At 41.8% G+C, this 144,179-nt stretch overlaps 1 protein-coding gene across 1 annotated transcript; it reads left to right on the top strand.

Moving 5' to 3' along the window:
* Window positions 1–50,906: 50,906 nt before the first annotated feature.
* On the top strand, window positions 50,907–143,932 carry MBP (myelin basic protein; the record flags this gene model as incomplete). The annotated part of the gene is made up of 8 exons (XM_084280301.1): window positions 50,907–50,957; window positions 84,428–84,518; window positions 123,569–123,999; window positions 137,799–137,906; window positions 139,398–139,433; window positions 140,044–140,076; window positions 141,073–141,198; window positions 143,579–143,932. 8 exons carry the CDS (start codon window positions 50,907–50,909, stop codon window positions 143,633–143,635), a joined length of 933 nt encoding a protein of 310 aa, XP_084136427.1. The 3' UTR covers window positions 143,636–143,932.
* Window positions 143,933–144,179: the final 247 nt, after the last annotated feature.

The following is a 144,179-nucleotide window of genomic DNA, read 5'->3' as shown; positions in this document are numbered from 1 at the left end:
CCCATGTGCTGAATGAGGCAGGGGTCCTGCTGAAGAATATAATTTGATTATGCAGTTAAAGAGTGCATTTATTTGCATTTTCTAACTTTATAAACCTTGACTTAATAGCCTTTTTATCTTTGGTTCCGTGGTTTTGTAAATATTAAGTATCCAAGAAATACTGAATTTCTTGTAATCTGGTAAACAACATCTGAGATCACATTATCTTACACAGCAGTCATAAAATAATGACTTATTGAAGGTCATCAAATAAAGCTTTAAAAGGAAGAGATAAAAGGTAGAGGACGGTTCATAAATGTTACAGGAAAATTCAATAACTTTGCTGTGTTATATAATTTTCCCACTCTTTTTCTCATTTCCTGATTCCTGCTAATATTTCCTCAGACATGGTCTTCTCTGCTTCTTCATCCTGTGCTGTCACCTGCATTTCAGCATTGCTACTCCTGAAAATACAGATGAGAATAACTATTTCCAAATCTCTTATATTTAGATATTGTAATGAAAATATAATGAACTTGCAGTGACTGATTTGCAACAGCAGAACTCTTGTTTTCACTGTAGGAAATGTACTCAAAGTGTCAAAACTTCACAAATAAGATCAAAAAGGGAAATAATAGGAGGGAAAAAAGGTGGAAAAAATTATACTTTACTAACATTTAGAGGGTTATTTTTAATCCTTAATTCTTCAATATTTTTTTGTCAAATTCTGTACTGAAACACTGCATTAATTCTTGGCCAGTTAATTCCATATCTGAAATGAAATCGAAGAAAGTGTAAGTCAAATGCAGAATGAATTGCTAAGATAAAGATAGTAATAGAGATGAAAAAATGTATATAAAATAAACTGCTGTGTGTAGTAACAGGATCCTGGGGTTTTTTGTTCAGAAATGGCTGTAAACGTTGCTCTCAGGATTGAACTATTTCCTGAATTCTGAAACAAATCTATGTCAGACAAATTTGAAAAATTGCTCAGATCCTAAAAATTCAGTAATGCTTTCTATAGTCACTCTTGTTAAGTTTTCAAGCCATTTCCTATTGTGAAATTGAACACTAGGCTATAGCATTCAGATGTGACGGCAATAACTGTTGTAAGCTTCACATAGATTGAAACTAAAAAGCTGGTGATAACAACCTGATAACATCACAAAGGTTTGTCAGTTTACAGGAACGGTCCCTCTTATTTTTATATTGTAGCAAGGTGTGGGTTGGTCTCTTCTTCCAAATACAAGCAGCAGGATGAGAGGAAATGGCCTCAGGTTGTGCCAGGGGAGGTCTAGACTGGATATTAGGATAAATTTCTTCACCAAAAGGGTTGTCAATCATTGAAACAGGCTGCCCAGGGAAGTGGTGGAGTCACAATCCCTGGAGGTATTTAAACGATGTGTAGATGGTGCTTAGGGATCTGGCTTACTGGTGGTCTTGGTCGTACTGGGTTTACAGTTGGACTTGATGATCTCAAAGGTCTTTTCCAACCTAAATGATTCTAGGATTCTAGGACTGTTATAGTTGTTATAAATTAAGCAGACTCAATCAATACAAAGACAAAGGGAAAAGGTGCAGATTTGCATAAATATTCAATTGAAATTGTTTAAATCGAATAAATAATTACCTAGCTTTGGATAAATTTCTGCCCTGTCTGCTAATGTCTAAACATATAATTAAACTGCCCTGTAAGTCTAGTGTATTAGCAATGTGCAGCAGGTTTCCATGTTTTACATCGTTTATCTTTCTATTTGAATCCATGCCATTTCCATGACACTGACAAGTTGCCACAGTGATGTCAGGTTTCTCTGGCATGCCAAGGATAGTGCGTGAGTAGCAGTGCAAGACCAGAAAAGACTTTGATACCATCTGTGTATGCTGCTAGCTGTCTGTCTTATACTCGGGAAGGTCAGTACCATCAGCAGCATTAAGTTCAGTATGTTTCCTTTGTCATTATATGCCACCAAATATCATAAACTGTCTAAACTTTTGGAAAAAGGGTTCAGTGAGTGTTGGATGGAAGACCAGGCCCAGGGAAAGGTGTGCTGGCACAGAGATGGTTATTTAGGGCAGTGCAGATCGTGACAGGAGGAACTCTGAGTATACCAGAAACCTAGGACTCCAGCAGTGCTTAATAGCAAAAACTGCAATACTGATATTGCAGAAGAATATCGCCCATCACTTTTCATCTCGACACAGAAGATTCTTGAAACAAATGAACTTGCTTGATAAGAGTATCAAACAGGGACTTGTTTTCACTAGTGTTTCTCTTCCTTTCTGCCTTTAACCCTTTGGAGTTACATCTGTTAATGGAGCACAGATGCCTGGGAGAAAACCTACAGTCTCCCCAAGGTATAACTGACACAAAACAATTGCTAAAGCTTATTGTAGCATAATGGTATTGTCTTCATAATTCATGCCTAAATCAGCTTTTGGGGAAAAGACTGATATGCCTCTGGGCTCTTCTGCCTAGAGAGTCCTCCTTTTTGCAGTGGTTCTCTTAGTTTCCTGCATTGGGGAAATGACTGACATTAAGGGTAATGAATGTACTGACTCACACTTCTGTTAGCTATTAAGTCGTATTAAAGATTCTCCCTCTGTGTGGGTGGAGGAAGCTGGGCCTCATTAGAGGTTCAGAAGGAAAGATCGATGTATTAATTAATGTACTAGAAAATGACAGCCAGGATCTCTGGATCTGATTTCAGGATGTGTTCTAGCTGCAATATCTCATATGACAGCTCTTCTAGATGTATTCAGAATTTGTTCCATAGGAAGACTGTTCATACTGACCAATTTGAACCGGATTTTCCATCAGTAAGTATCAACATTAACAGCTTGTATTCATCCTGGCAAAAAGAACTTGTATCCATTCATTGCTGTTCATAGTTGACATAGCTCTATTTACCTCAGTGCACAATTTCAGGTGAAACCCAGGCAGAATTATCCCCCATATTCTTATAGTAGTGTAGCCAAATTGCTGAAAAATGCAAATATCCAGTTTGTAATGAAAGTCTATGTTCAGCAAAGGCTCATTGTAGTTTTCTGTGGCACTCTAAATCTTGGTACGTAAACAGGATGGGAAATTTTGTAGCTCTTGGCTTGGCTCTTTAATCACCAAAAACATTTAGGTTTTTTTATTTCTAATTTTCAAAACCTTAAAAACTTATATGTGCAAAGATACCATTTTTTGAACCATGAGACTTTCTCACAGATGATAAATCTTCTATGTATTGAAAACTAGGTTTGGATTTTGGATTCAGAAAAGGATTGTTTATACAGGCAGTAAGGACAGAAAGAATTATATTAAGAGCCTGATGCACCTAAACTATTGTGTCACATAGTTACCAGTGTTGAATCGGGACCTTCCTGAAGATGGGCTACCCCATCTGTTTGCAAAGATTCGCATCAAGTTGTAAAAATCTGTGCATCCTCCACTGAAATATTTCAATGTTCATAACAGAAAATACAGTATAAAAGAGGTGATGGGAGATGATCCAGGATATTCGTAAGTGCTAAGTATATTTTATGGTATTTATTGTACATTTTTTTATTCCTGAGGGGTCAAATTGTAGCCAGCAACCAGAAGAACAAGAAAGGGCATTAGAAGCTAGCTAGAGACTTTGTTGTATTCATCCATTCTTTCATTCAACTTTTGATGAGGGCCTCTGACTTTGCTCCTTCTGGCCCAAACTTTCTACTTCCATGTTTCTACTGTTGTAAAATACTGTTTTAATGCACAATGTTTAATCTTTTGGCTGGATAATGAATGTTTGGAGTTCGCAGAATATGGTAAATACAGTTGCCTTTTATTTGCTTGTTTGTATCATCCATTTCTTGCCTTTCTATTTTCTATTTAGATCATAAGTCCTTTCAGGCAAAGACATCATATTTTTCTATACATTCACTGAGTTCGTTTTCTCTAGGTTCACTTGAAGTGTATTTCATCTGATGATCCCAAGGAAGAATTCTTTATCAGTTTTGCCTGTAGTTTTAACTGGTTTTAAGATTTTTTTTCCCCATACATTTTTCTTCACCTTGGAGAGTAACTGCTCAAACTGCTGCTTAGGCTTTGAAACCACTGACAGTCTGTTATGCCTTTTCAGATGTTGCTAAAATTCAATCTCATGTTTAATGATTCTCATTAGAAAAGAAATAATTTCTCAGATCCATTAATTTAAATGTACTTTGGAAAGAGCTGCTTATGACACAGTTGTTAATATTCTGTTCTCAAATTACTCATCTCTGAGTGACTCGACTACCAGAAAGTATTTTGGGATGTATATAATTAATGAGAACAAGGAGTATGCTTGGTTAACGAAAAAACATTAGAGGAAGAATTAAATGTCCTCTGCTGAGTGATACTCTTTTATCCAAGGAAAGGACATCCAGGGTGGTCCTGGATGGTGTTCACCTTAGTATCATTTAATTCCTCACATTTGGAAGGGATTTTGCTTATCTTGTTTGAGGCAGGAAGGACAGAACATTTTGTGCTGTCATGTACCACTCAGGGTCCTTTCTTTACCTGATATCCATTACAGTCAGTGATATCCACCCCCCTATTTCAGAGTAACAGAAGCATGTGAAGTCCTTGGCATAGAAAATGGATGGGAATAAACTCGAAGTCTAAACTGTTGTGCATATATTTCAGATGGGAAGAATAGAGTTTGATACTGACCCATTTTCTGTAGCTAAATTGGACCAAGTGACATACCCGTCCCTCTGTCGGTAAGACCAGCTCAAGTTCTCATGATGTTTTCCGGGGCCAGGCAGGGACAGCCAGGCTGGTGGTGCCTCCTGGTATTGAGCCATGACATTGCTGTTCAACACAAATTTACTGTTTCAGCTTCATCCCCACCAAAAGGAAAACACTGTGTGGGGAAACAAGCCCAAGGAACTACTGGCACTGCTGGCAGTGTTCACCCGGTTGAAGAGATGGGTGCTCACTCTGCAAAGCAGCAGTTGCAGAGGGCTGACAGAGAAATGGGGCCTGTGACATGTGGTGGAACAATACTATTTCTTTTAATGCTGCAGAAGAACCTACTGAAGTGAAACATATATTAAATCATGGATGAGTTTCCAGAGGAAGATACTTGGCCAGTATGTGACATTTCTATTGACACAGGGAGTCTTCTTTAAGGTTGCCTGTCCTTGCTTGTGTACCAGTCATACTGCGTTACAGGCAACAGCACAGAAACATAAATGATTGAGACAGGGTGAGCATTCTTGAACTCTGCCTCTTCCATGCTCCATTATATTTGTGTGTGTTATATTGATTTTAGTTTGACTAATGAGGTGACTTTTGGATTTCCAATATTTTACATTTAGCCAGTCTCCTGAGAGTGGAGATGGCTGAACTTCTTGTCGCACATCTAAGAGGAATTCTTCATTTACCAGGGCAGTTTGCAACTCTCAGTGTAGTCATCACATGCTTCAAAACAATCTATTGCAAAAGCTTCCTTACATGAAAGTGTCAGTGTGTCAATCTGTTCCCAAATCTTGTCCAGAAGGTTTGGCTAGACTTTTGGTAACCTGCCACAGTTAGATGCCACTGGATGCAATAGTAGCAGCATGTGGACTACAGATAGAGAAGAAATAGATTAGAATGGAAGTTTAAGATAGAAATTCCATCACATTTCTTAATAGCTGCTCTCCACCAGGAGAGTTTGTCATTCCAACAGCATGCAGGAATGCAGTGCATTGTATTTTCCAGTTCATAAAGTGTTCATAAATGGAGCGAGCTATTCTATTATTGATGGCAGCTCCATGCCTTGTATACTCCTCCACCTCCATGGGCTTGCAAGCCACATGCTAAGACAAAGATTCTAGTTTTTGACTACTCTTTGGTGAAATGCATCTTCGCTCTATTCCCACTGCATAGCATTCAAAATTAAGATATGAAAAAAAATTTTTGACACCTTGTTCGATTTCATTTTCCACTTGTTCACACAAAGCACTCCACCATATGGACTGTATGCTAAATGCTGCATAGGGATTCCTACCTCATAATTGGATGCTTCAAATGACGTAGGTTCAGATGATATATGGGAAACCTGGCAATTGTCTTGGCTAATTTTTCTGTATTTATGAAGAATGATTCATGTTCCCTACCCACAAAAAATTTGCTCACATTTCTTATTACCCTTTAGCCAGAGCGTGCCGTGGTGTCTTCCTCCTGATTCGAGGCATCAACCAGCACTTAGGGATTATGTGACGCATGAGGCTTTCTCTTCACCACTGACCACGTCCCTCAGAGACAATTTAGTTATTTAGAGTCATCTGATTCACAGATGATTCTGTCTGCACACTCATTTCTGCACAGAATATTACAGTTTTTCAAGATCTGGGGACAGACATCACTAGGCTGAAAGGAACTCGTGATTAATGGAGAAGCAGTTTAACAAAACAAATAAAACAGATGAACATGGGTTGTTTCACGGTTTTATTTCTTCCCTGAATAGCTTTTGTGTAGGATTTTGATTTGTGACTTTTGGGTGAGGTTAACTGTGGATTTCAGATGTGTGACCAAACTTTTTCAAGGCTTGATAGACCGTTAAATCTGACAGTTTTGTTCCAGCAAGATTCGGGGTTTCTTCAGCCACTGTGACAGATAAGCTCTGTGGATCGAAACAAGCAATTTCATCTGTCTTTCCATCCATTTGTCTCTTAATTTGGCTTGTGCACCTAGGTGAGTTTTTCCTCAGCACAGCGGTCCTTACTGTGTTTTTAGACTCTGCTGTTGTAACTGGCAAACATAACCGTGGCAGGATCTTGCAATTAATGTTGTAATAAAAATAACTAAAATATAATAACCAACATACAGCTGGAGACAAAACATTAACTTAAATAATGATGGCTTTGCTTTCATAAATGATTGTGGAACACAGATGTGATAAAGAGCAAGCTTTTCTTTTTGTTTCTGAGTATCAGAGACCTATGCTAAAGCCCATGCTTTCAGAGAGGTAGAGAGGTAAAAGCTGAGTAAAAAGATGGAAGAGCAATTCCAGATTATGGATTCTCATAATCCAGATAAATATGAAGTCTAAATGTCAGCTAAACGCAGTGTTATTTCCATTTTGGTTTTGAATGAAACATCTTCCCTCCTCCTTTTCAAAAATCTCCTTCCTTTGGAGTTCATATCATTCCACTCCTCAAAAAGGAGGAAACCTTTCCCTGGGGAAAGCAAGAGCAATGCATTGTAAAGCTTCTGGAAAGAGCCTGCTGCATCAGAAGATGGTATTGTAGGCTTACTAGTTCATTAAATGTTTATGCCTTATCTCCTACTCCAAAGTCACTGAGCAGCTTGTGGAGCATGTGGCTTTGTTCTGCGTTTTAAAAGATGCCTTCAGCCTGCAATGCAGAGGAAACCAGTAACAGCACTGACATTTCCCCCTCAAGCTTCACATTTATCCATGACTCTCTCCTGCTGTCTGTGGTGCGAACTCTCCCTCTGACTGGTGTGACCGAAATGTAGCCTGTCCTGTTACCCTCCGAGTACAGACGTACGTATTAAGGATGTGTAAGAAAAGCCTTTCTCCCTTATTCATGTAATACTACGCCCATTTTGAGAAGTTATCATGTGGGGCTTGGGTCCTTGCCTCCCTTGAGTCTCAGACTGACTCTGCTCAGTAGCTTCCACCTGAAATCTTGCCTGTAACAACTTCTCTTAGTTTTTATCAGGGAAACACATTCACAGTGCACCTTCAGATACGCTTATATTCACAGGGCACCTTCAGATACGCTTACACCTCTGCTCCCCTTCCCACCCTTTGGTGGAGTGTTAGCTCTCATCAATTCTTCAAGGATATCCAGACAGACCTGTTCTTTTCCTCCAAAGCTCACATGCTTGTACAGGAGATCATCAGGCCATTCTTCTTAATTAAAACGAAAATTGCTTTCTTTCCTTCTATATGTACACATTGCTTTGGTAGCCATGTGGTTGCTGCCTATATGTAATTAGCTAGTAGACAATACTTGCCTTCAATGAGTAAAATTCCCTCCTCCTCTTTTCAATGGCTGCTTGCTGTGTTTCAGTGTGGGTTGAGGCTTTCACTGCGTTTTGTATTCTGTATCAGTCTATTTATTAAAATCATAATTAAGATACTTAGGTGCTTGCCTGCATCTCATTATTGGCTGAGTCCTGCCTGGACTGACAATGAATTTTGGTGGCTGATCTCCAACCTCTTACTCCAAAGCATACAGTTGTACATACTAATGGTCTTCAGTTTTTAAAAAAATACATTTATAGTTTTATTATCCTGATAGCAAAGCTGAGAAAGTATGGGGTAGATGAGTGGACAGTGAGGTGGGTTGAGAACTGGCTGTCAGGTCAAGCTCAGAGGGTGGTGATCAGTGGAGCAGAATCTGAATGGAGACCTGTGACTAGCGGTGTTCCCCAGGGCTCAGTGTTGGGTCCGGTCTTGTTTAACATCTTCAGCGACGACCTCAATGAGGGAATAGCATCCACCCTCAGCAAGTACACTGATGATACACAGCTGGGAGGAGTGGCTGACACGCAGGAACACTGCGCTGCCATCCAGAGAGACCTGGACAGGCTGGAAAGCTGGGCAGGGAGAAACCAGATGAGGTTCAACAAGAGCAAGTGTAGAGTCTTGCACCTGGGAAGGAATAACTGCTTGTATCAGTACAGGCTGGGGGATGACCTGCTGGAGAAGAGCTCAGTGGAGAAGGACCTGGGGGTCCTGTTAGATGACAGGTTGGCCATGAGCCAGCAGTGTGCCCTGGTGGCTAAGAGAGCCAATGGGATCCTGGGGTGCATCTGGAGGAGTATAGCCAGCAGGTCAAAGGAGGTGATCCTCCCCCTCTACTCTGCCCTGGTCAGGCCCCATCTGGAGGATTGTGTCCAGTTCTGGGCTCCCTGGTATAAAAAAGACAGGGATCTCCTGGACAGAGTCCAGAGAAGGGCTACGAAGGGCCTGGAGCAACTCCCCTATGAGGAAAGGCTGAGTGAGCTGGGACTGTTCAGCCTAGAGAAAAGAAGACTAAGGGGGGACCTGATTAATGTTTATAAATATCTGAAGTGTGTGAGACAGAGGAAAATGGTGTTTGTGAGACATAGCTGAAAGAATAATTGATACCAGCGATGCTGATGAATAGAAAGTGATTCTGTGATTCTGTTAAATTCATCAAGTACTGTCCACATATTTTTTTCGGGTTTTGCTTAAATTCACTAAGCAAAACTGACTAGATTGCAATGGGATTTTTCTATCTAGTCAGTAAGAACTCAAACCCCAAGCTTTTTGCTGAGCCGGAAGAACTAGTCACTGTGCCATGACTGAATGAGTATATATGCTGATTGTCCTCAATTCTTCAAAGCAGTACTGATATCCAGCATAGAACACATCACCAAATCCTGCTGGGGTTGCTGTAAATGTGTGTTTAAATGTCATTCAGGAGTAAAGATGGATGGAAATGTAGAGCTGCTTATCAGAACTTGCGCCTTCTTTCCATCCCCCAAAGGTTAAAATCCCTACAGCTCTTTCAGCCCTGAAAGCGTTAGGGAGATCCAGAAGACACTTTCTTCTAGGCAACCTTTGCCTTTCTTGAGAACACTGAGTCCTCTACCTAGAAGATTTAAGCTCTGACAGTGGAAGTGTGGCTGAATGCATATTTTAATTTTCTCTTGTCACTGCTAGGCAATCGACTGCATATGCATGAGGCTTCCAGTAATGAAGAGAGAGGTTTGATCAAGGGCTAGATTTGTTAATCACCTCTCTGCCAGGGCTCCAACATGGCATAAAGAGGACTCTTCACTATTTTACTCCCCTGAAAGGTCTCTCATCTAACATATGTATGCTAACTGTGTGAGCACTTTAGCCTCCTTGACTCCTTGACATACTTGTCCCAAACACTTAGGACAGGAAGCCTCAGCAAATTACATCTTCTTCTTCATGGGAACACAATATAAAAAGGGAGAGAAATACAGAAAAATTAATGTGTCTGGTCTTTTTTAAAAAAAAACTTTATTGAACACATTCAGAAAACATGGAAATATTTACACTGCATCTACTGCTAACTTTTCGTCTTATTCTGTACAGAGATCCAATTTAGCAAGTTCATGGATCTGGAGGACGGAAAATGGTTTCATAATAGAAAAAACTGATCTTCTGCATCAAAATAGCCAATGGGTACATCAGGTGCTAATCAGTTATGAATGAACGTTGTGTGAGAAGTCATGATTATCACATTATGCTTTCTCAAATCATCTTCATTTATGTCCTAATGACAATCTCTTTCTCTTCATTTGGTGGTAGGAAAAATGAAGGAAAATAGCTTGGAGGTTTTCCTCAATGAGACCAACTTTTTTCAAGAGCAAAAGATAAATTACATTTTTTTCTCGAATGAAAAGAAATAATGCCAGAATATACCAAATGAAAAGAAAATCTTCCATCTCTCACTGGAGAAAAGTGTAACACCCACCATTTTCCTCTTTTTTCAGAGTAATTCAGTCTGAAGCCTGTTACGATACCTGAGAAGTTAATGATCACTTTCTGAAGAAGCTGGACATTGAATTGGGCTCACGAAGACTGAGGACTTAGCTCACAGAGAGCCTCGAAAAGGAATGACTGTGGCAGTTTCTGTGGAAAAAGGCAGGTGGCAGTGCATCTATAGTAGATGATTGACTAATCACGGGGACAGAAAACGTCACTTTTAGGGTTTGACCCTGCCTGACTGGGTGCGAGATGCCCACCAAAGCTGCTCTATCACTCCCCTTTTCAGCTGGACAGGGGAGAAAATATATATTGAGAGGCTTAAGAGTCGAGATAAGGACAGGGAGAGATCATTCTGCAATCAGTGTCACGGGCAAAAGAGACTCAGCACAGAATACAGGAAGAAAACCTCTCTGATTTATTATGCTATCCACACACACAGTGACACCAGAGTCGGTTAATGAGAAGTGCGACCAGATCTTAAAGCACCTTCCCCCCATCCCTCCCTTCTTAGCAGACTTCACTTTAGTCATGATTTCACTCCTTTCTCACCCGTCATTGTGGCACAGTAAGGGGCAGGGAATGGGGGAATGGTGGTTTCAGTCAGTTCCTCAGAAGTTGTTTCCCTTCTTAGCTGAGTGGGGCATTCCTCACACCCTTCCCCTGCTGCATCGTGGGGTCCCACCCATGAGAGCCAGTCCTCCACAAACTTCTCCAACGTGACTCCTTTCTCATGGGGCTTCAGCTCTTAACCAGCTGCCAGTGTGGGTCACTTCTATGGCGTGTAGTCACAGTACGTCTCTCAGGCCCAGACTGCTCTAGCCTGGTCCTCCACGGGGTCACAAGCCTTTTCCACCAGCAAACCTGCTCCAGTAAGGATCTCTCTCTCTTTCACTCATCTCTGTGTCTGTCTCTCTCCACAGGCTGCAAGGGCTGGCAGAGGCTTGCTCCAAGGTGGGCCACAGCATCTCCTGTATGTCTCCACCTGCTCCATCCAGCGTGGGGCCTCTCCATGGGCTGCAAGTGGGGTCCCAGCCTTTTCCATGGGCTGCAGGGGAACACCTGCTCCACCATGGGTTTCTCCACAGGCTGCAGGGGCTTCTTTCTCTCCTGCACCTGGGGCACCTTCGCCCTCTTTCCCTGGCCTTGGTGTCTGCACAGTTTCTTACATCTTCTCACTCCCTTCTCTGGGGACAAAAATTGGTTGCGTTTTTTTTCTCCTAAATGTGATTCCCAGAGGAGCTGTGACTGTTGCTGATGGACTTGGCCTTTGTCAATGACTGTGACCTTGAATCGGCTGATGTTTACCTTGTCTGGCCAAGGGGAAGCTTCTAGCTGCTTCTTGCAGAAGCCACCCTTGCTGCCTCAACTTCTCCACCAGAACCTGGTCATGCAAAACTACCACACTACTAACTCAGCACCTCTCCTGAGCAGTGCAACCACCTGTGAAAGGTTCTTGATAAAACAGATTATTGTAGAAAAGGCAAACTCAACTGTTCTGACCACTCATAGAGTAAATTATTTTGTAATTAATGCCATTGTTTTTTAATTGGATTGCTTGCAGAAAGAAAAAAAAAAGTATTCCACACCACATTAAGGAGTTGCAAGATCTCCTCCTAAAGTGAGATTTTTCCAAGTACAGGCAGGTAATAATGATGCACTGTGTCACTAATTGCCAGTATTACTGGATAAAGCAGCATTATATATTTACTTTGTGATCTAATATTTAAGACATGGATACAGAGAGAGAGAGAGATTGACAACACAAAAAAAACTTTCCAAATTCAGTGCTTTGCAAGGGAAAAAAATGGAGAATGTGAAATTAGTATTATTGTATTATGGAAGAAACGGAAGACTTCATTATTAGATAGTGCTGAGACACATGTCAAGTATCCATAATATTAGTTGATGGTTTATATGTTTTATTTTAACCTAATATTTCACTTAAACAGCAGCCTTATGGCAGACACTATCATTAAAATACTCTTTTCTCTACTTAATAAAATGGCTTCCAGTTTTTTTGTAAGTACTCTTAGCATCCTGAATTAAATCTCTGAGAGCAGGCTGGGTGCCACACAGCACAGAAATTTCAATTTCTTTCCCGAAGAGCTTACAGTCTGATTAAGCTGACATGAAAATCAACGTAGACCTGCTCATTAACTTAAGAGAAAGGGACTGATTGCATCAGCACAGATATAAAGTTAAGGATCACAGTCGCATACTGCTTTGAATAGGCAGCTTCAGTGAATCAAGTGCACGGTGACATTCAGCAAGCTGTTCTCTGCAAGTGGAACACCCATTGAAAGCACTTTTTTTTTTCCTCCACTCAAAGATGCTTTCCACTGAAAAAGTGGGATGCTTCTCAGTGCCACTCACAGCACTCAGCACAAGCAAAGCAAAACACAAGATTGCCAGTGAGGCTGGAGAGATTCCACTCAGCTTGTTCAACCTTAGAGATTAGCAAAAGAGGCCTGATCCTGAAAGGAATCCTTCAATTTTTGCAATTTACTTTCAATAAAGCAGGTGTGCAAACTTATTCTAGAAAGAGATTCTTTCATTTGTTGCCAGTTTTTAAAGACATGTGTAAGATATATAAACTAGTTTAAGCAATTTCTAAGAGGAAAAAACAGGAGCTAACTAATAAGCCATGAACTAAGTATGTTTGCTCATTGTTAAAACAGGTATTTTTTTCCCATCTGGCTGCAAATTAGATTGTATTGGAGCCCTCATTTTGTGCCAAGCCAGCAGGAGGTATGCATTTTCATTAAAAATGTAGGTAGTACAGAATTCTTCAAAGATCTTTATGAACTACAATCCCACAGCATGAGAAACTGATGTAGTCAAAAGAAAAAACAAACACAAAAAACCAACCAGGGCCCCCTCCCTCATATAATAAAAGCATACTAGCTGTAATTATGTTTATCAATGTCACAGTGAACCTAAGGCCTTTTTCTGCTACATGCTGTTTCCAACATAAAACTAAAATACAGTGACTACTACAGTGACCACTACAAAGACTCTAAATAACAGACAAGGTGGCAGATGGACCCAGGCAGATGGGAAGGAGTATAAAGAGGCAAAGACTATTGGTCAGCTTGCCTGGCAGTTGTCTCAGTACACTAAGAGATTAACCACAATCACGCTGCGGGTGGGTGTTTTTATTTGGGATGGGTCGTTTTTGCATGATTTGGGTTGTGGTTGTTTTTTTTTAACATAGGCATTATTGCAACTGAAGGTATTGAAGCACCTGGAAGGAGGATAATGAGATAGCTCTGCAGATGTTTACACAGGGAGAATAGAGGGCTTATCCCAATGTCATCTCTTTCTTCCCCTCTAAGGATTTCTGTCAGTTTTAGTGGTTTTATATACTCAAATGAGCAAATAACTGGCTTCAGACCTTCCCACTTCATACAATACAAACAGCTTCATTTTGGTGAAGTTCAACTCACAGAATCTTAATTGAAAAAGATGCTGGAAATGGGGATGAGGTGTAAGTTATCTGTAAAACTGATAATGTAAAGAGGTCTTCAGTCCAAGGGTCTTCTGGTGTTAAATATGGACCTGACCTAACTTGGATTGATGTGTCACTACTGTCATCAAGATCACATTTTCCCTTAACAGTCTTTCTAGAGTACAACATTTCCATATTCTTCACTCTGCAATATCTGCTTTCTGAACACACCGTTTTCTCATGCTGACACTTGATGTCAAAATTATGCACCAGCTATACTACTAATAAAAAAATACAACTGTCATCTTCTGCTATTATGTACAGGCTGGTGGCTCCACTACATGCTAATTTACAATACTATTTTCCCAAAACTTATTTTTGAACAAAGTTCAACACAGACCGGTAAATAATGCTGATTTCCAAGGGTAGGGAATTTTTATTTTTTGCTCATCATCTTAAGATGGCTATTTAAAAACGATTTTAGCTGTTTCTTACTGCATTTTAAAAATTGGATATTCTTTAAGATGTTTCTAGAAAAAAATGCTTTTATTTTGCTGATTTCTAAGGACTCTTAAATTTTTTTCAGGTTTTCAATGAGCCTGGTGGAAAGTTGTGGAAGAGAAGCCTAGCCACGGCCTACAATCACTCTTGTACCAAAGCCCAAATTTTGAAAGATATGCAATGGTTGATGACATGTGAAGGAAACATTACACAAAGTAATCCAAAGACAACATGAGTAGTGTGAGCATAATAACGATGACTGAAACAAAGTTGTTTCAAAAGACTTCCTTGAGCTAAGGCTGAACCACAGGTAAGACCAGTCCACAAAAAACATCTCACACTTCTGCTATGATTAATTTTTTTGGTAACTTAAATCTATTACTATATAGTTAAAACCTATAAGAATAAATGTTGGCCTTCACAGGTTTATTAGTTTATAAAGACTTTTCTGAATGCGTACACAGAAATGAATGCTCTGGACTGAAACTTTAAGATTTGACTATTTTTAATGAAATTATTAAAATACATACAATTTATCAAGATACTTTAATTCTGAACTCATTGACTCACTGAATTTGGCTGTTCCCCAACAGAGGTGCTGAGAGTAAGTTTAAAAAGCATTCACAACAAACATCTTGATCTGCATCCTTTCCATTTGCTGTGTTTCTTCTTGGAAATTCAGCTTCCGGCAGACAAGTAACTAGCTTTTTTTTTTTTCTCTTTTCCATTGTAAGTATTTTTCCCCTTGAAATGTCAAGTTTCCAGTTTACATCATCCCTCTTGTTGAAGCAACAGCTTTGAGTCTTTCCACAGCTGTGTAAACTGTATAACAATGGAGTGTACTTAGTATTTTCTTAATTTTAGAAAAAGGGCGTTCTTCTAAAACATTGAACACCCATGTTTCATCCCACTGACTAAATACAGTATGTAGTTAGTCATTTATGCAATATTCAAGTAGCTGGTTTTGCCTCTCTAATGTTCCTGTCGCCCTTCTGCTTGGTGGCAACCATTTCCATGCGCAAACATCCTTGTTTTAGCTACAAGTAGTACTGAAGCAGAACTGTACACAATATTTTGCTTCCAATATTTAGCTTTCAAGGACTTTTGATTACTAATTCTAAGAAAACAAATCTTAAAAAGTTGGTTCTTGTCAGGAAAAAAAATGGCATAAAGAAATTGTCTGACAAATAATGCTCTCTGCCAGCGCCTAAACCCTTACCAGGGACTTGCAGAAGAAAACTAACAAAAAGATTTCTTTCAAATATTTCAACTTGTGAAAAAGGTAAAAACTTTGCCAACTATTTGGGCCACTTGATGTTGCTGCCATAAAGCTGCCTCAGCTGTAAGTAACAATAGCTGCAGTCTGGAACCATGGTTGCGCTCTTGAACTCAGTAAGTGCTGTCACGCCTCTTGATTAGTCTTCGTCAGGGTACTACCAGAAAGATCACACATGGCTGACTTTTATGGCAGGCATGCCATCAGCATTGCAGATGCCAGAGTGTTAGAGCTACAGGGGCACAAAGAGGGCAACCTCAAGGGAGATAACTGATCCTACCTGTGGATGGCTTCAGACAGAACATGTCCGAGGCATAGGAGCTCATTCTGGTACTTCATCCCACTCTTTCAGTTAGTGTTCCCCATCCCTTAACAACTTAGCTACAAATGAAACTACCTTCTTTCTGCCTTTATTTGTTCTGCTGGTCACAGTCTTCTACACACTGGAAGATTTACATGTTCCACCCAAAGCTTGTCTAATAAAGTTAATGATATACTTGTTAATCCCAGTCATTTCCTATGGTACTGCTTGTATCAGTACAGGCTGGGGGATGACCTGCTGGAGAAGAGCTCAGTGGAGAAGGACCTGGGGGTCCTGTTAGATGACAGGTTGGCCATGAGCCAGCAGTGTGCCCTGGTGGCTAAGAGAGCCAATGGGATCCTGGGGTGCATTAAAAGCAGTGTGGCCAGCAGGTCGAAGGAGGTGATCCTTCCCCTCTACTCTGCCCTGGTCAGGCCCCATCTGGAGTATTGTGTCCAGTGCTGGGCTCCCTGGTATAAAAAAAAACCACGGATCTCCTGGAGAGAGTCCAGAGGAGGGCTACAAAGATGATTAAGGGCCTGGAGCATCTCCCCTATGAGGAAAGGCTGAGTGAGCTGGGACTGTTCAGCCTAGAGAAGACTAAGGGGGGACCTTATTAATGTTTATAAATATCTTAAGTATGGGATGCAGGGGGAAATGGCCAGCCCCTTTTCAGTGGTCTGTGGAGACAGGACAAGGGGCAATGGCTGCAAGTTGGAGCACAGGAAGTTCCGCACCAACATGCGGAAGAACTTTTTCACAGTGAGGGTGACAGAGCCCTGGCACAGGCTGCTCAAGGTGTGTTGAGTCTCTATCTCTGGAGATATTCAAGACCTGTCTGGATGCCTATCTGTGCAATATGAGCTAGGGAGCTGCTTTGGCAGGGGGGTTGGACCCAATGATCTCTCAAGGTCCCTTCCAACCCCTATGATTCTGTGATTCTATTCCCCCATTTGTATTAATACCTTTGTTTTCCCTTTCCTAAAGGCATTACCTAGGAAAAGTTTAATTTCTTCAAGGTTTTAATTTGCATCTTGTCCTAGCAAATTACTTGCATCTTTTCTCTCTTGATATCTTCCACCCATTTTAATTGCATCCTTTTTACCTAGCTCATATTAGACAGGAAGGAATTCAAACAGACAACTGTAGAGTATGTCCCTGTTGAAATGCTTCCGAGTCCTAGTTCTCAAAGCATTCGGGTCCCTTAGTTGCTAAGCATTCGAAAATCCACACTGACATCACACTGGCTGTTGATGAAGTACACTACTCCTGCAAATCAGGTTTATTCTGGTGTTTTAACATGGACTAAAGAGTTCATTTTGGGCTCTTTCTCTCAAAAATCCCTATTTGCATACTTGTTCCAATGACCATTACATCAAGTAGTGGACATGTACAAATGGAGGTAGCTTGTAGATAGAAGAAGAACACCTCATATAACTGGATTATAAAAAAGTGAACTTTTGTAAGCATAGATCTCCCTCCTGCTCAATTTTCAGTATAGGAAAGTTTAGTTTTCCTTCCTTGAAACAAACTTGCACCAACAAATGTAGTCTCTCTTTGCAGATATGTGCTCATCTGACAGATAAATCCAATTAATTATTTCTCCCATAGACTCAGCGATGTCTCAGCTATGAATTTTTGTACAAAATTATGCTCAAGCAAAGCTTCATTACATGGAATAGACATTAAGTCCTCCATCTTCTGTTATCTACTCAAGCCTGAGTTCTCACTGTATTGAAAAAAAAACTGTTATATTTTCCCTCTCAGTTTTTTGTTATGTATTTTCTCTTTATTAAGTGTACCCCCTCTGCTTCCACATTCCTTCATACTGTCTAGTTAATCTATTTATTATTTTTCCTATTAATATTTTTTCCAGTGTTAATGATCTCTGTTCATGAAAATAAGTTTTGTGCTAGTAACTAGAGCTTATCTCAAATGGAAAAACATACGAGGGATGTGGTAGACTATTGCTAGCTCTGAGTTGCCTGTTCTTTTTCCTTCAAGGGGCAGCTTTAATATTAAAGCAAAAAAGCTGTATGGTTTTCATTATGACAGAGATCAGAGAATCTCTTAAAATCCATACAGTATTATACTTTGTGAAACAACTGGATATATTTACTCCTTCTTTTAGACTGCATATAATTTTTACAACACATTTGTATGAAATGCATTGTGAAATACCTCATAATTAGCTACAGAAAAGATCACAGATACACCTGGAAGTATTGCTAGGTGGTCAACACCAACCTTTGGAATACTGAGCTTTGGCCACTTACAGTTTTGCCAAATTTCAGTTATTTGGGAAAACAATTTATTTGGGTTATGCCTTTTCCTACTACCTCCAAAACATTGTTTGAGCTATTTCTTATACTAGGATTCTACGGAAAGTTGCTTTACCCATGCAAAAACAAACAAGCAAACTTAGGTTTTGCAATGTATGTCTAAAAATCCACATAGACAATTAATATTTAGAATTCAGGTCAAAATGAATATCCAGTAGCATTGTCCTATCCTAACTTATCTTCTTTTTTTCGCCATAGTCATCTGCAGAATTGAGCTGAGATTAAGTTTTCAGTATTGCTTCTAGAGGCAAGATAGCAATTAATATCCTCAAACCCCTCTGAAACTTCCAGGATAATTTTGTATCACCTGAACTTTTGGAGGCTGTGGCTTGTCAAACGAGTCTTGTTGCACTGTGACTGTAAAGAAGGTCTCCTGAAGACTGACATGTAGGGATAAAAACCATAGAAATAAGGGAATTGAAGACATTGTTATTCAATCTATCATTGTTCATTAAGACAAGATCAGAACTGTATTTACAGTGATTACTGAATATTGTATCTGTGTTAATAGATTCAGACTTCTCCATCATTCTTATATTCACAGTCTTTTTCATAGTCAGTCTAAATAGCAGTCTTTTATAATGGTTAAATTTATTAGGTGTATAAACCTGAAGCACTTTCTGACTGAGGTTTGAATCACCCTCCTATCCACTATCTCTGACTGGGGTATACTCTAGTATTAAGCAATGCAGTGCAGCGCACAGTGTAAAGGAATGAGCTGCTGCTGCTGAACAAACACCTCTCTCTCTCTCTCTCTCTGCTTGACTATTTCTTTACCCCATAGCATAAGCCAATACATACCTGTCAGTCAGGTGCAATCACCACAAACAGACTTTCTCTGGCACAAACTGGGACACTATCTTGCTTATCTTAAAAATGCTACTGACATTCATCCATTCTGGTCCCGTTTCGTTGTAGTGATGCAACACCCTGCAAGGGTGCTGCGTCCTCTTTCTAAAAACAAACATTACAGCTGTAAACAATTTGTCTTTGCTGTTTCACCTATTCTGCAAACGTAGAATTTGGGGGAGGGAACATTACACACTGAGAACACTAGCTAAAGTTAGGAACAGAGGAAAGTTGTGTGCATTTCATTAACAAGCACTGCAAGCATAGTTGATGGAATTCCTTCTTATTTACATTGCACTAGGTATTTAATCTGCTCTGACTAAAAGAAAAGATAAGAGAGTGGTTAGCACAATGCCATGTACGAAAGAGAAAAGTATTTCCCAGTGTGGAAACAGAGAAGGCAGTGCAAGCAAGTACATGCCCTGTAATTGTGTGCTTTGCCTAGATTTATACAGAAAACTGCTCGTTGTTTTCAAACGCCTCTAGACTACGCAACAGCAAGTGAGAAAAATGGCATCCCACAAAACTGAAACCCAGCAGCAAAATGGTTTTGTGGTAGGAAAGAAAAGAGTGAGAAGAGGAAAGCCCTGGTTCGATTATTAGAAATGTTTTCTGTTTTTTCTGTGCTGATACGGCTGCAGCTGTATTCAGGGATTCTGGAGCATGTTTTATGTGTGAGGCTGGTTGACTTCCTCTTGTTGGAAATGCACTGAATAGCAATAAAGCAGAGCTTTGTAGATGTCTGCCCACACAATGACTACAGTTTCTTCTCTCTTCAGCAAGAGCAGAAAATGTAATAATGGCTATCATGTTTCAGACTTAAAGCGTGTGTTTTACTTAGTGTAAAAGTGATCTGAGCACACATTCGATTCTCCTGTAAAGACACACCATATTTCACCTGCATTCTGTGACTTAGTTTCGAAATGTAGTGAATTCAAGAGTTAGGTGATCACAAACTGCATACAGTGCAAATCTTAGCCTTTGTGGAGTTTCATTTCAAGAACCACACCGTAGAAAACAAAATAACATTGTCGTTATCTTCTACCACACATTTTAATACACCCTTTATTTCCCTTATAAAAATGAACACTTAAGTTCAGATGTCAGAATCTTATTGTTCTGTAAAGAAGAAATCTTTCTTATAGGTAAGTTCATTAAAGCAATATTTTTCCAATCACTCTTTTTGGAAACTTTCACTTGGGGAGTTGTACATCTCCTTTTTTAAAACCAAGAAAAGCATTCTTCCTCTTTTTTTCATGAATAAAAGTCAAAAGGTTTCCAACTGGATCGGCCTGCATTTACATCTGCTTATAAGTTCAGTGTAATGGACAGTTAGAGCATTTACATCTCTGAAATAAAGCTGATTTCTCTCAATGGCTCTCAAAAACTGGCATTAGAAACACACCAGCACTTCAGTGCACTGCAGGTGTCCAGTTCTGGGCTCCCCAGTTCCACAAAGACAGGGAACTACTAGAGAGAGTCCAGCGGAGGGCTACAGAGATGCTCAAGGGACTGGAACATCTGTCTTATAAGAAAAGACTGAGAGAACTGGGCTGTCCAGCCTGGAGAAGGCTGAGAGGGGATCTCATCAATGCTTATAAATAAAGGGCTGGTGTCAAGTGGATGGGACAGATTCTTTTCAGGGGAGCCCAGCAACAGAACAAGGGGCAACAGGCACAAATTGGAACACAGGAAGATCCACTTCAACGTAAGGAAGAACTTCACCATGAGGGTGACATGAGCACTGGCACAGGCTGCCCAGAGAGGCTGTGGATTCCCCTTCTGTGCAGATATTCAAAACCTGCCTGGACATGATCCTGTGCAATCTGCTGTAGGTGATCATGCTTTAGCAGGGGGGTTGGACTAGATGATTTCTAGAGGTCCCTGCCAACCCCTGCCATCCTGTGATTCTATGAGAAAATGGATACTGAAAATGGAGACATGGGCAGCACTTCCCTGACAGTGAGCTGAGCAAGAACTGTTCTATTAAAAGCATGTTTACTGAAACAGAGGAAGTGGTGTGATGGTCATCCCAAAGAGAAGTCTCAGTTCTGAAGAACAGGAAACATGAGAGCCAAAGTCTAAGAATTGGAAAGGAGAAAATGGGAAGAACAAAGGTGGAAGAGTCATAGATATATCCATTTCTGCCCCTCTTCAAGTTAGCTCTCTGCCCACAGAAGCTTTCAACACACACTTTCGGGGCTTAATAAAAAGGGATATTCAAGTACTGTATATATGTATATGTGTGTGCAAGCATCTGTAAGTAATTAGTGAGAATACAGACACGTTAATTTGTATAAGTGAAGAAGCATTTATACACAGGAGTGTTTTCCACTCATTCGTTTGTAAATTAACTGCACACATCAGGCATGTTTACTGATTAAGTGCTAGTGAAAAACAGAAACACAGTAACGTGCTTAATAGCACTTACACACATCAAATATTTTTACTAACTTTTCCATTAGCTGGAATGTTCATGTTAGGAGAAGCAAGAGTAAAAGCTCCTTTTATCACAGGGCTTTTTTGACCAATATTGCAGCATGGGATCTGTTTGAAATACCCTGTGAGGTGATCAGTTCTACAGAAAACTGCCAGAGGCAATGATTAGACAGAGACAAGAAACTACAAAATGGAGAAAAAGGGTTTGAAAGTTTTCTATGTTCATTTTTTCACAGTCCTGTGCTACTGCAACCAGCTCTTACTGAGCTTTTTGATCTTTCCTGTCCAACAGGATACTCGTGGTGTCATAAAAATAATACTCATCTCTTGAAAAATGCTTTAGACTTTGAAGATAAAATATTTAGTTAAACAATTCTGAACAAAAATTCTTGTTTGATCATTGTTAGGTTATTTCTACTCTAAAATGCAACATCATCACTCGAAACTTTAAATGCCAATATTTCTGTAAACAATTACTTTTCTTTCTCATGCAGTAAAGGCTATAAAATATTATTTATAAGCACTGTCAATATCTATTACACTGTCATTCATCCACTGCTGTCTTTGGTCAGTAGAGAATCATAATTTACCAGGAGAAAGACTTTCTTTTCAGTGCATGTTTACAATGAGGTTATATGGCTTGGTCCCCATGGGGAGTAAGAAACTCTGAGTTCCATCCCCTTTTGGCTGCAGAACACCTCCTTGAGTCTCGAGGTTCATTCAGAAAATCAAAATGCAGTTATTAAGACTCAAAGACTTCAGAAATATGGCCTTTTCCCCTGCCCCTTTCACAGGTATCTGCTGAAGAAGGGCATATTTTGAACTATTTTTCTAAATATTTGGCAGGGATCCTCTAAAGCTTAGCAACCTTGACCATACAGAAGATTCTCAGCAACCAAATCTAACTTTGGTATTAATCAATTACCAACTCCCAGTAATAGCTCCCAGTTTGTGTTATCTCTCAGTATCTGCAGATAACACTGTTCTGTTTGCCTAGGTACACAGTTTGAGATAGACCAACCAAGCACTTGCTGAGATGATGCTCTTGTATCAAAGTCTTCTTGGGAAAAAAATAATCAAGGACTTGTTCTGATTCTGCTGATAAAAGTATTGTGTGCATTATGTTGGTGCCTGGAAGATACATAATAAAAGGTTTTATGAAATACACATCATAAAAGCTTCTATGAAATAAAGCAAGCATTGTAAGTCTTTACAATTAAGATTTGGTTTTAAGACTTAAATGAAAGTGTTATCTCGAGTTCACTAAAGGTCCATTCATGAAAAAAATTCAAATGAGTTCATAATTGGGTCTAGCTTCTGTTTTCTCTGCATGTAAGGCTTGATACCGTTAATCTTGCATCAGCAGTCACCACTGTGTCAATGGAAGTTCCTCATTACAGCATTTTGCCGTTTACAGTTCTTGGAAGCGAACAGTTGTTCTTTCATCTTAATTCAACAGCATCCTGAGAATTTTAATTAAATCGTTATTTGAGTTTATATGACATTGGTCTGGTTACCCATTATGAGGTTTTCACACTCCAATGATACTTTCCCTAGTAAGCCTAACCTACTGGCCAACCAGGACATTAGGAATAATAAAATGGTCGATTCTAGTACAAAGCTACATATGAAATACTGTGCAAATTCTGCCCTCCTTCCATTCTCTTTCTCTGATTTGCGTAAAAGAACACTTTGTATTTGACTCCAGCAATTTCTACTGGGAAGTTAAAAAAAATAAATAATCAAGATTAATTTCCCCGGGTCACTTTTCTCATAGAGTCGTTTATTCAGGTAGAGCTCTTTACAACAGGGGCCCAAGGAGCAGGGGTGCAGTAGTGTGTAGGGAATATATTTATATATAAAAAAGGCATTTTTAATTTGTGCAACAGGAAGCAAACAGAGGATGAAACGATACTGTCTTTGTAAATCTGGACACACAAGCGTTGCTGCTGAACAGACACACTTGCTTTCTTCATGAAGCATTTCCAGGAGCTGGCATCTACATGTAGCAGAATTAGAATGCCTACATTTCTAGCTACCAACGCTGTCCAGTGGTTCTAGCTTTCCTGCAGAATTTTTATGAGCATATGTAAATGAGCATACTGACATTTGCCTACATGCAAGAATCCTGGAGCAATAAGGGAAGCTACAAATTGAGTAGCAGGGAGATGTTCAACACTTTAAGAGAGAGCTGATGTGGCTATGCCATAGAACACAGCTGTGCAAGGGTGATAATTTTTCCAAATATTTTTATTGAACATTCTGTATGAAAATCCACATTCTGCAAGTGTGACTCCCCTCAAAACTTTGTATGCCTTTAGGCCTCAGCAGAGTAACTGTGCATAACCAGAGGCAGACACGCACAGAGGTACTTTTATTTTTTCTATATATAGATGTAGAACTTCCACATGCACATCTGTACACAAAGATATTGTGCATGTGCAAATACATGACCTAATGCCTGCATGGATGTATGCGAGATTAGGGTACTAGTCTTTACCATGATTCACTCATCTGCCTTCTGACAGCAGTCAGAAGAGACCTGGTATCTAATTTCACCCTCAGATTTCATGCAAAAAAGGCAGAGAAGCCCACCTGAAGACTGAAACTGGACATTGTCTTTTAAAACTTATAAATATTGGTTTCTTTTTGTCATGATTTTTAGCAAAGTAAAAATATGCCTAAAGCTTAACTATCAAGCTCATTTAATGTGCTCCTCAAATTTCCAAAATAAGAAAGCGACAGGGTTTTTTTGCCAGTGAAGGAGTGTTAGGAAATAAGGTGATTCAAAACAGTATTGTCTGTATTCTTAATACTAAATTCCCAGACTTGGAATTGTTTATACTGCTGATACCCCATCTATTCTTTTCTTCTGCAATCCTTCCAACCTTCTATAATCTTTTTTAACTTGCATTCTAGCATTTTATCATCAGGTAGCACACTGTATGGTAGTCTTCATACCTGTCATAGATTCACATTGCAAACTTCTCACCTCGCACTGTAAGGAGCCATTGGTAGAATGTTCCTTCCATCCAATGGAAATGGTTATCCAAACAACTGTTTATCCACAAGAATATATAGTTTATAATGTGGCCCAAAATATTTTTCTAAAACCTCCCCACCTTCAAAAATGACTAGCAAACCAAAAGAAGATGCAGGTATTGAGGAATTAGTGGGTAGCTGACTTAATAACTCTCCATCTGTTGAGGTTTAAACATGATGCAGGTGCAACAGATAAAAACAGTAATCACCAGTGAACCTTCCAAATAAAGTGACTGCTTTAAAAAAGCTGCTATCTATACATTTGCTTCCTGCTTTTGCATTTTCACACAGGATGGAAACAAATAATACTTGCCCAAAGCAGTCATAAACATGAACTTCCCCTGCCCCTCCCCAAAGTGCCAGATGAAATTCTGAAGGCAGTTTCTCTTCCCTCTAAACCCCGAGCAGCCTTATCCTAGGGGTTCAAGATGTCAAACTTCTTCCCACCAAGGTGGATGAAGTTAGCCTGCACCTGCACCTCAGGTGACACCGCGTCACGGCGCTGCAGGAAGCCCACCTGACAGCACACGCTTCCCATTAAAAAGCAAAGTTACACCCTGGGACTCGGGCCGGGCAAAGCACGGGGTGACCCAGGTACCTGCTTTGAACGTGTGACTCCGAGTCTAAAATTGCAGGTAGTTTTTCTTGTTTATATCCCCCAGGAGTCAGGCTCGTTCAAACCCCCCCTAGGCCAGCTCAGGGGGATGGGTTACCGGCCCACGCCTGCCAGGCCCGAGAGGGCAGCAAGCAGCCGGGCAGGCAGGCTGCCAACAGCTCGTCTCGCCGGGCTCCTGGGCAAATCCAGCTCCCGGTAGCCCAAAGCCCGCTCGCCACCCTTAGCCGTCCGGAGACCGGTGCCCGCACCGTGCAGGGTAACGGGCTCCCGTCCCTCCTTCGCCCCCGGGGGTCCCTGGCCAGCCCACCTCCGCTAGCGGAGCCGCGGACGGGGTGCGGGGCACGGCGGGTGCCCTCTCCCGCTGCTCCTTCCTGGTTGCAGGCGGAGCGGCTGCCGAGGGGCGGGCGCCTCCCGAGCAGGTACCGGGGGCTCAGCGCCGCCACTGCGCTTCCAAGGGAAGGGTGGGAGACAGCGAAAGGGGAGCCCCCCGACCCCCAAAGCGCGGACAGCGTGGTCGTCCGGCTTTCTGGGAGGGACCCACGCGCGGCGCTGGAGTTTCTCCCCTCCCCTCGCCTGGCTGTGAAGTCTGCCACCCGCTCCCCCTCCTCTGCTGGCTCCATCCTTACGTCTCCCCGCTCCTCGCCTCTCCCCGAGGAGTAGCGGGGGGGGAAAGGGTGTCACACGAAACACACGGTCGGGGCGAGCGAGGTGGGGGGCGCGGGTTGCCGCTCTTCTGCACCTCGGCCGCCCCCGCTGCACGGAGCGCCGCAGCCCAGGAGGACACGCCGGGTGCGTTGTGGTTTACTCCTTTCTTTATTATTTTGTAGGGGCTTTTCTTTTTTTTTCCCCCCTTCTTTCCGAGAGGCTTCGCGGTAGGGAGCCATGTGGGTAGGGGAGCGGGACAGGCCGGGGTGCTGGGCGGGGGGTTCCCCCGCTGCCGCCGGCGCTGGGGCCGTGCCCGCGCCGCACGGCCGGCTCCGCCGTGTTTGTTGTTATGCTCCGGGGAAAGAGGCGGTAGAGCGAGCGGTTCACACAGAGCGGGAGGGGGGAGGGCAGCGTTTTGACTTGCTTTTCTTCCTCTTCGCCTTGCGTGCCCCGCGTCCCTCCTTCTCGGCAGGGCGGCCGCAGGGGGCTCGGCAGAGGGCGAGCGGCGCTTCGGGACACCTGGAGCAGGTGGCTCCGGCACCGACGGGCAGCGGTAGGTAGCCCCCGGCTCCTTCCCCGTGATTTCGCCTCCGGGACAGGTACCTGTGGACTGGGCGAGCGGTGCTCGGGGCGGCCCGCCGCAACCAGCGGGACGGGCAGGGCAGAGCCGCCCGCCGCGGGCGGGTGAGGGGCGCGGGGTCCCCCTCCGACGGGCGCGGGCAGGCGGCAGCCCCGGCGGAGCTGGTGCGTTGCATAACCCGGCGCGGGGGGAGAGAGCGCAGCCCGTCGCGTCCCGGCCGGCAGCGGGAGGCCCGAAGTCGGTACCTTGGGCTTCCGGTTTCACGCCGTGGCCGTAGTTTTAAACAGAAACAGCCAACTTCTCTTTTTTTAAATTATTTTATTATTTATTTTTCTTTAACCTCCCTGGGCGAAAGCCTTGCGACAGGCGCTGCGGAGAGAGCTGAGGAGCGGGGCTGGTGCTGTCCCCGTCCCCCCCCGCCCTTTCCCCCGCCATCCCCACCTGCTGCCCATCCCTACCCGGGCACTCACCGGCTCTTGCCAGGGATTTCCTTGAAGTTTGTGTGAGGAAGAGCGTCAAGCGCGCCCGGTAGCGAGGACCCGGCGGCGGCCGGTCCGCGGGCGGCGGCTGGAAGGTGCCGCTGTGGCGCTTCCCGCCCCCGGTTTGCTGTCAGCGCCCCCGCCTCCCCCGGGGCCCTGCCGCCGGGGCCCGCCGCCTCCTCTTCCTCCTCCTCCTCCTCTTCCTTTCCTCTCACCGGCTGAGCTTGAAGCTGCCGTACTTTCGACGCCTGGCACCGGCTGTGCTGGGGATGTGCAGTTTCTGTGGTGGCTTTGGCGGTGTTTAAAATAATTTGGGGTGGGGTGTGTGTGTGTGTGTGTGTGAGCGGTGGGCTGGGGTCATAGCGAAGGCGGCCCGTTTAGGTTCTTCGGCTCCCGGGGACTTGGAAAATAGCTGCCCAGTCTTCCCTGGGAGCGATGTAAATGTGTGTTTTATTATTTATTTTTTTTTTTGTAATTTTAAGTAGGTCAGCCATGGTGCCGTTTCCTGTGAGCAGGGCATATGTCATTCAATAAATCAGACACTACCTTTGGAGTAATGTTGATTTTAAAAAAGAAAGTACGAAGGAACTGTGACAATAAAGGGTTTTTGTTTGGGGTTTTTTTTTTGTGGAGAAATGAAAACTTTCCCCCTTTTCAGTGGGACCAGCATTCAGTCTCAGGTGATGAGGAGTGCAGATACATTGCACTGTTTTATTTCTGTTATGTCCACTAATTATTTTTTTAAAAGCTGAGATGAATACATCTGATTTTGTGCCTGTGGAGCACTGCTAGTTCACAGATACAAACAGGTTACCTGGTAGATCGCAGGGCGATTGTGTGTAGTCTTGAAATACCTGGCTGGAAGGATGAAGTGCTCCCTGTCAGTCAAAGTAAATAATAACAGAGTAAGAGAACGGTCTAGGTTTATGTTAATGATTTGATTACTCTTGGCAGTTGAGGAGGAAACAGTTCTCTGAAGTCTTTAAATGGTCTAAGAGCAGTTAGTGACAACTGGTGTGAGTCCGTCAGAGCTCTCAAGCATCATGGGTTACACGCGTTTCATGTTTTACATTGGCTCTGCCTCTGTGCATTTGAATTATCCTAAAACACACCTGTGAGGCATTGAAAAATACTATTCTGGGATATACCAAAATTTCCACTGGCAGCAGCCAAGACTAGGTGCCTGGAGAGGACCACGGTTGGGAAATGCTTCCCCAGAGTACTCCAGGCAGCTCTGGCTCAAGGAATCCCTTGGGTAGAAGTATTGCCTTGGTGTTTAACAGACACAAGTGTGTTTGGGTTTTTTTTTGTTCCTTTGTTTTTTTTTTTTCTTTGATCTTACACAGTAGTTTTTGCAGCCATGTAAGACAATGGAAAAGCATCTGAGGAAATGGGTAACCAGGCGAAGCGTTTTACAGACATTATTGATCACTAGTAAGGCAAATAACAATAAATAATAGGTTAAAGGGCAATTCCTAGTTTGCAAAGGCATAGAAGTTATATAGATGGATATGACTTTTCTGAGCAGTGTTTGTGCATTAGGCTCTGAGATAATACATCTGAAATAAAGGTTGATATTTATAACGAATAGAAAAAAGCAGAATGTATCCTTCTAATGTCTCCTAATAAAATGGATTCAAATTAATTTTCACTGACTTGGGAGAAAGCCATGAATAAAATGCAAAGCTTTGTCAGCTTCGCAGGATTTATAACAAGTAGAGAATTAAGAACAGAAATTGAGAGTTTATGGCATGCTGTACAACTAAAGAACGTACACAAACTTTCAAAGCCCCTGTTTATAGCAATAATTACTATAAATATGGCAGTGAATGTTACAGTCATTATTGTAGTGATAAGTCTTGGTCCCCCACAGACCCTTTATTTATGATAGAAATTGCAGAATGTAGCTGAAAAAATAGTTGTTTATTTTTGTTCTTGCATTGGGCTGTGTTCCTCATAAAGTCAGCTCCCATACGATACTTAGACTTCTAGTCAGCTAAGGCCTTACAGCCTTTTTAAAACACAAGCTTACCAGGACTGTAGAAGTGATGGTCTCAAAACATCCTGCACGTGCAGAGAAGGATTACATCTGTTTTCAAGGCACGTCAACAACCAGGACTGTGAATTGATGACATGATTTGTGACATGCTTCCAGGTCATTCCAGTTCTGAGAGTTTGAGAAGATGAGTGTTAGCGGTGTGCTGGAATACGAAAGAAGGTACATGGAATGGTGGTGGCAGGGTCAGGCAAGAGAGCAACCCCCTCCTAAGAGAATGCCAGTGTTACCTTTTGGCGTTGCCCAGAGAAATGTGGAATTTGGAAAGTAGATGCCTGGGTTTCTGTACCGCAGAGTATGCTCAATTTTCCTGTTTATTCTTTTTCTGATGTTTTTATTCAGTACTCTGTATAAATTACCCATATGATTGAAGTAGCCACTTCAGTTCATTATTCCATCAAATAGAACGTATCATTATAGTTTAGGCTCTAATTACTCTACTACATGCTTTTTAGGACTAAAGTAACACTTTCATTATAAACTGTCAAGAGAAGGCAGGTTAAACTGAAATTCTTGTCTCATACTTGCAGAATAAGTGTCGAAAGTTGTTAAGCTTTTGCAGCAATACGCTACCCATTCTCTGCTAACTTCTAACCTGCCAGAAGGAAGTGCTGTGAAAGTAGGTGAAAGGTCATATATTAGAACCTGAGCAACTTGGTTCCAATTTTTACATAACTGATTTAATTTAGATGAGAAGGGAGCGGGTTTTTTGATAGTCAAGACAGTATATGGACTATGTGGATGAAATCTTGTATTCTTCGGCTAGAGCACTGAAAGCTCAAAATGATGTTTAATGGGAGAAAGTCTGGAAAGTTTGCAGCCTAAGACTCAGGTCTTGTATGCAGGTTTACAGTGTAAACTCTGTCATGGGTTAAAGGATAGCACGGTCTCCTGGGTTGTTGGCGAGCTGCCTGGTCCCATGGTGTTTAATCACCTGAATAATTTCTCTGTCAGGCAAGATGACACGTTGAAGCTGTGATCCGTGTTCTCTGTGGTGAGGCTTTTACTTAAGCAAAGGACGCCAGTGATGAACATCGGGAGGTCGGGAACTTTTAGATGCAGTTTTGAGTAGAGCCAGTTGATAGTCTTTTGTCTATCAGGCATTTGTCTGGTTTCTTAAAAATGGAAAGTGAAAAAAAACATTGCAGTTGTGTCCAGAAGTTCCAAGAGAAACATCAGCAGGACACTGTCATTTCTGAAGAAGCCTGAATTTATACATATAAAAAAAATATATTAGCAACCAACAGAAGAAGAATCAGAACAAGGGATGTATGCTTTAGAGTTCAGCTGCTCAAACAACTTGTGCAACTGGAATTTCAGAAAGATTATGCTAGGCCACAGTACTTTATTTGCATATTTACTTGTGTTAATATCCATTTTCTGGGGCACCCAGCCTTCTGGGCAAACTGCTTCATTTGGACCTCATGAGATAATTGGTACCAAATGAACAAGTTGGTCTGTGAGAGACCGATCCGTGGCTGCCTTCAGTGGAGGCTGCGCTAGAGCTGCGTTGCTGTAGCCTTCGGTCGCTGTTCCGTCCCGCGACTGATGGCTGTGCTGATCACTCTGCAGGCAGCCTGTTCTCCTCCCCATGAGACAACACGCGAAAGCTGCGTTTGAGCTAACGGAGCACAATATGGTGATAGTAACTAGGTGGTAAATCAAAACGAAAGCTAGTTCTCTAGGGGGTTTGCCCACCTGAGACTCCAGACAAGATGTTCTTAGTTACGCGGAACACTGTTAGAATTACCTGTGGTTGGAAAGAGTTGCATGAAGCCCTTGGTGGCTCTCCCTCCAGCAAGGCAATGAGAGTGGCTAATCTTACATATTCAGTGACGTTGAATAAAGGCTGTGTCATGGTCAGGTTTACATTTCATCTAATTTGACTCACTGTGGATTTTCTGCATCTGTTTCTCTGGTTATTTTCATGTATTAGTAGGACGTGAAGAAATTTCTCTTTCCTACCATCTAATCACCAAACAAATATCAAATGTAATCCTAGTTGAACCCTTGGGCCACACGGGCTTTTGGCTGTAGTAGTCAATAATGTTGATGTTGGTTATGTAGACCGTTAGTGATTTCATTAACTTTTCTGAAGAACAAATTGCACTCATGTTTTCGTGCCTTGCCAGCTGTTTTTCAGAGTTTGACTTGTGGTGTTTGGTTTGGTTAGTGTTTTTAAAAAAATATTCTTGATGTCCAGGAGGTATCAGTCATTCTCATCTCTTTTTTTTTTTTTTCTATACCTCATCCTCTTAATTGAGAAACTGACCTTTCCGTAAAAGGTTGATCATCCTGGATTTAACTTTTCAGTAGATACTGACATACAACTTCCTAGTATTTTCTTTAGAGGCTTCAGAATCTATTAGGAAGAATTTTTTATGCCTAAAGAATTTCTAAACAACAGTTCCTGACAACAGTATTCAGATCTTAATGTTCCAGGGTTCTCATATTCAGGAAAAGAAAGCTTTATGCTTCTTAAAATGTTCAGTTAAAAATAATTGGAGAAATCCTTGGTTAATATAAAGTGAGATCATTCCTACGAGGCTTCTTGCATCAATTGCAGTAACTGTGAAATCCCAGCTCTGTTACTTGGAATAGCTGTAAATGTTGGACATATCCCAGGAAAGCCCACGCAAAGGGCAAGTGAGAGAAAAACAAGAAATAACATGGAAATTTCCAGCCAGGTTTTTTGGGGGTTTGTTTTTTGGTTTTTTGTGTTGTGTTTTTTTAAAGTGATTTTGAAATAATTCAGTAGGGAAGTTATTTTTCTAAATCTTTACTTCTCTGTTGCACTTTGTAGGGGTTTTTTTTTTCTTCCCCCTCAAGCCTTTGTGAAGCCTTTCAAAAGAGAAAAGGAAGCGAAGTAATAAATATTAAGATATTGATCAAATATATTTATGGTTGGTTTGTTTTGTCACTGAAGGTACAATAGGGGTTTTTCTATTTTTTTTTTTTATTTCAGCAGGTTTTGATCAATGTATCAGCTGTTCTAGGCTTGTTTTTCACATTGAAATGAAAGATTTTTTTAGAAAAATCTTACTATTTTTGTATTTTGTTCCAACACTTGCAAAATCTCTTAGTGTGTAGTTGAAAGTCTCAATATTTAATTTCTTAAACTTTTGAGAAATCTTGAACATTTGGGAATGTTTAAATTGAAGTTTTTCAAGACTGGTGAAATTAAGAACTGTGGGAATCTGGCATCTAACTATGATTATTTGAAAGTGAGGAGCAAATGCACACCAACATATATTCCTAAAATTAATTCAGGTGTGTAGTGTATTTTTATATATTTACCTGGTGCATTATCTTTGGCTCCTCCCAACCAGTTGAAATCTCGGGTTCACAAATGAGAATATGTTTGTTTTTAGCCTACTACTTATTTAGAAGTCTCAAAATTCAGGTAAAACAATGCAGTTGGACAAGTTATAGCTGTCTGTGGAATTCAGACACTTGAAAAAAGAGGCTTGGCAGTATGTGAGATCAGTACTAACAGACACACATATGTGAGATCAGTACTAACAGACACACATAAAGCTATATTTTTACAACCTTTGTACCTGGTCTTAATGTTTGCTTTTAATTCTTTGCTCTCCCAAACAGATTTTTCAAGAACATTGTTATCAAAGATACTGATACGCTCATCACCCATTGCTGCAGTTTTGAGTCATTTCTCTTGATTGTGAACTTGTGAATACATGCCAGACCGTGACAGAAAATGGTTATATGCAATGAATTAGGTTTGATGGAGGACTTCTGTGGTGCCACAGCAGTCTGTCATCTCAATGGAAATATATTTGTCCTCCAAAGATTAAAAGGCTTGAAATACAGATGTTCTGTAATTGTCAGTGCCCTTCCAGTTTTTGGTTGGTTGTTGTTGTTTTGTGGGGGGGTGGTGTGGTTTTTTTGGTTTCTTTTTTCCTTTGTTTTGGTTATAAACTGGGCCATGACAGTTTCCAGATTAGAAGGCAATTGCATATTCTGGGTATCCAGTGGTCTTTCAGAGGACACTGTGTAGCAGCCTTCCTTGTCAGCTGTTCCTGGGCATGGCATTGCCAGAATGTGGTGTGATGATAAGAAGACAACCATGAAGTAGGTTCATCATTGAACATAAGCTGTTTCACTGGTAAAACTGTCCAGTAAAATCATAGCTTCTGGTGTAATGATAGCCACAGAGCCCTAACGACACCTGTCCTATACCTTCTACTTGGTATTCACATTCCTTGTTTTCCTTGATAGACGTCAGATAGATGGACTAAAGTAAGGTAGAGTAGCTTCAGGTTGGTAATGTTGTTTGGGTGCATTAAGTGGTAAAGATGGTTTTCGCTGTCTCCTCAGATCTTCTTCCTTGCCAACATAACAGTTTCACTTTTATCTTGTCTACTACATCTCACTTATTCCTCAGGCTTTGTATAGGCTGGGTTAGTGCCTGGATGAAGATAAAACCTAGACTTTTGGTTATTTTAATGCAGCAGTTCTGCAGATCCTAGGGACAGCTATTACTATCCTTTGGCCTTAAAATCTGTGCATAAACCTTAGTGTCATCAACAATATACCCAGCTCATAGACATTTTCTAGTGACTAATATATTTAATAATATATACATATACTTAGAACTTCTGCTGGCTTCCCGTAGTACCCACTCCCAGGAAGTGTTCCTGGAGTTTATGACAAATTCCTTGAGTAACCTAAACTCTCATCACAGAAGAGACTCGTCAGCTTCTGGGATCATGGTTAAGTCCACAGCATCTCATGGTTAATAGCAAAACATTGCTTTAAGATGTTGTGTAATGTATTGTAATGCTTTTCATTTATCTTTCTCCGTCATTGTTATTTCCCAGATGTCAGCATCCCTCTTATGATTCTAAAGAAAAATATAAAAACCAGTCCTTATTTAAACTCTCTTTTCAAACCTTGCTAATTCTCTGGATGAAAAGTAGTGTTGGAACATCATCTGAAAAGTTACCACAGGCATATTTTGCAGGGATTAAAATAAAGTCATTCATTTGACCCTTTGAGTGTTAAGAAGGTGCAGAAGGAATTTTGATGGAAGTGGGCAACCACTGCCTTTTTGCATGAAGCTCTACAACTACAGAAGCTCTACAGAAGTTTTACAACTTTGTGTCCAGACAGGACCTGTTACAGTTAAAACTGTGGTAACAACTGAAGCCAAAGCAACTCAAATAACAGGCCAGAATTTTCGGGAGATGTGCGGTATGGTGCAAAATACTGATGAAGCAATACGAAGCAGTAACTTTTAGGTGTTTTTATGAAGCTTTATCCATAAAGAAGGATATAATCAGTATAATAGGAAACTTTCTGACCCTTACTGTGTTGCATTTGTAGTGTTTTTACAGCTCACACCATTCTAGAGAGCTTAAATGAGAGCAAAACTCGGAATCCCTAAAATACTAAAATACACTGTCTGTTTACACAGTGATCCCATTTTAGTTTGTCTCTTTAATGAAATGGTCACTGAAAAGTACTCAGCAATTTGATGCCAGGCATTTTCATTTATACATTGCTTAGTTCAAAGGGAAAAAGCCACAATTGCCAAAACATTGACCACAATACAATTGTGTGCTGTTGTGGAAATGGTTCCCTGATGTGCTTCATGTATTAGCAAAATCAGTGATAGCAAAGATGGACGGGAGCTTTTCATGTTTCTGAAGTCAGCCTTGATGTTAACTCTCCTTTTACTTTTGTGAATATATAAAGAAGACAAAAAGTGATGTTTTGTTCATGGTTGCTTTTTACCTTAATATGTGCTCAGGTGAATGGGACTGACTTAGAGGAAAACAATTGCAGTTATTTTTTACTTTGGCTCTTTACTCACTTTACTCCTACACTGTCTCCCCAAATATTAGAAGTTACTTTATGGAGGGACTTCTTAGTTAAATAAAGAAGTGCATAGCTTCTGCAGCTAGAAACTCCCTGGCTTGCTTTTTCGTAATCTTTTATCTGTACCATTACTTTGCCCTGACTTGTTTGTGGAAAAGAGATAGGTATAAGTTTCTGCACAGCTTTCATCAGCATAGTCTGACTCAGCACCGTTCACCCGGAGGGTAGACAATAATTTAGCTTTGTTTTTATTTTTCAGAAAGATACTCTTGTCAAATGGGAAAGACCCCATAATAGGCTCAAAGGGAAAAATTGTTGGTTTAATGGGAATTGTAGTAGGTGCTTTTCAACTGAGTGCAGGACTGTAAGTGTTGAAACATTAATTTTAGGCTGACTTGTAGAGTAGTTTGCAAAATATTCTATTCTTTTCCTCCTCTTGTGGTAAGAAGCTTTGTATGTGGTGTGGTTTCCTGGGTTTGTTTGTTTGTGAGTGCCACAACTGTCTCTATTAATGAAAGTGCTACAGGAACAAATTTGGTTCCAACTGAAAGCTGGAATTGTAGCCACAAGTAATAATTCTTTGTGCCCCTGGAAAGTGTGAGACAGGTTGCGAAATAGTTTTCATTACTTCTAATTGGCCTTTTATTATAAATGGTTTGTACAGTTCTTCTCCATGAGTAATACTTTGTGCAATTATTAGGCCTTAGTGAGGCCACAGACAGCAACAACAAAAACATACTCCTTCGCTGAATGGAGTTACCTGGTACAATGGGGAGTAGCGTCACTTTCAGAGTTCTTAGTTGCAGTTTCTGTTCTACCAGTAGCGACTGCTGTATCGGCTGCAAACTGTGTGCTGTACCTGTAGCTTTATGTTTTGGTGGCATCTCCCCCATAGCCGCAGTGCTACTAAGCGAATAAGGATTAATTATGGTTAGGGTTGTTCTGTCTCCCTGGCTCAGTGAGTCAAGTAGCTCTGGAGAGGCTTTTGCAGGACGTGTTCCGCGGGGCCTCTAAGTAAATAACGTGCATATGCAGTTCTTTTGATCTGCCTAAGTGCATGCAGGTCAGGGAGTAGTGAAGGCATTCCATTTACTGCACGTGCATAGATCATTCGTAGAGCGTGTTTCGAGTATGCCTGAAGTTTCTCTTGTCTTCCTGGATGTCCTGTGCCTAAACATGTGTGCTCTGCATAACACATGTTCACAACTACAACACAAGATTTGTAGATTCACCTCAGGTTAGAAGAGACTTCAAGGATGTTGGTCAGGTTAGGTGCGAAGATGCTGTGGGAGACATTGCTGAGTCTTGCTAAAATCAAGCTAGATTATACCACTCATCTCACCCACAAATCCCATCATTGTATAACAGAGGGCAATCATATTGGTCAGGCATGATTTAACCTTGGCAAATCCATGCTGGTAATTCCCAGTCACCACCTTCTCCTTCATATGCCCAGAAATGACATCCAGTTAGGGCATGTGTCTGAACATACTGTGGGAGTAGACTTACTAAACAATGGAAGTAGGGTGACTGTGTTGCTTATTGTGTTGCTCTCTTTCCCAGTGATCCCTCAGACTTGGTAAACTCTGCATAGTCCCCTTCCTGCTCTTCTTTTCTGGATGGCCAGTTGTTCATCTGTAGGTGACTGAGCATGTGCTGGTCACAGGATAGAGCACCTGCATCCTGGGAATGTGGTCATGAATGAGGTAGGACTTCATGTGACCTAGGGGAACAAGCTTGTGAGGAACAGGATGTCCCTACTAGAGTGATTCTTGCTCCCTGGGTGTGTTTGAGGAATTTGCAAGAAAGGAAGGTGGCAGCAAAAGTGACAGTAAGTCATTATATTGGTTTGATCATTGTATGGGTGATCTGCTTATAGCCAGTAGGCTTTGTCTTGGGTTCTCTTTTGTATTGTTTAGGTCCACAATCTTGCTATTAGCTTGATAGCAGCATATGCAGGTATTCGTGAGAGGGCATGTGAAAACTTATGTGTGTTCTAATATGCATTTAAAGTATCTTTTTTTTGTGTTTGGTTGGTTGTTCTCTTGAGTGTGGGTTTTTTGTTGTTGTCAATATGCATTTAAAAATTCTGTAGTCCTGGTGGCTTCTTTTCTTCTAATCATCATTTTGATATTCCCTTATTACTCATAATTTTTTTAGGTGGTCATTTGGAAAACACTGGACCCACAGTAAAACTGAGATTTGTTTGATTTGCATGTAGTGATTTAACCTGCTTATATGTGCTTGGCGCTCAGTTCACAATGACTTCCTGGAGAATTTAGTATTTCTCAGATCTCATCATTGGCACCACATGCCTCACTGGTTCAGATGTTTTTTTGTTACTGATGAACAGTGATTACTTTGCGTAGTTCATCATGTATCAAAATAACTTTGTCATGTGATGATAGCTGTCCTTAGTTTCATGCTGTACAGAACTATACTTTATGTTTTAGGTGTTCAAATTTTTTTATATTTCTTGTGTTTATTGTTTAGGATCTGAAACCCTCTTTGGAGTAAGGTTATAAATATATCTCCAGAGCCAGTAGCTGAACTGAATGTAAGAATTACATTTTACAGTTTATAAGTGTTCTAGTAACAATCCTCTCAGCAGTGAATTAATCAGAAATACAGCTTTCATAGTATATTTTGAATGGGACCTGTAATTAACTCATTATTTTAATGCTTCCAATAGTGTTTAATTGCAGTAAGACTGTAATACTTTAAGAAAAAATAAATCCTAGTGGTTTGCGAATTATTGTCAGTATTTTAACTCAATCCTGTACTCCAAAATCAGATTGATGATTTCTAAACTGGAACTGAAAAATGCGTGTAGGGGAAAAAGTGAGATGCTAAAAGGCAAATACCTCCATAGGAAGTTTTAGATAGATACATAAATTCTTACTTTTATCTCTAACATCTGTGTCTCTCATATGTTAGGAATCTGGTTTTATGCTTTAATTATTTGTGAAGTTTAAAATCACATTTTCCTTTTGTCCAGTTTAGCAACTTAACCACTGCAAATAAAAGATTAACATGCAGGTATGACATTGGCAGAATATTACGCTTGAAGGTGGCCAGATGATTAAAGCTATTTCACAATCAGCCAGCTCTGTACTTTAACCTGAGAGAAATAACCAGGGCTTTGGAAAGAGAGCAATTAAATAATTTCAAAATCATTCATGCATTACAGCAGTAATACTGGCACACACAAGCTTGAAAGCTGTTTTTGCAGTGTCTTCCTGATGCCAAACAGTACGACTGTCTTCAGTGGGCTTGCTTGTATAAGAAAAGGCCACCCAAATAAGTAAGATCAAATGTATGCAAGAAGATTTTAAGATGTTAATATTTGTTGTCACACTAATTTTGAACAGATAGTAAATAGATAAAAAGGTTATTCTGAATGTGGGGGTTTTTGTGGTATTGAATCATCTTGTGATGATTTTTTTGATTGAGGCATTGACTTAGAGTATGTTGACTCAGTTCCAGCTTATAATTACATTCTGTTTGTATAAAAATTCCTCCTGAGTCAGTTGAGTGAGTTGCCTGTCATTTAGAGTTTTAAACATTTTAAGTGTTCTCCATTTAAAGGTTGCTGCAATTCAGAAATGTTTGAAATTGCACTTATTTGTAGTTGATTAGGAACCCCGTGCTTTGAAGTTATTGACCAGATTTTAATCTTTGTTGTAATTGAAATTGCCACTCTTAAGAGACCCTATTTTTATAATAATGGTTTATGATCTAATGTTTTAACTACATAGAATACGAATTTTTTGAGGTCTGGTATCACTCAAGTTCCTGAAAATGAAGTTATCACTAGATGAAACTGAAACATGCACTTAAATTATTTCACTTCAACCCATTATAAAGATGAAGAGTAGCTCCTCATTAAGGAGGTTCTTGTGATTGCTCTCTGCGTAGAAATTCCTAAAAAAGCCCCTGAAGTGGGCAAGTCACAACAGTAGTACCAGGTCACATGAGGCAGAAAATAAAAGCTATGTTCAGGGGAAAGGCAAGAACTTGGAGTTCAGACTGAACAGAATGCTGAGCAGCATTGCTATGGGACATACATAGCTGGGGTTTTTTTTGGCTGAGACAGAAGAGTTCCTTCTGGTTGCAATATGTTATTAATAATGTAAGGTCAGGCACGCTGGGGGAGGGGGAACATGAAAAAACTATCTCCTTGGTGAAAAAATGACATATTCTGGATTGTGTTTGGACATGGGCAAGGTGCAGTGTGCAAAGGGCAAGCAAGTGATGAGCAGGACACTGGTATTGTGGGAGCAATACCAGGCGGGCTTAAAACGAGCAACAGAGTAATCAGTACCAGCATTATGGGGTGCCGATGTTGTTTCTACTATGTCGTGATACCGTTCTTTCATCACCCTGTGCATGCTGCAGTCCCACTGGGCCTGGCATCACTGGGCACCTGATTGCACTGTTGCCTGTTTATACCTTTTCCCCATGTGGCATCTGAGAGAGTATGATCTGCAAACCTTCTCCAATGTATAGTGTAATTTTAGCTGCTTTAAGACTGGCTGTTTATGTGGTGCAGATAAGGGAAATTTGTGTGCGTTACTGATTTGAGTTCAAGAGTGACTATAAGTGAACTCTGATGTATCCAAACTGATTAAATGTTTAAATGCAGCTATGTTTTAAAAAAGCAAAGCAAAATAATTGTGGTGGTAATTGCTTCCCACTTTGCTTAACTTTACACATACAAAGTGTGCAGTGCTTTTACCTTATGATTGTAAACATCCTTGCCAGATACTATGAAGCCTGTGGTTTGGGAATGGAACTCTTACTTTTTTTTTTTTTTTTTTTATCAGGGTGGGGTTTTTTTTCTAAGTGATTATTTTGTGCTTCAAGATAATAAATAAGAAAAACTTCCTCCTGAATTGCTGTAATTTGTTTTGGACACTGGCATTAATTTTGGCAGATGCTCAAATACCAGACTGGGAATGGATTTACTAATAGATATGAGGATTTACTAATAGATACTTATTTATAAACAGTAATGCATTAGACTTATTTGGTGAACTAAAAAAAGAGGTTGTGATTCAAACTGTAGCATTAGCTTATTAGAAAGGGCAAATTTGGTCATTCAGAATTATTGCAAGGTTTTAAAATGCCACAGACTAAATATTAGGGGCCACAGCTGGGCTGTGTTGGCATAAAGAAGGAGCTGGTGCTGTACATGGGTCGTCACCACTGTATTTGGGAGTGAAAGGCTCCAGCTGCAAAATCTCAAACTAATCATAACCACTGACAGAATAGCTGAATTTCCACTAAAAAAGGACTTATAAAACAGTTAAAAGCTGCCAATGTAACTTAATTGCTTGCAAACGGATTGACCACTTACAATCTCAATAAAAGCGGTTTGTTTAAGATGCTGTATGAAATGAAAGAATCGTTGTTTTCCTTCATAGATAACTCACCTAAGTGTTAGATAACAGTTTTTAATTCAAGTATCTTATAATTTGTACTTCAGAAAGTAACTTGTATTAATGGCTGTGCTTCTAGTGCTATGGGCTTGAGAGTGCTGTAGGTGAGTTGATAGTAACAGGTTGGGTAGAGGCACCGTTTGAAGTGGGAAAATAAGGAATTCAGCCAAACCAGCAGCTGGGTATCTATCTTCTGAAAGGTTTTAACTCTGTTAAGGAGTGGGATGAGAGGCACCTTTCTTGGCTGAAACAATGATGAGATGCACACACACATGTCTATTTCGGGAGAGTTTCTTTTAAATATGTGATGCAAAGTTTCAGTCATAGACCACAGAAATACTGTTCATTAAGGCTTTCCCATGGTGGAGCATCTGCTGCAGGGTACTTGGGAAGGGGAGGGGAAGGTACTTGGGGAGGGGATTTTACAGACTATGTCATAATATAGTTCTGTAGGAATGTTATGAAAAGACCAGCTGCTTTGTAAATGATTTGGGAAACGGAGGTTAACATGACTTGAAAAGCCTCATCTGTCTCACGCTGAGAATTAGATGTCTCAGGTTATTTTGCCACTGCAGCCAGCAAGCCAAGCAGGAGGTTCCTTAAAGTCAGTGATGGTCCAAAGAGTGTCATGCTGCTGTTCCTGTTCCCAGAGCTGTGGGGGCAGAGATGGGCTTTGTGTGTCTCTCACAAGTCTTTCTGAGAGCAAATGCCCACAAATTTGCAGAAGATCTAGTTAGCCAGGATGCAGTGGTGCTGTGCTTGAGTTCCCTCTCAGCAGCTGTTGGGTAGAGGCTGTTGGAAAGGAGTGATGGTCCCTTTCTTCAGTAGATTTGTGTCCATGTGCATAGTCATGGTGTTACTCTGCTGTATACTGATCCCTTACAGGATAAAATGGATGTACAAGAATTCATCAATGTACTTGAGAAAGGGAAGTCAAGTCTCTTTGTCTGGTATACTACGCAGTTGGCTAAAAGCAGGCGTGCTTCTTTGTGTTCTCCTCTTCCAGGGTATCATAGTTTTTGAGATGCAATTTTTTTTTTTTGGGGGGGGGGGGGGGGGTTGAGTATTTTTTCATCTTTTTTAAAGCCAGTCAGAGTGTGAACAAGTTCAGCAAAAGGTAGTCCCACACTGTTCCACCCCCCTCCTCGACCCTGCACCCTGCTGTGCTCATGTACACTGCCTGGAAATGTGGATTGGAATATCCCCAGGCAAAAGGAGTCGCCTGTGTCATTGGGGACTGTTCTGCCATGGCAAGAACCACACCATTCGTGCAATCTCTGAAATACAGTAGTCACATTGTTGTTTTCTGTCTCGAAACAAGAAGAAAAAGAAGCTTCTGATGTTTAGACACGCTCTGACTTTCAGCTTAGGTTTATAGGTGGGCAGCATGTATTTTCTCCTAACGACTGCTAACTTTGCTTTGCTTAGGTTTGACGTGTTATGGTCTTTTAGTCTTACCCCTGTATAATAGGCTGCTGTTGCTCTCCTCATCTGTGCATCTGTTCTAGTAAAAAATTAATGTTGTTGTTTAATATGGCTGACCAGAATTGTACTCTGTATTCAGCTGAGGTTATGCTAGTGGTTTGTATGATGACATTAATTCTTCCCTGTCTCGACTGGAATTACCCCCTTATGATACAACATAGGTCTGTTTGTCTGTCTTTCTCTGTTTTTTTTTCTTTTTCTTTTCTTTTTTTTTAATTTTCCCCTGTCAGATCACATTGGTGACTCATGGTTATCTTGTGATCAAGTCAGACTGATCTTTCCCCTCAGTATCTTCTAAAATGATCCCTAGTTTCCCACATCCTGTGTGAGTATGCTAATCACAAGCTTATTACCTAATGCTATGGATGACCCTGCTATTTAAATAAAGGCAGAGAGGGGGATATTACAGAGGTTTCCACTCTGTCTTGTGATAAGCATGATGGTTAGCATTTTCTGTGTCTGAGAAAGTCTACTGAATTAAGACCTAGGATGGCAGAAATAACCTCATTATATATTGATGGAGTTCTGGTGTAAAATCATGTGAAGCTGTTTGGCCGTGTCATCATGGCTGGAGTGTTATTTTGTATGACTGATGGCAGAACTTGAAGTCCACGAAGCACTTGTAAAATAAGAAAGGAGATGTCTGTTGTGATTACAACCCCGGTATTATGTGGTAGCTGAGAACAGGTTCTCAGAATTACAGCTCTGGACTTAAGTTTCTAATGTCTGCCTAAGCTTCTCAAGTGGGCCGTAAGTAATTTTTCACTGTTGCCCTTCACTTCTCTCCCTCTTTGTTCCATACCTGTAATACTGGAGAAGGGTTTACCCGCTGCTCTTGTGTTTTGTGTGCTTATGTTGCAAAATCTCTAGGGAAGGAACAACTTCCTCACTATCTTTGTGTGCTGTCTGGAATCAGGCACCCTCTTGGTTGAAGACTGCTGGCCCTGTCATGATTTTGATGATAGTATTTGAAACATTTTCTTCTTGCTTTTATTGTTAATAGAACACTTTAAGAATGAAATAGCTTCTCCACATATTTTACAAGTGCAACTTATTCAAGAACAAGTTATGCTTATGATGGGTGCTGTGAATATTATACATAGGCTTACATTTCAAAACCGATATATGATTAAATTTTGGTAATCATCTTTGAAAGTGAACATGCTGTTAGTGTCCTTATTGAAACACATGTTTTCTTGCTCTGTATTTTGACATGTTGCCAGATTAGAGCTTTTTTTTGTATACTGAACTGGATGTAAATGGTGAACTGCTTTGGAAAATCATGCTGAAGAAACTAGTGTTTGGCCTGTCACTGTCTTTGTTTTCCTGTTAACATGAAATAAACAGTCTGGGGTGTTTTTTTTTTCTTTTTAATGAAAGAAATAATGGGGAAAAAAATTGTCTTGTGTACGTTTTGTATATTCTCATGTTCAAATAGAATTTTTTCCCTGGGGCTGTCATTATTATCTTCAATAGTAATTCAGTAATGACTGTTTCTATACTGCCTTTCCACGTAGCCTGGATAAAGGTTGGGAAAGCAGCAAATCGGAGCGATGTTTGAGTACAAGGCATGTTTGAATACTTGAAAGCATATTTGACAAAGCACACAAGTACAGTAATTGTGTCGGGGTGATGTAAAGACTTAAATGGTTTCTCATGCAGACTTCAGTGCCAGGGTTGCTGCTGTTACTCATTAATTATTTAAAATTCCAAGGGCAACAACTCACAGCTTACTGACTGTAACCTGCTGAACCTCTGACCAGAGCAACTAAACCCCAATATACCTGGACTGACATTCCGTTTGAAAAGGAGATAGATTTATTTGTTTCTCAAATATACAATTACCCTTAGAAAAAAAAAAAATTGCTTTGTCTGTTCAGAAGAGAAAGTAAACCATTGTATCATTGCAGAGAAAATCCCAAACTGGTGTCACATTATTTGTGTTTCCAAATAGGCATTCCTGAGCACAGAAAAATTGCTTCACTACAGCTTTTTGAGTCAGTTTGTTCAGAAATTTAATTACTGGTTTAGAAGCACGGGATTTTACAAATCCTTACTTAAGCTTCATGAGGTGTCACTTGCAGCTTGCATAGCAAACCATTTTAAGCTGGAGAATAGTGGTGTTTGTGCTTGTGGACTGCAGTTAATGGTAACATGATAGGATGCTGAACCTTGTCACATGAACCTCATTACATGTTTTAAGCAGTCACAGATTAAAATACTGAGGACCATGTCTCCATCACATTACTTAAAAAATTTACCTTTGGAGCATGAAGTCATGCATGAGCCCTCAGGACATCAAGCTGGTAAAAGAGAAGGCAAAAAGAAAAGAGAAACTTAATGCACAGAAAGTGATAAATATAAGCATATAATTAAGGGTCGTCTTTTAATGCCAGAAAAGAAAGATAGTGATTTGTGCCTCTTTGGCTGTGTGTTTCTGGGAAGGGAGGGACATAACTTTACAGCAGTATAGTGAGCCAAGAGGGTGTCAACTTGGAGTATGGTGAAAGTCAGACCCTTTCGTAATATCAACATTTATGCCAAATGTGACAGAGGAGCCTTTACAGGAAACCCACCTCTTGGTTGATATGTTTACAGTATAGACAGATTGTTCTGGGTTCATATATTTCATAGATAAAGGGAGAGGAAGGTCACACACAGAGAGGCTTAGGCTTTATTTATTTATTTATTTATTTATTTATTTATTTATTTAATCTAGTTACTTAAATGAGAAGGATACAGCGGTTCCGAGTTTTCTCACAGCCAAGTTAACGGTGTCTGGAGAGGGTGAATCATCTTCTTGTCGCATCTGTCAGCCTGTTGAATAAGAGAAGATAAGAGCCAGCATACGGTGCCTTTGATTCATGGGTGTTTAGAACTGCAGGTGTGCATTTTGTCATCAGTCTCTACTGTGTGTTAATGAAACGCTGATCATCAAAGTGGCTCTGCTCACTGGGAAGCCTAGGTGACCTACCTCACTTTGAAAGGGTGAATATACCGTTCACTGTTTGGAGAGGACTTACTTTGCTAAGCGGAGAACAGGGGAAAAAGAAAGTGAGCCTTGAAATATATCTTGGTTTTGTTCTCATGGTGGTTTTTTTTCATGAAAACAGAAGTTAGGTCTTGTCTGATTTCAGACTACCTTAATCTCAAAAACTGAAAGTCTCCTAGTAAGAAATAATGATGTCTCTAGTGTTTCTTGATTGCTTCATGCTTTCTCCCCTCAGGTACTGGTAAGATTATTACTTTGGCCTGAAATTGTCTATGATCTGAATTTGAGTTTCATTCTTTTTCCTTTTTCCTGGCTAATAGCACACTTGCATATTCTTGTGTGCCGGTTTATCTTTTTAAAAATATTTTAGCATTTGGAACAAATGTGAACCTTTTGGTTGTTGACTCATTGAGGCCAAAAGGCAAAGTCCGCGGCTCTAGCGGTGTACTCCTAAAGGAAATCCAGTACTTCAGAAGTAGTGATGGTCTAAGAAGCTACTGCATATATTTACAGTGTATAGAATGAGGTTATGGTGTGTCTTCGTGCTTAGCTATTCTCTCTCTATCTTCCTCTGTCCTGTTTGTTTGTTTGGGTTTTGTTGGGGGGGTTTCATTAGAGAATTTGTTACTGCAGTATCAAATAATTTTGTCTTTGGAGTATACAGGTGCTGGGAAAAAAACAGTGATGAATACATGTCTGATTCTTTTCAGAGAAAAAGACCAGAAAAACTGGTCTTTGCCTCTAGGTTTTGTGTGCTGTGCAGACCTAAACAGTCCTCCAGCATGAGAAGAAAAAAATAAATCAGCCTGTTTTCTCATGGTGTTGTGTGCAAAAGAAAGTATGTAGCAAATTAAATGACCTTGTTGACATTAGTGACTGAGATAAAAATACGGAAATCAGACTTCACTTCATAGTAGGGCAATACTTTCTATTTTGTACAACTATAAGGGATGTATTTGTTAGACATGTATATGGTCCTCTCTGTTCCCTAGACTGGGAATAGCTGTGAGACTCAGGTATCTCAGCAAAGTCACAGAGGATGTACAAGGAAATCCATGTTTTGTCAAGACCCAGTGCTGTGGTAGAAGAGCAGCAGGAATGGCGTGGTTGGTTGCCCTTGGGGCATCTGTACCTTGCCCCAGGTCTTTGGGGTGGTACTTATCTCCTTCCTCTCTTAAAGTGGAGGTGATTAAGGAAATTTCCTTGTGACCCTGCAGGTGGTCTAACATTTGTGATGAAAATGTGTCTGGAATAATGTATCTTTCTTTTGGGTAGGGTTCCTCAGAGAAATATCATTATGGAAATTAGAAGTGAAATAAGGTTTGGTCTCACAAGGATTACAGTTTCACAGGTAATGAAAAATTAAATCTGCGTTAAATGACAAGGAAATTTGTGAGGGATATAAGGCTCTATCTTTTATGAAATAATTTAACACTTGAATTAAGAGGGCAGGATTCCTGGGAAGGCGTTTGCCCATGAGGCAGGTTACTTTTGTTACGTGGTTGCTTGCGTCTGCCTCTGAAGCATTGGACTGCCGCTGCTGACGGACTTAGCTACAGGTCACTCACCTGTGCCCACCTGAGCTTTTCATTCTTGGTGCTTTGACGTACCAGCTTACCATGATGAGGGAATTGGGAGAAAGAGAGGAGGCGTACCCACTGTCTTGATCTGTTTTGGGGGAAGGCTAAAGTGAAGGGCTTCCTTCCAAAGATGTATATCACACTGAGAGTCTAAAAAGAGCACTCAAACCTTTCCAGCTAGCTGGCAGCCAGTGCTTCTCAGAAAGCTGCTTCACCTGGACCTGACTCTAGGGAAAAAGTCTTTTGCATGTAACTTTGCTGGGTAAGTTTGTAATTAAGAGCCTGCATTAGAGGGCTACAAAATTAGGCAGAACTTGTACTTTTCTTAAAAGGAATTACGTTTTTTATTTTGTTGAGTAAGATCCAGATATAGTAGTGAATTGTAATATTTATTTGGATAAGAGTAGTCATTAATTTAGCAGGAAGTTTTAAGTAAATTCCTCAAATATTTTTATATTCTGTGGTTACTCTTCCCATTTGTGAGTAAGGCTCTGAGCACTTGATAAACGTATCTAGCATGGTAGCTCCACACCATTATCCACCAGCAACAGTCTGTGGTGAATATGTGTTCCTAGACAAGGTAATAATTATGTTCTGATGCATGTAAATATGTAAGTCCTTGCATACCTTCATTATTATATGTAGTTCTGTTGAGTCATAATTGTGTGGGAAGAGACGAGATTGAACCCCTATTTTACATAACTAAATTACTCCTCAAGGATCGTATTTACCAATCCATTTGCAGCATCCTCTGACTTGCCTTTAGTAGTTGATGTATGTTAATACGAAGTACACAGTGATGTTCAACAGAGGTGCTCCAGATGCATTAGTTTATAGCCTCTTGTAACTCTTGAATTACAGTCAGTGAGTTGTCACTGTGAACCAGCTCCTAGGCTGAACTTTATTGTTTGTATTTAAAATATACAAAAAAATTATAACTTTCTGTGAGATAGTACAGGAGAAGGATGCTCTTTAGGGCCTGACAGTTAGAAGGGGTGAATTTTTCTCAGGCTCCCGTGATCTGTTTTGCAGTTAAACCAGCATCGCTTGCAGAAGGTTCTGCATTGGCAGGCTCTGCAACCTGCCATTGTAGTTCTTGATGTAGTCAAAAAGTTGACGGAAGTATTTTTCTGCCTTTCTGCAAAAATTCTAAATCATAGTTTAAACCTTTTATAGGACAGTCTGTGTGTATGAGATGATGAGAACCTCTATTTTTAACTACAAATATCTGTTTAATTTAAATAGACAGACTAGAAGGGGCTAAAAAATGTTATTACTTGTTTCTAAAGCTCTGTTCTAATTAACTGTTCAGGTTAAGAGAAATAAGTTACATGATAGTTGGGGTATGTCTTTCTATCATGAAGAAAGTGGGGAAGCAGCTTGGTGTAGCCTTCAGTTGGGTTATCTCTTAGACTGCCTCCACAAGCGGTTAAATTGGTGGGAGGAGACACTATTTTATTTCCCCAGGCAAAATCTCGGGGCTGTTTGTGGAATGACTTGAAGCAACCTGGCTAGCTGGAGTTATTTCTGTATCAGTCATCTATTGGGAAGTGCCCAGGTCTTGGAAGCAGAGTTGATTCAGCTCAGTAGGTGGTTGAGATGACTGGGTGACTACACCGTAGAATCATAGAACACCGATGGTGTTTGCATGGTGCCTCTCAGCTTCCTGCCAAAGTTCACTTGCTTCACACGAAGGAGTTGTTGGGTAGCAGAAATGTTTTCAACTTCTAGTCTTATTAAATCCGTTTGCTTGCATGGCCTGTTACTTCCTGAGCCTCACAGAGAGTTTTAATATGCTGAAACCTGTAGGCTTGATGAGGAGTTTTATGGGGGAGCTGGTGCTGTACGATGATTGCTGCAGACCTGCACAGTGTCCCCTCTCAGTATGTGACTCAAGTTCATGTGCAGAATCTGTCAGGATCTGTGAAACTTGCAGAGTGTCACCAGGAAGGTTTTGGACAAATGCAGCTGTATTAGTCATAAGCTCGATCTCGTGCTCAGGCCTATTTTGGCAGCTTATTGCTAGAAGTAATTCATGTCAGATTCAAAGAAGGTTACTGAACTTCTATAGTACTTCTGTTTTGCATTGTTTTGTAGCTTCATGACTGTTCTTGTGTCTGTTTATTAGTGCTAAAGCACGTATGAACTCAAGAATGTTCATCCAGTTGTCTGACAATTGCTAGGAAGTGCAAGAAGCTGGTTCTTTACTACAGGCAGAGCTGATTAGTCTGGCAAACTATAGGCTATAAAGGTGACTTAAAAAAAGAAAATAGAAATCTTTTCCCAGCTCAGATTTTTGGAATAGTTGGCTGCAAGTTCCTACGAATATCATACATTGAGTAATCCCATTGAAGTCAGTGACTCAACACGTTGTGTAGAGATTGGCGCAAGTAGAATTTGTGCGGTGTGGTCTCCTCACGGCAGTAAGAACCAAAATCAGTGTTTACGTCTTAGCACTTCAGGATGTACTTGAATCCTGAAATGGAAATGACCTGTGTGCTCTGGTTTTAATCAAGTAAGGCAGACATCTGCTCAGGGCTAAAGTGAAAAATTAGATCTTTTTGTTGCTGTGATTTTGAAATTTACGGGCTTGCGTGTATGTATATTTTTGCTTACTAATCAGATATCTGCAGAGCAGTTTGCACTACATTTCCTTTCCTAATTCATGTCAGATTTTTTTGAAGCCTCTTTTCCCAAAGGATTACTTACAATCTTCTCCATTCAATAGGTAGCTTGAAGAATTCTGTAATTTTTAGGATACCCTTGCTACACAGCTGGTTACATTTGTCAATCCGGCTAAATAGTAGCTTTGTCTCTACATAAGGAATTTATAGCAGGTATTTATAGCTGACTTACCTGGAGTTTAAACATCTGTGTTCATTTGTGCATGAGAAGGATATCACTTCTGGCTATGAAGTGAAATTAAGTAGGGGTTGATCGTGTGGGTGTTGACCATTTGACGCATTCAAAATATAAAGGAAACAGCAGTGCAGATTTACAGGCCTAATCAGCATCTTTACTTTTCAGTTTTTAATTCTGTTCCTGTAGAGAAACATAACACTCAGCCCAGATGTAGGTTTACTCTCAAACCACACTCCTAACCTTTGAAAAGTGTTGTGCATTTCCATTTCTTCAAGCCCCATTTTTTTGTTTTCTTTTCTTTGGTTTTTTTCCCTCTGTGTGTAATTTTTAGCATCATGCTGAAGTAATTAAGCACATGGGAATCGGGAGTGCATTGATCAGCTATTTCAAAAGCTTCTTCATCCGCTTGGTTTTCATTTGGTTGGCATGCAGACCCTCACTGATAGGAAAATTTATTATTGTGTGGAGGGATGAATCAGTCTGTCTAAAAGTTGCAGCAAAATCAGGACAAGATTGGTTTCGATAAAGTACGCATTTCTGTGGCAGAAAGTCAGAAGTAATCAAAACCTCTATCTTTAGAGTCCTTTGGTACACAAATCAGAGCACGTAGTCAGGGTTATATCTGTATTTGCATGCTCTATCAAATGTAACTGGTTAATAGCCTACTGTTTTACTTCATGCATTTTCTATCATAGCAAAGGGTCTGGTGGTCCTTTTCTCCCAAGGTTTTCCATAAGATTATGCTTAATAAAGTAACGTAGCCCTCTGATAGCGAGAGTGGTGTGCTAGGGTTTCTGATGCTAGAGTTTTGCAGTATATATACCTCTGTTTATTGCAGAGGAGCAAAGTGTTGCTGTTAGGATCAGAAATTGCACTTGATTACAGAAAGTTCAGCTTATGATTCTGAGAGGAAAAAGTCCCCTTGTAACTTCTTTTGCCAGTATTTTGACTTCACATGCTACCTTGCACAGCATTCAGACTGACCAAAGGCAGTAGCTTTGTATAAAATCCTATACAAACGTGTTTCTGAGAAGAAATATATAGGGTAACCACAAGCATACTCTAAAAAGCTCAAATTTGAGTGCTGTGGTTTAACCTACATGAGCTCTGTTAAAGCTGAAATACAACAGGATGAGCCAGGAAATACAGAGAGTTGGCATTCCTTCCGTAGGTGCTTGTCATGAAAGTGTGGGCTGTATAGAACATATCCATTCTCACCTCCATGGCAAATTGTTAGCAGTTCAATGTGGTGCTTATTTCAGTAATTCCTACTTATGTAATGGCAAGTGCAAATTTGAAAGAACTTCCTTGATCTTTTATGGCCTTAGTTACAGGTCATTTGATACATATTACATTGTTTAGGTATTTATAATCCTAATTTTGAAAGACAGATACTCTACCTAATTTCTAATTTAGTCTTGGTTTATGTGTAAATTTTGTAATAAACACTATTTTCCTTCTTTGATGTCTTTTGTTTATTTTTTGGTTTGTCTGTTTTTTAAGAAAAAAGAAGATTTTCTGGTATTGCTTAGATTTGGAAACTAGATATATCTTACCTTGGACTGTAAAAATTCTTATTGTCTGAGAACTCTTTGTTTTGAGTTGGTTGAAAAAAAGTTTATATTTCACTACAAATGTATTGGTCTCAAAAATGTTTTGGTTTTATCTTTTCAGAATTTGAAGTTCTGGTGGTCCATCATGGGGAACCATGTAGGAAAACGAGAGCATGGCACTGATAAGTCAGCAAAGGTAAGCATAGAAAATTCAAAAATAAGTATGTTTTGAAATGTGTGTATATATATATATGTGTATTTATATATATGGGATTTTCAGAGCACTTGTCGCTCTAAAATGACAGCCTTTTTTTAAAAAAGGGGTCCTATGAGATGTGGTTAAACCAGGATTTTGCTGTGCTGGATTTAATGAAAGATGTAATGTTTTCCTATGTCAGAGCCATAGCTGATTAAAAAGCTTCTCAGTCACAGTGGAAAGAAATGAAATGAACCTTATGAGAATGTTATTGCAGAACTATTTAGTGAGCTGAATTATGTTCTGTACATTAGCACCTTTGCATTTGGGCAGTCATTGGCTTTATCCATAAGAAAGACACTATGTATAATCATAAAGTAAGAGAATTCTAAAGGAAAAGCTTATCACTTTGAGGAGATACAGCTTTAAAAATCTTCTCTGCAGGGGAAAAAAAAAAAAGATGACAAATGTTCGTTAAAATTTAGTATTTGCTTTCTAAGCCTCTGCTGACACTGTTGTGTATTTTGCACACGATGTGGTGTTCTGTTTGCCTTGTGATAATATCTTGTTTATTTGGTTTTCTACGCGCTGTACCGGAAGAGAATTTATACACATCTTAAAAAAAAAAAAAAAAAGAAGAAAAAAAAAATCTTTCTATATATATAAAAAAGATGCTTCTTGTTGCTAACTTCCTCCACCCATTGCCACCCAAAAATAACAGTTTATAGTCTGAGCCCACACTGTGTAAAGCATTGGACAGATGATATAAACAGATAGTTCTGTGCTTTATCTGGAGGAACGTGGGTATTTTGCATTCATTGCTGTGGCAGATAAGCAAGTATCCCTAAAAAGTATACAAGCTAGAATTCACGCAGGTTTTAGTCTTTTGCCATCTACTTTAGGAAAATATATAAACACACTGGATGGAATAGGGAGGGAACAACAGCAAGAGAGGACAACGGGCAACCTCTGCTTCTGTTTTAAGTTTGTGTCGTACTTTACAAAATGGTTTTGGGGACCAAAGTTTCAGTTTCAGTACAAACGATAGTATGAGCTCCTGCTTGTGGTGTCGTAGTGGCCTCTCTTACAGAATTCCCTGAGAGAAAACCCCGTTGTGCAGATCCACCAAAGTCAAATGGACCTAACAAATATATTTAAGTTAATGTTTTGATCTTTTCAGACCACGGATGTGAGATCCTGCAGGTGTGATTTGGCAAGCATACAGGACTTGATGGGTTGTTGTGCACTGTGTATCCTCTGCTTTGGTCTTTGAGGACAAAATTTGTTTAGAAAAACATGTTGTAACTTTTCTGCCTCTGTGGGATCACCTGTGTTTGATTCACCTGGGCATCAGGGTGTGAGTTTTTGGACACATTGGCCCTCAAAAATGAAATGTTTTTTCAAATTGTAGCAGCCTATGCAATAGGCACAAGTTTATAAGGGTGAGCAAGAGTCAGGTGGCCGTGAGTCTTCAGCTTGATGGGTAAGACAGGTCAACAGGAAGTGGATTGCTGGAATTTTGTTTCATTCCTCCTTTTTCCTAATTAGTTAATAGAGAAGACTTGATTCTGCAGTCAAAATAATATTCATTTACCTAAAGTATTTTTGAAGGGGGGACTTAGTTCTGTAGTAATATCTTCTGTCCCTCGCTTACCCTTCTAGAGTGACAAAACCCCAAAACACTGACACCCTAAACTTTGAAATAGGCAGTGCTATACCAAAATCTCCCTTTGTGCGCATAAGACAGTATTTATGTCATAAGAAATGATAAGGCCACAGATTAAAATCAGGAAATATATGGTTAAGGTGCTACTATGTATTATTCCACATAACTAGTCAATCTCGATTCAGTTCTTACAGGCAGCATTAATGTTCTTCCTGGCAGCAGTAACCATTTCATGCTTTTTTTTTTTTATTTCCCTTGAGCTGAAGTAGGGCTGCTCTGTTGTTGTGGTTGAATATAGCTGTAAATTGGAACTGTTTTCCCACCAGTCTTCTAGCATTGTATAGCAGACAATTACTGAAAGCTTGCAGAGACTACAGTGGAAGTACTGAACTGCCTCTCCTCGCTCTTAGCTATAGAAAAGCAACGCAAGTGGCTAACATCTCATTAAGGGCTTTTCCTAAATTTGTTACTTGTAACTTCAGGCTGCTTACTGGATTTCCTTTTCCAAAAATCTAGTACCAAAGAACAACATTTTGGGCCCCTGCTTTGAACCTGTGATGGCAGATTTAATGCACCAACTCTGTACTGGATCCTTAACTGATAGACTTGTTTTCCAGACAACTGTTTTATGCATACTGACATTAAAGAGAATGTGGCCAAAGAGCAGCAGTCGTAATTCTTGGTTGTCCAATGAATGTCCTGTAATACAGCAATTACTACGTTCTTGGTTTTTGAGTTGACATCTAGCTTTGCTTTACATTCAGTAAATCTGGGTGTTTGAATTACAAATTTAGACACCTGGAAAGCAGTTATTTCATGAAATGTCTAATGTGACACCAAGTTGCTTTCAAATTTGGAAATTTGCAAAAGACAGCAAGATGGCTTTCAGTGCTGTGATGCTTCTTTCAAAATATTGTTCTTCTTTTGATTTATAAATATGCCAAGTTCCACTGATTATTTAGTAAATAACAAGGAGATGCGGTAACATTAATTGAATGTTTTGAAAAACAGTTGGTCTATTTGACCTAAATAACATGGAAAATATTTACAAAACCCTCATGTTTTACTCAGAGTAACAACGTGCTCCATCTCACTTCTGTCAGATTTCTTTCCCATCTATTTAATGGATCTACTTTTTTTTTTCATAGTTTTGTAAGATACATAAATACTATTCTACAAACCCAGCAATTTTTCTTCTTTTTACTTTGGATGATACTAGATTTTGCAGTCTGCTTAATACACTAGTAAATACGAAAGTATTTGCTTTGTATAACTTTGTTCTTAGTGTTTATGCTTGGGTTTAAACTTCCATAAATACATCTAAGAACAGTAACAAAAAGAATGGGCTGTCTGTCATTCATGCCCTGACTTTCTTTAGGTTCTTCGAGCAAATGGTCAAGTGTAGATGACTAAATGTAGATGTAGACAGAGTAGATGACTAAAGTTTTATTGCTCTTTGTTTGGAATTGTAGCTGATATTAATTTGTCATCATTAAGGTACAAAGTGCCATGTGCTCTTATCTAATGACTAAAGATGCCTGTGAGTATTAGCAACAGCACAGTTCTCTGCTACTTTCAGTTTTGATTGTCTCCCTCAGAGAATTCTGCACAAGTATTGCCATCCCAAATTCTTTGAACCATCTTGGTACCTGTCAAAACCTTCATTGATTATTCAGGAACATGGTGTTAGAAGGAAGGCTTTTGGCATTGTCCCAACTATTCCACAGCAGCTACCAAATGCACTGAGTCTGTAGAACCAAGTTTCCACATATGTCAAATCATATAGTACTGTGGAGACCTATAAAGCAAGCTGCAGGCCTGCAATAAAAGATCAAGAGTTCAAAAAAGTTGGGGTTGTTCAACCAGAAGAAGAGAAGGCTCTGGGGAGACCTTACTGCAGTATTCTAATAAAGGGGGCCTGCAAGAAGGCTGGAGAGTGACTGTTTACAAGGGCATGTTGTGATAGGACAAAGGTTAATGAATTTAAACTAAAAGAGGGCAGATTGAGATTAGATACTAGGAAGAAATTCTTCCCTGTGAGGGTGGTGAGGCACTGGCACAGGCTGCCCAGAGAAGCTGTGGCTGCCCCCTCCCTGGCAATGTTCAAGGCCAGGCTGGATGGGGCTTTGGACAACCTGGTCCAGGGGAGGGTGTCCCTGCCCATGGCAGGGGCTTGGGACTAGATGGGCTTTGAGGTCCCTTCCTTTCGATTCTGTTATCAAACCTACTGCCCTTCTATGTTAAGGGATTGCTCAAGAAACTTACACAGGCCTGGAACATGCTACATTATTGCAAATACTGTACCATCTATCTGTTTCATGTCTTGGATCAACTTGGGGTGTGTTGTAAATAAATACCAAGGAACCAAAACCAATAGCTACCTCTAATATTAAAGTCTGAAAAACTTTGGGAGATGTATATTGCGTTCTTACAGGCCAGAACTGAGGTCTGATGTAGTGATGATAAGGCACTCAGTCCATAATTTAGTGTTTTGTTTGAACTAAAAGCTATCTGCTAACAATGACCAAATCGTGCTGTGTTGTAAACATGAAAATTCTTGCCTTTCATTGCCTTATGTAGGTACCTAGATTCTATAAAGTGGTTTGCAGTAGTTGATTTGATAATTTTAATAAGCTGGCTGTTTCTCAGTGTTTAAGAATTCAGCATAATTAACTAAATTTCTTGTAGCAATGAATCAGATGGTTTCTATGCTGCTTCTGAGGAGATTTTATCTCCTTTTATCTTTTTTTTCCCCTGTTGTCTTGATTATGTTCTGAAATGTGCAGCCTGCATAGCCTTATTCCTGATTGCATTAGCGGGAAGTTTTCTGTCTCTCCCTGATGAGAGCTGAAATTCTGAAGATGGCTGGCAAAGAACAATAGTTACTGTATTCTTCACCTTGCAGACACTCAGCCATCTGCTAGCAGAAGGGTTCTCACACTGATTTAATCTGATGCCCTACCTCTCATGGTTTAGACTGCTTGCAGACCTGAGCCGTACGTGTGGTTTTTACCAGGTGTTTCCTCTTGGTATGCATCTTAAAGTATCAAGAAAGAAAAAAAAACAGCAGATGAAGTAATTTTATTTCCTTTATTAATTGCTCTGAAGTGTTATTTTTCTCAGATAAAGTTTCTTTTCTAATGTGTGCCATTTGAGAGATACACAACGTACAGATTATATGGATTTTGAGTCTGGGATATGCTTTTCTGTAAAAAAACACTCACCCCCACCCCCCCCAAAAAAAAACAAAACAAAACTCAATCTAAACAGTTGTGCATTTGATTTTACTATGTTTAAATAAACAGTCTTATTACCATACGTAGTCGGAGTGCAGCCTTTTCACTATTTCCCCTAGCAAAGTTGTATAGCACTCTCTTTATTTGCTAGTACAATTGCTTGTTTTCTCAGTTTTACCTTTTGCTGTAAAGCAATAAAGAGCACAGGGCTATATCTGTGTATTCTTTGCAATTTGATATGTAAGTAAAATACTCCCTCTCAAGTCAGTATCTTTCTGAAGGCAAAGGAAAAAGAGAAAAACTTTAAAACATTGAGAGTGGCAGTGATTTCTGTGAGAGATTTGATAAGCATTTTCACCAGCCACTTTTACAGGTTATGCACTATAGAAATGTTCTAGACCAGCCAGCGTCTGGTTAAGCTCGTGTCTGGTAAAAGGAAGCACTGCTTTTGGAAGTGGCAAATCTCTTCCCAGGGTGTGAAGGGAAGTCCTGGGCAGTCAGGTTAAGCAAGACCAGATCATTGTTTTCTTCAAATTCTACCATCAATCTAGATTTGGCCTTGAAGAAATCCTTTTGTGCTCACTCTGTCCTCCTGTTTAATTTCTTAACTTCCATCCTGTCTAACTGGATTGTTTGTTGGGACAAACACAGTGTCATTCTTGATTAGTAGTGGTGTTTGGAGACCTTGAGTGGAGCCTTAAGGCACTAATGTGCTTCAGCTACTGAGATGATACCACAGCGATACAGAAATGACTGTACCGTTTGAAGCCTCTGAGAATGCCAAGTATGTGGTAACTATGACATCTGTCCTCAAAAATTACCCTTAAGACCATCATTCGGGGGGTTGGAAGCCTGTGTCTCATGTTTAAGCAGGCAGGTAGCTCTGCTATAAAGTTAAAGGGAATGATAAACATGTCTAAATCCAAGTCTTGTGTTCGAACAGTTGACTGTTCATTAAACTCTTTGGGTGCTGAATTGAACAGGGTCAATTGTAGTTATGCTATTTACTCTTACTGGTGTCTAAAATACACTAAGCTCATAGTAATGATGTCTGGAAGACAAACTGCCCCTGAATCAGAGCTGGTACTCTTACTCTTCCCTATTTCCCTTTGTTGTGTGGATGTGAAGGCCACTGATGGTGTAGCGAGGCTTGTGTGCAGAGCAACTGGTGGAAGGGTTCAAGGCAAGGCAGGCGTGCGTGAGGAGCAAGTTCTGCTCAGTGCCACAGCACCTGCTGCTAGCGTTGAAGGAATTGACTTGGGTTCTATAATCTGGGCTCAGGACATCATTAGATCTGCATTGCAGTCAAAAAGTAGGTAAATACATGAGTAAAGGATACATGGAATAAATCAGGAGCATGTTTTCCTGTTGTGTGCACAACTGCTGAATGCTAGTGTTTTTTTGGTTTAGGTCTTGAGCTGGTAGAACTTGCAGGGGTGTAAAAGGAAGAGGCACAGTTGCTGTGGTTTTGGCTGGGGAGGAGGTAGGGTCTTGAGCTTTGTTCTCCCACCCTCAGCCTGCAGAACAGACTAGAAGAGGGAAGTACGCTCTCTATTTTTAAGGTGTTATGCTTCAGGTGCCATGCTGTTGTGGTGTAGTTTTCTATAGTGCCCTTCTTGCTAGCTTTAGAACTAGATAAATGTGCTATCAATTGAGTTAAATGACAGTATCACTTAAATTAATAAGGACTTGGAAGAAGAGGGGTGTGAGGCACTACCCATTCTTTGTGAAATTTCTGTGAACTGTTCTAGTTGCTAGGATGGATTTTCTAATAAGCATCAGCCCCTACTTTAGCCTGAGAACAGGTTGTTCTTGCATTCTGGGGAAAAATAAGGTGAAGCTGTTTGTATCTTTTATCTTGAGGAAGCAATAAGTGACATGGAGATCCTGAAAGCACTTACCTTATTCCCCACTTCACCTTTTTGTGCTTTTACTGCTTTGGTGGTCATAGATCAGCATGAGATGATATGTTGTATCATCTGTTCCAAGAGTGGGTAAGATGGGTCAAAGTTACAAATCAGAATTTCCATCGTCTGCATTTGAGAAGAGCCTAAAAAAACTTCTGCACTAATGTATTACCCCAGAATAAAATTATATCTGTAAAATTGGTTACAGTGAAGTACATTTCCTCTATTAGAGAGATTGCCAAGCTATGGGTACTCAGGGCCAAACAACAGCAGCATCCCAGCATCTAAGACAGGACAGGTAAATCTGTCCTGTAGAACGTATCAAACCTAGCAAATATGCATTTTGAAGTTTGTCCTTATTGTTTTTCCTTAATTCTAGTTCTGTTGCCTCTGATGCACCTGGGCTGTGAAGATGAGTGCTGCAGCAATGTTTTATTTTCATTCTCAGTCTCATGTGCTGTCCTGGTTCTGGCCAGACTTGTATTTCTGGTAGGGTAACTGACTGCGCAGCTTGGTCAGCATAACCAGTTGTGAGACCTGGGTTTACACTACGCAAGGGTACAAAGCCAAAACCCCAGCTCTGCTCAGGTCTGATGCTACTCATGTTGCCATGAGGAGAGAGAAGTTGAGTATTGCTGAGGCGAGTCGAACCTTTTTCTCATTCGGAAATTCACCAAGTGTGAAATGGGCATCAGAAGAAAAAAGATACAAGGCTTTCATCTATATTATAGGAAAATGTAAGACAATTGCTTCCTTTTGCACTTCAGAAGCTGAAGATTAATTTCTTACACAGTTATCTGCACACTGAGAAAATTTACCTTGTCTGCGGCTACAGTTCAAAACCTGATTTTTCCACTTAGAATTAAAGGGTCACAGAATTTTTTCTTTTTTTCCTTAACTTTCTTGTGACTTCTGCTTTAAGGTGACGGAAATACTTCGGTAGTATTTGATGGAGAAAAAGGTTTTTGCAAAAGGAAAAAAAAAAACCCAAAACCGAGTAATACGACTTTATTTTTGATTGCTGAGATAAGGTTCACTCTTAAAAAACCCCTGATCTTTCAGGGCAGCATCCCGTAGATGTGACCATAAAAATTCCCCAAATTCGCATAAAGCTGAAAGCCACAAGATACATACCACTTACCCTGGATAATTAGCAGGACTCCTGAGCATTGGTTATGCTCAAGAAGAAGCAGTAATGGAAATCTTGCATTTTTGTCACGCTGTCAGAGTGTGTAAGTCAGGGTAGTGTAACTGGGCTTAGCTAAAACAGAAAGATGAATGTAGGGAGGCATGAGAGCACTTGGCTTGTTCATGGACCCTGTGCAGCTCAAAAGCCACAGGAAAGACTTAAGAGCCAGAAATCTTACTAAGTCTATCACCCATGAATAAGTTACCCTTGGAAAGTCTAGACTTAAACAAGTCACTATCAAAAAGACAGTTACTATTTTTGGGTCCTCAGTTGTTCCTGTTCTGTGTAAGAGTTTCAGGATTGGATTCACTGTCTGGTAGCGCTGAGGTTTTAAGATGAGTTATGGAAACCCGAATGTACTGGAAATGTCTCAATTAAAAGGCACTATCGAAGATTTACATTGAAATCTGAGTTAATTTTTGTTTAGTTTTGTGGTTGTAACTGTCTAGCACATTTTCCCAGCCTTTCGCTCACACCCCTCTTCCTCTCTTCATCTTCCTTCTACTCCTCCTTACACCCTGCTTCTTTCTGCATGCTTCTTTCTGCCAGCTTCTCAGTCTCCAATGCAGTCTAAATTCAATGCCACGGTTTGATTTTTCTTTTTCTCTTTTTTTTCCCTGAGGCATTAGAAATAACACTTAATTGCTAACAGTGCAGTTGTGTGCTCAGGAACAGTGAAGAGATGGCCACCTAACAGGCAGTCTGATCAGGAAGGAAGGAGAAAAGAGAAAATCTTCACTTCTCTGCAAGCACATGCTCTCTTGGAGAATGGTTTTCTCTTCTAGCCAGCATGCTCACTCTCTCCATGTTACCATGTGACTGGCAGCAACTGTCCCAGCTTACTACCTGTATGTAGTAATCTATGTAGCTTACTACCTATACGTTGCTTTACAAAGCAGTGCAGTAGTGCCATTGCCAATAGTCGAAAGCTGAAAATCAAAACTGTCTCCCGTTATTTTTATGACCAGCTAACATGTGTTTTGTTATAAAGTTGTGTTGGGTTTTTTGCACCTGTACCTTTTACCTGTTAAAGAATTTGATTCATGCAGAGAATGGAATTGCTGTTGAATGCTTTTGGGAAAACATGGCTGAGATTTGTCAATGTCAAGTAGAACTGCAGACAGAAAAAATTAAATCCCATTTTATTTCCTTGTTGCACATATATATACACACACACATATCCATATATAAAAAGTACATTCTGATCTTTACTGTGAACTATGGGCTAATTATTTTCATAATGATGAGCCACAGCTTTCTACTACAGATGAAATTTGCCTTATGGTGCAGAGTGATAAAACCCAAATAATCACTGGGGTTTTGGTTGTGTTGTTTTTCAGTGTCTGAAATTCTAGACAGTCCTGGAGCAGTCTTTTTTTTTTTTTTTGGAGACTAGGCAAATAAAAGGTTGAATTGGTGAATGTGGGACTCTTGAGAATCTCAAGTCAGTGCCTGGAGCGGTTGAGAAGTGTTTATATCTCATTAAATATTTTAAAGAAGTTTCAGTAATTACTACTAATATGCATTTATTTAAAATGTTAAACGTCTTTATTTAAGAAATATGTACTACTACTATAGATTAATATATCTTAATATTCTAGGAAAGGCTTCAAACTCACAGTAGGTGAGAGCTGCTGCATAAAGCCACAGCTGTTGTTTTGTCTTTGGTGTGCTGTTACACAGAAAACTCAACAGGTTTAGGGTGATCGATGCTACTTCTGGAGCTTGGTCACATGAGATTCTAGGTCATAAACTGTACATAAGGAAGACTAAAACTTGGGGGTTTTTTCCACTGAAAGAAATAACTGGCCCTAGTGTTGCAGCATACTTGCTGATAGAAAGAGATCCTCTCCTCCGGTGTGGTGCTGATCTTCAGTTTCTTTGAGGGTCAAATCAGTATCCAAAGAAAGTATATTTTATCTGAGATTAATCTGAACCACTGTAATCCATTATATTCAGATTGACTTAAATGAAACCTGTTGATTTGTAGGTGCTGCAAACATGGACCTGCAACATCTAGCCTTAGGATTCTTGCCAATTCATTTATCTGATAAATTTATTTTAATGCCATTTTTTTTTCTATAATTCAAGAAAAAGTTCTTAAGAGGAGGTTTTTCTTTATGGTTGTTTTTCAGCTAATTTGTTGCCTTGTAAGTAAAGCTATTGTGAAGTAGAAAAAATAGGTGAAATACCTATTTAAAATTAAGCTTTGACACTTTTTCTTCTTGCTTTACCCTCAGTGCTTTCTGTTCTCCTTTCCTTCAATTCCATTGGGAGGAGAGGGAACACAACTCCATTCTGGAATTTGTCTGATGTACCTCTTCTGCCTGTTGCAACTTTTTTCCGTTCCTCTGGCCCCTTGTCAGTTTATTAATCTGTTATCATTCTGACATGGTCTAGTGTTGGACCTAGAAGGGATGGGCGGATAGTTGGTCTTGATGATCTTGAAGGTCTCTTCCAACCAAAACCATTCTATGATTCTATTCTGATATGCTCTATAGGCCCTATAACAATTGATAAAACCATCCAAAAGTTATAGAGTTTGGGAAAAAGGAGGTCAGAAGGTTCCTGTCGGTAGATGCATTCAGGTAGAGAGCCCTGGGTTCTCATACCCTCTCAGTGGACTGTCTAGGTGTCCTGGCCACTGACCTGTAACTCAAAGTACACGAACAGCCAGGGGAACGAGTGCTATGTCTGCCTTGGAAAGAGGGTGCCGTGATCGCTCGGGCATCACATTCTACTCTGAGATTTTGCAGAGAGTTTGTAGTGGGATAGCAGCATGCAGTTAATGCTGAAGTAACACTGTAGCACAGCTGTGAGCTGCCTGATTATGGCAGAACAAAAGATTTGTGGTGTTTTGGAAGCTTAGGGGCCTTGACACATAGGCTTTGTATCAGCTCAGTTGTGTGTCTCTGATAGCTTCTGATTCAGCTTCCTGGTGCTACATATAACGGATGGGAGGCCCCCTGAACATGTCTTCCATGGAGCCCACAAAGGAGATGGCTCCACCAGGAGCAGGGGAGGCCAGGCTCCGATCCCAGCTGCTGAGCACTGGTCTCAGCCGTCGACAAGTTTATCTGTTTTTCGCCTGGATTATCTTGCTTTAACCAATTAGGTGACGAACTGTGGGCTGGCAGAGCAGGTGCAGAGCTGCTTTCTTCCATGCAGTGAAGCCAGATGGCCAGTTAATTGTCCCATCACTGAGTAAGACTTGGCCAAGTCTCCTCCTGCTCAGTTCTCAATTCTACTGCTGTGTTGCCAAATTGGGTCTTGTGGCTTTAAGAAAATGAGGACTTCAGGGACATCTCTGAGTATCTGGACTTAGTTATGATTTAGAATGGTTAGTTTCAACCCCCCAAAATGGTTCCTAGCTGGTTTCTGTTTTCTTAAAAGAAAAAATTGCCTGATATGTTACAGGGTGAAAACTTCATGGTCTGAATTAGGAAATCTTGCCTGTTACAGTGTTGTTAACATTGATGTACGGTTGTGGCAGAGAAAAAGCTTTTAAGCAGGAACACATCTTTTGAAGGATAGACTCTAGGATTTTGTAAGGAGAACTTGTGTCTGTTACATTATCTATTTCAGGACAAGTTGTAGAGAGAGTATTTTGGTTTGCTAGAATTTCCATAATCCTTTCTTAGGATAATCAGTTGGTAGGAAGAAATGAGAAATGATTATTTGAATGCTGTGCTTGGGAAGATGTGCTAGACTGTAAGGGTTTGTAAACTTGCTAATAGAGTTGCAAATTAAATGGTTTTGCTAATCTATATGCATACGCCTTGTGACTCAGTGTAATAAATGCAACTGTATTTTACATGTTGTTGTGGTTTAGCCTCAGCTGGCAGCTGAGCACCACACAGCCCCTCTCTCCAGGGGAAAAAGAAATAGAAAGGGGGGGGGGGGGGGGGGCGGAAGGGAAGACAAAAGCAAACCACATGGGTTGAGATAAGGACAGTTTACTGGGACAGCAAAGGGAAGGAGAAAGAACAATAATAGGATTTTATAGCAAAATATACAAAACTGGTGATGCACAAATGCAGTTTTGCACTGAACTGCACAACTCAGACCACACAGCTCAAAGCTGTCCCAAAGCCATCCTATCCACAAACTGAGCATCCTGGAGGTGTGTTCCTCCCCCAACAACCCCCCTTTATGCTGAGTGTGACATCATGGTATGGAATATCCCTTTGGTCAGTCTGGGTCAGCTGCCCTGGCTGTGTCCCCTCCCAGCTTCTTGGGTGCCCCCCTCCTTCTCTTTAGCAGGGCAGTATAAGAGGCTGAAAAGCCCTTGACTGCTTGGCCACAACTAAAACCTCAGGGTGCTACCAACATGGTTCTCATCCTAAATCCCAAACACAGCACTGCACCAGCTACTACAAGGAAAATTAACTCTATTCTAGCTGATCCCAGGACACATGTATATACGTATGAATGTATTTCTTTGTGAAATGCAATATATGTACTTCAATCAGTTGCTTTTGTGTCAAGACAATCCTCTTTGGTGCTCAAGGGAAAGGGTGGGACAAAGCAGAGTAATGATAATATATGCCCTTTGCAATGGTAGGGAACGGAGTTTAAAATATGCCTGGGTATTTCCAGTAGGCCGCCTATTTTGTTCAACGCTGAAAAGACAGCCTCTTGCTCTATGGTGATTCTGAAGTCCCATGTTGATAGTTATCCCTGCGGCTTGAACAGGCTGCCTGTCAATTCCCAAGTAGCCTGTATATGGGAAGGATCAAATATGTATGTTAATACAATACAGATATTTAAGGTTTTGTATTTAGAGTTAAGGAATTCTAATCTACTGGTTGGGACTTTTGTGGGGTTCTTTTTTTTCCTCCTGCACCTGTCATTCTCCACATGTTATTCTCCAGCCCTGGCTCTGTTTTGCACAGCTAATGTTTTAGTCGTGTTTTGACTATGGATCTGACAGTACCAATTCTACCTAGATATTACGCAGCCAGTGGTTTATACAACCTATGGGGGAGAGGTGAAGCCCTTTGCCTGGTCTGTTGTGCTTACAGCTGAAGTCTGCACTGCACAGTGTATGAATATTAATACCAGAAAGTCAGGCTGAGGTCTAACTTCTTTGAAGTTGTACCACCTCCTTTTTTTTATGGTGAAATACCAGCAAGGGAATGACAGTGGAAATGCCTCTTTGTTTGTGCACAAGTCTTCTCCAGTTAAATTCTCTGCCTGGAGAAGCAGCTGAATATGGCTAGTGCAAGTTTGATTCACAGATTTACAGTGCAATGCATGACTCCTTTGATTCCTGCTTGTCTACAGAATTGAGGTATGGATTTTAGCCTTCACAACACATATGTGGTAATGTAAAATTCTATTTATGTGCCGAGGGTTACTAAGTAACAGTTGCTGAGGGAAATGCAGTCTTCAACTGCATGACGTCTGTGCACTTAAAATTGCCAGCCAAGTAGTGCATTAACATAGATTTTGAACATTAATGTAATGGCATTTGCTGCAGGCTACGTGTGAGCAAAGCCTTGGGAAAAGCAGCAGCAGTGAGGTTTGAAGAGTCGGAGTCTCTCTGCTGCCTGGTCTTGTGGACAGCAGATGAAAACCAGTTTTCTCCTTCTACCTAATCCTCTCCGTAACACACCATAATTATGGACACTAATATATTTATGTATATCTATATTTATATCTACTTATTGATTTAAAGGTTACCACATGTAATCAGTATGTTTTGCATTGTGGTTTGACCCTGGCTGGACACCAGACACCTACCAAAGCTGCTCTATCCCTCTTCTCCTCAGCTGTACAGTGGAGAGATATATAATAAAAGGCTTGTGGGTTGAGATAAAGACAGGGAGAGATCGCTCAGCAACTTCTGGCACAGGTAAAACAGACTTAAGTTTGGGAAAATTAAATCAATTTATTACCAATCAAATCAGAGTAGGATAAGGAGAAATAAACCCAAATCTTAAAACTCCTCCTACCACTCCTCCCTTCTTCTGGACTTAACTTCACCTCTGATTTTCTCTACCTCCTGTCCCCGAGCAGCACAGGGGGACAAGGAATAGGGGTTGCAATCAGTTCTTCACACATTGTCTCTGCTACGCTGTCCTCTCAGGGGGAGGAGTCCTTACACTCTTCCCCTGCTCCAGTGTAGGGTCCCTTCTGTGGGAGGCAGTCCTTCATGAACTTCTCCAATGTGAGTCCTTTCACATGGTCTGCAGTTCTTCATGAACTGCTTCAGTGTGGGTCCCTTACACAGGGTGCAGTCCTTCAGGACCAGACTGCTCCAACACAGGTCCCCCATGGGGTCACAAGTACCCCTAGCAAACTGGCTCTGGTGTGAGCTTCCTTCTCTGTGGGTCCACAGGTCATGCCAGTAGCTTACTCCAGCACAGGCTTCCCATGGGGTCACAGCCTCCTTTGGGCATCCACCTGTTCAGACATGGAATCCATATGGAAAACCTCCATAGGTTGCAGGTGAATATTTGCTCCACCATCATCCTCCATGGGCTGCAGAGGTTCAACCTGCTTCACCATGGTCTTCTCCATGGGCTGCTGGGGAATCTCTGCTTCAGCACTTGGAGTGCCTCCTGCCCACCCTTCTTCACTGACTTTTATGTCTATAGGGCTGTTTCTCTCACATCTTCACTCCACTCTCCAGCTGCAGTGGCACAGTTCTGTTTTCAATCCCTTCTTTAATATGTTATTCCAGATGTTCTGCTACTGTTGCTAATGGGCTCGGTCTTGGCCAGCAGCAGGTCCATCTTGGAGCCAGCTGGCATTGGCACTATTGGACATAGGGGAAGCTTCTAGTGGCTTCTCACAGAAGCCACCCCTGTAGCCCTCCCCCAGGGAGAGGAAGGTTGAATGGCAAACAAACAAAAAGCCAGTTATGACTCAGGGAGAGTTCTGGTGTTGCTAATACAAGGAGAAGTTTGCCTTGAGCTGTGTCTCCTCTAGTAACGGTGTTTACCTCTAGTTTTGCACAGAGGTTATCAGATGATTTGAGGGTTTTCCAAGGATTTATTTTCAAGGAATGTTACTTTGGAAAGATCATGTGTCTAGCCTTGATGGAGCTTATATAGCTTACAGTATGACCTTTTTATGCTGATGAAAATGGGCTGTTGAACTGTCATGAAGTCCTACAGCGTTTAACTCATTTCTCTCTTACAAGGCTACTTTTTATCTGCAAATGCTTGGAAGATGGGCAATTACATCATTGTGTCAGGGTACATTAAAAGGTGCAAAAATAAACTTTGATAAGTAACTATTGCCACAGTCCCTTTATAAAAGTGGCATAAATATCTATCAGGCATATTTAGCTGTCAGTTTCTTGGATTTTTGTAGTGTTGTTTTAGCTGAATCCAGGGATGTTCACAGATTCACAGATTTGTTGGGGTTGGAAGGGACCTCCAAAAATCGAGTCCAACCTCCACTGAGTTAACTGCATGTGGATATTATGATAACTTGTCAACCTTGCAAAATTCACTTCATCTATTCATTCCTGACAATTAATTTTTAAAATTTATTTTTCTTTCTTGCTATGGATGATTTACAGAAAAGAAGAGGAGGGAAAGCTGACCCCCAACAAACCAAAACTAAACCTTTATCACTGTGCAGTTGTTTGTTTTGTTTTGTTCCAGTATCATAAAGTCTCCTGACTTTTTTGATGAGGTATAGTTCCAAAGTACTGTCTGACTGCATTTTTTTTGCCTGTGCTTGAGACACTGTAGTATCAGAGCTTTTTTTGTACTCTCTCATACTGTCCCCCGTTTTCAATTTGAGGCCAAGAACCTTTCCCCCTGGGGAGAAATCAGCTCTGAGTTTGCATTGCTCAGTCAGGCTCCTGTTTTTCTGTAACTCTCTGGGACCAGCTGTGATGTTCAAGTGGTTTTAAACTGATGTATTAGCCACAGCTTTTCCCTCAGGAGGCTGTCATCTCTGGTGATAGTATTGACTTGGAGCAAGGTATCTTTAAATTCTGTAGAAACAGCAAAGCAGAACAAGAGGAGAAAATTTGTCAGCAGAACTCTTAAGTGCATATTTGTTCTTCCAACCCCCTTCTTGCTGCTGCACAGGGACTCAGGCATGTTTTCTCACAGAAGTCTAAGTTTGGGGCAACTGGGGTTAAACCTTTTTGCTAATAGCTCCTGCTTTTACTGTTACTTCAGGATCTGTTCATCTGTTTCAAACATCCATAATACAATAATTTGCAATCATTTTACTGAAGTGGATTTTAAAAAATGAAAAAAGGACCATGACCTCATTGAACTTCATGCAGTTCACATGGGGCCACCTCTCAAGCCTGTCAGGATGCCCTTTGGATGGCATTCCTTCTCTCCAGTGTGTCAACTGCACCACAGAGCCTGGTGGTGTCAGCAAACTTGCTGAGGCTGTGCTCAATTCCACTGTCTATGTCACCAACAAAGATGTTAACAGCACTGGTCCCAGTACCAAACCCTGAGGAATGCTACTTGTCTCCACTTGGACATTGAGCTGTTGGCCACATTTCTTTGAGTGTAACCATCCAGCCAGTTCCTTATCCATGGAGTGGTACATCCATCCAAACCATGTCTCTACAATTCCGAGACAAAGATGTCATGCACTGCAGTGTCAGATGCTTTGCATGTTCAAAGTAGGTGACATCATTGGTTCTTCACTTACCCACCAATGCTGTAATCCTGCTGTAGAAGGCCATCAGATCTATCAGGCACAATTTGCCCTTAGTGAAGCCGTGTAGGCTGTCACCAGTCACCTCCTCCTTTTCCATGTGCCTGAGCGCAGTTTCCAGGAGGATCTGTTCTGTGATCTTGCCAGGCACAGAGGTGAGACTTGACCAGCCTGCAGTTCCCTGGGACATCTGTTTTTTCCTTTTTGAAAATGAGAGTTACGTTTCCCCTTTTCCAAGCAGTGGAAACTTTACCAGACTGCCACAACTTCTCAGATATGACAGGTAGCGGCCTAGCTACCTCATCCTCCAGTTCCCTGGAACTTCCAGATATATCTCATCAGATCTCCTGAACTTGTGTGCCTTCGGGTTCCTTATAGATATTCTTGAACCTGCTCACCTCCCACAGTGGGCAGTTCTTCATTCTTCTAGTCCTCGTCTTCGCCTTCTGTGACGTGGGCAGTGTGGCTAGTGGACTTGTTCTATGACATCATGCCTTCTCCCTCCTCCACAGAACTAGTCATTTCATTACAGGAAGCTATCACATTGGTCAGATACCATTTGCCCTTAGTAAATCCAAGAAAGCTCTTCCCACACACCCTCTATCCATGGAGAGCAATTACTATTAGAACTGTTACATCATCTGCCTTTAATAAAAAGATGAAAACAGCTTAGTGTTTGAAGTGCTGTGTATTAAGTATGGCTCTTGCCTTCCCAATGCATTAGCACCCCTTTACTGTTGATGCAGAGGTTTCTGTTGAGCACAAAATGTACCCTACTTTTGACAATCTTTTATTCTTCAATAAAGTACTGCACTTCGGGATAATTGACAAAAATACTGGAGGTGAGGCCTTTTTCTTTCAAGACAAATTGACATAAAGGAGAGAAGAGGCATTAAGTGCACTTTCCAGTTCAATGATGATCCTTGCTTGCTTGAAACCTTGCTAAAAAGATGGACACTGGTCACAGCTTCACAAAGACTTGAAAAGTTGATACTAGCTTGCAGATGTTAACTCTCAACAGTGTGGAGTTAGTGTTGAGTGGTGGGAGAAGAAAGACAATGCTGGCTGGCTAAGTTGAGGCTTTCTTTTAATTAAACAGCTAAAAATGAGCAAAGATCTGAAAATTAGGCACTGAATGAGAAAGAGGAAGATGAAAAGAAGACCAAGTGCTCCTGCCTGGAGTTTGAGACAGACCCGCATAGTGAATAGAAACGCTTGCTGGTCATGCTCTGTTCTCCCCCACAGAGCCTAGGCCTTGCACCAGTGATGACTGTGAGTGATGCAGAAGTAGCACCTACTTAAATCACTTTTTTTTTAACACATAACCCTTGGATGATACAGCTATGTCTTTGTTCCTGCCTGTCCCCACTGGGATACTTTTCTTCTGCTGAAGGTATGCAGGGTTTTTACTAGAAAAACTTCAATGAATCAAACTCTGGCAAACCAAATAAGCTTTTCACAAGTCAGTTTCTGTTTGTTTTTTGGCTCACTGAGTGCTAAGGTGGCTGCTGACAGGTGTGGTTGTATTTCTGGTATTACCTTTCCTCTCATCTGTACATGCACATGAGTCTCTCACTGTCATCACCTCTGACATTTCTTTGCATTGGTAGTAGAGAATATGGATGTTTATTTTTACAGTCAGTTGGAAATTCCTAGTGTGTGGTCTTTCTCAGGGTTTTTTTGTTTGACTTTATATATTTGGAAAATGGTAACTACAACTGTTTAAAACAATACTGTTTCTGCAAACTGTTCCATTTTCAAAACCAACAGTAATAAGTTATAAAGTGCTCCTGAAGAACAGGATTTATGTATAGTGCAGGTGGCATCTTTTTCAGTGATCAGGTTATCTGCTCATGTTATTTGAAAGCTATGAGCACAGTCTTATGAAGCTTTTATATTATGGCACATATATTCTTATAGTGGTATCTGAAGATGCTTTTCATAAAGGTTTTCTGATTGCAGTCTCTTTTTTGGTGTGCGTAAATGGAAGCAATTAGCCTTACAGGAAACCCTCCCCTATTTTCAGGTGAGTAATAGTGTGTATTTCCTGATGAATCAGGTGTCACCTGGGACTGAAGAAGCACTAAGTGTGAGATCTGAGTCACTTCCTCAGGCTCTCAAGGTTAGTCTTACCATCAGCTCATGGTGGTAAGCAGCAGTAGTTAATGTCAGGTGACTATTTCTGAAAGTTAGGAATGTGTGAAATTCTTGGGCTAAAGGCGGGGACGTGGGGGGAAAAGTCACATTTTGTCTGTACTTGTTGCATGTCAAATTGCCAAGATATGTTGGAAACGAGCCACGTCACTTCATCGAAGTTTGTGTTAACACTAATAACGCTGTATAAGTATTCACATCTGTATATTACACTCTGGGCTGCTTTAGCGTGTGAGTGTGCTCCAGAGGAGCACACCAGCATCTGAAGGTGGCACTGGGACAGATGTAACAAACCACTTGGCCTGGCAGCCAGAGTTCGCTGAGGTCAGGCTCACAGAATCACAAGGTTGGAAAAGACCTTAAAGATCATTGAGTCCAATCGTTCCTGTCCTATGCTAAACCATATCCCTAAGTACCTCACCTACCCTTTTTTTAAGCACATCCAGGGATGGTGACTCAACCACCTCCATGGGCAGCCTGTTCCAGGCCCTCACAACTCTTTCAGTGAAGAACTTTTTCCTAACATCTATTCTGACCCTGCCCTGGTGCAGCTTTGTGCCATTTCCTGTCACCTGGCTGAAGAGACCATCGCCCACCTCTCTACAACCTCCTTCAGGTAGTTGTAGGCAGTGATAAGGTCTCCCCTCAGCCTCCTATTCTCAGGCTAAACATCCCCAGCTCCCTCAGCCGCTCCTCATATGTCTCGGACCAATAGCCCTTACAGTGTCTAGAAGCCCCAGTGAGATCAAGGTGCTCTGATCAGCTTTTACATAGGCACTTATTAAGGTACATATATCTCACAGATGCCTTAACTTTCTGATGTTATTGCTGCTGAATGAAAAGATGTGTCGTGCTCTTTTCCTCGTGGCTTTGTGTTTTAGAGGACCTTCATATACCACCAACTGTGGGACAACTAATGGAATCACCATTGCCATTCATTAGCACAGCCAGCTCTTCAGGGTTTGGGGGCTTTTTGTAGTTGTCGTTTTCCCCCCTCGCAGTGTTCAGAACAATTTGAATTCCAATTTAGACATTTTAAACACGGACTGAAAATATCCAATTAAAATGTCATCTCTCTGGGCATGTTTGGGTAAACAGTTGTTGTTGGGGGTTGTTGTTTGTTGTTTTTTTTTTCCCAAATGTTTTCCCTCTGAGATTTTGCTGTTGAACCCGCAGGTTCATATTTCATCTTGCTAGCTTTGTACGTGTGTTAAAATGGTCCATTTCTCTTCTGATTATACTGGTGCAATTGTAACTTTGTGTTGTAGTTTTTGAGAGAGTGCCTCTGTATTGGCTTAAAGCGTGGAGGAAAAGCACTGTTCCTTTCTTTTGCTTTTAGAAAACAGTAACAGAGTAAGGAGTAAAAATATGGGAAGGAGGTATCTGTGTTTAAGCAAATTGTCGACATAATGTCACTTCCACAGAGGTAGCTGACAAATTTTGCTTTGAAGGCAAAAGAACAAAGAAAAAAAGAAGAAATATTTGCAGAAACAATAGAGCAGGGTTTCATGATGACTTCAGTAGAGTCTTTCACTTGAGAGTCTCTGGAGTTGCAGTTCTCATCACTAGCAGCATCATGCTATTATTTGCTTCTAAAGAAGCCGTCAAAGAAGAAAATAACGATTTTTATGTCGTGTCAGGTTTCCTGTCTCCTCGGCATTCTTGCACAAATGATCTGCATGGGTACTGATGGGGTACTTGCTCAAGACTTGGAGAGTGTGTGTACGATGTCTGAAGAAGCGCTGACTTCCTAAGGATTTTCAGATCACCTCCTCTCTGGCAAGATAATAAAGAACCATGACCTTGTTTAGTCCGTAAGAACATTGTGAAAGGGAAATGATCATCTAAGCAAGGCTCTGCTCCTCTGTTCCTAGCAAGGGATGCTGAAGTCAAAGCAAGCGCTGAATGGGAGCAGTTTCTATTCACGTTGGAGTCTGTATTGTGCAATTTTTCCATGTTACTGGGGTGGATTAGCTTTTGGGAGCTTTTTTCAGATTCTGCTGAGTTGTGCCTTATTGCTTTATGTTAACTAGGTGTATTGGCTTGTATTGTTTATTGTATGCTTTAGGGCAGTTTTCCAGGTTCGGTTTACGGAGTTTCTTGAAGAATGACTGACAGCTAGAATGTTTCAGAAATCTGTTAAGCTTCTCATTGGATTTTGCATTTTGTTGTTGGTAAGGTAACTAGTGACAATGGGAGAGGGATCCTTGTTTTGATCCGCTTCAAGCACCTCAGGCAAAATCACAGATTGTTATAATAGATGTTGTGAAATAGCTTTCTCAGAAATATTCAGAGGAACATTGTATACTTTTGTGTTTAATATTCCTCAGCTCTAGGGTGATTTTTTTTTTTTTTTTTTTAACTGGAACAGAGAAATACCTAGGGTTTTTTCATGCTTAGAAGTAAATTTATTTAGATATTGTTGACAGTTATCTACTAGCTCGCAATATCTATACTTGAGATACTTGCAGTGGCCTGCTGAAAGGGAGACAGAGTAGGGACCAGATTTGGATGTTAGGTAAGTCCCCAGGATAGCACTGTGTATGGATTTCAGAAAAGGAGTTGTTCCTGATTAAAGATTTTTATTTCAGATTTTTTCATTTAGCTTTATGTTGCTTTCTGGTAACTTTCTTGCTTAAGAGTTGATAGGCACAGTCTGTTTCTTAAAGTATTTTAAAATGTATACTAGTGGTAGTGCCAGAGGAATATTGGAATAATCCTTGGACTATTACCCCCTTGCTGCTCTTCCACACGGGCACCCTTGATAACTTAAAGGGGAGATGTGGTGCTTATCAAGCGCATTTATATGGCTCAGGGGCTGAGGAACCAAGGGCACAGAGGTCAAGGGTTTTCTTGATCCTCCCAATAGGGGTGTAGGGCTTGAGAGGGACTGCAGGGATCCTGGAGGCCAACAACTGATTACACAGCTGCTGCTGACAGCAGGGATTTGTTTTTTACAACCATGGGCACCCTCTCTCAGGATCAAGGACTGCTCAGAAGAGAGTGAATCTGTGGTGAGGAGAGCTTTAAACGAGGCACAATTAGGGAGTGAGATGATGACCCACAAGTGAGGATGTGATGGACTGAACTGGCAAGCAAAAGGATGCAGGGTGATTGTGTACAAGAAGGACACAACAGGGCTGAAGCCAGAGTCTCCATTAGACTCAAGGCTTTGTAAGACTTAGTACCTAGTTTTTGTAGTGTATTTTTTAAAGGTAGTCTTACAGTGAGGAACTCTTTTTGACACATTAGTATCTTGATAAAGTGATTCTTGATAAAATGGTCAATGTCTTGCCTTTCACATAACATAAAATAATGGAATGTCTCAAGTTGGAGGTCACCCATAAGCATCACAGAGTCAAACTCCCTGTTCCTTTACAGGACTATTCAGAACTAAACAATATAACTGAAAGCATTGTCTAGATGCTCCTTGAACTCTGACAGCATTGACAGTGAATGGAACATGAAGCTAGTAGTAGTAAAAACCAAAAGGTATTCTTACTTTTGTGCTCAAACTGTTGACCATAGAGGTTTTCAACACCGGTGGGGTTTCCTAGATGCACTTAGTTTTCAAATACAACAGAGAAACCAGACAGACTGCAGGAAATCACATCCCTGCTCTAAGCAGTTACCCTTTTCTGATCACTATTCTGTGCTGATGATTAAGCTTCAATATGTCTTCTACAAAATCATACATTTCTGAAGTGAATGGAGATTTTTTTGTTTGTTTGCTCGGGTTTTTTAATTTACATAAGTGGGAGTTAAAAGGTGTTGTACCAGTGTTTTACAATTACAAGGTCTTTTTGGCAGCTGTATCTGTTTCTTTAACTAACAAAAACTGTGTTCCATGCCAACTGTATTTCAAAACTGTTATTTGAAAAGAAATATTTATTTATGTTTTGAAAAGGCAATCACATTTTTATTATTTTGTAAATATCACCCCATAAATCTTGACATTTGAAAATATTTTAAGTGGTGTTTCTGTGTTTGTTTACCCAATGCAGAGGACCAGTGTTTTCTTCTGGGAGCACAAAGTAATAAAACATAGGGTTTTTTCAGTATAATCATAATATTGGCCTTTTTTAATCAGTTGGGGAAGAGGAGAGGCTTTTGTCATAAAGTTGAAAAGTCCCTAATTTTCTGTCTTGGGTGGATAGATGGGAATATTTGTATGAAGGCCTCATGCTGTGTGACTGGCAACAAGTTCACAGCAGCTTCCCCCTTAACCAGAGGTTGCGTAGCAAGCCTTGTTTCTCCCATTAAAATCGGGGGGTATATGTGGTAGATCGGGTCCAAGGGCCGGTATTGTTGAATTCTCTCCCTCCTCTCCCCTCATACTGTTAATAAAGATTATTTTTAGCCTCTCTCCCACCCCTCGTTCAGCTCTTTGGGGGCCCAACAAGCGTTGGCAGCAGCGCAGCTTGAGGGGATGGTAAAAGAGGACAGGGCTTAGGCAGTGGGACGAAGCTGGGGCCACTGTGGGGAGTGCACGTTAGTGAGGAGCTGAAACATCAGCTTTTCTGGGTTAAAATACCTTGCCGCTTTTGAAAGACAAAGATGTCTTTTTCTTAACAATCCACCACCCCCCCAAAAAAAAATCCCCAAACAAACCCCCTTTTTGTACAAGAAACATTTGATAATTTTATCACAGTGCAGAAACAAATGCATTAGTCAGTGCTGTCATCAAAATTTCCTTTGAATCTACAGGTCTTCGAGGTAAAGAATAAAAAAATATTTTAATATCAGGCAGCTTGTGTGTAAGGTTTTTTTCATACCTTTGGCCTAGAAATACCCTTTACAAAGCTAGAAACTGGCAAGTGACCTAAAGCAGTGAAAATTACCTTCCTTCTGAATCAGAATATAGAAAAATTCCCTTCTAAAATTAACTGGGTGGTATTGTATTTAGTTATTCTTTAAATTCTTGACAAATAAGTGTAAAAACAGCTTTTTAAATGCTGAAAATGTCTTGGTAGTTTTTAAGGAGTTGAAGGGATGTAATTTTCAATCTAAATTGCTTTTTTGTGAGCCTTCTTTCCACATGAGCTAAGACTTGGGAAATGAAAATTAAATCCAAGAAGCTGAAAGTCCATTTTTAGTGTGCAGTGGCAGTTGTTTCAGGGAATGCTTCCTACTCATTAAGCACGGAGGGGATTTGGATCGGTGTAATGTGTTGCAGTGAGGAGAACGGCAAGAAAAAGTTGTCTATCCTTTTTAGGCTTTTTTTTCTTCTTCTTTTGTTTTGTTTTTTTTTTTTTTTTTCTTTTTTCATGGTGCACTCAACACAAAACTAGCACTTAAAAGATACTTTTGTTGTTCAGTAAAACCGGTCTTCGACTACATACAGCAAGGACAGGCACATACCCTGGGGTGTTTATTTTGCAGACTGAAGGAATGGTTCTTGCGCTGTCCTGGTTTTCCCTGGGATAGGGTTAACCTGCTTCCTGGTAGCCAGTGTAGTGCTATCTGTTGGATTTAGGATAACAATAAATTTTGATAATGCGCTGAATGTTACAGCTGTTGCTGATCAGTCAAGGACTTTTCATACTGCACCACTAGTGAGGAAGCTGGGGGTACACAAAAAGCTGGGAGGGGACATGGCCAGGGCAGCTGACCCAGACTGGCCAAAGGGATATTCCATACCATATGATGTCTTGCTCAGGATTGGCTGGGAGGCAACACGGTTCAAGAACTAGCTGAGCATCGGCTCCTTGTGGTGAAAAATCGAGGTATACATGACTTCTTTTGCATATTCTGTAATTACAGTTATTATTACCATCATCGTAGTTTTCTGTCCTACGAAACTTACTTTCTTTTCTCTGTCCCATCCTGCTGGGAGGGAGAGGTCTGAGCGACTGACTGCGTGGTGGTTGTAGCTGCCTGCTGGGTTAAACCACGAGATGCGCGTAATGGAGCTAAGAATAAAATACCAGAAGTGAAAGTCTGGCCACCTTGCAGTCTGGTGTGCTGCTGGGGAACTGGGAAGAGCTGAGCTGTGGCGTCGGGTGCCGAGTTCCTTCTCTCTCTGTTTAGTTGGCATGATTATGCTTCAGCTCTCTGAAGCCCATATAGTCGCATGTGTTCCACTTTGCTTCTGGGGGCCTGTGGAGTCAACCCTTTGTTACTGACAAGAGAAACCTTATCTGTTTGCTCTTAACAAAGATAATGGTGGCTGCTGAGGCAGGATGTCAGCTGTGTTGGGTTTTGGTCAAAAATACCTGTCCACTGTCAACTGGAGTACAGCAGGCAGTGGAAGGTTTTCACAGCTGGGGGCCCAGAAAAGGAGCTGAAAAGGTGGCAGACTGGTTTGTTTCTAATAGTTTTGTGTTGTTCTTAGGCCTGATGCTTTTACAGTGAACATTTCTGAGGTGCTCTGTAATAATATTCATTTTATAATTTCTCTCAAAATATCTTCTAGGTAACGGGAGGAAGAAAATAGTATTTGATGCAAATGGATATTTGATTTTCACTCATTTAAGAAACTGAGCATCTTGTTCCTGGAGTACTGCAGGCATCCTGTTGTGTGATGAGGCACATCTGGATGCTTCCTAAGGCATTGATTTCCCGCACCCACCCTGCCTCCTCTGCACCCCCCTGCATAAGCCACAGGCAAATGCAGTGCCATAGAGCCAGTGATTGGAGGGGGTCTGGAGCAGGGCTGTACTCTCTCCTCTCAGTATCATGACATTGTAACAGCAGCAGAACGATTGAAGTCTCCCAATCATGTTCCTTTGTGGCCAGCCATGTCTAGTCAGCCCACAGGGAAGTGCTTGAAACTCTCTCTCAGGACCTTTGCTGTTCAGTACTGCTGTGCAGAAGGGTCTGAGTGCAGCTGTGCAGCCCTGCAGAAATCCTGGCAGCATTGCTTTGAGGCATGTCTGTAGTGCTGCTGAGTGCCATGCCGTGCCTTTGCACTGCGCGCCCCACGGAGAGCTGCCGCCTCTCTTACTTCTCTCTTCCAGTGGTTAAAAGGGGCAAATCAACAGGTTTGCTGCTACAGGCAGTCCTGTGTAGACACCTAATGAGGATTTGGGGATGAGGATCTTGGTGGCAAGCGTCCTGCAGACTGCTGAACTCAGCATGGGGGGTTCAATGTGCAAGGTTGAAAGGCATTTTTTTGCATTTACAGACATTTCAGGCTTTTTTTTGTAATCTTCCCTCCCTGACTAATGGATTGTTATTTTGCACTTTTTTAAGGGTCCTGGATTTGTTGGGTTTTATTCCTCTTTACTGTTGTGCATCATTCTGTAACTTGTTGCTGGTTTTTGCATCTGTTATGGTGTTAGCATAGATGGATTATTCAGATGCTTCAATGACTGTTTTTGTCTGTTTTTTCCCTGATGTATCAGAGATGACTATGAATTATTTTCAGATTTTATTGATAAACTAGAATACAGAAGCAGTTTCGTGAGTAGAATGAAGCAAGATTGCTTTTGTACACTTCTTCTGTCATTGCCCTTCAGAAAGACCTCATGGTGGCATTTGAAAGGTCGCAGTCTCCTGGGATTAGACACTGCCCTTGTTCAGTGCGTTTGTGAAGCCCTTTAGGAGGTAGATACTCTGAGAATTGAGGCTGAAGCATCAGTGTTGTGTTTATGACTTAAACCACTTCCTTTTCTGGAAAAAATAGAGAGTGAAATACTGTATTGTTCAGCATGTGGCAAAAATGAGTGTTCCAATGAAAGTTAATTAGCAAACACACAGTCTAGACAGGATAAAGGTGATGAGTGGACTGTGAAAGTATCGGTATTTGTATCTGTCACATTTCAGACTGTTCTGGAAATCTTCTTAAACACCTTTTACAAAAGAGATTTGCTATTGTGCTTGATGTCCAAAGTGCCTATTTTTGGTTTTGCTCATCAAGTGTTGTTATGGTTTCTCTTTGATTCATTAGGTCAGGAGCTGTGTCCATCAGTGTGCCTGCCAGATGCTGTTCACAGTGGCATTATAGAAAATACACCTGGGGTCAAAGCAGGCAGCATGTGGGCTTTAATAACGTTAATTTCAGGTCAAGTGTTGTGGGGGCTCCCAAAACTCGCTGTGTTATCACGCGCGGTTTTAGATCCTTATATTGATCTTTATGGTTTTCTCTTGTACGTGCCACTGCGCTGCTTGTACAGGCAGTGTGGTGGTGGGGGTGGTTGCCCTGCTCTGTAGGACTGGGGTGGGATTGGCAGAGGAGATAGCAAGTCATAGCTCTGTCCGTACTTGTCTGAATCGTGCGTGATTCGCGCTCAGGTTTCCTCTGTACGGTTTCAGGATTAACGTGCGCAGAGTGGAAGACGTGACAGGATTCTTGTTTCAGGTTGAAAATACTGACCTGGAGTGTGGTGGTGTGTCTTGTCTTAACTTGCAAATTAATTCCTTGCTGCTTTACGAGAATTCCTCATTCTGGCAGTGTCTTGGGGTACCTGCAGAGTAACACGTCACTCGCATGCCATTTCCTTTCCCTCTGCCCCCATGTATAGAGTACCTGAGTTTCTTGGGAGGGTTTCTGAGTTCATGATATTCACGGGAAGACCTCGATTCTTGCACAGCATTGCCTGTCCTGGTTCTTGTTTTGTTTTGTTTCCCAAACGACCACCACCAGTTCAGCACCAAATGCAGTTTGGCTCCACCTGTGATACAGTCACAGCAGTGCAGTCACTTGTTTTCTCCCTATCGCCTGCTCGATCCTCCTGCTTCTGCACTGGGACAACACCTCACAGACTGGTTAAAGCTAACCAGTCCCATACTGTGGATACATCTGTTGGCTTTCTCTGTTATGTTTTGAGATGAAGATGTTAAGTTAAAAAATACGAGAGCCCTAGCGCAGTCATTTTCTCAAAATGAAACAGAATTGTTATAAAAGCAATATATGCCGTGTTTTAACCCTTTTTGTAAGAACTTCTCAACAAACAGGAGTTTTTAAATGCCTTTCATAAATGGAGGGAAGCACATAGCAAAATTGTATGGAACTACTAATGAGGCACCTAACAAATGTTTTTGTTAGAATTCAGTGTTTTTACTGCAACTCCTCAGTACCTTATGGTTTTAAAACAGACTGAATGCATTTCCTCAAAGACCTGAATAATGTGTTTGAGGCATCTCAAACCTTTTCCAAAGGGTCTTATTGTCTGCCTTGGGGGTTAGAGCTGGAATTCCTTTTGTTTTAAAATTCTTCTGAATTTCTCTATCGGTAACATTAGCAGCAGTAGCACCAAAAGCAGCAGTACCGAAGCCAAAAGGAACAGAAAACTGTCTTTGGAAAACTCAACCCATTTTTCTTTCCATTGCTTGCTCTTTCTTTCTTTTTTCATTCTTTTACCTTATATCTCAGATAAGATTTTGACACATGTACAGGTACATATGAATAATCGCTCTATATAGAAGCTACTGAGTAGAGGACGTTTCAAGTATTGTACTTTAGAAACTGTATGTAAATTAACCTGAGAATATGAAGTATGCCAGAAAACTGTAGGTGATGATTGTGATTAGCCTGCTGCTTAAAAGTGTTACTGTATTTATCTAAAAATTTGAATCCTTTCCATGACTGGTGGGGACCGAAGAAGAAACTGACGTAGAAGTTCCTAGAACATTTTCAGGAGCTTGAAGCTGTAGAGATAACACAACCCCACCTTCAGACTGATGTTCTGAATGATGGCAGAAGTCTTCCTCATCAGAGTACGAATTAGCCAGTACAGCATTGTAAAATTTCTCCATTCACATTCTGTGCAAGAAGCTTGGTGCTTGCTAATATTTGTGTGAGATCCTGTATTAATGGAAAGGGGGTTGGAAGATCTCCACAGTTAAGAAGAATTGGTGGGTGAGTTCAGGAGGGTGTCTGAACATCCTTGTTAGCACAGGTCCAGAAAAGCTCTGTCCACCTGAAGGTGGCCAACTGCCGTTCCAAGAATCCTTGCTGTCAATAAGGGTTGCCCACAGCATCTGTTTGGCTGTGTTAAGCTGTGCCTGTAAATTCTTACAGTGGATGGGAGCTAAAGGCTTCAATACTGGAGGTCTCTTAGAAAGCAACAAGGAACTCTTGTGATAGTAATGTTGTTAGTATTTAATCTGGGGGTGCAGAACACAAGACAAAAGTGACAAAGAAAATTATCCCTGTAAGAATGAATCCTGTCCTGTCCTGCCAATTGCAGCAAGTATTTGGTATTTAGAGGAGTGTTTGTGCAGTTGACGCAAGACTTAAGATATATGGTGCTCAGTCATGTTACTGTCAGGTTTGGAAGGAGTACACATCCATGATTGAAAGGTTTTTCTTGGGTTTTTTCTTTCCTTGGAACTCTGTGGAATGTCAGCTATTGCTGTTGAGAAGAGGCAATGTATATAATGTCCTGAAGGTGTATTATAACCTGACCATCATACATGCATTGTGTGAATATTAAATGAAAGCCAGCGTGATGAAATTCAGGTGAGTAACACTGCAGGGGTGGGAGTTCAGGAATGTTTGGCCAAGTTCTTCAGATAAGTCTGGAGTTGCATGATATGGTTTAGATTAATATTGTTATTGCCTACAACAATTTACCCTTTTCCTAGTCTTTCAAAATGGAGGCGTATTGCCAGTTAAATCTGGGTTTATCCACTAGAAACTCTTGTCTGTATTTTGAGGCGGAGTCTGTTGTTTATCTTAGTTTCATAAATCTAGTGTAGGGAGGGAATCAAGCGTTTTCCCATGCCCCTGGCTGTGCCAGGTCTTGTGGAATTAAGTGGTAAAGTACAGGGAAGGTGACGTGCTGTGGAAGAGAAGGAACTGTAGGAACGGCTGTGCTGCCAAAGCAGCAGTTTCTGTACTCGGGATCTGTGGTGTGTCGCTGCATTTAGAACTTGGGATGTCTGTGTGCTACTTTTCTCAGCATAAAGGGAATGTCACTCTCTTCATTTGTGCCATCGGGATGGAACTAAACATATATTAGCTATGTATGTAATAAGAAAACAGAATAGACTGTAAAAGGCAGGACTGAGCACAGAGACAGTACAGATCTCTGCTTCATGCTGGATTTCGTTAATTCTCTTTTTCATACAGTGCTAATGCTTGCTGAATACTTGTCTGGTTTCTGATTTAACTTTTCTGTATGTCTTTCCTTTGCAAAATGTAGTCATTGAGGAACAGCTCTATGGTTAGAGGGAAAGAAACAAGCCCTTCCGAACTAGTATGCAGAAGTGGCAAGGTGGTTAAAAAAGTGGCTTGAATTCTCCAGGTGACAATTTTCCATTTCCAAGTCCTGTGTTTTCTTAAGGATACAGCTGGTTCAGGAAACATAGTACGCTTCACAGCACTTTTTAGCCTGACCTGTTACTGTAGTGCTTGCAGAACATGGGTCACTGTAACTCAGCATTTCTTAATATTTCCCATTTAGGTGAAGGTCATCTAAACAAGCACAGATAGCAGCAAAAGACAAATAGCCTTGCTTCTTACACTATTGCACATGTATATAGCCAGAATAGAGTATTTGATTATGCTCTTTGTTTGTTGCAGATATATTGATAGATACCCATTATTTGTATATTTACCTATCAAAATTATAAAACGTTTTGTAATGTGGGCCTGACTGGTGGGCACGTGGTGGATAATTGGACAATCGTCGAGCTGAGTCACAGGGCATTAGTGAGCAGCTACCACAGGAAACTGGGCCAAAAATGTCTTGCAAAGCTGTGGCAGATTATAATGCAATTTGTAGTTTTTATCAGAGCTGAGTCAAGGGCATATATATATATACATAGTCACATATATACAGGTCACAGAATCAGAGAAAGATTTGGGTTGGAAGGGACCTCAAAGCCAATCTAGTTCCAACCCCCTGCCACAGGCAGGAACACCCTCCCCTAGACCAGGTTGCCCAAAGCCCCATCCAGCCTGGCCTTGAACGCTGCCAGGGAGGGGGCAGCCACAGCTTCTCTGGGCAGCCTGTGCCAGGGCCTCACCACCTCACAGGGAAGAATTTCTTCCTTATAGCTAATCTAAACCTACCCTCTTTCAGCTTGAAGCCATTACCCCTTGTCCTATCACTACACTCCCCGATGAACAGTCCTTCTCCCACTTTCCTGCAGGACCCCTTTAAATATTGGTAGGCCATAGTTAGTTGTATTATATATGTCTATCTGATTTTATAACTTTTATAAAATTATAGAAGTATTTCTAGTCTGTGACGAGCTGTTATGATGCTGTAAATGCTGGCTTGCTACTTCGGTGTTTTATGGTATTTAGGAGCATGAGTGGCCTGGTTTATGTACAAAATGCAACTCCAATGTGCTTTGGTAGTGATCTTGATTTCTTTCCCAATGTCAGAATGCCTGCAGAACAGGACACATGCTCATTGCTTTTTCTGAAATACAGGTTGGAAGCCTTAGTTCAGAGGAGGGTCTAAGCACATTGAGAATTCCCATCTCATCTCAAGAACCTGCACCTGAATTCCATTTTACTGAAAATTTTTGTAGTGGTTGAGGAGACACTATTTTGGTGTGGGGAGAGAGGCATTTGGTGAATTTAGGTCAATAAAATACTTACTTGATGCTAAAATCAGGTATAATTTCTAGTTCTTGGGGACTGATACTGTAAAATAAACCTACTTTTGCTCTTCTAAACTTGCATTGAGTGCTCAATCTGAAAGTAAGAGCTAGATAGAATTACATTTGCTATGTTCTGTACAAAGAGCCTCTGTTTTATAACAAACTGCAAGCACTTTGTAACTTCAGGTAAAGAATCCCTTCTGGCACAGCTCAGACAGTGTAAGGGAAGATAGTTTCACTTCTATTCATAGATTGGAAGGATAGAGACACTTAAGAATTTTCTAGGACACTTGAAAAAGGAAGGAAGCAACTGGCTAAATCTGGTCTTCTGAAATGCTGGTTTATAATATTCATAATATACTTGTTTTAGAGCATCAGGATCATTGATTTGCAGTGATGTTTCTTGTATTGCTTTTGGTAATATGGATATTTGATATGCCAGTAATAATGTGCCATGTAAGTTTTTTAGTACAAATTACAAAGCATCTTTTTAAAGTTTAAATCTTGTGTAAGAAGCCATACCAAGCAGATTTACATCCAACCCTGCACTGTCATGGTTTAGACTGATACATCACACAACTTTCTTGTCAACATCTTGGAGCTGACATCTGTCAACACCAACATTGTGGCTTACCCAGGCAGTAGACAGCACAGCTGCTGCGTAGTTCTCCCCAGTGATTTAACTTGAACCAAAATATCCTGGGATGCCTACCTCAGTTTGGGTTAACTGGTGTTAACCTTGGGAAGATGGAGGGGAGCATCTGCTAAAACTGACTGTCTCCTCAGCTTTAAGAGATACATAGCTGACGGGTTTTCTGTCTGGGATGTTCAAGTTGGTGCCATGAGTGAATCTCCTCTTCTGCAGGTGTTTCTTCCTCTGAAGCTCAGTTAACTCCTTTCTTTCCTCTTCTCTCTGCTTTCTCTAATTTGTGTCTGCTGCTGTGAGACATCAGTAGGATTCCTGGGTCTGTCTTCCACTTTTTTCCTGACAAAGCTCACTTGTCTTACTTCAAAGTCTCTTCAGTTTATGTGCCCTAAGTTTGTACTTGTGTTCTTTAGGAACGTAATCTACCTGTTGTCTTTTATCTTCTGTGTGGTTATTAATAAGGAGAATAAGAAACCACTTAATAGTTTGGGAACATGCTATGCTTCTGAGGGCAGAACCAGTCATTTTCATGGACAGATTGTGTAGCAGCATGTTCAAAACCTGAGTCAGAATCGTACAGGGCTAATTTCTCCAAAACATCACGCAGTCTTCTGAATAGAGCATGGGCTTGAATGGAGCAATATCTGTCCTTTAAAAAGCTTTGGCATGGTGCATTTCTCTTATTTTCCTTCCTCAACTCGTAGTCAACTCTTCCCAGTAATATTTAATACTGCATACGTCACTTCATATCCATCACTCAAGAGTTGGCTACATAAGCAGTTTGCTCTCTGCACCGCTGCGCGCATGCGTATACATTTCTCTTGAGTACCAAAGGAAAGCGTTTTGGAAACATGAGTTACTTTTTCTGTAGTAGAAGTATAAATATTTAAAACTCTGAGTTTCACAGCTTATGTTTTCTTCAGTATTTTCTAGCTAGGAAATGAAATGCTCTGACTTCTGGCAATTTAAGCACTGAAGTTGTTGACTTATCTCTGGGCCCAGCCTAACACCAGGCAGCTAACTGGAGATTTGCTTCAGCAATAAATAACTAACTTGTTCTTTAAACAGCAAGTACATGAGTTAGTTAAAGACTTGAGACTGCTACTAAACAACAGCAGCTGTCTCTCACTCTGTAAGAAGAAATATTAATGTGCTGTATTCTGGTCTTTGGGTTCACTAAATCTACTATGGAAGATGTCAATAGAAAATTAAATACGAGGAGGAAAGCTGGAAACTTGTAAGCTTGTCATGGTTTTTAAGATCTGTCTCTTATTTAGATGTCTTCTCTAATCCTCCATTTTATGTCCTCTAATCAGATTCATTTTTTTTTTCTTTTTTTCTGAGAGTATTTCCCTTCAATGTTTTGCAAAACCACATATGTACAGCAAAGATATACCAAACCCCTCTGTGTTAATGCTTTTGTATTCATTAAGAATGTAATGTGAGCACAGTTAAGAAGTTTGAAGAATGCTTTTGGTTGATAACTATAAAAAAGACCTAATCTGAAGACATGTTTGTTTTGCAGAATGCTGAAACCAAGGTGGAGGAAGCAGCTAAAGACAGCCCGAAAGCAGCTAGACTAACACAGCAGTCTTCAGAGGATAATGAAGTATTTGGTGAGTTACTCAGACAGCTGGAAAATGTTGTTTGATGTGTTAGTTCAGTAAATTAATTTCCACAGAGCCCTTGTGATCTACTTGATATTGGTGAAGTATCTGGGTATGGGCTGTACAGTTCCACAGTGACCTAGAAAGGTTGGAGGAAAGAGCCAAGAAGAAAACAAAGAAGGATCAGAGGTCTAAAATAAATCATCTCTGAAGAAAGATTTGGTTACCACAGAGAAGATAGATGGAATCCAGGTCTTCAACAATATTAATGATGTATGCAGTAAGAGGGAAAATAAACTTTTCTCTGTCCATGATGGATAGGACAATCAGTGGATTCTACAAATTGCAGGAAGATTTGACTGAAAGTTGGGAAGGAAAATCCTACAATGAGTACTAAAACATTGGGATACATTGTCTGTGAAGTGTGGAGGTTCATCATTCTGGGCCTTTAAAAACAGCTTAGACAAGTAACTGCCTAAACCTACGTAATGTACTTCATCTTGTGGCAGGATATATGATGTTTGAGGATACTTGGAGACCTCGATTTTAGTTGAGCTCTTCTTGAGTTTCCTGTAAATTCATCCCTCCCTCTATAGGCTTTGTTGGTAGTTTTACTATTTGATCTGAAAGCTGTATTTGGCATTTTCTTCTGTATTAAGATTTAGAAAAGAGCAAAAGAAGCTTTATTATTCCAACTTTATGTTGAATTTATTCTAGTAGAATTCCAATTTTAAAATTCTAATTAAGAATTGGAATTCTACTAGAATAAATTAACATTAATGCAGGAGAGGTTAGGGCAAAGCTGAAACTTTATCAGTTGATGTAGTATTTATGTTATGGTGAGGATCACAAGATCTGCAGAAATCATGTGGATTTTATTAACGCCAACTAGGTTGAAAACTTTTGGATGAGTCAACTATTTATGAATACAGTAAGGATTTTTTTCTTCCAAGGTACTAAAGGAATGGAGCATGGATAGTTAAATCTCTCTTACTATGTATGGAAATGATGCTTGTGCCCAATTAAGCTGGCTTTGTTTATCTCACAGAGGAAAGCTGATTTTAATGTAGCATGATGGGCACGCGAGCCTGAATTGCTGGTATGAATGTTTCCAACACTGATCGTGGAATGTCAATGTCTGAGGAATCCACAAGTGGACTTTAGAACTAGGTTGAACTTTATTAACTCAGTGGTGAGGCTATTACCTCATTTCCTCTACATCTGCTGCACCGGTTATTTGCAGTAGATCCAGTGTTTCTGGTTACGGAGCCCCACGGCGCTGTGTAACGTGCATCTCAGCCTCTGTCACTTCTCAATTCAGACCCCTCTAGTTTTCCTTCGGTGAGAAGGATGAAGACAGCAGAGCAAGGAGACGTCTTTCTGCCAGCAAAATCTCAGGCTTTTAAGGCTTTTTACTTTCTGATCATTTGCCCCAAGTACCAGTGAATTAAATTGCTAGTTAGGCAAGCTGGTGATCCATATGGAGACTGTGAACTTAAAAAAAAAGTGAATTTCAAACCATGAAGTAGACTGAGATCATACCCTCACTACAAATTGTTTTACAGATTCAGGAAGGTCGATGTGCAGTGTACTACCTGTTCTTTAAAGCTAATGATTTACTAACAAATTGCTAAATCATTCCATGTTCTGAATCTGTGAATTGAATTGCTTATCTAAGATAAGCCAGTGGTTAACCTTTGCTAACTTGGCACCGCAAGGAAAATGACTTTCCAACGCCAAAACCCGTCAGACTATATAGCATCTTGTATCAACCCTTTTACCACTTCACAAATGAATGTCTGGTTTGCTTGAGTTTTTTTTTAAGATTAGATGAAAACAGCAATAAAAGAAGAGAAAATGTGGTGCAAATTGAATCCGTGGTCTTCTTTTTCACCCTGGTCAAGTGAGAAAATCAGAGTGAACTTGAAGGCGCAAAGGAAACCGCTTTAGTGTGAGGTGCCCTGAGAGTCAGGGAGGACGTTTTGGCAGATACAAGTTTTATGTGTGTGAGAACGACACTGTTGCATGTACCTGCTTTTGCCTGCAGTTCTGGGCAATTTCTGAAGGTGTTCAGATCTGTCTCATGTCATAGGGGATAAATGATGAGCCCAGAACAGTTTTCCTTAGGTGAGTTATTTGTTGCCCTGTGACTTAAATGATTAGATTACAGACCCAGCTCAGTTATTCTCCTTCTGGCTTGGTCTATTTCAGGCTGTCCTTCAATATCTGTCTTCTTTTTCTCCCCAGTGACATTAATTATACCGAGCATCAAGTTATGCTGGTTAATTTATAGCTCCAACTTTGACTCGAATCTCTCCTCTGAAGAATTTCAAATAGCCTCGGGTCCCTTTGAGAGGGGGCAGCGCAGCCGTCCCTCCCACCCACGTCTGTGTTTAGTTTATTTGTTCTCCACAGAGGCCGCTTTCCCCAGCTTTCCCTGGCCGATGCCACCCCCTACAGAAAGGTTAGCACAGGCACCAGAGGCGTCAATTCCTGCCCGGCAAAGCCACCGAACCCACTCTTCAAGAAAAAGGGGGAAGCACCCCTTGAGTGTGGGAAAGCCTTGGTAGGTGGGTGTGCATCGGGTCCTGAGAGGAGCCACGCCCCCCCCACTCCCCCCTCCCCGAAAGCACTGGGCTGTCCCTCTTCGCTGAGCCGCCCGGTGGCAGCAGCTGCCAGTCCCTGGCAGCCACCGCAGTGCCTGGGCTGGCAGGTCAGAGGCTCTTCGGCAAAGGAGACAGACGTCTCTTGCTTTGCTCTTGCCTGTCCTACCACACCTTCTCCCCACCATCCCCCCTCCCCAACCCCCTCGCCTCCCATTGTTGCTGACAATGTGATTTTTCAGGGAAAAGGAACTTTCTGTACTAAGGGCAGCGTGGAATAGATGCAGCTGCTAGAGACTGTCACACACACGTTACCTGAGGAAGCTGTCCTCCTTGACTGCAGTAATATTTCTTTTGGAATTGCTTCCAGAGTCAGTATCCCTGTTAGCTGGGTGCAGGTCTGGAGCATATTGATTGAAAATGCTGCTGTGCTAAAGAACCAAACATGGGTATCTCTTGCAAGTCTGCTAGACCCAATAGCATTCTTCACAGATACAAGCAAGGGCTGATCAAGTACTGTGGAGGGTCTTAGTTTCCATCTTGGTCTTCATATGAGTAAGATCTGGGAATTCTCATTCTTGAGGGTTTTGGGTTTTTTTTTTTTTGCATTTCTCTTGTTTTTGTACTGAAATGTTTTTCCCAACCACGAAGCCACATTGTACCAGCAGCTTTATGAAACAAACAGTCAAGTCAGGTAGGTTGTGTGTTTCAGAGAGCTAATTCTCCAAGGTGATGAACTTGTCATGCAGGAGGATATCGTGGAGAAGTGGAGCAGAAGGGTGAGGATATTGGAGAGAAAAGAAATCTAGTCTACACAGTGATGGTATTTGTAACTATGAAATTCTGAATTAACAAGAGTTAGTTTTGTTTGTCCTTTGAAAGGATTTTCTTGTGACATCCGAGAGAGTTCTGTTGTCTGATTTATACTGAATATAAATCTGTGGTGTAGTACTAGAATGTCTTGCTTGCTACAAACTTCTGTTGAACTTGCACGTAGTCAACATTGTCTCTGTGGCAACCAGTATTAAGTCAGAAAAGGATCGTGAATGACATCAGCCCAGGAGAGAGAAGAAAATTCTTGGGTAGAGTGGTATGCGTTTAAAGTGGATCAGGAGGTGTCTGCTGACCTTACTTCCAGAAATAATTTTTAGAAGCTTATTAGATCTGTTGGTGCTCTACAGCTGTGAGGGAAAAGCAGGGGGTAAACTGCCCATCATTCAGGTAACGGTGAGGATTGGACCTTCCTTTGGGGCAACCCCTTAGTGTATTAACTTGGAGAAGGACAAATGCAGCTTTTGTTTAATACTGTTTTTTTCCAGGGCTAGGGCTGAACCAGCATAAAATTACAGGTAAGGAAAAATTCTCCATGGGGGAATTGTGATGTGTTGACAGCATATACCCCTTTCTGATAGCAATGAAAGGTCACAGTGTACTAACGTTTCAAGGTACAGTAAGTCTTTATCTTCCCAAATAGGAAAAGTTTCATTTCTATCCAGTAAATCAGTTCTAAAATTATATCTTGTGGAAGTGGCCGTGGTTATTCATGGCTTAGTGCTTTCCAGTGATCCCTGCTGTGTGGATGGAGCTGTACTGTGGGGTGTTGGGGTTTATTTGTTGTTGTTGGATTTAGTGGGATTCTGTGTGGGTTTTTTTCTATTAAAATGGCAAAATGAACTCCCCTCCACCAAAAAAAAAAGAGAAAAAGATCAGAACTGTAGAGCTTTTCTTTTCTTACATTTAAGCAGGACTGGTAAGCTTTGTTCTGAGCGTGGCAAAGTGCCACTGAGCACAGCACCATCCGTCATTCTGCTGTTTCTAATTGCGGGTCTGGGTACATCCTGAGGTACCTTTTGCCTGCAGAGCCCAGGGGTATAGCCAGAAAGTGTACATTCAGCACAGTTCCACAGCGGCCCTGGCTGACCCTGATTCATTGCTTATGCTGACGCCTGCTGCTGAGTCCTACGCAGAATGTCCTGCGGATATTTGTATAACCCTGTGCAGGTTGAAGAACTTCTGGCTCCATGAGATTTCCATCTCTAATGGTTTGACAGATGTAGTCACGCTCGCTGTTGGCCTCCCTTCACCACGGTAGGACACAGGTAGCTGCAGTTGCTGCAATTACCCTGCATCCACACATAGTGCATTTTGTACACTATGTATCAAATACCAGTTTTCGGGGTTTTTTTGATTCAGCTGGGGATTACATGTTGGTATATACAGTCTATTCTCCCAAAATAATAGACAGCATCATGTCTTGCAAATTAGCAAGTGGTTGTGATGCCTCAGAAAGCCAGAATCAAAACTCAATAGTCTTGGTGACTATTAAGTAGGTATTCTTTATTGCAGTGCCAGGGACACAGGGGATCGCTCCTCCAAATGTGTGCGCCCATTAAAGCCAAATTTCTCATATTTATACCAATTAACTCTACAAATTCATTATAATTTCGAAGAACAGGCAGGGTTATGCAAATTATTTCCAGGAAGTCATTTATATTAATTCCTCCCAGATAGAGCATGCTCAGTGACACTTAGGGGGTCTTCCTTTGGTCTTCAGGGATGAAGGCTGGACATCTTCATCGCTCTCAGCACATGCTCTTTATGTTTCTTCTCCATGGCTATCTGAGCTCAAAAACACATTCCTTTTTGCTGAAAAAAAGATATACTGTCTCTTAATTGGTCGTTAGTCTCACTCCCCTATCTTCACTAGCTTCAAGGCTGTTGCACTGTTATGGCTAAGTTTTGTAGCTGCTTTCACGAAACAGCTCACACAGCTACAGCCATATTCCAAACCAAATATATTCTTAAAATACACAGATTAAAGTTATATTAATAGTCTCAAGCTACATCTACATCAATCTATTCAGCGTTATTGTATTTCATTCAATCAGTTGTACAAAATACACTTACAAGGTGGTTGTACAAAATAAACTTATGATTGTGTACAAAAACACACTTACAATATATGATTGTGTGTTATATCGGTATGGATTTCACTCTTTTTTTGTATCCATTTTTGCCTTTTGATTCTTGTTTAAACAAGCTGGAAGGCATTTAGCAGCTCCTGCCTGCACAATGCCTTTATGCATGGAGGTGATGCAGTGGTGTCAGGAGCTTGCTAAAAGCTGAGGGTTATTGTAGTTCAGTGACCTTCTTACTGGGAAGCATCTTTCTTTGTAAACACAATCAATTGTGGGACACAAGTTATGACTTTAATGCAAAGTAATGACGAGCTTACACAACAAAATCAATCTGGTGAGACAGCAAATTGTCCTAAAATAGATGTTATTACCACGGTGCAGTTATTGCCTCTTGCATGAGAGGTAAATAGGGGAATTCAGACTCCTGTAGTTTTTTCATTATAAGCTAAGTAATGATTCTGTTGTTCCAACTGTCCACATATTTCCACTTGCCTTCACCATCTCTTTCCTTTCCCAGTTTCTTGCACGGCTGGGGCTGTCTGCTTCCATCCAGACACCACTGCTTTATCAAAATTACACCAGCAAGACTGAATTAATTTTCTGAGATGAAAAGAATATATTTACATTTTATCAAAGAAAAAATAATAATTAAAAAAAAAGTTGGCATTTTTTGGGCAGGCATTAGAAGTAGGGTATAAGTATTGTTCACACCTTTCTTTTTTTACTGTGTTTTTTATACCCAGCTGAAGTTGTGGTTTGTTTTTTTGTGGGGTTTTTTTTTGTGTTTGGTTCTGTTGGGTTGTTTTCTTTTCAAGAAAAGGGCTGAAACTTTGATCTTGCAAGATCTTGTGCATCATAAAATGCTTTTTGATAACTGTGTAGGTTTCCTTGCCTAGTTTATGGACAAGAGAAGCTGAAGAGTAGAGAACTGCTATGGTGGAAAGAGATCCACAGGATTTCAGAGCCAGCAATTGGAGAAGTGGTGGGATTTTTTTTTTTGTTACTTTAATTTTTGAAGCTTTTTCTAAAGTATAGGTCCTTGCATTTTGATATCAGTTCCATAGTTGGTTTGGTTAGGGCTCTTTTTTTATGGGTTTTCTTTTTTTAACAGTAGCATTCGAATGTATCTTTTTCTGGCAACCATCTGATGCTTTCAACAAGTAGCAGTAGCTCTTGGATTCCTAACTAGTTAATATACCATTATAATTAGTGCACTGCTATACAGTAGCATCTCAACCTTTAAGGTTACTTTTAGCACAGCACTCATGTTTGCCGTTGAATTAATACAGAAGCTCTTAAGGGCATTTTATCAAGTCCGATCTGGTATGGTTTCTCTTTTTTTTCCTCATCTGTACACATGCATGCTACTAGCACAACTGAGGTCTGGGGCTTTCTGCTTTCATAGGGACTGGATTCGTTAGCGTGGGCAGGGACCTGATGCCTGCTACATTTTTATCAGTGCAAGGCTCATGGGCACAATAACCGTATAATAAATGACTTGTTCATTATTTTAATGCTTGCTATACAGTGTACAGGATCTGATGAATTTTTTTTCTCCGTGTTTATTCAGTGGGTCTGGGTTTGAGATGGGGAGAAGCACAATGGGCATTTGCCATCCTATTGTTATCCAGAACACACATTGTAGTTGATTGTAAAAGTGAGGATGGCTAAGGGTGGTCTACTGTCACATGTTGCTGGGTGGTGATATGAGGCCTTTGGCTAATTAGCCAGCCATGAAAACAAGTTACTCTTTTCTCAGTCCAGTGTATTTTGTCTTCTTTGTCCTGTTAGCAGGCTGCAGCCCAAGGGAGTATTCTGTTTGCATGGAAGAAACAGAGTCCTTAGTGTTCCCCGTCACTGATCCTTATGTACCATCATCCAGTTTGGTTATGGCAGGATTTTATCTGTAAACGATTTAAAAGTGCTTCTGAGAGATCTTTATTTTGGGGAAAGGAGACGGGATGTTGCAGTTGTCCCATTTCCAGTTTGTGGAGGCTGAATAAATACTCAGTTCTGGTTTGAGTGGAATAAGAAGCGGAACAGTCCTCCGTGGGCCAACCGATCTTCTGTCATGTTAGCTGAAACAGATGTTGTCATTAAAGTTTAATTACGATGTGACTCAGATTCTAATGCAATAGCTAGAAGAGAGCCAGAATGAGTTTTTGTACAGTCTTTTAGGAGGATACAGAAACACCAGCTGAGATTGATAATCCTTTTGTGTTGTAAAAAAATAATCATATGAAAGCCACCAACTCTGGCATCCTGCATAATAAGAATTAGGGTATTTCCTTGGGTAATTCGTAAACCAAATTTGAGCCAGAATAATGTCCTGTTGCAAGAATTGGATAAAAATGGCAGTGGAGTCTCCTCAAGCTTTCAGTAGTCAGTTATCCCAGTTAAAAAGAGGCACTTCGATGATGGTCTAGCCCTGCCAATTACCTGATTGTGTGACCAGGCTCCATTAGGCTGCCCACAGCATGTGTCATGGGGAGGGATCCTAACACAGATTATTATTTTTTTTCTTGCCTGAATGCAGAATACAGAATACAGAAACCAGGAGGAAAAGGGGATACAGAGTATTTAGTTGGTGCTTTCCCATCCAGTGTGCTCTGGATTGGGTGATATTTCAGTTCCTTGTCAGGATCAGATGGGCCTGAGAAATTCTGGCTTGGATTTCTTAGGGGTACTTCCCATTGACACTCCCATTTAAGCCTCATTCATTAGCAATATTGTAATTAGCTCCATTGACTTTGGGAAAACTATAAAGACAGTGGGTTGAGCTTAAAAATCAAAAAATCATCCACCTCACCTTCCAGATGTGAAGGGGTAGGCTGGAGTATGGAAAGAGCTCTGGATTTTCTGATGTGCAAGGTAAGGTGTTGCCTGAAGAGTGTGCGGAAGCATCTTAGCTGCATCCTCTTATCCAGCAGCAGCTCTTCTCTGAAAGTATCAGACTTGGTACATGATGGGTGTAGCTCTGGAAGGGAGAGCCAAGCAGCAGTAAGCCCGCTGTGAAAGGATTATGGAAGTACAGAATGACAGCACACTGTGAACGCTCCACGGGAGCTGTTTTGGTGGTGGCCCTGACAAAATATTTTTATAACTATGCTGAGTTAATCTAAATTATTCATCAGCCTAATGTATGACATTTGCAGCTGTGTCTGCAGGGCTGATAATGAATCTGGTGGTGGTGAAGAGTGAAAGCAAGAAGGAATGCAAAGGTTTCGAATGAGTGAATGGGAATTTGGAGGGCTTCCCCTTGGCACTCCCACCTCTGTACCTTGGAGCTCTGTGAAACTTCAGGGCTCCGGCACTGTGGCAGGCAGCACATCTAACCCAAACTTCAAATTATGGCGCTCTCTGCTACACCTTTGCTCAAGACAGCTGAGTCTGGTTTGGCTTAACTCCTTCAAGCACATAGCTTGGCGGCACTTGTGCAGCAGTTCAGTTTTGTGGGCGTGACGGTGTCCCTTTAAGTGCTGACAAGGAGGCACAGAGCAGAAATTCACATCTGAGGTATCTATTTTTGATGAGGAAAATAGAAGTGAAAAGGACTAGTATTGACTGGTGTGCACACACTGGTACTTGTACAGAAACATCCTGGTGGTGACAAGACTGCAGTTGCTTACAAGCCTTGCGAGGAGCACAGAACAGCCATGATAATGCTGTTCTTTATTTTCCGTGCTGTTCAGAGCAGGCTCCCTCTCTAGAGCCTTCCCTATGCTTCCCTTCCCTCTTGCCAGTGAAAAGCTTGGCTTTCTCTAGGCCTTTTAATTTCCCACTTAATTAGAAGGAACTTGTTTTCAACTGGGTAGAAACTATCTCCATCAAAGCAGGAACTTTAAATTAGTCCCAGTGATTTTTAGTAGCTGTCTTCCATTGTGACTTTTTTTTTCCCTTTTTGAGCCTTTTAGCTGTAGCGTCTTAAAATTTCTGCTGTGCCTGATCTTAACCATGGAAAACTAGCAATCCCTCTGGTAGTGCTGACAAGGAGAATTGCAGCAGAAATCAGTATTTTTAAAGGCTAAACTCAGTTTTTTGTACGAACACGTGTATGGACACTATTGCAAAAATACTTCTAAACCTCTGTGTATCTGAAGTGACTTCAGTAGAAACTGGCTACGGACAAAAGAAGTTCACAAGAGTTCTCAATTTTATTCAGAAAGTTCTGTAATAGGGTTTTCATTTTAACCTTTGCTTGTGGAAAAGTGACTGAATATCCTCTTTGAAACAAAAGCAGTTGGTTTTGGACAACGAATTAAGCCACCACTCAACATCACCGTAAATAGACTTGGATTCACTGCACTCAGTGGAGACAAAATTAAAATATTGATGCTTCTAAAATACGTACTTAAGGTTCAGCAAACTGTTCCTTCCTTGAAATAAGTGGAGCTCCCTGAGTGTTTATCAGGATGTGGTGATCCTATTTACTTTGATTTATCTACCTCCTGCTTTTTCGGCACAGTGACGCTCCTAATTTCAGCAGAGTGGTGGTTAAGCCCAAATTCCTGCCAGGGAAGATGCTGATCTTAGGTCTGTGGTAGACAAGACCTCGGCTCAGCTGGCAGGCTGGAGGAAGCCATCTTCTGCACCAGGCATCCTGTACACCACTGAGGTGGCTTCAGGCAGAAGGACGTTTCCCTTTTCCTGTCTGCAGAGGCCTTGCAGCCTGAAGCCAAATGGGAGAAGTAGAGAATTTCATTCTTGAACTGTTGGAGGACTGTTTTACATGCAGTCCTGATGTTTATTGCTATGAGTGGGCTAAATCTTCTGCAAAGCCTTTTCAGGTGGGATCAGTTCTAGATTAGTTCTAGTTTTGTGCAGAATCTACTTGTTCACCAGGTCTAAAATTTTCCACTGGTAAGGTGAGGGTATGGCATGAGCAGGACTTTGTCACGTTAGTAGCATTTTTCTGTTACCTTTAACTTTCTTTCAGGCTGTCCTTTGTTTTGTGTGTCACGTTCAGTCTCATATATAAACTGGCCGTTCTTTAAATGACCACCAGAGCCTCTTGTTTGCTCTCCAGATTTTGTTGCTATGGTATCGTATTCCTTCTGCATTTGTTAACATGGGAAGTCCCATTACAAAATGGGATGAAACGGAAAACTTAAGATGCATGGATACCAATTATACAGCAAACCTAATTTCAGTCTGAATCCCCTTACTCAGCATTAGATATGAATTCTGAAAGTTTACTTATTTCCGTTTATTTGCCAAAATTTCTTGAAATATTTTTGCTATGTTTCAAGAACTATCTATCTTGATAGGAAGAACTGAAAGCAAATTTGTTTCAAAGTCCATGCTGAAATAAAACCCTCAGCCAAAAGTGATTATCAAGACCCTTGAAAAACTGAAAGCTTCCCTCTTATTTTTCCACAAAATTACTCTGCCCTTGCTTTGAGGGGGTCAGTGACTGGCTGACATCATCATGAACTGCAGAACCTACCAGAGGACAATGATAAATAAACGATAAACTAAAGAGAGGAACTTCCCTAGATTTCAGCAGAATTAGGAATATGTTTTAACGCTTTGTAATACTATCCAGATTTTGCCATAGATATTTTGGTGCATCTGGGTTTAAACTGAGAATCAGAAGATGGAGCAAAATAACTGTTTCCCACTTTTTCCCTCTGTGACCAGTCCTCCTGGGCTCTAGCAGAGAGGTGTTCCCTCTGTTCCTATGTGCCAGCAACAATAAATCCAGCTTCTTTTTCAAAATCTGTGCTCACCCTGATTGTAAGAGTCTGTATTTAGTGGCCTGTTGTGGGAGCAAACCTAATTACAGGATTTTCTGGAAGTGAGAAGCTCAGGATGTGATGCATGCATGTTTGGGACTTTTTCCTTTTTAACTGCTCTAATTATTTACATGGTGTGAATGTTTGGTTTTGTTGGGTTTTTTTTTACCTCTGTTACTGAAGTACCATAATCCAAGTGGAGACTCATTTCTAGCATTATTTCAGTTATTACTCATACCGCAGTAGCACCTGGTCGAGGACTGAGACCTTGCTAAGCCTACTGATCTATAAATGTAATGAGGAGACGGTGAGAAGGTTCCTCTGTACCCATTGCAGCAAATTCCTGTTCCTCCTAGTAAGTACTTCCTCTGCCAGACCAACTACTCTTGCGCCAAGGGGTTCGTTGCTCTCCTAACTGTCGTGCAAGAAGCAAATCGCTCTGGTTTTTACAGCTTCAGGATAAAGCCTGGCGTACTTCAGAAAACTCAGTAGCAGAGTCACACCACACCAGCTAACTCTATTCTGGTGCGTGCTCCAGAATATATACATTTTGTAGAGAGAGGGAAGCACCCTCTCCCTGTTTTGTTCTGTACAGTGTTAAACCACTGCAGCTCTGTTGGTGACTTCTCACCGAAGGCAAACACTGAAGCTATTTCTCTCCCCAGCCTTTCTCATCAGCTGTCTTTTTATATTGACTTGTAATTTTTTTTTTTTTTTAATAATTAGAAGGGGTGAAAATATATCTCTCGAGTTACATTTTTTCCCCATCCACTTTTTATTTTTTGTTTAACATGTGTTCTGATTACAGATGTCCCCTGCGGTGAGAATGCGAGGCCTTTTCTAATGTAGTTTCTTAGTTCCCTTGTAAAATGACCCTTTTTTAGCACTGCTTAAAATTCATAACCTATTACGACATTTCTGAGCCTGAATGTTCCTGCCATTTATTTGCAAGATTCTGGTAAAAAGAAAATAAGATAAAGAAAGAATGCAGAGCTGCCCCCTCAAGAAAACAGACATGAATGTCTTGAAATCAGCATGTTACTCGAAATCACAGGGGTCTTTGCCTGGGCATGGCAACTCTCCACCTCTCTGTAAGAAATCACCGCAGACACACACCAATATCTGGCTTTTCTAGTCAGCTCCCTGTGATTTTCAGAGCATCATTATCACATTCTTTTCCAGGAATGAAGCGTGGGAAAAGACTGAATATAAGCTGGTTGGACATAGGGAGCTATTTAAAATTAGAGCGTTTTCTCCACTGTCTATTATTAGTCTGCCTATGTTGACATAGTTGTGATGCAGCAATGCAAAATAAAAGCTTACATTTTAAGGGCCAGATTCATAATTCAAATATTCCAATTAATATAAAAATATAAACCCTTTAACACATTTCATTGCTGCAATATAAAAATATTTGATCCCTTAGGATGGTTTTATTTAGGTGTTTTATTTGCTTTTTTAAAGTCCAGAATAAGGAGTTTGATTTGGAGCTTCTCAGTCAGAATGTTTTGAAAGGTGTTGTTGGGTTTTTTTAACCTATAACATTAAAAGAAAAATATATATGTGCAAATTAATGGCATTTTCATCTGAGTGAAATATCCTAATATTTCTTGGCTGTAGAACTTTTAATGGGGTCGCATCTTTCTGAAAGCTGTATTTATTTGCATCAAGTGTAGGGTTTTAGAAATCCTCAGACCACCTTAAAATGTTGTGGTTACAGTAGTGCATTTATTTTAAGGTTATTATTTATACACAAAAGTAAGGAGTCATACTAGTAAGCTGTGTTTTCCCTGTGCCTGGGAGCAGAGGGGGAGTACAACTCAGATTAGGGAGAGGAATTTGATAAGGCATATTTATCTTAGTTCATGTGCTGTAGATGCATCAGTTTAATTCCTGCTGGGGTCTGGGCTGGTTTGTGTATTAATTCAGAGACCAGCAATGTGTGCACAGTGGAGATGCACAGGAAGTTTCCTTGCCTCTCTCAAGCAAAGTTGGAAAGTGTAGCAGTCCTGCGTAGAATTTGACACGTAGACAGAACATGTTGAGTTCTGGGCTATACGCCCCTTGCGCTACAGTAGCTTGAATCAGAGGAGGGGGTTATTAATTGATGCGTGGGTAAGAGGCTGGGCATTTCATTTTTGAGATTACTGGTAAACCACGTTTTCGACACAATTTAACAATCATTAAAGTGCATCAAAAGACTTGAATGGAATATCATAAAACAAATTCTAAGAGGTCAGAAATAAAAACTTGCAAATATTCTTAGGGGATGGTAGGAGTAATCTTGTTTCCTAATTGCATTATCTTTGTGTTCAGCTTTATTGTCTAGTGTGTGGGTTTTGAGTGCAGGGCTTTTCCCTGCGGTTAGTTTTTGGTCAGTGTTTTGTTTTGTTTTCATTTTGTTGACTCATGTGCTATTATTTGCCTGTACTAAAAGCACTTACAGGTTTCTGCTTGTGTCTTTGGGGAGTGAGAGATGGATCTGGGATTGGAAGCACATCTGTACCTGTTTTGTCATTCTTAAAACTGCTTCACTATTCAAGACACAAGCTCTCAAGCTTGAAATCCTTAGGTAAAGGTTTGCTTGTACACTTACACCTTCTAAACTAGCCCAGTGGTCAGCAAATTCAACCATCGTCCAATAATGCAGAAGAGAAATTCCAGGTCTGTGAAAATCCTTCACTAAAAATGTCCTGCCAGCAGTTCTACCTCCGCCTTTATATGTGATAGGCGACATATCTCAGATGATCTCAACTCTCAGGGGAACATAAGAATAGAGGCATTCTCTGTGTTCATGAGTGCTTAGAATAACACTGTGCTTAGTGATCAAATGAACAATCCCTTTGAGCTTTCGAGATAGTACCCCCTCTCACAGGGCATCGGAAAGCATTTCTTTAACAATTATGCAACAACAAAGCACAATAGGATTGCTGGTTGCCATGACTTCTTTCGGAGGAGAAAAGTCAGAGTTTGTATGCTACCTTGTTGTTACCATCTCAAATTAAACCGCTCCAGCAGTCAAGGAATGGAACCTAATCTGCTGCCAAATTCCTGATATTAGTGGATTAAGCAGCTGCATATATCAAGATTTTTTTGCCTGTTAACCCACGTGCTTTTTACCCCCTTTTTTCTGCTCGCCTACCCATCCATTTCTTTCCGCCAGCCCTTCTTCAGCTGCATTTGCATCCTTCTGGCTGGCTGGTTCCTTCCTTTTCTTCATTACTCTCTTCCCCTCTTGGTGGTCTTGCTTTACTGCCAGCAGTCAAATCTACTTCAGCTTCTTTCCAGCAGCTGCTCTACCCACAAACACCCAAAGTTGTCCCCCTGGCTAGTTTCTCCATCATTAATCTGGATGATACTACAGATATAGTAAACAGAATTAGGTAGTCTATTTCTCACATCCTTAATCATCCGAAAAAAATAAGGGGGGGGATTGGGGAAGAGTCTATACGTTAAGGGTCCATTTTAAAGTTATTTAGCTCTTTCTTTTTTAATTTTTAAAAAGACAAGTGCCCTCCCATATTTGTAATAAGCTGACATGACATACGCTGGATGTGAGATGCTGCAAGCCACATGCCAGTGAGTACTCCATGCTTGCTCAGACAGATACTGGTGTTAATAGCACTGCTCGTGGCTGTTGTGGCCATTCTGCCATAACAACAAGTTCAAGTCAAGACTTGAGACATCTTCTGCAACAGGACAATGTCCTTGAAAAAGTACATTTATCTGAAAAGTTTCTTTTAACAAATAATGGTCTCTTCTGATGAAAGGTCCTTATAGTCAGTGAGCCTTTAACAAGGTTTTGGGTCTAGGAGACACAGAGTCAGAATCAATAGAAAGATCAAAATAAATTATATATATGACTCTAGGTAAATTCTGTTACAAGTTGGTCATGCTGTACAGAATTGAAAATGCTAATTACTAAAATACTAATACATCACTGGGTGGTTCGATTGTTTTACAAATAAGAGCCATGTAAATCTTGGTCAAAACTAGAATCTGACCTATTGTCTCTAATCAGCATACTAGATAGGGCTGGTGGTGTTATTTGAGCTGCTTAGATAGCAGCAATTTTTAAGTAAAATTATGCCAGTGCAAAAGGAAGATATTTCTGCCATAAAAATCTCACTGAAATATTTGCATCCTAAAGTGTGTTTCAAAAACCACAAATCCCTTGCACGTTGCAAGGCCCAGATCTTAACTTACTGTGACTGAGACACTGCAGTAACTGCTAATAAAATGAACTATATTACTTTGGTTTTATGGTTACTAACAGAACTGTCATTAAATGGTTTTAGCAAACATGCAGCATCCCTGAAAAGCTGAAGCTTTGAGAAAGCAGTGCAGGCTTGTCATCAGTCTGGCAAGCATGTAGTAGACCTCTCAGCCAGTGTACAGTGGTGAATGTGTATGTCTGAGAGGCAAAGGAATTGGCTAACCTAGAATTTTTAAAAATGTTAAGCAAATCAATTCAGTTTTCAGAGTCTTTTCTTTGAATCTGAAAACTAATAACAATGCCAAAATTTTCATATGATGTGTGTCTACATAATGTTCTGACACACATGTGTTTCTCAGACAGCAGTAGAATAAATACAAATACACACACATATACATATATTCTGTGTTCTTTTGGGTGTTCATATTACCTAATCTTTTCATTGCAAATAAAGGAGAATATAAGTACAAGATTGTAAATTGCATTTCTTTAGAATTACCACCAGGTGCCTGTATTTTTTGCTGTGGCCATGCCCTATTAAAATCTCTCTCTGAAAAAAAAAAGCCATAATCTCTGAGCAAAATTGCTAGCTGTCAGCCACTGAAATGGGCCTTGATAGTGCTTGTACTAGAGTTTTCCAGGCTTCCCTCCCCCACCACTTTTCTCCCTGCTACTTAGAGTGATGCTGCCAGTTTACTGTCTTGGGATGAAATGTTTTTACATTTGCATTTCTGCTCCCTAATCGGTATTTTGGGTTTGCCTGTACTTTTGAGGGAAGGGAATGAATTTCAGTCTTAGCCCTAGATTTTCATGTATGACCTATTCTTATATCTGGAATCTGTCCTCACTAGCTCTTCCTACTGATGCTACTCCTTCAAGAGAGTTTTTTGCTTTGATAGTAGTTTTAAGGCATCTTGTTTGTTACCAATCCTTTTGCTTTTGCCGGTTCAGAAAAATTCAATACCTGCTGTTATGCATGTAATCTGTATTGTGTCCTGCTCTGCTGGTATATCCTAATTTGGCTGAGAGGTGCTCGCAGCTTCCTTTGTCTGAAATTGAGCTCTGTGAAGATGGAGACATTTATAGTCTGCACTCTAATAAGCCAGTTGATTTAATGAGAAGTTTGTTCAACTGCATAAAGGTTAAACAATTCTTCATAGAAACATAATTTCTGTGAATTTCCTGTGTTGCTTTATTCCACTTGAAATTAAAATTGAAGTCTAGTTTTTATTAAAGCAGAGAGTCTTGCAGTGGAAGTTCAGGACTTTTTTTTTCTTGGTAATGATGAAGGCTAAACCTAGTTTTCTATTAGATGCACATGATGTCAAGTAGGTAGAAGTGGCTTTGACCTTAAGTTATTTTTACGCTTGTTTTTTCCCTTTTCACTGCCTTGCAAATAGTTGCCTTCACCATTGTGCTCTGTATTCTCAGGATCTGACTGTGCTCTATTTGGGCTAGATTACTCTGCCCAACTTGAAAGCTTTGAAGTAAAACTCTGCTTTAGGTTAAAGTAGTTCACTAGCAGAGGCATCTTTCACAAGGTCTATTCACACAGACAGTAGCGTTGCTGCTGTAGGACAGGCTGGCAACATTCCCCTTCTTTCAGCTCATCCCAGTAGAAGAGGCTGTGATGGTTGGGTTTGAGCTGCTTATTTATACTCAGGAATCACACAGTCAGTTAGATTCTGCATTATTGGCATGCCAGAGGCTAGAAACGGGGGTGTGTAAGTTTGATGTTTGATTTGATACTCTTTACATGTTGTCATATGTTCGTTTCTTTCCATCAGCTTTATTAGACTTACAGGCCATACGTAGGTGCCTTGGCCACTGAATTTTCAGGTTTTGCCTTCAGAGACAATGAAGTAAGTTTTGCACCAGTGTTACCACTAAGCAGATGCAGAAGAGCATACCACAAGCTGTGCTTTCTGGTCCCTGCTGAGTGAAAGCCACACGTTTCTCCCTTCTCAAATCTTATTTTCTCCTGATAAAGCAGAAGACATCTGATAATGAGTCCAAAAGCAAGTCACTGTTTAGGTAGGTAGCAACAAAATGCTGCGTAACTAAGGTCCCAAGGAAGAATGGGGAGGTAAGAGAGTTGTGTTGGTTTTGTTTTGTCTCACAGAGGGTAATTAGTTTTCATAGTGTTCTGCTGTGTAGACAAGTATTTTTAATGTCTGAATCTGCTGCTGACTTTTTCCCCTTTATTCTTAAAATATTGTGAGTCCTGTATCTTGCTTCAGATTTAAAATTTAAATACATGAGTTGACAGCATCTTACCCTATCTTTTAGAGTATGAAACTTGTACAAAAATAAACTGCATGTAAAATTATTACGCAGGCAATTTCTATGTTGTGGCTGGATTTTGTGAAATACCTGAAGGGAATTTTTAAATACTCTGTAAAAATTATCAGAAAGATCATGTGTTGTCAGTAAGAAGGAGCACTAAACACAAGAGGTGAGCTCTGCAGAATATCCTAAAGCACTTTTGCATTCACAGCTCAGCCTCAAAGAAGGAAATTGTAAATGAAAGGGAAGGAACCAGAAAAACCTGGCCCATGCAAGCGTTAGTAATGAACTCCGTGTCGGTGCTGTGTTCTGGGCACGCGGAGATGAACAGTGATTGTTGACATTTGGGAGTTTGTACAGGGTTGGGTTTTGGGGGGGTTGCTTTTTTTGGAAGAGTTGAAGGTCAAAATAACTGATGCCAGAATGCATACAGGCTTTGACCTGACAGGCGAAGCACTGACACCACTGAGCTGTTCCTGCTCTGCTGGTACTTGTGTCCCTAGCTCTGCCTGTTTCCTAAGAGCGATCCAAGTGAGATGGCTAGTGGGGTGCATACTCTTGAACAGCAGCTGCCTCTAACATCCAGTTTCACTTGGCTAAACACTAATTTGATCTTTTGCTACTACTCTTTTATTTATTTTTTTAATTTTTTAACACGTTGTATTCTGTTTGGACCGGCTGGTTAAGTTATCAGTAATAGTCCAAGAGCAGAACTTGACAGGCGCTGCTGTCTTGCCAGCTCCTCCACACAACCCATTTCAAACAAAGCCTATTTTCAGGGTAGAGTGGTTACACATTTGGCTTGTTTGCTTTTAATTTCAATTAGGCATTACTGCCAAAACAACACAGCCATACCAGTGACAAGGCTGAAAGCTGGCATACTAAGTATCCATGTTTGTCTTAAAAAGCAATTTGATAGACAGCCATGCAAAGCCATCCCCAAAAAGGGAGGCATCTTAAGGCAGTAAGGACACAATGAAAAGACTTAATTTCACTTTTGGGGACTGCTCATTTTTAAATTGCTCTGCGTCCATAAATTCCGTTGTATGCTGAAAGAAGAGGGAACACAGTTGGTTTTATTTGATATGTCTTCATGGGGCGGGAAGTGAGGCAAAAGAGTTGCACGGGCATGGTGAGTACATTTCTGGTGGTAGGGGAACAGGATGTTTCCTCCTCCTGCAGCTGGATCTTGGTCTGAAATTCATGGCATGTGTCTCACACTGGCCACGATCGTGGTTGGAAAGCTTTGAGTACTTGGCTCATTGCTCTGCTTCAGACAGATACAATACCAGAGTGTTCACGTCCTAAGTAGGATAGAAACATTGGCTGATCAAGCACATAACTGATCCTGGAATATAAAGATTTATTTCTGTGCTTTGAAATTCTTTCTCAGTGAATGATTTATTTTATATGTGCACCATTAAAAGCAGAAGTGTTTCTCTCGTCTTTTAAAGTTGAGGAATAACAAAATAACAACTGAACTGCAGGACACCAGGAACGTTTTCCACCTCTCTTTTGAGACTGGGACCCAGCTTCTCCCTTCTTCAGGCACATGCAGTCCCTTTGCTCCTCCCTTTCCACACCTCTCTGTCTCTGTTCCCATGTCAAAGAAACCTTAATGTGAAGGCTGTTTGGCAGAGCATGTCAGAGCTTACTTCCAGCCGCACAGCATGGGTACATCTGTATAACCTCAATGCATCCAATATGAACAAACTAAAATGAGAGACTGGGTTTTTTTTTTACATTCAGGCCATTGGGAGCATGGCTGAGGCTGCCACCTATTCCTTCAGAGGTCTGCAGTGACTACTGGCCTTGATCAGTTTCCAGTTGGTGTTAAAACATACAGGAAAAACTTGAGTAATGCCTGGGCAATACAGTGGATGTTTCCCAAGCCTGGATCAGCCCAGTTCTAAATCATGAGACTGTACAATTCTTGTGAGAGAGATGAAGCGTGTAGTCCCTGATACATATGCTTGGTCAGAGGTAAAAAAGTTTCAGTCATTTTTTTAAGGCTTTTTATAGATTGAGTAGGGCAAACAGTCTTTCTGTAGAGGAGGAAAAGACACTGTGGTAGCTGTTTCTCTGGTATCACTGGCATCACTGGCATCTCTCCAGTCAGCATTCAAGTGCAATGGCATTCACTGAGTGTGATGTTTTTCAGATGCAGAGCCTGTTGCTCTATTTCAGTTGGTGCTACAAAACATGAAGAGACAGTCTCTTTGAATAAATTACCTTCTCCAATCGCTGATCCTTTTAAATGTATTTGGTTTTTTTAATTCCTTTTCTGGCTATATTCAAGGCATACTTGAACTAGTTAGCTAACCTTTCTGCAGGTTTAATGCTGCTGGTACTGATGGGTTATTTAGTGCTCATGCTCACGTAGATGCTGCTAGAGAAGCTATATGTGCCCACTATGAGGAGCTTTACTGGAAGAAGGTAACCTGGTCCAGTCCTCATGGATGTGGTGCCTCTGAGTTGAGTACATGACCCTTGCCTTTTGCTGACATTGCTTAGGGTTTATGTTTATTAAGGGAATTGCCTGTATTCAGGCAGCAGGTAGTTTGGCATTTACTTCTTCATGTTTATGTGCAGGATAGTGGTGGTGAAAGGCTTCAGCTTTCAAAACTTAGTAGTTTTGTTACATTAAATAAGTCTTGGTTGTCTGTGAGTCTATGCCAACTTACAGCTCCACAGATACAAATGTTTTTTTCACAGCATGGCTCAACAGAATTGAGATTCATGGTTGCATCCAAGTTACATCTTGTCTATACACAACTATACATGCATCCATCCAGTTATGTTAAAGTGCCTGTGGACCTGGCTGGATGTCCTAGATCCTGCCACTAGTGTGAGCACAAGTGACTCTTAACAACTTGAACACTATACTGCAGTGCAAGCAGAAGACTGTATTGTGGTTTAACCCTGGCTGTGAGCTAGGCCCCATGCAGCTGCTCACCCACTCCCATGCAGTGAGATGAGGGAGAGAATCAGAAGGGTAAAAGTGAGAAAACTGCTGGGTTGAGATAAAGACAGTTTAATAGGTAAAGCAAAAGCCACATATGCAAGCAAAGCAGGAACAGGAATTCATTCCCCACTTCCCATGGGTAGGCAGGTGTTCAGCCATCCCCAGGGCAGCAGGGCTCCATCACACACAGTTGTTACTTGAGAAGACAAACGCCATCACTCCAAACATCTCCCCCTTCCTCCTTTTCCCCTTGGCTTTATATGCTGAGCATCACATCATATGGCATAGAATCTCCCTTTGGTCAGTTGGGGTCAGCTGCCCCAGCTGTGTCCCCTCCCAACTCCTTGTGCACCCCCAGCCTACTCTCTGATGGGGTGGTGTGTGAAGCAGCAAAGGCCTTGGCTCTGTGTAAGCGCTGCTCAGCAGTAGCTAAAACATCCCTGTGTCATCAGCACTGTTTCAGCACAAACCTCACACAGCCTCACCAGCGACTGGGAAGAAAATCAACTCTATCCCAGCCAAAACCAGCACAGTGTCACTGAAGAAAATGCAGTTTTTCTGCTCGTTAGTGGTGATGATGTAGTACCTAGCTAGCCCTACACAACTTCCAAGGACTGTGTGGAGTGTGCACTAGTTAAATGTGAGCTACTCTTTCAGTTCCCTTTTACTGTATTCAGGAAGCTTGAAGCCTTTTATTACACATGGCAGACCCAGCAATGAAAAACAGCATAACCAGCATGACTTCCACATGCAATCATCTAGTCAAACTGTAGCAAATCATAAATGAGATTTGCATGAAAAAAGAATAAATGCCCAGATAATGGCATGGTATGGCTCCAAATCAAGTTATCCTGTGTATTTTTCTCATTTTCTATATGGTGGAACACACTGCTTGAACATCAGTAGGAGTGTAGGATAATTTGACAATTGCTGATTTCAACCAAGTTGTGTCAGTCACCTGCAAAGAATATGGGCCTTAATTTTATTCCTTTCAGGTATGCGGAAAACATTTTCTATGTCAGAATAGAAAATTGGGAATTCAGAAATTAGGTGGATGTTCTTCTATTCCAAATATTAGGTCTCTCCTAGTTTCTTTGTTGCTTGATAGACCTGTATTATTTAATGTCACAAAGCATTGTCAGGAGGTGTGGGTAGGGAGGAGGGGATTTGTTTCAGTAAATGCCTCTTTCTGACACTTTTTGAAAGGCAAGCAGTCAGAACTTGAGGCTTTTGCACATGCAAGGGTTTTTCCTAATTATGCACTACTTATTTCCTTTTTTTTTTTATAAAATGCATGATGCTTTGTTAATGAGTATGTGATTGCTTTCATTTCACTTCCATTTCTCAGGCAATACTATCCCCAGTGGGCTTTTATTTCTGCTGGAAGGGATATCCTTAAGGTTCAACCTCTCCTCTGAGTGTCTTATTTTATTTAGGTAGTTAGGATAATTCAGTGTATACTGGAGGCAATTCTGTAAATGGAAATTGCAGAGGGAAATGAGGTGGAAACCTCTGTTTCTCTTATGCTTATCAGATTGAGTATGGCTTAGATTGCTTTCAGTATTTTTTGAAGGCCAAAGAGAGTAAATGAGGACTCAAAAAAAAACCGGCTTGGGTTTTTTGTGTTTTGATGCTTTTAATGCCCAATGTGGAGGCAAGCTGGGACCCAGGGTGACAGCAAGGCAGGCAGGGCAGGCACCTCAGGTACCAAAACAAGCAGAGCAGAGCAGGACTAGGGACAGCCGTTGTGGTCAGGTGCTGTCTGGTGACCTGCCAGGTAAGTTGGCAGTGATGGGGGGGCTGGTCCCACCTCAGCAATACGTGAGGTCCAACACAGGCAGTGTCATGCAGGCCAGGCCCCAGGAGGCTTTTTACAGCTCCTTCTCAGAACTGAGCTGTTTCCTGGCAGTCAAAAGGTGGTTACTGCTGCTCAGGAGCAGAGCTGACCTTGGACACAGGCAGGTAAACTCAGAGGCGTGGGGGGGAAAGAGGCTGCAGGGCCTGCTGCTCCAGTCAGGACTCTGGCAGTAGGTAGCCTTGAGCAGCAGTTTTTCAAACCATTCCTTAGTTACTGAAGATGGAATTAGCTTTTTCCTTTATATTTTTTGATTTTTTAATTGTCTCATTATACCATTTTCTCATAATTCCAGTAGTTCTGGCTTTCAATGGGAGAAAAACTGCGACCCTCATTAAACCGTGAACAAAATCTGTGGGTATGTGGGCAATTTTCCTTCTACTTCCTCCAGCACATTGGGCTTCTCCAGTCTGTGGCACCTCCTTGGCCAATGCACCCATCACCCTGGTTTCTCAGGGTAACCAAAGTCCATGATTCACTATGATGGACTACATCTTAAATTGAGAACTGAACCGAAGCGCAAGGGCTTTATAAATAAGATTACATTCCAAAGGATGCTATGTAACTTTCTGGGATAGCACAGATTGTGAATAGAAACAACTTCTTATTTTGCCAGTTTCAATTTGTGGTGACAGAGCTGTTCTTAAAGGATTTACCTGGGAAATACATGACCTTTTATTTTCAGATAGAAGACTAAGAAAGCTACTTTCTTTCTACAGAGCATTTTTTACCTTTCATGAGTTGTCTGCACAGCTTCCCAGGAGGTAAAATCAAAAAAACTTTCTGCTGAGAAAATCAAAGAAGGGTTGTTGTCTGTTTATGTCAGAAATGCATAGCAGTTTGCACATACTGCTCCTGCACACACGGGCACACATGCATGTTTCATTTAAAACTGCTCCTTGTTCCGCCTTTTGTGGGGGGACCACAGGTCTGCTGCACCCCAGGAACACCCAGCTGGAGGCTTGAATCCCAGGTTAGTGCAGCACCAAGCCCCCTCCAAGTATCAGCCAGCTTTGTTGGCTCCAATAAGCATGATGCCTGAGGGTTGTGACATGGCTACTTCTAGCCTGGGCTGTGAGCAGGGCAATCTCTGCCTGGCTTCCTCCATCTGCATCTTCAGTTAGGAATGCGTGGCATTTGCATCTTTTGTATCCAAGTGCTGCCCTGTGGTATTCCTTCTGGTGTTATCTGTTGAATTGCTCTCAGGCTCTTCATAAATTATTCTAGAAGTGGTGGTTTTACTCATTCTCATACTTGCTGAGTGGATTGAGAGGAACATACCCAGATTGCCCTTGAAGAATGTTTTCATAGCATTTCTTGGCTGTTAAAATATTTCAGATCATGTGTAGCTCAATCATACTTTTATTTTAGTCTTCAGAACTAATAGTTCTTGCTGAGTATGTTTTTAATCATATAAAAAAGTGACTTTATACATACTCAAACAGCAAACTAAAGTTTGTGAAGTCTTTTCTTCTTTTCTTTTTATTCTTTCTTTCTTTCTTCTTTTAATAGCAGTAACTCCCACGAACTGGTACAAGGCTTGGTACTGTGCAAGCAGTTTTTCACTCTTAGAATGCTGCTACTGAAAAGCAGATATTGTGTAAAGTACCATCGATCACTGCCGCGGTTTTATACAGTTTGTCACCATTGTTCTTCGTATAGCATTGAGTCACATCTAGAACTATGGTACAGCTCACAAGTGTTCAGCAGGGGAAAAAAAAGTGGTGGGGTTTTTTTACTTAAAAAAACCTCCTTGTTATGTATAATCTAATATCAGTGATTTGTTAGTCTATAGAAAATATGACTAATGCGAACTAATTTAGATGAGAACAGGTTTATTAATATATTTAGCAGTGCATAACGTGGATTGTAATGATGGGGAGTGGGATGGGGTTTCTAAAGACCTGGAAGATACTAAAATACTAAAGCAGAGCTCTAAAAGGCTGTTCTGACAGATGGTCAGCTCAGAGGCAGAAACGGACTTTTGTATGTCTAGATTTATTCTAACAGCTTTGGGATTTCCTAATGCTTTCCTGGATTTTTTTCAGACCAAGAGCATACTGTATCTCAGGTAAAATCCAACTGAAATGCCAGATATATGTGTCTTTAATTAAAGAGGAGAATTCTGTAAATTTTGGTAGTTTTTTACAGAGGCTGGTATTCCCTCAGTGCAGCAGAGTTTGTTGTGCTGCCTGAATAAGTTGCTAGGACCCATTACCTTGTGCTTTTTGCCAACTATGAGTCCACTATGAAATTCAGATTTTTCCTGAGATTTGATTTATTTGTTCTAGCATAGCACTGATTTTAAAAAAAAAACAAAAAAAAACAACTGTTTCCCTGTGACTGTGCTTTAGTGTTTCCACCAGGAATTCTGTTTTCCTTTGGTGGATTTTTCTAGCCACGTTGATGGGGATGCTAATTGACACTACCATCATTGCCACACTAAATATGGTGGTAAGCACAATAAATGCTTTTCTCTATACTCAGCCTGCCTCAATCCAGTGTAAAGTGTATACAGAAACTGGTCTCTGTACTTTCATTGCTATAACATGCATTCTGGGTGGGAAAAGAGAACTGAGACTCTTAAGAAATACTTCTTTCAAAGGCCAAACAACCTGACAACAGTTGGAAAGTTTTAGAGGTTGGAGGTTGGAGAGGTTTCATTTTGCAAAGAGGGAACAAAGCATTTGTATGAGTTTTCTAACTAGTTCTGCTAGCTTTGCTGCCAGAGGGAAGCCACGTTAGCACTGTGCTGAGCTTCAGGTAGGTGTTAGGATCTCCTCTGATGGAACTGCTTGTACCTCATGCCTTAGAGAAGCTGTATGACTTTCAGCTGGCTTCAAGCGTGTGGCAAACCAGTTGGCTTCGAATTGATGTGCAGGCAGTGCACGTTTGTTCTCAGGTTAACAACCATGTAAACACATCTTTTAAAAATGTGAGATTTCATGGTGCACAGACGGTACCAGTGGCCCAAGTGACTTTGGAAACGTTGTTGCTTTGCCCCCTCCTTCAGCCACTACAATGTTTTGTTTTCCTTTATTGCACTACCTGTGTAGATGAGATGCTTTTGAAAATGAAATGGAGAGAAATCTACGTGTGACTGGGACACAAACAAAGCATCACTGCATGATTCTTGTGTTGGCATAGCCATTTAAATTCCTCTGGGAAGGATGAGAAACGAGCCATTTCTTCTTTCAGAACAGAAAGGTCAAACTTCAAAAAATGGATCAGTCTGTGGCACCCAGTGAGTGACACTTAAGGGTGGGTAAGAGAACTGTGGGCAGATGGTGACCTGGCAGTGTGCTCTGTTAGCAGAGCTGTGGGTCATTGATGGGGAGCTGCTAGAAAGCTTTTTGTGAAACGATGCTGAAAGCTCCTGGCTTTCATGTAATGCAGAGCAGCAGAAGGTTATGGGAAAAGGCAAAACCCTGTGCAATATTTCTTTTCCAAGTCCAAGATAATGTGGTATTTGGTTCAGAAGAAGCCTTTCTAAAGCCTGCAGCAGTATAGCTGTGGAGGCAGACCTTGCTGAACTGGGACAGGCATAGTTCTGACAGCAGATTTCATCCAAGAGCCTGGTGAGGAGGAGGTGGGAGGAATGACTGGCAGCTGGAGGTGGGGGGAAGAGAGGGACAGGGTCCTTGACATGGGCAAGCAGCAGGGTGGTGTGACAAATTGGAAGCACAAATACAGTCCTTTCCTGTGGATGCTGTGGCTCACCGTGGAGCGTACAGTCCCCATGTGACTTTATGTAATGTTTCTTTACTCCCTGCTAAATCCTGGCCACTGCTTGCAGGCTGGACAAGATGAGGTGATTTGTATCTCACTATAAATGTCTTGAGTTCACATTTCTCATTAACCCCTTCATCATCAAAAGAAACACTCATCTCTCTCTGATACCTGTCTTCCAAACATCTTCTTTTCAGCTCTCTGCCAGTATTTTATATTCTTTCTGTAGAATAATCTCTCTGCTGTAAGACCCTGTGCCAGTTCAGTGGGTGCAGAGTGCTTTAGTCCTTTGTATTCACTGTTGTATTTGCTGGAACTTCCTGCTTGGTTTCAAGTATCCTTTATTCTGGTTTTCGGACTGCACTCAAGGCTGTTATGAAAACGATGCTGCCTCCTGCAAACCTTATGATAAGTTCTAGAGATAAGGTTTCCTTCTAATGTGTCTTTTTTTGCCAGACAGGCAGACATTTTAATCAAATCTCATATCAATATATGAGAAACATTAGAGGCATATAGTAAGAGTTTCCTTCTGAAAAATATATTTCTTTGGATATCAAATTCCTTCACTGAGGAAATCACTGAGAAGGCTTCGAAAAGTTTATCACTGCTGTACAATCCAAACTACCTCTAAAACTCTTGGCCTTGAAATATTTTTTGCTGGTAGTTTAACAAACTACCCAGTGTTTATCTCATTCATTACAACATTTTCACACCCTCTGCTTGTTTTGCCACAGCAATTGCATGGCTCTGCTCCTAGGTCCGTGCCAACAGGCTCCATTACGCAGCTTCCAGACAAAGCTGAGTTGACAAGCAAGACAGAGCACGGTGGCAGAACTCCTGTTCCCTCCCTTCACAGCAGTCAGGAGGGTGCATTATCCTTGGGTGCTCTGCTCCTTGTGCCAGGGCCTGCAGAGAGACTCTTAATCGGCAATACCAGCCAAACGCAGCCTCGGGACTCTGTGCCCCAGCAGCATCCTCATCATAAATGTGCTCAGGTGTGGGTGGTTTCTGTACAGGGATTCAGATGTGGAATTGTCCTCTGAGTAACCTGGCTCCTGGGTTTACTTTGGAGTTCGGAGTGATTGTTTTGACTGCCACCCTCTAGAATCCTGTATTATGATACGAACACATTTAAGAATCTGTTCAGAGTATTGTCAGGCAGACAAAAACTAAATATGGAATGCTGAACATCCCCAAAGTGACACATCTGTGAAGCATTTACTGTGTTTTTAAGGTTAGCAGTGAGCTGCTGATCTGCTCGGCAGAGTTACGTTCTCACTGTCCCTCCCAAAGGCAGAGCTGGAGCAGCAGATGGCTGCTGCACAGTGTCCATATCAGACAGGCATCTCCTCTCATCTTCAACTGCAGGTGAAGCTTGTGATCAGTCCTCTGCTTCCCCACAGGGCTGGTGGTGTGGCTCCCATCCCCACAGAGGTGTGAGCTTCTTCCACAGCTAATATCTTGGATTGAGCTGGAAGCTCATAATCCCAATGGTTATTGCGTTGCCCCAGGACCCAAATGTGCTCCCCTCTTCTACTTCCTAGACACAGCTGGAGGGGCCAGTCACAAGATGGGCTTCTGCATCCTCACAGGATGAGGAACTTCTCTCACTGTTGGTGGTGTGAGCAGAGTGGGTGGCAGGTGGGGGTCACCCCCTGGGCTTCTGCCTCCCACAGGGCACAGAGGTGCTTACAATTTTTTTTTAGAGTAATTCATCAGTTTCTGATGTGTGACAAGTTCTGTGACCAAACTGTGGAACTAGGAGAAGCTCCTGTTCTCTTTTGCTCCTCTGACCTTTCACCACACGTGTAAGGTAAAAATTAATTCCAAAGTGAAAATAATGTTCAGACAGATACAGTGTCTAACAGTTGTGGACTGCAGAAAAACAAGCCCCTTTTTGGTTTGGTTTTTTTTTTTTGGAGTATTTGTTGTCAACTTCTGTAGAGCAAATCAAGGTAGATCTTCAATTTTGGTTTACATGTGCAAGAGTGCAACTCAATGGGAAACAGTGTACAGGCTTACCTATGCCTGAGTATTTCAGATGTTTTTAGCAATGTTTCTTTAAAAAACTACTGGAGTAACTCCCCTCACTGCAAATTCTATAGCAGTGGTGACTCCCTGAGATGAAGTGGGATGTGTTCACTTCTGTGAAGTGTTTTCTCGGGGTTAGATTTAGGTAGTTGGATTCAGGAAAATTTAACACACATGAACAGTATTGTTCTGTAGGACTAAAACAGACTTTACATAAATTAAGGGTTTGTAGCTTCATGCTTTAAGTAGTTTCCCTGTGGTCATAATCAAAGTGTGTTTCCTAAAGTTAGCATGTTTGGTTAACTGACTACAACTGTATTTTATTCTGCAGCTTATACTTTCTAAATAATAATCTACCTCTCAGACAGTTAACCCCTGGTTAAGAAAAACTAGACTCATAGAATCACAGAACACCCTGAGCTGGAAGGGACCCGTAAGGACCATCGAGTCCAACCCCTGGCTCCACACAGGGCCAGCCAATCAGAGCATGGGACTGAGAGCAGCGTCCAGACACTTCTTGAACTCAGTCAAGCTCGGTGCTGTGACCACTGCCCTGGGGAGCCTGTTCCAGTGCCCGACCACCCTCTCAGTACAGAACCTCTTCCTAATATCCAACTTAAACCTCCCCTGTCTCAGCTTCATGCTGGTCCCTCAGGTTCTATCCCTGGTCATCAGAGTGAGGAGATCGGCACCTGCCCCTTCACTTCCCCTCGTCAGGAAGCCACAGACCACAATGATGTCTCCCTTGAGCTTCCTCTCCAGGCAGAACAAACCAAGGGACTTCAGCCTGTCTTCATGACACTTCCCCTCCAGACCCTTCCCAATCCTCACTGCCCTCCTATGGACACTCTCCAATCTTATCAAGCCCTCTTTTGAAGAGGCTACATGATGGGTTTTAACAGAAAATAGTCTACAGCCTTTTTTGTTGGGTTTGGGGTTTTTTTGTGCTGTTTATCATGCTCTGAGCAACTTCCTTTGAACCGTCTGGTTCAGTCCCTGTCCTCACCTCACTCATTCCACCAACATTTCTTTCTCTGCTGAGGCCCTGTTTCTCTGTGGTGTTACAGAAGAAACCTAACTGCAATATTGCCCTGAATAGGTTATTTTTCAGAAAAAGGTAACGTTCCTGATGTGGGAAATATGAAAGATAGTGAAGCTGTGAAACGTGATGTGAGCACTAGAGAGAGGTGGTGCTATTACCTTGGGATGTGGTGGGATACGTACAGGTTTTTCAACCTAACAGTTATTCAGGCTCCACATGACTGTAGCAGAACAGATGAGTAATCAAGCAATATTTAATACCAACTGGTTGCACAGTTCTTAAAGATGGCAAACGCTGACAGATCAAACAGGCAATTTCATTTTTCATCTTCAAGTACATGAAATTGCTCGTTACAAATGATGCCCCAGCTCACTGCGCTGTGGGAGGATGCTTTGTGAGATACTCAAGATTAAAACAAACCTATATGTTCCAGTTACACAAAGGAACCTTTTTCTTCAAAACCGGTGGGTGGATAAAATTCTTTGGTTAAGTTTTTAAAAAAGGCACTGCGGGCTGTGTGGAGCCCTGCCACATGCTTCTCATAGATTCCAAATTTCTGCCATAGCAAGTCCCACTGGTTTCAACCACAGGCCTTTTTGTTTTCTGTACTCTCCTTTGTAACCCTCAACAAATGGAGGCAATGCCAGAAGTTCAGGAAAACAAGGGAGAGAGGCTGCAAGCCAGGCCTACACTGCTGCATTCCTCGGCAAGGGTAGGCCACCGTGGGGGCTTCCTTTCAGCTCTTCCTTCGAAATCAGCGGCACGAATAAGCAAGTGGCCGACTCTGTGACAACATGCAGAGTGCAGGGCAGCTCCTGCAGTCAGGTGGGTTGGTTTGAAATACAAACTTGAGATCAAAACCCCTTTTCCTCAAGAGTATACTCGTAATTATTTTTTCCTCCTCTTTATTTGCATCTTTCTTTTCTTAGATACGCTGACAAGCACACAACGCCTTCACACACCCGTGAGGCACATAACATTAAGGCCAGAGACATTTTTATTTTACTCATTCTTTGGCTCTGTGTGTGTGGTTTGTGCCAGGTGTTCCCAGGCAGGTGGCTTGCTTTACACGTAGCTGGTTGATGCGGTTTGGTAAGGCAGCAGAGCTGAGTCAGTGAAAACCTCTGCCAGACCTCAAAAGTTAGGAGTAACAGGTAGTTTCTTACAAAGATGTGTCACTGAAGTCCAGCAATACGTATACATCTGGTGCCATAAAACCCCATTAGAACAGGGGAAGGTGAGGAAATTAAAGTCACTGCGGTGGCAGGCAACGTGTAACTTGGGCTCCCCACCATGTTCAATCTGGTGTGGGACTTCAGAGTAGGTTTAAGAAGGAGAAAAAAAGGTACCTCTGGTTTTAAGCTTCAGCATCACCTGTAACAGGAGAATGCACAGAGCTGGTATGGAATTACTGCTACAGTTCCTATGGGTTACAGTGCCCTGCTCACTGGCTGGCTTTGATCTCCTTCCTTCAAGGTGGCCAGAGTGAACGTGGCCATTTCAGCTGCTGCTGCTGCTCCTTTCGCTACTTCTAGGGAGCATCTGTGCGAAGGGCTAAGTTTCTTCAGTAACAGCAGAGAGGAAAGAGGATACTTAAAGACATAAATAACAGAGGGTGTACAAGTTTGGGTGAGGTATGGCATTGTTTTTCCTCTATTGAGTCTAAAGCCTGGCTCCCAGAGAGCAGCCCCTCACAGCGGGTACGGGAACGTTAACGCGCTTCAGCCCACAGTAACCACACGTGCTTCCTGTTAGCATCCCGACTTTGGGCACAGCCTACAACACTGGGTTGTTACTGTGCAGACTGCAAGTGTCTTCACATCTCTGGCATGCAGATGCCAGGAGTTGTGTGTGCCCTGGTGAAGAGCCTGGCAGCATGTAAGAGTTTTCCAGCAAGAGGGTCCCTGGTGAGGGTGTATCAAAAATCTCGGACTTGGATAGTATTACTGCTTTTACAGAGCCATGCTGTAAAATTTGGTTGCCTTCAGTTGATCAGTAATGCCAAACACAAGCTGAAATGAATACACAGGCATATTTTTAGGTTTTATTTTATATTTGTTTCACAGAACCAACCCTCTAAAATTATGAAATTGTGAGCAAAACTAAACATTATGTGCTGTTTGCTGATTCACAAGCTAAGACTTAAAATGTTTCTTAGCATGTCACCACTCCAGCTAGGTGTCACATGCCTACCTGTTTTCATCTGGTCACTGATTGTGCCATGGCTTTAGCAGGTAAGTTGAAAAAGTCCATGTAGTTACCCTACCAAGAGAGATACCCACAGCACCAGTTCCCTCTGTCAGAGGGATCCCCCTTCCAAAGACTGTGAAGTGACAAGTACACTTTTAGCTTTACTGCAGGGTGATGCTTAAAGGGTAGATGCATTTGTCATGAAACCAGTACTCTTGCAACAAGAGTTCACCGTTACGTTTTAACGCTCTGTCTGGGACAATGAGGTCTAGCAGAATTTAAGGGAAGGAAAAAAATAATCAAGCTGTTTATTACCCCACTGAACGTGCTAAATGAATACTTGTTTTTTTATCACTCAATACTCAGGCACTACTTTTATAGATGAAATAATTGTGTATTGACTTCTGTGTTGTGTTCACCATCTAGCTTTTAATCATCTCACCCTAATATGAAAGAGGCAAACTTAGGAAAGCAGATAAAACTTGGTAATCTTTGCTCTTAAAGGACATCATTTACTGGTCACATTGCTTATAATTTTATAGTTTGCCTCGGTATAAGTATGACCCTGAAGCAGTTGCTCCCATATTGAAAGCAGAGTATTTATTCTGACCAGACTCTGTGGGACCCACACAAACAGGAAGTGCTTATACAAGCAATGTAGATTTTTCCAGCTCTACTTCCTGAGCTTTGAGAATTATCTTTCCTGTAGCTGAGAGAAGTCCTGAAAATGGCACATCTCAGGATGGCAACTGGACCTACCCTCTTGTGCGCTGAGGGAACCAGGATGAAAATGTCAAGTCACAGAATCACAGAATGTTACAAGTTGGAAGGGACCTTGAAAGATCATCTAGTCCAACCCTAATAAGGTCACCAAGTCGACTTGGAAGGTTCATTTATCCCAGTGCCAAAAAAAGAACAGCACTAGTGCTGCAGGCAGCAAGGTTTTCATTGACTAGCCCCTTGGAGAGACGGTTGCTGGTCATTTCAAGAGAGATTTTACTGGGTGTCTTACCTAGTAGAATGGCTACTCGTGAATGGATGCCAAAGTATGTGAAATGTTTGAGGGGTTTTTTCAGCAGATTTGGAATACATTTTAGGTTAGTCTCAGAAATGAAGTGAGAGGAGTTACACTGTACCATACTGTAGTAATTAGTGTCTGAAGGAATTTGCATTCTCCTATGCAATTTGAATTTTTTTCCCTGCAGCATAAATTTAAGCTAAAAAGTACATGTTCCTATTCTGAGTGAATGTAGTATCTATATCCTTCAACATATGACTGTAAATAATATAGACATCTTGTCACTCCTTTCTCCTCCTAAACTTGCCAAGACAGGTATTTCCATAATGGGATGAGAACTGGTGCTTCCCTTCTGTCCTCCTTCTGTTTCATGCGAGCTCTGCTCTGCTGCAAGGCCGAGCTCTGCTGCCCCAGCATGCCTGTTCCTCAGCAGTAGCGGGCCAGGCAGGGCTGGGAGAGATGAGGTCTTTCATGACCCTGAAAGCAACAGTAGCAAGACTTAGGTACTAGCAAGCATCTACAAATTAATAGATGCTATTTGACCCATTGGTGTCCAGTAACAGGTCTTTATGAGCCTGTGCTGGACAAGGTGGGGTTTTCCCCTTTGTACTGTATTTTTAGTACCCCTTATTCACTGCTTTGTCACATCAGTGCAGTGGAGACACCTTTGCAAGCTTTCATTCTCAACTGGTAAGAGCCTCATGTGCTCTATAATGTCCTAATGTATGCGGTGAGGGAAGAAAGGCAAAGGGGAGCACGTCAGGCTGAGCAGATGGCTTCTCATTTTTCTGGAGGTTTGGTCTACAGCTTGGTAGGCCCATAGGAAAAGCTGTGCTTCTGTGCAGAGAAGTGTTCTTTCTTCAGTTGCTCTGAACCTATAGAAAAAATTTGCCTTTGGGTGGAATTTTTCTCCCCTGGAAGTGCTAAGTTTGAGCAAGGAGGGAGGGAGGAGAGCGAGCTGTAATGGAAGCAGTCCCTTGGCTGACTGCAGGAGGAGTGTTAAACTCCTGTGAGTCCGTCTTGTGAAGCACGCTGGCGTTTCTCTCTGCGTTCTGCTGGCAAGTGGGAAACGTGTCTGTGGAAAGGCTAACTGCACCAGCAGATCGGTTCTGGTTGCGTTCAGAGCTGTGGCCAACTGTTTGTTTCGCAGGGCTGCTGCCTGCCATCTATTCCAAACAGAAATATTTGTTGGAAATTGATTTCCAACAGTTTGACAAGCATCAGACAAGCCCGGCAATTAGATCTGTGAAGTGAAATGTCTGATGGCATATTGCCTTCTAACCGTATTAAGTGGAGTTAGGCTGAGAGCCATTTCTTGTCTGCAGTGCCTGAGCGTAACGAGGATAAATCAAGCTTTGCAGCTCAGATTAAACAATGCAGACATAATCCTTTCCTCCCTCTCCCCGAATACTCATGAAGTAAAACCTGGCTGTAAATGCTCCGTTCTGCTGTGAGCTGTGCTGCAGTGAAGGTCCAAACTAGGAGCTGGATTGTCCCTCGTACTGGTGGTCAATGGATAGAGAGGAACCACCTCAAGCATTCTGGTTGGGTAACTCCTGTGTGTTTTGAAGCCACTCAGCAAATGTCCAGGAGATCCATAGCCTTGTTCCCCTGAACCTCTCTCTGCACAGGTGTGCTGGTTTGCACCCATTCTCTCATCCCCTTTTCTCCTTTCAGCCTGATTGACGGGTGCTCCCACTGCATGCTAAGCCCTGCAGCGCTCCTTGATGCTGTCTCCAGCTATGGCTGGAAGCCAGGGCTGGCCTCAGTGTTTCTGAGGGATGACCTGCACCGGTCTGCAGGATGAGCTCGTTTTGCTATGCTCACCTTTGATGCAGCTAAGCACCAAATAGCTGGATCCTTTTCCTGAGGAAATTAAGTGTAAATTGGCCTGGGTTTTATTTGAGCCTGGCTTTTGTGGTAGGTCACAGTGTGTAATTACTGCTGCGTGTTCAGACTCCTCATTACACATTGTGCCCAAAGCTCTGTTGTTGTCCCATCTATCAGGAGCCTTAGAATTTGAAGCGAGCTGTGTGACAGTGCAGGACAAATGACAGTATCCAAAGCTAGAGCTGAATTCGGGCTCCTGCTGGCACCTTATACTTCCTCCAAAACAATTCCTTGAGGTCCTTTTTGTAGAGAACTGCATAAAAAGGGAAGGGCAGGTAACTGCTGGGAAAGTTATTGTAAGATGAGTTGGAACCCAGACTTCCTCAACTGCAGCTCATATCTAGTGGTGATGGACGTGCTTTTTCTGCCCTCTTCATTCTTTCAATGTCCTGATGTTACCAGAAGTGTTCCTCAGAGCCACGTGTTCCAGAACTGGGGTGTTCAGCCTTCTAAATAGCAAACTAACACATTGTGCATATGCCTTACAACTGCAGCTTGCTGAAGATCTTGGCACCTCAGATGTTACAAAGCTGAATATTTTTTAAGTGTAACCTTTTGTTGTTCAGGTAAGTTGGTGCAAAATTGCAGAGGTTTTTACTTAATATTTTAGTATCAGCATTTCAAAACACATGCAGGCATACAGTTGTTGGAGAAGTGAGAACTTTACTGGATTTTATTGAACTATCCACTTGCTGTCTTATAGAAGAAAGAGGACCAGAAAAAAGGTAGGGAAGGACAAATGCAAATTATATTTCATATACTGAAGATCACTGCTTTATAAATATACATGGCTTAAGCTAAAATGAAATATTGATAAGGTCCCTGATGTTACGTGAATTTTCGTCTTTGTACCCTAAGAAGGCCAAGAGAAAGGAATTTTGTCATCAGTCACAGCAATCTATCGTTACTGTAAAAATATTAAAATATCTGGTGTTATAAATTTGATTAATGTGCTTTGTAGTGTTTGTAACGAGTAAATAATTCTTAAGATTTCATACAAATATTTAAGCTGCTGGTGTGTATTATTACAGTAAATATTTGCAGTATGCTGTGGCTGTCGTACTAAGCCTCTCTCTTAAGAAGCCAAAGTAGGGGAATATGCTTCAGCTTTTATCAGCTCCATTTCCCTCATTTATTTTACAGCATATGTAGAGCGAGCAGCAATAAGAATGTGAGAGGAATTGCAAGTATCTGCAAGAAAGCAAGACTGAAAGGGGTGGGAAGAGATGAAAAACTTGTAATCCTTTCTTTTTTTCCTTTTTAAATCTTAACACATGAAAAGTCCTAGCTTAACAACCTCTTTCTAGGTTGTCTTCTGTTTGGAAGAAGACTAGAGACTTCTGTGTACACAGGGAGTGACTATCACAGAGCAGCTCTACCAAGTGACCCGTGAGAAGGGTATCTGTATCCATCAGAGATTATACTTTGCATACATCAGGTTTCCATGGTCTTGGCAGTAGCCACTGTTTGAATCGAGGGGCTGAGAGGTCCCAGCTGATTAAAGGTTTACAGAAAAGTGTTACTTTTGGTTCTCAAGAAACAGGATAAACTGTTACTGTCAAACTGAGCAGTAAGGCAGAGTGGCTTTGCAAATACTTCCAGGTGACCCCAACTCCTGTGAAAGGCAGCTGGGGGTTGGGTGTAGCATCGTTGAGGTGACGGCACCTCTGGGTGCTTTCTGTTTTGTTTCGCTGACAGGCTGCTCAGAACGTTTGGTCCACCTGTGTGGGTCTATTTTGGGACCCACTGCGTAGATGGGGTACAAATGGCTGCGTTCACCCTGACCAAGATGCACAGGGGAAATGGTGCCAGCAGCAGGCTTCAGAGCAAGGGCAGTGGGAAGGTGGCGTTGCCTTCAGGAGGGGTCCTCGGCTGCGCCTGGAGTGCTAAATCCCTGCTTGGCGGCTGGCTTCCTCCTGATGCTTTTGGGCTGGGGCAAGGAGCTCATGCTCTCACTTAGGCAGCCCTCAATGTCTTTATTCACTTACATGTCGACAGATGACACTTTAATAGCCTTCTGGTAACGCCTGTGGCAATGCTTTCTGCTGTAGTTACTCTTTAACCCGTTCTGAGAGGGTTTAAAAGGAAAAACGCCGGAAGACTTCTTCCTCCCTGGGCAGCTTTCTCTTGCACGTGTGATACGGGCTAGGAAGGGTATTCTGTTTGAACAAGAGCGCTTCATCTTGCAGGGAGGAACCACAGAGGTGTATCAGTATCCTGTGCACAGCATTTATAACGGGTTTTAAAAGAAGTCTAAGTATTTGTTTCTAAAGGAATGAATAAGCCTTTGCTTCCATGCTCCATTAATTCTGGATATCCTTAAGACGTTATTAAAAGGATCTGTCACTCCAAATGCACTTGGGGACTCTGATTAGTTAGCTCAACTATTAACAATATCTCTCTGCTGTATATTTTTAGGTATTAGAGAGGCATGCAGACAATCTAGAAGAACACTGAAATATATGCTTTCATTACTGAAATGCAGAAAGATTTCTACTTTATAGCTCACTGGGTATGCATTGGGAGAACCAACTTCTGTGGCACAAATACCCTTCTTTGTTGCTTCCCAATACCAGTATTCAGTGACACAAAGAACAACTGTTGCAAAAAATATTAGCATGCAGATGCCCTGGTGTTTTGTTAATGCATTTAATTGAATACAATAGCTCTATTGTTTTGTTTTTCTTTTTCTGTCCTTGAATGGATTTTTATTATGGTATGGAAATCTCAGCTTTAGAGTTGCTATTTAAAATGTTTTGTAGTTTTAGAATCAGTCATATATGCAGGTTAATTACTGTCTCTTTCATTCCATTAAGAAAACCATTTGGGAACTTCAGTAGTTTCTAGTAAGATTGAAAGTGTCTTTTCAGGAAAACCCAAATCCACAAGTTGCCAACAAATATTGCCCTTTTCCCCACTGATGAGCTCTCCAGGGGCCATTAGCATTGGTTAAGTAATTGTATTCCTGATAAATACTATCAGATGTTTTAACCAAAGAAGATTTCCTTTGGTTTTCCCCAACATTTTCTAGGTGGTTTCCACAGAAGAGAAAGTTGCAGAGCAAAAGTGCACATTGTAGTTTTATATGAGAAGCTGGAACAGAGCGGTTAGGACAGATTGTAACCTAAGTACCAGTATCTGTTTGTGGGAAGCCACCATTACTGTCCCGCGCCGTTACCCATAACATTACTTCAGATTTATTCTTAGCCTGAGAAAAGATTTCCTGAGTGCCCTGTGGGTGGGCAAAATCGTTTCAAATGACTGTGTCAAGTCTAAAATGCTCTGGTGAATCAGCAAAGTACTTGAGCCCGGAGTACTTTGGAAACCTAACAGAATTCGCTAGGTCCTATCCCTCCTGCAGCAGCAAGGACCAAACCAAATGGGGATTTAATGAGGTAATTAGAAGACCCTGAAGGTAACATATGACTAACTAACTTATTTCTATAATTTTGAGCCCTTTTAACCTGAAAAAAACCCATTTATGACACAGAGAGAGTTTATGGGAGGTGTGTGCTCAGAAGGTTGCTTGTCCAGCTATGACCTACCTACACCTCTTTTGGTAGTCCTTGGAGGCAAGGCACACTCCTCAGTGGGTACAGTTTGCTTTAGAACAGTAGGAATGATGGTACAGGCTATAAAAACCTGCATAAATCTTTTTGAGAAGGAGGTGCTAGAGGGTAAGGGTTAAGCATGCTGCGGCTGACTCCTTTCAGATATTTTACTGCGTGCATCAGAGCACAACTGCGGAGAGGGCAGCAGACATTCCTCTTACATCACAGAGGTCTGTCTCTGTGCCTTTTTTACCAAAAGCTCATCAGCTTCTGGTAATTGCTTTTGTCACTTTTCACAAGCACTAAATGCAAATCAGACAGTTTTGCCCCAGGCCTTCAGCGACAGCGCTAGGACATCGTTCACCGAGTGCCAGGACCATACAGAGAGAACAACCGTCATGGGAGGCCAAGCAGAAATTGCAGTTTGGTGTTCCCTGCTTTTCTGAAGTAAGGGCACTTCAAATAGTGAAAAAACCTCCCCTCACTGCACTTGTGTGATCGGAATTGAAGTTACCGTGAGGGGTTCCAAGCGGGAACAAAGCCTTCAGGTTCAAAAGCTCTGGCATCACAGAGAGGGAGTGTGAACTTGAGAAGGCACAGCCCTTCAACGGCCCTTTAAATTTTTTGGGGGGGGGCTTGTTTTGGAGAAAATGGCACAATTTAGAGTTGCTGTCCTGAATGGAAAGTACAGGAACTCTTACTGTTCACTGAAGGCTGCCTCATCGCAAGCCTTCCACGTGGAGTCAGTTTCAGTGGTGTCGAACAAGCTATTGATCTATTTCCAAATGCATTTAATTCCAAAAAGCCACCTAGAACTATTGCAAATTTTATGTGAGAACATCACCCCGGTTTCGGTTCCAGGGTAGCTTAATGTTCTTAAAGGCTGGTAGAGAACATAGTTTCATTACAACTGCACATATTACGGGGTTTGTATGAAATGAGCATCTCAAGGCCAGGGGAAAGAAAGGAGCATTGTTCCAGGGCTGTTTTTCACAGGCCTGTATTCATATCTCATCCTTGTTGTTTGCAGGAGAGGCAGATGTGAACCAGAACAATGGGACCTCCACGAAGAGCCCAGCGGTGACAGACTCCAAAGGCACAGCAGACCCGAAGAATGCCTGGCCCCAGGCCAACCCAGCTGACACGACCGGTCGCCCCCACTTGATCCGCCTCTTTTCCCGAGATGCCCCAGGGAGAGAAGACAACACCTTCAAAGATCGGCCCTCGGAGTCAGACGAGCTACAGACCATCCAAGAGGACAGTGCAGCAGCTTCAGAGAATTCGGATTTGATGGCTTCACAAAAGCGCTCCTCTTTCCGGCACGGATCCAAAATGGCATCTGCGAGCACCACAGACCATGCTAGACATGGATCCCCACGGCACAGAGACTCGGGTCTACTTGACTCGCTGGGCAGATTCTTTGGAGGTGAAAGACACGTTCCCCGGCGGGGCTCGGGCAAGGTGAGCTCTGAGGAATAGAGAACTGCACAGCTACAGCAACATAAAAAGTACAGTTAAACAGGAAGGGTGGGACTGAAAGAAAGCTGTAACTGCTATAACCCAAGAGTTGACTTAGCCAGCAAAGACGGTACTTGCAGTTGTGTAATTTAATGCTTGGCTTTAAACCTAAAACAACAGCAACAACAAAAACCCTAAAGCATAGATCTGGGAAACGAGAGGAGCTATTCTGGGTAATGCCAAGGAGTATTAGAAATCCAGGTGGCTCTAGAAACGTTACTGAGGGGGATGTTTTTAATGAACGTTTCACGTGGTGCATCGTATGCGTTTGTGTGCTGTGCCATTTAGAGAACCTTCAGTTTGCTTTTGTGTGGCGTTGATTTTAAACGTTTGCAGAACGGGGCCGGGTCAGAGCACTAAATGCAAGAGAGTCTCTGGATAGTTTGGCACTCACTGAGGAAATAGATGTTAGGAGCAGAGCTGCAGCCAGGTGCTCAGCCTGTTTGCGTGAAGGCTCGTTCCAAGGTCAGTTGATGGTGTTGCAGAGGAGGTGGCTTGACAGGTATTATCCTGAACCCCAGGTGTATACAATAGTCCAGCCACTTTGCTCTGGTGGGAAGGGAAGATTTATATTCCAAACATTTTGGATCAGAAACTGTGTAACAAGCTGTTTCTTCTCTCTGAATTGAAAAAACAAGGGCTTGATGAAAGGATATTACTTGGATTCTTCCCTTTTCTGGGCTTAAGCTGCCTCCTCTGCTAAGTTATGCAGATGGCATTCTAATTATGGGGCAAAGCTGGAGATGTTTTCACTGAACCCTTTGCCCTGTAAATGGCAAGAGGAGTCTTTTGTGTGTGTGTGTGTGTTCACACACTATGTGAGCGGTGGAATGGAAGCACCTCAGGGCTGTACATGCTTTTGTTTTAGCTAGTGTTGCTTGCTGTAGTTGCTCAAGCTGCGTGCTGCAAAAGCCAGTGCTCGTGGCTGCTGGCTGGGCCCAAATTTCTCAGTAACTTTTGACAACTTTGTCTTCTTGCCAGTGCTGACCTGTGCAGGGAGGGGTGAGTACACGCAGCTTTCCCAAACTGGTGCTCTCTCAGCCTTGCACTGGGATGTGTTACATCCTACCCTGTGGTTTAAAACCACTGTATGAGGATGTGCCAGCAGCAGGCTGTCAAGTGTCCTGCACAGCTCTGCAACGTGGAAGCTCAATGTATAGCCCTTCCCTGAAGAGCTGCTGTAATGTATAGACCACTGGATGAAAAATACTCTAGAAACTTAAACCCAGAAGCTTCTAACGCTTAGTAGCCAGCACTAAGCCACACGTGTAATTTGCTATTTGTGTTTCTCAGACTCACAGACTGGGGAGTATAATGCTCATGACAGAGAATTTGCAGCCACACCACTGTTTCTGTAGGATGTGGTGTTTGTACAGCCAACAAGCAGTTGCTGGGAGAGTGGGGAAAAAAAAACCCCAAACCACTTTTCTTACTGTTGCTGCAAATATCAGAGACTGTTCCCAGCACTGTAACCTGTTCCCAACTCTGGAACTTGTTTGGCTAGCTCAACTCTTGCTGGTTTATTCATATACTGTGTTAGTTGATGAAAAATAGTACGTGAAATGCTCTTTGTACACCCAGGAAACAATACCAAAAACCTTAGATTCTGCATACAGGCTATACAGAGGTACGTACGTTCTTGCTTAGCAATAAAACAAACCAACCAACTCACTTGTTAGTAGTGATGACTAAAAATATGGCTGTAAGTAAGTTGTACAGATACCGGTACTGGTATTGCATCCCTCAGCGTGAACACGACCGCTCAGATTCTCTGTAGATCTCTGCATAATTACCTGTGAGAGGACAGGATGCCCTCTGTCTAATCTCTGTTGCTGTTCTGAGGCACATGTCTGCACAGCAGTAAGGAATGATGGACAATTCTAACACTGTTTTACCTAGCAGAAGTAATGTTGGGGCTTGTTGGGGTTTTTTTAAGAGCTTGCAGATCTCAGCCTTCTGAAGCACAGAGGGCTTTTTTTTAATCTATCTTGGCAAAAAGTCAGTCCCATTAAGGACTTGCAGTGCCAAAGCATCTCTAGCAAGGTTTCACGCGAAGCTGATACCGGTGCATGAAAGCACGTCCTAGGGAGCCGTGTCGTAGGAGAGTTTCAGTGTGGAAAATGCTGAGCAAGTGCCACAGACAGTTGTTTCAACTATTATTTATTTAGCCTTTGAATCAATGCCTTTTGGTTTCTTGTATCAAGGAAGGCTGGTGGCATCGTTTATTTATACATGTGTATAGAGAGGAAAGGTAGATACTAGACTTAGCTGTGCTTAATCCCTAAGTCGCTGTCACTGGCTGAATTAATTGACGGAGTGTCAGAGGACCGATAGATGCTGAGGGTGTTTGTGGAGGAGATGAATAAAGTCCCCTGGCAGTTTTCCAGACTCCACCAAGTAAACGGGTCCTTGGTAAATAACATCCCATGAAAAAGCACCTTAAAGGATGAATTCCCAAGGCTTGTAACAGAAGAGGTCCCGGGGCTGCGCTGTGTATCTGCCTCCACGTGCTTCTGGTTAAACGCTGAAGCATTTCAAAGCGGTTCTGGAGCCGCCTTTCTTGCAGCCGGACTTTTCCAGCCGGCCTGTTACCCCGGTGGGAGCGTGGATCTCCACTACCCACACCAGCCAGCGCTGGAATGCGAAGTCAACACTCGCTCTTTGTGCTGGTTTTAGGGCTGCCATTCAAGCCAAACACATTAGGAATTCTTTGTGGAGGCATTTTCATCTCGGGGCCGCAGCTGAGAGGCACATTCGTGGGTAATATTCACTATTGTGTACGGAAAGGTGGGGTGGGAACAAAGAGGGGACTGTTCCCCGGCCTCCTTTCCTCCTGTGGAACAGGTTCTCCCTTACCCTGGAATTCTGAAGTTAAATTAAGAGTGTGTGGGAGTCCCATGGGAGTAAATAAAAATAGAAATACTGGAATGTACAGAAATTCTCCTCCTTGGGGCAGCAAATGCCTCAAATGGTTCCCCCCACCCCGTCAAGATTTGAGAGAACTGAAACTCAGTCAATCAAAACCAGCTTGAATTTTGTACTTTCAAGATTTTTTTTTTTTGAGGTAGAATACTGCCAACAAAACTGTTGCTGTGCAGAGCCCTGTACTGTGTTAAGAAGCACTTGTAAAAGGCAACAGGAAGATACTGTGGTGCAGCCATTTTTAAAAGCTTGCAAGACAGTAGTGTAACTATAAATTATTTCCTTTCCCATCTTTATTGGGTATTTATCTAAATATTTGTAAAGCCTACAAGCAGGTTTGCTGAAGCAATCAAACCTTTCTCGTGTCTCCCTGGGTAGCAGCCTGTATCCAACTCCAGTATGTACTGAGTGCTCGTTCATTTCTTTTCTGCAGTTGTTTATGCTTTTGTAACTCTTCTGTTTGTTTGTAATTATTTTAATTATTTTTCCTCCCCCCCTTCCTACTAAAGTTTGGATTGTGCAACAAGAACTTTTCTGTCCTGGTTTAACATTATGAATTAACCTACTAAACTTTAAATTTGTGACACACACTTGTGCAACAGACCAAAATATTGTGAGTGACAGGAAATGTGAGGCTGAGGAGAAAGAGTTAAACCCATTTTTCTCTTACACTTTGCTGTGGTGGTGTACCTGGTCTTGTAACGTTCTCCTGGTGCCTGTGTGAAGCCTTGCTCCCTCCTGTATTTCTTTGCCAAGATGCACATGCTTGAGTGCAGGCGTACGGAGGGTGGCCAATGGGCCTTCCCCTTCCTGTAGGCAGATACAAGGTATGAGGAGAAGTGTGCTGAAGGTCTGCTCAGGTTGAGCAGAACCAGGGTTTAGGAGCAGCAGTTCCAAACCCAGCCCAGAGTTAAGCAGGTGCTTAACTTGGAGTCAGGAGTGACAAACAGGGTTGCGATAAACATGCACCCACAAAAAGTTTAGGACCCACAGTTTTAAATACCAACATGGACAGACATACCCATCAGAACATCCAGGTCTCTTCAGTTCTTTTTGCACTTGAACTCTGTTGACGTGTCTTGTGCGGCCTTTTAATGTCTACTACAGCACCGTGAGGACTTTGAAAAAGCAGTTGAATCAATGCCAGTCGTCTGACTAGTATGTGATGTGATTTACCTAGATACTTACTGTGACCTTTATTTCCAAGTCTTTAGTTTCCAGGGAGTGGTATTGCTCGTGATGCAGCGTGTGTGTTAAACCTGCGGCGTGCAAGCCCTACGTGCTTGTAACAGATGTTTGTATAGGTTACGGTGGTTGTAACGATAACTTTGTTTTAATCTTTTGCTTTACGTGTGCTCCTGTGTATTCATTAAAATGTTTATATGACAAAACTGGTGTACTAATGATTTAATTTGTTTTTAAAACTTTAATCCATTAACAGAAGTCGCAGCAAACTACGCCATAGGTGTGTGTGATGGGGTTTCAGATCATTTGGGGTGGGAGGTGGGCGTGTGTCTTTCTACAGAGTTCAGTTAAAGCAGCGCAGGAACGACTAAAGCGCGCCTTCCGCTGGGAAAGGAGTAGGGTTTGAGTAACTGAGGCTGCTAAATCCGGTGTCCTCGCTTTACGATAACGGAGCCTGACTCTGGCCTCTCTCTTCTGTAGCAGGCAGCAGTGAATGATGGATGACCCGCAAGTGAATTTGGGTATCATGAGAATTGGCAGTCAGACTAAAGCCTGCTTCCCTGCAAGGTGGGCCTTGGAGAGGGGGCAGCCTAGGAGAGCAAGCGCTAGCTTTGGGTAGAGTGTTAGTGATGCCCCGTGCCCAGACTAACTGCGGCTGCACGAGGAGGTTTATTCAGAAATGGGACAAAGTAGTTGGGGCTGGGTGACGGGGACTGGGAGTCAAAGAGGAAATCGTGATGGGGTGGATGGGAAAAGCCAAGGTGCTTCCTCCCCTGCTTTTCCTAGCCTTTAAATGGTCTTTTTTTTGCCTCCAATTCAGAAATGCATTACTAATGCGCTCATGATTAAAATATTAATCAACTGAAGCATCTTAAAGATCAGTGTAGTCAGTGTGCATCAAAGGATTTCCCCTCTTCATTAAGCTTCTCACTTTATATTCTTAATACTTCTAAGTACCTTCCAGATCAGTCCTTGCCAGGCTATTTCTAGAATCTTCCAGCCCCCAGCATGATACAACAGTAATAATTGTTTGTTGAAGAGAGAGCTGAGAGGGTGCTCTGAAGAAGAGCTCCAAGGATTCTTCCAAGAGCTTGGCAGTCCGGCCTGGCCCAGGCCTCAGCCTAATGGCACCGTGGAGCCAAAGCTGCAGGGGGAGGCAGCGGTGGCACCTTCCCGCTCATTTCATGGGAGCCAGCCTTGGCTGCTCTGCGGCAGTTCCTCTGGTTTTCAGCCGCACAGGGCTGCGGCCCAGTCGGGAGTAAGGTCTGGAGTTACTGTTATGGTGGTAAACCCAGGGGCGTGGGGGGGTTAAGCAAAGGTGGGGGAGCAGGCTGGAACCCCAAAACTCACATACAGAAAGAAGGTCAACTGGGCACGTTCACAACTTCGCATGAGGATTTTTCTCGGCCTAACATTAAATTTTTCTCCTTGTGTTAAATTCTCTGCGGACGAACTGAATTTAAAAACCAGAAATTGCTTTATAGCAAAATCTGTTTCATTGGCTTTTTTTCCCTATCACACATGTATTAATTCCTCACAAATGAGCGGCAGCACTTTCCAGCCCAGAAGGTCAAAACTAGTGACTCTGTTCTTCAGCTGTTTTGAGCTTGTGCAACAGTAATTGTTGCCCAAGGAACACAGAGGCAAAAGTGAATTGGGTTTGGGTTGGGGTTTTTTTCCCTCACCTTGTTTTGTACTTCCACCATCCCACATCACCAGCACCAGTTCCTCCCTTCCCTAGCTCCAGCAACGCTCTCCAGTTAGTTAGCTACACACATTCAGTCACCCACTGGGTTTCACTGCTGAGCTACACAAAGTCCCCCACACGCACACCTTTTGCAGGTGCTTTTAGGCAATTGCTACTTACAAAGCAAGTAAAAAACCAACAAAAACCCCTATGCTGCATTATTGCTGCAGCCCCAAGCTGAGCCTTCACTCTGGTTTGCCTTTTGCTTACAACACATCCAATTTTTCACCACTTGTAGGTCATACAATTAACATGCCTTGGAAATTGTACAAGCCTCAGGTTTGGGTGGTCTGTGTTCCACCTCCCACCCTGCTCCCCAGTTCATACTGACTGCAACCCTGGAGATTTTACCTCTGATGAGCAGCAGTTGTTTCAGATAAGGTATTAACCGTGCTGTGTCTGATTATTTCATCATTGGGCCAGTCCCTGATGAGAACTGATCAAATGGTTTAAAGGTGGGTGAGTGGGTGCCACCCGAGAGATGAAATGTGTATTTAAAGACAGAAAGGTCGCAGTATAGGACCATTCTTATCTCCACTGAGGACCATAAAGACTTTCTCTTTATTTCTGGCCAGCAGTGTTAGAGCTGTAGTGCACACCCGCTACTCATAGGTTCAGTTCCCATATAATTACCATCAGCATCTTGTGTGAGCTCTTGGCTGTATGAGAATAGAGGACAATGGGCCTTTTGTAACTTTTTACAACTTTCTGCTTTCTAACTTCAAGCCATAACTACCACGTTGGCTGCTTTTGCCACAGAAGCACCAACAAACCCATCTCTACCACCGATGTTGTCTTATAAGTAGAAATTTATCCTCATCAATACTAACCTATGATGCCTTCCATATCTTGGCCTTGCACATTAACTCTTCAAGGCTGCAAAGTTTGTTGTTAGCAGAAGCTACCTTGGAAACCACCTCAAGAACAGCTACATGCCAAAATCTTTTGGGTTTGTTTTTTTTGTTTTTGAGGAGTGATTGTTCTCAGCCCAAACCCCAAAGCTTTGCTCTGGGTTTCCACGGCAGCTAATTTCAACAAGGCTTAATCTGTGGTGTTGTCTGACTGACACCAACAGAGAACAACACAGTGCACCAGAGACTACGTCCAAACAGGTAAAGAGCCTCTATTGTGGAAAACATTGGAGTAAAATGCCTGGCCGAAAATTGCTTCAGAAAACCAAAGTTAAATTAAACCATTGGGGTTTGCACCTGAAACCACTTATTGAGTGTCACAATGACAGAATAAAATGGACATGGAGAAAACCTAAATGATATGATGGCACCAATCTCTCACTCAGGACCCGTCACAAAACGGAACTATTGAGCTGAGCAACCATCCCAGTTCTTTCCCACCCACCCCCCCCAAAAAAATTCTTTACTGTCACCTTCTAATTCATGAAACAGCAACCTTCAAAGGCAAGGAGGAGTAAGAGGGTTACTCTTATTCCTGGATGGTTCTGGATTATCAATTATCACTTACCTCCCTTGATGGTCACTGTTCTCCACTGTTTCCTTCTTTGTGCTGTTTTTCTTCTCATCATCCTCGGGTTTCTCACTTTTCAACCATCTCTCTTCTTCCTCCCTTCCCCAGTGCTTTTTATCTTTCTGATAAGAGTTCCTCCTCTTTCTGTTCATCACCTGTTCCTGATGATTACATGGATGATCCTGGTACAATGCTGGAAGGCAGAATCCCCATGGAGTCTCGCTCTCTCCCCTTACCAATTCCGCTCTGCCCCAGTTTTAGCAAGTCATTTCACTTCTGCCCCAATTTCCACATTAGTAAAAAACTAACTACCACTGTAAGGTTCATCCTTTCTAAAGTCATGAGAAAAACCTGCTGAATTAGCTAATTAATCATCCTGTCACCATCAGGCCAGCAGCAGTGCATGTTTACAATAGGTGTTACGACGCAAATAAGCACGGAGAATTAACACCCTCACGCTCGGCACACGCGGGATATTCTGCTGCTGTCTGATGAGGCTCTTGGTAACAGCACTGAAAGACTCTGAGGCTGTGTCAGCTATGCCCAGGAACGCTAAGCCCCACGTATGAAGCACCTCCAAAACCTGAGATAAAGGAATTTCTGTACCCCATGATTACTCCAGTCAAACTGTAGGTAAGAGAGCCCCTCTGGTATGAAAGGACAAATGCATGTGCCTGCTGAAAGGATGGGTCTCCATCACTGTACTCTCTTGAAATGGTGCTGAGTACAGAAATTCAAACCCGGGTAGGACTTTCCTCAAAGAAAGTTTGGGATCAGAGGCCATTTCAAGGACAAAAATTAGCTGAGTAACTTCACAGGTTGCCTGTTGCTCTTTCCCCTTGCTCTTCCTACGAACCAGCACAACCCATATCCATCGCTCAACCCTTTAAAAGGCCTTCCAAACGTGGAGATTTCATATGCTTTATTTTAAATTCAAGGGAGCTTTTGTGAAGACAACCCCCTGCGAACCACAGAGCCCACAGAATCCACAAAAGTCTCCACTGCTTTTCCTTCTTAGTGATGTCAGAAAAGCTCACTTGGTTTGACCACAGTTTAAACCACCCGTTCACATATTTCACAGGGATTTGGATGTTGCCATTACAGGAATGGTGGGTGATGTAATTCAGATTTTCATTTCACGTGCTAAGAAGCGGGCAGTGGAAAGGAAGCCTCTACGATCAGTGCTCCAAACCAAAGCCACCTCAGCACCGTTATTGTCACTAATGTGTATCATCTCCCAACTGGGAATCACAACTCTGAGCTTCTATTTATCTGGGGAGGCAGTCTTTAGTGATAAGTGATCCTCTTATGGAGGATGAGAGCTCTTAAAGCTCATAACATGCATTTTAAAGCCCCTCCCCATCCCTGTCCCCTGCCCAACGAGTACGAGGCGGGAGGTCTGACATAACATGTTAGTATCAAGTGAAACTCAAGGCATGTGTTTCACAGGATCTGATCACCAAGATGGCTCCTGCTGCTTAACCACCTTTTTTTTTTTTACACTTGCACATGGAGTTCAAACCCAAACTTGAGAGGACACGTAGAAGTTATAACTGCGACTGCGTTTATATGAAAATGACCTTGACTCCCCCCAGTCCTACCACATCTCAAGTCAGATGGATGACAAACCCGGTGTCCAAACCGAAAAGACCTCCTCTGCTTTTCAAAACCCACAAGAACCCTCTTCTCTGGTCTCCTGCAGCAGCAGTGCTGGGCGGTAACACCCTGTGCACTGTTACTGGGTGCCACAGAAAATACCAGGAGGCTGCTCTCTCACAGCACCGAAGAGCACGTACTCACCTCTCGGCACCTCGACTGGAAACACACTGAACCCTCCTGCATCCTGCACAAAGCCTGAACGGGGCACACCCCAAATTACCTATGGACTCTTGTTACTGTGTTAGAGAAGTGGCAATTTTGGGGGGGTGGTGGTCCCCCTAACAGCTCTTTTAGGAACATTCATACAGGTTGTGCCAGTAAATCTAACTAGTTTGATGGGAAAATACACGTCTGGCAGAGGGAATGCACAGCCAATGTATAGCTACCGTTACGATACCTGTATGCTTTCTTTGCATTACATTGAAGGCTACTGGATTTTTCTTCTCAGTCTCCAATTCTCATCTCTCCTATGAAGACAGGCTGAGAGAGTTGGGCTTGTTCAGCCTGGAGAAGAGAAGGCTCTGGGGGGAACCTTATGGCAGCCTTCCAGCACCTGAAAGATTCCTGTGAGAAAGCTGGGGAAGAACTGTTCATGAGGACACGTAGCAATAGGACAAGGAATAACTGTTTTAAACTAGAAAAGGGGACATTTAGGTTGGATATTAGGAAAAAAAATTCTTCAATATTAGGGTGGTCAATCACTTAAATAGGTTGTCCAGAGGTGCAGGGGAGAACCCACCCCTGGAGACATTCAAAGTCAGGCTTGCTGGAGCTCTGAGTAGCCTGATCTAGTTAAAAGTGTCCCTGCTTACTGCAGTGGGGTTAGACTAGATGACCTTTAAAGGTCCCGTCCAACCTTATACATTCCATGATTCTAGGATTCCCGAGCTGAAAAGCATTCCAGTATTGACTCAGAATTCTGAACTGTGGAGCAACTGTGGGTATCATTCATACAGACATTATTAACCCCAAAAACTGTGAACTGCCCAGTGCCAGCAGATTCCTCAGGTGCAGCTTACATTTCCAGTGGTGGCAAACACTTTTCTAGTAATTAAGATTATTTAGATTAAGGGATCTTTCCTTCTTTGGCTTCTCTGAATGCAGTGCAGGGCTGACTGAGTAGGAATCCTTCATTAAGGTCAAAAAAAAAGTGAACTGGGAACAGAGGAAAGATCAGCCTTCTCACCTGTCCTACTGTTTTTCAAGAGAAAGTCATGCCTACAAGCTATTCAGTTACTCTAGAAGTAAATATTTCTTTATGGTTATTTTTAAGGCTGCAAACAGTACCCAAGAGCTCTGAATTCAAGATCAGGCTTTGCAAGCCTATGTCCTAACAGAGAGGTGTGGAGGCCAAGCTTGCCTTTCACTGGCAGTGCTCTCACCTAAAACTGAAATTCATGACGATGGTGCAGGAGGCCTGGGGAGAGCTCACTGTGGCTGCTGGGAGACCCCTCATGCAAGGAAACAAGAAGTAAATGTCACCCCTTCCTCAAACGCCACTGCTCTGGCGGGTTCCTGTTAGGCTGCAATAGGAAGGTGATTTAAAATGAAGCAGTTAAAGTGTATTCCAAGATGAAAAGCAGCTGTCATCATGTGAAACATGCAGTCACGAGGTGAGCTCATTCGTGTCCAACTACAAACCCCACCCCATGTGAGCAGATAAACCAGTTTCTTCTTTCATCCAGCAACGAGCTGCCTGAATCCATTCAGATTTAACTTCTAAGGCTCACAAGCAGCAGTTAAAGCTTGTCTGAAGGACATGATTTCCAAAATCACACATGTGAACAAGTTCAGAACAAAGCCCCACTCAATTCCTGCCACCACCCTCCCCGACCCATCTTAGGAGTCCGAATGTTGAATGCAGGTTGGAGAGCAATTCCAGCAGCTTGTAAATTAAAGGGAAATCTCTAATTACCTGCCACCAGTTTAGAATAATGATGTGGAAGATTCTGACAGCAGATGAGGTTTGCTGATGATACTATGAAGGAAAGCTCTATATTTGTAACCAGTCTAGGAAAAACCACCGCATGAATCTCATGCAGAATGGCCAGTGAAAATGGCTTCAGACTTGCTACTACCCAATAAGCTTTAAAAGGGAAGCCAAAGACATTTGGCATCAGAGACAGAATAAAGTTTTATATTAACTACACAATAACCTTTTCAATATGCCAAATCTAGCATCTAACAATTAATCAGAAAGCTAAATTAAAGAATCACAGAATGATTAGTTTGGAAAAGACCTTTAAGATCAGCAAGTCCAACTGTTCCTGTCCTGTGTTAAACCATATCCCTAAGTACCTCATCTACCCTTTTTTTAGACACACCCAGGGATGGTGACTCAACCAGCTCCCTGGGCAGCCTGTTCCAGGCCCTCACAACTCTTTCAGGTAACTTTTTCCTAACATCCAATCTGAACCTGCCCTGGTGCAGCTTTGTGCCATTTCCCCTTGTCCTATCTCCTGTCACCTGGCTGAAGAGACCACCGCCCACCTCTCTACAACCTCCCTTCAGGTAATTTTAGGCAGTGATAAGGTCTCCCCTCAGCCTCCTCTTCTCCAGACTAAACATCCCCAGCTCCCTCAGCCGTTCCTCATAAGCTTTGCCCTCCAGACCCTTCAGCAGCTTCATTGCCCTTCTCTGGGCACACTCGAGGACCTCATCTAAGATGTAAAAACCTATTCTCCAACCTTTTCTGGGACAACTGGCAGTGACAAGCCCTAGCCCACTGTGGAGTTGCAGGCTATGTGCCATCAAACCTGATTCTGAAGTTTTCTCCTTCAGGTGCTGCAATAGTTTTGCGATCAGATGGCAACCAGTCCTGGCTGCTGAAGATGGATGCTCAGACCTGCACAACATGGTCTTCACGATGGTATTTATCCCGAAGGCAAAACCCACTGGTTCCAGAGGCAAAGTTGTGCTTCCTTTGAACCTGATCAAAAAGACAGATATGTGGCCAAAATAACTTGCTCTACACATGCATAGGTGCCTTACTGGCCCTCCCTTCCTAAATGTGACAGCAGCGGGTATTTTGGTAACACTAACTAGCAACAAAGTAGAAGCTGTAGCAGAAGCAGGACCCACTGCTGGACACTACAGAAATCTGGGGGATCCAATGAAACTGAGAAATTCCTGGGGTTTGAGCAGTAAATCTTTACATATCATCAGCATGCTAAAAACTGTGCTGATAAATACTGGCTGAATTTCTCTGTGTTGGCTCGGGTTTTTATCCTAAGGAAATGCATCTTCTAAATAATGCATCTGGAAATTCATTTCTCCTCAAGAGCTACATAACTTGAAAGGCCACTCACAAAGACTGGCATTTCATTTCCAAGGTATTACAAGTCCATTTCACTCACATAAGAGCACAAGATCCAATGCCATTCACTTAAAAATGAAATTTCCACACAACAGCTTTGAGCAGCTACACGAGATGGTTTCACGGGATCTTTCCTTCAAGAGCCTTGGAATGTGTAAATTTCCACACAGCCATTTTCAGTCGCCATAGTGTGAGGCAGTCAGGGTTGTTCTGAAAGCTACTGATGCCCTGAGAACCCACTCACAGCGCAAAAAGATTCTTTGAGTCTCTGAAAATCTGTTCTGTAGACACCATTTGTCCAACATCACCAAATCAGTCGTAAGTCAGGAGCCCTACTCAAATCAAAGCTTCTTCCCTGGCAAGTAGATCAATGTTTTCCTACCTATGATGAAAGCAAAGTGTGCTCTAAATAACTGTTCATACTGTTGCTGTAGGCAAATGTTCATTCCCTTTGCAGCACTCAGGAAGCGCTCAGGTGAGCTACTGCCTCGCCACGATTTCTACTTTGTCTTCAGAGGCAAATGAAAATCTGTAGTATCTGCACAACACTTACAAGATCCTTGTATTTTTCAGGGAACTCACTACAGGAAGAGAACCTGGGGTCGTTTTCATTCTCTCCTGTTTTCCCTGTTCCCTCCTGAATGTACTGTTGTGTTGAGCACCAAAGCCTTGTGCCTCTCTATAATTTGGGCCAGTTGCATGTGGCAGTTCTTTTCTAAATTTTGTCACGCTGCATCCAGGTAGCAGGACTTCCACTGCAACAGATACACCGGCCTCTAAGTCTCTAAGTACCGGCCAAGGTCTTTGCTCCTCACAGTGTGTTACTTTAGTTATTTATTCCACCTTCACTTCCTTCTTGCTGCACTGCTCAGGAAGCACCACTGGAAACAGAAAGCAGCGTTGGTCTCCATGGATTCCCTTGTTCTAAATATATATATATATATAATAAATGATCATTGCTCTTGTGGGTAGCTTTTGAGAAGAAAGTTGTAAGAAAGTTATATCTGAATCATTCCTGCTCTCCCATGGAGAATGACCCAAGGTAATTTTTGGTTTCCCTTCTGAAATGGTTTCCTTTCTAAAATTACATTCTACCATCCTAACTTACTAAAGGAGGAAAATGATAAAGTTCCTGTTACCAGAACTTTCCAGTAACAGGTTTAGTTCCACGCTGGGCTGTGACATTAAAACCACATGCACCCATACACATATGCAAGACACCTGTCCATGTACATACTGTGTTATTTGCCATTGTACTAAAAATTTGCTCCTCCACAGCACCAGCACCTTGTGGTTGCAATCTCTGTAGATTTCCAAGGCATTTTTCTCTTCTCCTCTGTGTTTCTGGTGAAAATAACTCTCCCCTTCGTAGAGCTGCTGCTTACCTTTCCTTCCTGTCTGACCTGGCGATATGCCTATTCTGCTTTTCAGGACATACATGCAGCCAGGGCTAGCCACCACGTAGGGTCCATCCCCCCGAGATCCCAGCATGGCCGGCCTGGTGATGACAACCCCGTAGTCCACTTCTTCAAGAACATTGTAAGTCCCCTCTCTTCTCGTTATGTACTGGCATTCCTTTCTTTTCCCTTCGGCCTGGTCAGTAACCAAATGCTCTCCAGCCATTAGCCACGGTGCGGAGCGTGTGCGAATTGCCCGGCGCCTCGGAGCTCGTCCTGCCATTCAGTAGGAAAATAATTTTAACCTGGAAACAGAAGCTGTGCCGAGTCGCCACGAAAACACGGGGTGAACACTCCAGTAGCAGTGCCAAAACTTCGACAACCACTGTTGCAGTTAAACAGCCTCAGCATTGACAGGGTTTGTCCTTGCACCATGAGCACTGGCTGCTGCTGGGCACGTCACCTGGCTCAAAACGGATGAGAATCCAGCATGTTCTCAGCAAAGCCTGAGGCAGCAGAGGAGGTTCTCAGTGCGATTAGACAGCATTAATGGACATGCATAAGTTCCCTCCCAAAAACGAAAGAGCTTATAATTCTGGATATCATTTGAAACCATTTGCCAAACAGCCCAACCTTTTCTTTTTTTTGTCCCCCAATATTTCATTTAAGATTTACAGAATCATAGGGGTTGGAAGGGACCTCAAGAGACCATCAAGTCCAACCCCCCTGCCAAAGCAGGTTCCCTAGAACCAGTCACACAGATAGGCGTCCAGATGGGTCTTGAAAATCTCCAAAGGAGACTCCACAACCCCCCTGGGCAGCCTGTGCCAGGGCTCTGTCACCCTCACTGGGAAAAAGTTCTTGCGCGTATTGGTGCAGAACCTCCTATGCTAAGCAACTTTGTTCCGGGTCTGAAATTGGTTGGGTTTACACCAAGAAGGAGTTTTCACAGAAAATACCCAGGAAAGATGAAATTTCCTCAGCTACTAAATTCCTGAGCATTGTGTAAATTCATGATGCACCATAGGACTCTATTTAAATGACTATATGGTGACAATCCAGAAGGGCAGACTCCACATATTACATCTGCCATACTTCTGGTTTCATCTGTACAGTTACTCCCACCACATTTTCTTTTTTTTTTTTTCTGAAACAAAGTCTCAGTGTTTGGTTGCCCAAATGCTGAATAAGGAACCTCAAAAACGTAATGCTAGCCTTAACCAAGATCGAAGTATCACAGTCTCTCTGAGTGACCACCTTCACAAAATCAGTTTTGCCACTGTTGGGATGCAAAAAAAGTGAAAGTGGCATACTGTCTACTTGGGGTGGAACATGGCCATCACTGGACCTGAAGTGTAGGGCCTATGATAGGTTAAAAAACCCCCCACAAAATAAAAGCCATCAAGAACATTCTTGTGATGGGAAAATTACTCACACTAGGATACATTTTTGAATGATCTTTTAACAAGGGGCTTTCTGAAATATTCAGGTGGCAATAAAGAAGAAGGTCAAATGAAACAATAACTGACACAGGAGGAGGCCTAACTAACTCATAGACAATGTGTGAAAAGCTTGATGATTCCCTACATTTATTGCAGCCTGGGTTTTACAACTTCTTTGTGTTGGTTTTTAGGTCTCACCCCGTACACCTCCCCCAATGCAAGCAAAGGTAAGTGTTCTCCGGGGCTGGCGCAACAGCCAGATTTTTTTTTGGGGGGGGTGGGTAGTGGGGTGGGAGTGGTGGGGTGGGGGCAGGTCTGATACCAACTCAACTGCCAGCCCGCCCCATTTATCTCCAATAGAATTAAGTCAAAAAGCGGGAGTTAACACTGGGAATGTTGACAGTAAGGGTTCAAGACAGAGAAGCCACGGTTCGCTTCCTCGCACGCTTGCCGCCATGACGTGCAACAACTTAAAGCCGCTCGCAGGGACCTTTACCTTCCATTTATGCCGTGATGGCTTTACGTGATAAGCTCACAACTGGTAAAGCTTTCAAAGAAGCTTCACCCAGCAGGCACTAAGCTCAGCTGGCTTCTAAAGCACACGATGTACCGTGGCCAGTAAAGTCAGCTCTTGTGTAATTGCAACAAAGAATCCCGCCGGCTCTGCTCCGTGGAGTGGCAGCGCAGAGGGTGCTGTTTCCAACTCCCGCCTCATTAGCTGGCCAGTCGTTTCGTTAATTTCTATTGCATGTTCATCTTCTGCTGTGTACGGTACACCCAGATGCCTTGTTCCCTAGTGATCATCGTGTCACTGTCTCTTGTTTCTTGCATGTGCAGGGAAGAGGATTATCCCTCACCAGATTTAGCTGGGTAGGTGATGACTCTGCTTTCCGTAGCGGCCTTTTTATTTCCCAGGCCAAAGCGTCTCTCGCTCCATTGCCCCAAGCTGCCGCAGCAACGTGACAGCCCTTTCTGTTCTGCCTGTTTTACCGTTGTGCTTTTCCCTGTCCCCACTTTCCTCCCTCCTCCCACAGCACACTAAGAGGGCAGTTTCGCCGCTTGCTCCTATCCAGCCACCTGGCAGCGATAATTTCTTTCGCTTCAGCGTGAGGAGAGCAAAGCCCGCTGCATGGCAAAGCTCTCCTCCCCTTACAGACCTCTGGAAGACTCACCTGCTGCCTTTTCCCCTTTTCCTGGGAAGGACAAAACCAGGGGGAGGGCTGGGAGGGAGCAGGCGCTTATTCCACAGCTCCTATCTCTCTTCTCCAGTAAAGTCTGCAAAACTAACGCTGCCGCTAACACCAAGTATTTTGTGTTGTTCCCTCCCCCCCCACCCCTTTCCTCACAACCCCTTGCAGTAAGAAGCGATCTGACACATTCTTCCCACAGTTACCTCACAACTAACTGAATTCTACCTCTCTACCACAGGTTTGGCCTTACGTGTGAGACGGACACGTAGATCACTTGCATTTTAGGGCAGAAATACCAAAGCCTTCAAGCCATTAAGCATTCCTTTCACTAACAGAAGATGACAAATTATAGCTGACACGTTTGACGTCTTAGAACTTGTGAAACTGAATCATTTTAAGTTTTGTCCTGCAGGTTTAACCTTCTGAGTATCCCTTTTTTTTTTATAATTAATTCCTCTTTTACAGATTGGTGCTTCCCTCAAATTTGAGTCTGTTCAGATAATTTCCTAACATTTTCTTCATCCTTGTTTATTGCACAAAAGGATTATTTTATTCCAACACCTCTAAATTTCACATTTGAGCATTGCACACTAGTGAGCACAAGCAAAGGTTACAACGTGCATACGGTAATTGGGATGTGATGACTTGCAATATCTGTGGAACTCTCTCTTTGCAGGGCGGTGAAGGACACAAGCCAGGATATGGAGGAAGCGGAAAGTTCTATGAGCATAAATCTGCTCACAAGGGACATAAGGGATCCTATCATGAGGGCCAGGGCACTCTTTCCAAAATCTTTAAGCTGGTAAAGTACAATTGATCTCACTCTGAAGTACTAAAAAATTGAGTCCAGAAAAAAAGAGAAGCCAAACCTCTCCAGACCCTGTCGTGTTTGAGACTACCACATTTCCTTAAAGCTTCTGAAGGAGCTAGATTTGCATGGAAAAGGGTATCTCGTAACTAGTAACTGCTTACAGGATAGGGAATAAAAGGTACAAACACACAGTCAGTTCTCGTCAGGAAAGAAGGTAAGTCCACAAAGTCCCACCCAGACCTAGACCAGGATCTCTGGTTGTTACTTAACTCACAAATGCCCTGGAGCTCAGAAGATGAATGAGGTGACCAATTGCTGCCACGGCCAAATTATTTACAGTAGTGAAAGTGAACCGGTAAGCTGCAGAGTGGTAGGGCAGGGCATGTAATTGGTTAAGATGCAGGAACAACTCAAACAGTCCCTGCTTATTCCCACCCCAGGGTGGGAGACCTCCTACGATGTGTCAGTACAGTGAGCTACAACACTGTGTAATCAGGCAAATTAGAAAGGTGTCATATGAAAAAATAAGCACTTGGTGAGGTTACCTTCAGTGTGAGTCGGTACACCACTCCGAGGCACCACACCACCTCCCCAACCTGGCTAATAAATGAAAACAGACCAGGAAAAAAATAAGAAGTCAGTCACCAGGGTTTGTCACATTCCATGTCAGCATCACTGCTGCTGGTGACTGCTTTAACCGAGTCCCTCTTTTTCCTCCAAGGCAGTGATTCCTAACAAATCACCTGGTACACCATTTGCACACACAAAGAGCACACTCTGCAGCAACCGTCACTTCAGGGACAGAGGGTCTGAGATCTCATCAGCAGGGCTGATCACCTCAGGCTCTTACTACGCTTCTCCACAGCGGCAGACACAACCACCCAGTCACCTCTAGCAAAAATACGCGTTTCTCACTTACCCAGTTGAGGGCACCTACCTGTCCTCGTAGGGCTGTTTTTCAAATATATGCAGCACCAAGGGGCAGCTTGCAAACTTCAGGGAGGTAGTACGAAGTCTTACGCTGCAGCGTGAGGAAGGGAACGAGCTCATCAGTGGCCCGGGAAAAGAGCAAACGTTTTAACTTTTGAAATCTCATTTTCACACCGTGCCAGGTAGTAATCTCACCCAAAAGTCACCAGTCTCTTTTTTTACATAACCCTCATAACTATTTTCTCTTGGATTTCTGTGTGTCTGGTGCTATACACACACCTGTTCTTTGGACAGCCTTTCCCGAGCTGTGGTAACTTCCAGAATTCACAGCAGGGTTTTATTCAGGCCCCTCTGATTGAGACTCACTGTTTATAGCAGAAGGCATCGATAAATGTTTCTTTATAAAGTTTGATGGTCTTCTACAATAAAAAAGTTAACCATCCTTTAAGGTAACTTTGAAAGAAAAAAAGCCCATTACCTAATGGACTGCACAGAATTTTCCTTGAAACACTTCCGTAAAACTAAGAACATAAAGAAAACAAAACCCCAAAGCACACATACAGATTTATTTTTGTGAAGTAAAGACTTCAAGCCATCAACCCATCACAGTGACAGGCACCACACCATCTCCCATCTGGGGGTCATACATCGTAGACAATTTGCCTACAAATTTGCTAAAGCTGAGGGAAAAAAACCTAATCTAAAGTTCTAAAACCACACCACCAAAATTTCTACTTGGATCATCTTTGTTCAGTAGGGCTTCTCTCAGTTGCAGCTTTACTGAGTTGTCACAAGTTTGCCTTTATGTTTTTTCCCCTCTTAGTATCATGTTTTCTTACTATTTGTAAAAATAGGCCAGGTTTCGCCCTTGACCTTAATTTTTTCCTGCATTTGCACCTGCACTTTCCATACAAGACTGATGTCTTGAACACAGAACATATGAAAATATGAACACATGAACATATTACACTTGTAAATACGCCAGAAAAAATTACTATGCTTTAATTCTTTGAGGTGTGAGACTATTACAACCCACATGCGAGGTTCGGAGGTTCTGGTTTCGGTGTTTGGCTCTGTTTGGAGGGGTTTAAGTACACACACAGAGTCCAGGGCTAGCCATACTAATGACAATTTCCAGGATGTGCAAGTAAACAACCTGCTTTGGTTAGGAAGGCCTGAGTAAGAGCATGCACCTACAAATAACTCACGATAGACTGTCTAGCTCAGTATGAGAGTTAACAAGTGAATTAATCCTATGTGAACATACATGAAAAGCACTCGCCTCTTCGAAGTGAGCATTGCAGTAATGGTTAGCAACAGACTAGAGGCCACTACAAGCCTTTTTTGTCAGATAATTAAAATGTTGTCGTACTACAGACTTTTCAATCTGTAGCCCTGAACACTGATTACCTTTTCGTTAACCTGTTCTTCCCCCCAACAGGGAGGCTCTGGGTCCCGACCTGGATCACGGTCTGGATCACCAGTTGCTAGGCGCTGAAGCTCCAAGATGCCACCCAAGGATCACATACTCTGCTTCATAATGTAACTGCCTTACAATTAATAACAACTGCAACAATTACCTAGATAGATGCAAATCCATTACTTAATGCCAATTAGGTTCTGCATGCAGTAGGTTATACAAACTTCTATTGGCAATCCCTGACCAACAGTTGAATGAAAGGAACGCAAAAAGTAGCTTTACTAGATGTTCTCCTTCTTTTACGTGACGTAACAAGACCTCTGACTTTACTCCTTCTTCTTCAGGATGCCCTAACTGTATGCTGGACTTGATTATTTCTCCCAAGTACCTAATTTGAGTTCAAGTCTTCTGGTTTCATTTTAGTGAAGATCAGAATTATAAATAAAGAGCTAACGTCTTGGATACCGAGCACTGCTGTTAACGAGTTTGAGACACTGTAGTTTAAGGAAAAAGAAATAATAATAAATAATCCACCACGTGCAGAAGTTGTAAGGACTGTTTATCCAAATACTTTTGAGTTGGGTTTTTTTTTGGTTTCGTTTTAATCTTCCTTCTCTCACTC

The sequence above is a fragment of the Gallinula chloropus genome, assembly GCF_964237585.1.
Source record: "Gallinula chloropus genome assembly, chromosome: 2".
Lineage (NCBI taxonomy): Eukaryota > Metazoa > Chordata > Aves > Gruiformes > Rallidae > Gallinula > Gallinula chloropus.
Note: the sequence above shows the minus strand (reverse complement) of the source record. Positions and strands in the feature narration are given on the sequence as shown.